Source organism: Lampetra planeri, chromosome 51 (assembly GCF_965212315.1).
Source record: "Lampetra planeri chromosome 51, kcLamPlan1.2.h2, whole genome shotgun sequence".
Taxonomy (NCBI): Eukaryota; Metazoa; Chordata; class Hyperoartia; order Petromyzontiformes; family Petromyzontidae; genus Lampetra; species Lampetra planeri.
Genome location: NC_136157.1, coordinates 8,159,859 through 8,301,815, shown reverse-complemented (window position 1 = coordinate 8,301,815; position 141,957 = coordinate 8,159,859). Strand labels below are relative to the sequence as shown.

General features: G+C 50.4%; 8 protein-coding genes across 12 annotated transcripts; 5 read left to right on the top strand and 3 right to left on the bottom strand.

Moving 5' to 3' along the window:
- The first annotated feature begins 7,682 nt into the window (after positions 1–7,682).
- LOC144734569 (fibronectin type III domain-containing protein 3B-like) lies at positions 7,683–40,413 on the top strand. The gene is made up of 23 exons (XM_078616815.1): positions 7,683–7,688; positions 8,196–8,257; positions 8,765–8,834; positions 10,068–10,270; positions 10,899–10,958; positions 11,377–11,524; positions 12,418–12,471; positions 13,895–14,012; positions 14,358–14,638; positions 15,408–15,494; positions 16,416–16,554; positions 16,836–16,907; positions 19,694–19,818; positions 20,610–20,715; positions 21,027–21,331; positions 21,695–21,808; positions 23,378–23,527; positions 25,411–25,554; positions 27,127–27,347; positions 28,861–29,121; positions 32,334–32,500; positions 32,934–33,061; positions 39,131–40,413. Exons 1-23 carry the CDS (start codon positions 7,683–7,685, stop codon positions 39,473–39,475), a joined length of 3,366 nt encoding a protein of 1,121 aa, XP_078472941.1. The 3' UTR covers positions 39,476–40,413.
- A 13,644-nt stretch (positions 40,414–54,057) lies between these two features.
- On the bottom strand, positions 54,058–64,996 carry LOC144734429 (growth hormone secretagogue receptor type 1-like). The gene is made up of 3 exons (XM_078616617.1): positions 63,793–64,996; positions 59,962–60,286; positions 54,058–54,467 (listed from the first exon to the last, which is right to left on the bottom strand). The coding sequence occupies exons 1-3, from the start codon at positions 64,258–64,260 to the stop codon at positions 54,058–54,060; spliced, it is 1,203 nt and encodes a 400-aa protein (XP_078472743.1). The 5' UTR covers positions 64,261–64,996.
- Positions 64,997–73,329: 8,333 nt separating this feature from the next.
- Positions 73,330–93,506, top strand: DNAI4 (dynein axonemal intermediate chain 4). The gene is made up of 18 exons (XM_078616525.1): positions 73,330–73,411; positions 75,774–75,851; positions 76,707–76,917; positions 78,184–78,386; positions 78,917–79,023; positions 79,513–79,669; positions 80,373–80,512; positions 80,953–81,123; positions 81,771–81,986; positions 82,755–83,002; positions 84,228–84,314; positions 84,999–85,153; positions 86,028–86,182; positions 86,320–86,453; positions 86,937–87,035; positions 87,924–88,150; positions 90,153–90,300; positions 91,960–93,506. The coding sequence occupies exons 1-18, from the start codon at positions 73,368–73,370 to the stop codon at positions 92,038–92,040; spliced, it is 2,661 nt and encodes an 886-aa protein (XP_078472651.1). The 5' UTR covers positions 73,330–73,367; the 3' UTR covers positions 92,041–93,506.
- Positions 93,227–99,697, bottom strand: LOC144734377 (uncharacterized). Of its 5 annotated transcripts, none has more exons than XM_078616528.1 (4): positions 99,227–99,697; positions 96,802–97,023; positions 95,277–96,006; positions 93,227–93,985 (listed from the first exon to the last, which is right to left on the bottom strand). In XM_078616528.1, exons 3-4 carry the CDS (start codon positions 95,907–95,909, stop codon positions 93,638–93,640), a joined length of 981 nt encoding a protein of 326 aa, XP_078472654.1. In that variant the 5' UTR covers positions 95,910–96,006; positions 96,802–97,023; positions 99,227–99,697; the 3' UTR covers positions 93,227–93,637. The 5 variants fall into 5 exon arrangements, with proteins under 5 accessions (XP_078472654.1, XP_078472653.1, XP_078472655.1 ...); XM_078616527.1 differs by having other exon boundaries at positions 96,935–97,023; XM_078616529.1 differs by having other exon boundaries at positions 96,935–97,006.
- A 3,347-nt stretch (positions 99,698–103,044) lies between these two features.
- LOC144734392 (claudin-4-like) lies at positions 103,045–108,801 on the top strand. Its single transcript, XM_078616549.1, has 3 exons — positions 103,045–103,814; positions 107,189–107,402; positions 107,914–108,801. Exons 1-3 carry the CDS (start codon positions 103,680–103,682, stop codon positions 108,204–108,206), a joined length of 642 nt encoding a protein of 213 aa, XP_078472675.1. The 5' UTR covers positions 103,045–103,679; the 3' UTR covers positions 108,207–108,801.
- A 3,049-nt stretch (positions 108,802–111,850) lies between these two features.
- DRC8 (dynein regulatory complex subunit 8) lies at positions 111,851–119,691 on the bottom strand. Its single transcript, XM_078616550.1, has 7 exons — positions 119,274–119,691; positions 118,207–118,291; positions 116,850–116,922; positions 115,812–115,891; positions 115,421–115,463; positions 113,158–113,224; positions 111,851–112,342 (listed from the first exon to the last, which is right to left on the bottom strand). The coding sequence occupies exons 1-7, from the start codon at positions 119,296–119,298 to the stop codon at positions 112,227–112,229; spliced, it is 489 nt and encodes a 162-aa protein (XP_078472676.1). The 5' UTR covers positions 119,299–119,691; the 3' UTR covers positions 111,851–112,226.
- Positions 119,692–123,143: 3,452 nt separating this feature from the next.
- On the top strand, positions 123,144–133,193 carry LOC144734369 (lysophosphatidic acid receptor 6-like). Its single transcript, XM_078616516.1, has 2 exons — positions 123,144–124,211; positions 131,492–133,193. Exon 2 carries the CDS (start codon positions 131,546–131,548, stop codon positions 132,548–132,550), a length of 1,005 nt encoding a protein of 334 aa, XP_078472642.1. The 5' UTR covers positions 123,144–124,211; positions 131,492–131,545; the 3' UTR covers positions 132,551–133,193.
- A 1,992-nt stretch (positions 133,194–135,185) lies between these two features.
- COX20 (cytochrome c oxidase assembly factor COX20) lies at positions 135,186–141,309 on the top strand. Its single transcript, XM_078616517.1, has 4 exons — positions 135,186–135,349; positions 137,099–137,213; positions 137,811–137,874; positions 139,933–141,309. Exons 1-4 carry the CDS (start codon positions 135,311–135,313, stop codon positions 140,120–140,122), a joined length of 408 nt encoding a protein of 135 aa, XP_078472643.1. The 5' UTR covers positions 135,186–135,310; the 3' UTR covers positions 140,123–141,309.
- Positions 141,310–141,957: the final 648 nt, after the last annotated feature.

Sequence of the window (141,957 nt, the reverse complement as noted above, 5' to 3'; positions counted from 1 at the left end):
CCTGAAAGTGACTCAAGTTGGGATTTACGCGATCAGAGTGCCATCGCCACCCCCACTGTTAAAAGCTCGCAGTGGCCCTCGGGAAAAAAAAATATTAAGGAGTCCTGAGACTCGGCGAGGCATCCGTGGGAGAACGTGCGGTAACTTGAATGGGGCAAGAAGCACTGAAGCAGTGCACGCCGACCGTGCAGCCTTGGCCATTTGTGTCGCGTTTTGAAATTCGCTAACCTCCCCCCACCCCCTCCCCCGTGCGCACGCTGCGTAGGGGAGCCGTCGTGCGGTGTTTACACCGGGAGCCTCTGCTTCCTCTTCGGCCACGGCGTTTCCCGCGTGGAACGTTCTGGGTCCACGCTCACAGAGAAATGTTTGCAGAGGGCACAGGCGGTAGGCGCACATCACGGGCGAAGTGTCGCACATCACGGGCACGCTCCCTCCTTTGCCTGCCACTTCACCATTAGTCTCGACCCAAAGGCAGGCCACCAACCCTCCCCTCCCCCTATAGTTTCTAGCGACGTGTCCCACCTAAGCCCGCTAACTTGCGGTTGTTCTCTCCAGCAAAGATCTACAGATCCTGGAGGCTATTTCACTTGGGCGTGATATAAACACACGTTGTATTCTAACGTTTATGAATATGTTTTTGCTTAGAATAACATTTATTGGTCTGTTCAGTATGGGGGCACGTGGCAGGTTAAGTCTTGTAGATTTTAGGAGGCCATAATGGTTGCGCTGGGTGGGACGCATGCTGTGCAGGATGGGCGAGGGGCCGACGGGTAGGCCTAAGGCCAGATGGTGGGATACTATTAGGATAGATATATGGGTCTCTGTGTGAGTCCATGCGTCTCTGTGAATCTGTGGGTCTCTGTGGGTCTCTGTGCGTGTCTCTGGGTCTCTGTGTGAGGCTACCTAAGGCCAGATGATGGGATACTATTAGGACAGATATATGGGTCTCTGTGTGAGTCCATGCATCTCTGTGAATCTGTGGGTCACTGTGGGTCTCTGTGCATGTCTCTGGGTCTCTGTGTGAGGCTACCTAAGGCCAGATGGTGGGATATTGTTTGGGCAGATCCATGGATCTGTGTGTGAGTCTGAGTTTTAATCTGTGGGTCTCTATGTGATTCTCTGGGTGATCTGGCAGAGTTGTAGGAAGCGTGTTGGCAAGCCCTCCAGGCATCAACAACTTTGGCCACGGTGAGATCTTGATTCTTAACCCTGATATAGAAGAAGAAGATCAACGATAATAAACTTTGAGTGATGAAGGAGCGAGACAGTCGGCTTGAGTGGGATTGTCACATCGCGGAACCATTAGAGATGACGATGGGATTAGGGAGGTTTTCGTCCAGCGGTGGATTGTTCATGGCCAATGCTGATGATGATTATGATCCGGTTCGAGATCTGACGCGCGAGGGGCGCATTTACGTGGGGGGTGGGGGGGTGAGTTGGTCATAGGTCAGTTATATCGGTCATCTAAAAATCACCTAGGGCAGGGTGTCAGTGTGCGTGCATCCGCACGCCAACCGAGTTTTCTGTTCGCGTCGGATCGCGTGGTTCAGCCCGCCACCGGATCCCTTACCCGCGATTGGGTCTCCGTCTCAGCTGTGCCGTAACCCTCGGAGACAGACTGCCCCTTGCGTCCCCCGCCGCCCTCCTCCGAGTTGGTTGCCGGGTGAGGTAACGGCTCAGGAATGAGCGGTCGTCTGGCGCGCGTTGTGAATTTCGTTCCCGTTGCCGCCGCCACCGCCGCCTCACCGGGAGACAGGAATTTGAAGGGGCTAAAAAAAATAAAACGGGGAAACTTGGCACGGAGTGGCGGCTGCTGCCGGTTTTCTTTCCCTTTTACCGCTTCTCTCGCTGTCTCCGCGTCTCGCTCTACCCCGCTACCTCTCTCCCTCCCTCCCTCTTTCTCCATCTCACCCCCACCTCTCTCTTGCTCCCCACACTCTCTCTCTCTGTCTCCCTGCTCCCCTCGACTTCCTGGCGCGTCTGAACTTGAGGCTGTCTCATACGGTGAAAGCGCTCGCTATTGACCGGCTTAAAATAATAAGGCATTTGTCCGCTGCTTGCCAGGGGCCCTGCCACTGTCGTGATCTAACATTAGGTAACCGTCTTGTATGTGTTCATGCACAGCACCGATCACCGTCTATCCGCCCCTGTGCTACGAGTCTGACAATCCGGAATTTGATTCCTGGCCACGGCTAACATTGGTGGGCAAGCTAACGGCGAACATCGCTCACGGTTAACATCGCGATGCCCCAAACCAGTTCTGAGGCCCTCCTCCTGCTGCCCCCTTGACCAAGACGCACCGCGTGGCTCGGTGGAATACGTTCCCACAGCTTGCCCTTGACCGACACGGCACGGGGAGGGCTTAAACCACCAGTGGATTGAGAAATGGGAGGACATTTATTTGCCTGTTTATATACGTATATATCTACTTTGTATGCAGTAAAAACACTCGCAGAGAGCCTTCAATCCAGCCATACGTTAGACGTTCCTGAAAAATATCACGTGAAATTTACTTATTATTCGTACAGCAGAACGCTGGAAACAAACATTCTTCTTGGCGTGGTCACGGACAATAAATTAAATAAATTAACTGCACGGGAGCGGCGTTCGACGGCATTTACGCTTTAGGTTGCGGCATCTCTCATCTTGGATCGGCTCCCGTTGATGCTGTGCCAAGAGGGATTTTAGTTCCTCTGAGAAACGATTCTTGCGCCGCTCGGCCCGCGCCGCGTGGGTGCTGTCACAGCCGCGTCGCGGCGTTAAGCGGCGATGTTCCCTTTGCGGGGGTCGCCCTCGGATCTTACGGCAGGAGGCAAATTGCGTCGAATCGCACAAAATTACCACTGCCGCCGGTCCGGCCCGCAACCCGGCCGTCATAACGACCCGAGCGTTGAGACTCGCGGGCGAAATGAGGCCGCCGCTTATCCCGACGAGGGTAACGGAGCGGCGTGAAATCCGCTAAGCTGCACGGCGGCGATTTGCGGTGCACGCGCCAAAGTGCCCCCGCGGAACCAATGGCTCCATTTTCCAGAAGGCCTCCTGAGGCCATCGCCATGCCTCGCCGTGGGCCACGAAAAGAGTTTACGTTTTTTTCCCCCCACAAGCCTTTTGTGAAAGACGGCGGGGCGGGGGGGGGGGACCCCTTTGTATGCCCTCAGTAGTCATCGTAAAATACAATTGCTCACAAGAGGCAGAGGTTTAAAATGATTTCCTGTTGATTCCAACTGCTGGGATGATTTTTCGAGACGCAATTAGTGTAGTTTGGGTTTGACGTATATATTTTTTTACCGTTTCTTTTTTGGAAAACACAAACTTGACGATGAAGGGCATCGTACCGCCGTTATGACTGGGGAGGAAAGTTTTCGACCGTTGCATGTGGTGTACCGATCAGAAGCGCAGACATTAGCGAAGGGAGAAAAATGTCACAAAAAAGTGCGCAAAGACACACGGGAAAGATGTGCGCTGCTTGGAATTGCACCGAGAGACATGGAGAGGAACACGATGGCTCTACGTTGTGCCAGTTGGAGGCATCACGTGGCTTTGGCCACCAGGAGGACACTTAGCTCGCGGGGATGAATGGGATCGCGGGCATCTGAGAACGCAACGACTGCTCCGGAGATGGAGCGATGGCATCAGTTTGCGCATGTGTGCCAGGAGCAGGATGGATTTTGTGGCATCGCAGAACCGCAAGGGATGGCGACAGAGGAACAAATAATTTGGTCAGCGTTTCCCCGACACCCTTAGCCATCCCCAGCCACTGTTGTTTTTTTTATTATTGAACCAAAGGCGAGCCCGTTGCAGTGCGTTGCGTAGCTCGTTCGATCCGCGATATCGTTCCCGCGCGATACAATCCCAACGCAGCTGAACCGTTTGATAAGAGGAGGTTTTTAACGGTTCCAAAAGTGTTTATGCCTCTTCTCTGTTGGTCCATAACGGGAGGGGGGCAGGCGGGGGGAGGGGGGGGGCGATTTGTGGTCGATGGAGCATTCTTAAGTGTCGTAGAGATGGTCCCACGTGAACAAAACTTGAACGTAGCATTGCCTTGCAACTTGATCAAGGTGTCGCCAATGAGACTTGGGAGACGCAAACCAGAGCGGGAAGGACTTTTTGCAAACTTTCGGACGGGTGGTTTTGCCCCCTCGACGGCTACCATTGTACGATTAAATACTTCCCAGAACAAAGCGTGTGGTGGTGTGAAACGATACACGAGCCACGGGAAGCAGGCTTGCTTATTTTCTTACTTTACACGTTTGTTGTCGGCAGCCAGTGTTAATTTACACGATTGATTTTGGAGTTGGGCTTGCTGCACACGTGACAAAACAGAGTTGTTTCGCTGTGTCGGAGTTTGCAGACAAAAACCACGGCAGCAGCAGCAGCCGATGCTGGCACTTTATGACAAATAGAAGATTCGCATCTGTGTGCGGTTTGCAGCTACGGTCCATCCAGAACCTAACCGTGGAACATCTCACGAAAGCTAAGGGGGCATCGTCAGCACGCGATGATACGCAAACTCCGCTACAAGTGGCACAATCATCCGGCTCTTCAACTGGCCCGTTGTCAAATCGGAGCCTGTTTGTTTAACACGTAGGCTTTTGCGACCAATATCATCAATAATAAACGTTTTTTTTTTGGGTTAGATCGCGTAAATATAAATGTGTCACTAAACCCGCCAACACCCGACACAGCAAATTAGATAGGGACATCTATCCCTCTATTTAAGGAACGAAACAGGAGAATTTATCCACAAACATGGCTGTCCGCCTGATGAAGCTGGTTGTAATTACTGGTGAAACGTCGTACTCGGATTGTAAATGTTGTGGATTTGCTTTCCAACACACCGGTGTGCTGTATTAGTAAGAAATTGGCATGTTCTGTTTACGTGACAAACCTCACTAATTGGCCGTGTCGGCTGGTGGCAGGGTTAAACGACACATTTATATTTACGCGATCTAACCCCCCCCAAAAAATTACCTCTATTATGGAAAATTGGAGCCCGTTGCTCTTCAGCAACATCGGCCGCATGGAGGGAAAAAGAGTGGATTGACGGCACCAATTCCGGTCACATTAATTGTTGACGCTGCCTCGCCAGTGGTGCACAAGGCACAAATAACAAACAACAAATCTCTGCAACGTTCGTCAACAACGCTGTGGCCTTAAAGAGAAAAATATAAAATCGTTGACGTTTCGGGTATCGGTCCTTCTTCATAGCACAAATATGGCCCCGATCATTACGCGGCCTGACCCAAGAATCTATTGCGAATTTTCCTAGCTGGGTGTGTTTTGAAGGAGGAGGCACGGTTAAAGTGGTGCTCCTGTGGCTGCCAGATCTGCTGCTGCTGCAGCTGTGTGCCCAGCCACCGGCATGCGTGAGTGCGTGCGTGAGTGTATGAGTGAGTGCATGCATGTGTGTGTGAGTGCGTGCGTGAGTGCGTGCGTGCGTGCGTGAGTGTGTACTTGAGTGTGTACGTGAGTGAATGCGTGTGTATGTGAGTGAGTGCGTGCGTATGTGAGTGCGAGTGAGTGCGTGCGTATTGCGAGTGAGTGCGTGCATATTGCGAGTGAGTGTGTGAGTGCGTACGTGAGTGCGTGAGTGCGTACGTGAGTGTGTATGTGAGTGAGTGTGTGAGTGAGTGCGTATTGCGAGTGAGTGAGTGCGTGCGTGCGTACGTGAGTGAGTGCATGAGTGAATGCGTGCATATGCGAGTGCGTAAGTGTGTACGTGAGTGTGTGCGTAAGTGTGTACGTGAGTGCGTGAGTGTGTACGTGAGTGCGTGTGTACGTGAGTGCGTGCGTAAGTGTGTACGTGAGTGCGTGAGTGTGTACGTGAGTGCGTAAGTGTGTACGTGAGTGCGTAAGTGTGTACGTGAGTGCGTAAGTGTGTACGTGAGTGCGTGCGTAAGTGTGTACGTGAGTGCGTAAGTGTGTACGTGAGTGCGTAAGTGTGTACATGAGTGCGTGCGTAAGTGTGTACGTGAGTGCGTGCATATGCGAGTGCGTGAGTGCGTGAGTGCGTGAGTGTGTACGTGAGTGCGTGAGTGTGTACGTGAGTGAGTGCGTGCGTAAGTGCACTCGTGGCAGTGATAGCCGGCACAGCGGCTGGCCAGTCTGGCCGGCGCACTTCAAAGGCAGAGACAATCACCGCCGATCGTCTCCCTCCCTCCCTCTCTCTCTCCCCGTGCCCCCTTGCAATCAACTCCATGTGTTTGTCAAGCCAGATGCCACGCCGCGCGCATTTTCAGGAAGCCGTGCGAAGGGTCGCGGTTTTACAAAAAGAATATATCACAAAAGCATCGTCAACTTAGAACGGGTCAGACGTTTTTCTCCCCGATCGTGAATCAAATTTGACGTACTCTTAGTTCTTTCGGTAAAGTCACGTGACTCTACCGAAAGAACTAAGAGCATGAATCCTTGCAGTCACGAAAGCTTCAAATCTAGAACAAATTTGACGTCCCTTCCACTTGCGACAAGGCGAGCGAGCGTGCAACGCGCCCGGCGGATCCGAACCGAGTCTGGCGGCGGTCTCTTGTACTTGGACGCCGTTTCTGAATCCAAATCCCGCTTCGTCGTCGGTGTTGTTTCCCGTGGCCGAGCTGTGGTGGTCGAGCGTGCGACGCCTGCACGCTCCATTGCCTCGCCACTGCTAACCTAGCACCGTGTTTACGGGGGGGGAGGTTTGGGAGGTGTGTGTGTGGGGGGGGGGTACAGACGGGGAGAGTGCCCCCCCCCAGGAGAGAACTGCTTCAGTCTTGGCCTCTGCTGGCCTCTTTCGGTTCGGAAGAGGAACTGCGATTGTCCCCGCTAAGTATGCCGAGCATTGGGCCTACGTTGGCCCACGGTTGGCTCAACGTGTTCCACGTTTACTGGGTTTCTCGTCGGCCCCACAGCGCTCAGCGGTTTTATGATTTGTGGGTTCGTGCCCCTCCCCCCTCTCTCCCCGAGCCTTGTGAGTCAGTTGCGCCGACCTTAAACCGCTTGACGGGAAACGGCGAGGATTTGTCTCGATGTGGCACACGTAATTGTCGGCCGTGTCGGCCATTGCTGGACTTAAGACCGACACTGGAGGATTTTTCCGCAACTCTCTCCACAACTCTGGCCATCGCCCGATGAGGCTGGCTGCTGTTGTAATTACCGGCGAAACGTCACGGTACTCGAATTGTAAATGCTGTCGTGGGTTTACTCTCCAACACACACTACACTATACACTACACTATACACTACACTATATACTATACTACACTATATACTACACTATACACTACACTATACACTACACTATACACTACACTATCATTGTCAATGCTGTCGTGGGTTTAATCTCCAACACACGTAACGAATTGGCCACGTTTTGTTTACGTGACAAACCTTACTAATTGGCCATGTCGCGTGGTGGTCGCGGGTTTAACAACACATTTATTTACGCGAAGTTACCCAAACAAACCTCTGCTATGGATAATATCGGTCGCGGAAGCCCTAAGACGACGACTAAGTCGTTAGGAGGGGTGAGGGGGGCCTCCTGCGCGAGCCGTCGCCGGCCTTCGACGTGGCCCCAGAAATGTTGCGGCCATCAACCCGTCGAGGTGTCCACCCCCGCGGGGCCGTTCGTTCTACTCCAGCGGGGGCGCCCCACACTGCCACCCCCCCGACCCCACGAGAGTTTGGCAACGAAGTCGCCTCGTGACAGGATGCCGGTTGGGCACGGTGTGGGCCAACACGATTGGCCGTTTCCAGGGATCTCATCCGGGGCTCTAACTTGGGTCACCGGAGTGAACAGTCGCACTGCGGCTGCGAAGAGCACCGAAGTGAATTGACGCAACGTGTTACGGCACTTCACGCGGCCCCAAGTGCACCTAGCCTGGCACAAGCTTTGTCGGGACGTCGCTGCCGACTTATTGACGAATGGCGGCCGTTGTGCAGTGGTTAAGCGCACTGCGCTTCCAACCCGGTGACCAAGACCCAGTGACGATTATCTGAACTGATCCTGGGCCTCCCCTAGGTTATCTTCGCCTCAAATGAGTACCTGGGGCGGTGTGTAAGACATCGCCACTGTGGAGACAAAGGCGGTCGGGCGTGGTGCTGGCCACCCCGTCCCCACTCGAGTGCTGTGCCGGCCTTCGTAGGTGCTACTTGCTTAACTGCACTTGCTCCCAACAGTTCATTTCTTAACGGTGTTTGTTTGCGTGCACCTGTGCTTACAGGTGAGACAGATGTGGAACTCAGAAAACCGCAAGACGCCGCGAGTTCCATCGGAAGACCGCAGGTAACTCGTCTTGATTTCCGTCGCATGTGGTCGTTACACAACCGCTCGGCACGTGGCGATACGTCGTCTGCTTGCGCCGATTCTCCTGATTTCACGCGAGCGGAATCAATTGTTTTCCTGATTCACGAAGATGGCATCGGCTCGCGTTCACGGTGAGGGGCCGGTGAACGGACGGGGCGGTGCAAGAGGACGCAGGAAAATTGGACGGCAACAATGGGACAAAGAAACAAAAACGTGCATTGATTTCGTGAATCGACGCAGGGTGAGAATTCTTTGAGTCGACATGATGAGCAATAACTTACGGTGCGTTAGTTACTTTGGGGCTGTTGCGGGGGGGCGGGGGGGGAGCGGCGACGCGGCGGGTTAGCGCACTGCGTGTGTGGGGATCCGGTGAGTTTAGTTCGGGTCCCCGTGGTGGCCAGGAGATGGCAGTACTGCAAGTCTCCCCACGCCTTCCACGTCCCCAACGCGTGTGCTGTTGGGTGACTGCCGCTGCTGCGTTGGCAGTCTTGCGCGAGCACAGCCGTCGCCAAACAACATCTCGACGCTATTCGTCGGCAACACCGCGGCCGTGAAAGTACAAGTATTTTAGGGCCAACGTTTTGGACAAAGGCCCTTCTCATGGTTCAATAATCTGGACACACACACGCGCGCGTTGCCAAAGGCTTGTTCAGTGGAATTGACCAAACAAGCAAGATTGGCAGCACCCCGGCTCCAGGGTGAGTCTTGAGGCCTTCGTGCGTAAACAAATGTCGCGCTTCTAAATAACGGGCAACGTTACGTCCCTACCTGGTGGAGTAATGATAGTGACCACAGGCAGAGTTCGACTTCTATATTTGGGGGGGGGGGGGGGGCAGGGGTTCACTTTGTAGCCTGGTTCTAACCTGAATGAGCGTACTGGCAGTCTATAATGTAGACTGTAGCCTAGTTCTTAACCTCGGTGGGCGTACTGGCAGTCTATAATGTAGACTGTAGCCTAGTTCTTAACCTCGGTGGGCGTACTGGCAGTCTATAATGTACACTTGTTCTTTTGGTAACGGACGAGGTGAGCGGGCGGATTAATAGGTGAGCGAGCGAGAAGGTGAAGAGCGTGAGTGGTTGAGCGGGTGGGCGAAGTGAGCGCGGGTGAGCAAGGAGGGTGAGCGAGCGCGAGTGAGCGAAACGGGTGAACGAGGGAGAGCCAGTCGGCAAGCGGGATTGTGGCAGCAGTCTCCCGGCACTCCCGATACCCCCACACATCCCCCACCTCCCCACCACGTGCCAAGCAGCTCTTTGAGCCAAGGGTCCCGCAGGAACCTGAATCGCACGGCCGTTCGGCAGCACCGCCTCGTTGGCAACTCTCTTGGCGTTGCCGCTGCGTGCTAACGGGTCACAGCAGAGGAGTGGACCGTGACCCCCCGACCCCCCCGCCACACCGCCGCGTAGTTATTTGGCCACCCTCGTGGAGAAAGACAAAACGTCGTTGCATTAGTGGGGGGGGGGGGGGGGGGGGAGCGGGGGGAGCCGGTGGCGCATCGAGCAGCGTGAGATTCCGGGCGACGGCGAGCGAGAGTGTCGCTTGTGACGTCGTACTGGGCGCCCCCCCTTCCCCCCAGTCCCCCACCAGTCCTCGCTCGGCATCGGCACTGGCCGAGCGTGGCGCTGGCCACACCAGTCCCCCCCCCCTTTTTGCGTGCTGGCAACGGCACCGAACAGTCGCTCGCCGACAGCGCGGGCGTCCCGGGGACCCTGAGGCCGATCGACTCGCGATCCCGAACGGCGCCGCGGCCGCTCCTAACGAGAGTCCCGTGTCGGGGCGCCACCGCCGCAGGTGACGAACGTGCAGGCGCGGTCGGCGCTGCTCTCCTGGTCGCCGCCGGCTCCTCCGCCGGCGCCCATCACCAACGGCCACCGTCCTTGCCCCGGCGGCGGGGGCGGAGGGGGCTCCCCGCTGCACTCGCCGCCGTGCCCCCGCCGCTACGAGGTGTCCATCTCCGAGTCGGGCGGCGGCGGGGCCTACCAGGTCATCTACAGGTAGGGGGCGGCTCGCGCGCGGCGCGGCGCAGGTCACCGCACGGTCGCCGTATGGGGGAACCCCCGGGACCCCTCCTGTCGAGACCCACAGACTCACGGGGAGAGAGGGAGGGGAGAGCGTGGAGGGGAAGAAGTGAGATGAGAGGGGAGAGGTGGGACAGTGTGAAGGGGAGTAGAGTGAGAGTAGAGGGGAGAGGCAGGAGAGTGCGTGGAGGGGTGCAGAGTGAGGTGAGAGGTAAGTGATGGTGAGTCCATAGAGAGTCCTGAAGTCGTTGAGCAGATCTGGAATATTTTTTGCCCTTGTGTGTGTGCACACGTGTGTGGCCCCAAGAAGAAGGGGGGGGGGAGGCAGGAGAGTAGCGGGGGGAGGGAGCCTCTGCCAGGCGTATCGTGCATCACATTTGCCCCGCGATGCTCCTTCCACGTTTCACACGGCCACCTAGTTGCACGCTGCGGCGTCGTCGTCACCGCTTCCTGAAGGTGACCGCCGGCTGCTGCTGCTGTGGAGGAGCAGCAGCGGTGCACGGACGCCTTGGACCCTACAAGTTGGGCGGGCCGCCTCTGTGCCCTCCTAATTTTGGGTGTCGCCCCCCCCCGCCCCCCCCCGCCCCAACCCTTTGCCCGACAGCGGAGAAGACCGTGAGATCTGCGTGCGGGACCTGCGGCCGGCCACCGACTACCACGTCCGGTGGGTGCCCCCCCCCCCCCCCCCCCCCAGCGGTGGAGAGGAGTCCGTGTGCTGCCCTCGTTTGGCTCGCGGGGAGTTTGGCGAAGCGTTTGGCCGCAGCAGGACTGGGGGGCCGCATTTCTCACTCGCTGAACGTCTCCCCGTGATTTAGTAGCGGAATGTGTACTGGATGTTGTGTGCCGTGAGTGTCCTGGCGATGTTCAGCAATTCCTCCCGGTCGATGTACTCCTGAAAAGCGTCTCGTTAAGCGCGCACAGTTTCCCCGTTGGAATTAACGTCCCTAGGTCGACTCGGCCTTAAAACGAGCACCCCCCACTCGTGCGCCGTGCCGGCCTTCACAGGCGCTCGCTCACGGCACTTGCCCCAACAGCCCGTGTAGGTTACACGGGGGACCTTTGCGTTGTGCGCGTGCGTGCAGCGTGAGCACGGTGTGCGCGTCGGCGAGGGGCTCCTGCTCGGACTCCGTGGGCTTCACGACGCACGGATGCGTCCCCGACCCCCCCGCCGCCCCCCGACTCACGCAGCGCAACAAGACGTCACTCGTGCTGCACTGGAAGGTGGCGGCCGTAACCCCCCCCCCCCCCGAACCCTGAACCACCAACCCCAAAACCTGAACCCCCAACTCCTAACCCTGAACCCTAAACCACCGACTCCTAACCCTGAACCCCCAACCCCTAACCCTGAATCCTGAACCACCAACCCATAACCCTGAACCCTGAACCCCCAACCCCTAGCCCTGAACCCTGAACCACCAACTCCTAACCCTGAACCCTGAACCACCAACCCCTAACCCTGAACCCTGAACCACCAACCCCTAATCCTGAACCCCCAATTCCTAACCCTGAACCCTGAACCACCGACCCTCAACCCTGAACCACCAACCCCCAACCCTGAACCACAACCCCTAACCCTGAACCACCAACCCCCAACCCTGAACCACCAACCCCTAACCCTGAACCACCAACCCCCAACCCTGAACCACCAACCCCCAACCCTGAACCACCAACCCCTAACCCTGAACCACCAACCCCCAACCCTGAACCACCAACCCCTAACCCTGAACCACCAACCCCCAACCCTGAACCACCAACCCCCAACCCTGAACCACCAACCCCTAACCCTGAACCACCAACCCCCAACCCTGAACCACCAACCCCTAACCCTGAACCACCAACCCCCAACCCTGAACCACCAACCCCTAACCCTGAACCCCTCACCCTGAACTACGAACTCCACCCCAAACCTCTCAATCCACCACCCACTTGTGTCGTTCTGTCCCCCTCTCTCTTGTCTGTGTTCTTTTCCTCATGCGGGTCCATCTTGTCTGCACTCTGGGTTCTATCGCGTTCCATCTCATCGTCTGCCTCCCTTCTTGGCCTAGGCGAGCGCGCGTAGCCCCCGTGCTCACGCCCCTGCCCGCTTTGTCTCTCCTCCCCCCCGCGCCTGTTCCTCCCCAAAGGCACCCGTGGACAACGGCTCGAAGATCACGGGATACCTGCTCGAGTGGGACGAGGTGAGCGTCGGCCTCTCCTCCTCCTCTGCACGCGCTCTCCTAGCTCTCTCCCCCCTCATCTCGCTCTCCTCCCGTCCACGCACTCCCGTTGCCTCTGAGACTCTGGGTTTGAATCCAAGTTTCGGCCGCCTGTCAATAAAACGAGTTCTCAAGCGCGGTGGGGTTGATGGTCCGGGCAGCAGGGCAGGTGCTGCTCGCTATTGTGGGAACCAGACGTCACTTAGGGGGAAGTTTTGTGATATGCACTTCCGTGGCCCATTGCTTGCACAAATGGGCCGCGCCGCTCTGCAAGAGATCCGCATAGATTCCTCATCTCACGGACACAATGCCAATAGCGCAAATCGGAATAAACTCTGTTCAGCGAAACCACGTAAAATATGACAAACGCGCCGACAATTCGACCGCGGTGAAACCCGGCAGGGGTCCAATTTGTATCTCGGTGTTGGCCCTAATGAAGCGTAGCACCTCACGGCATCGACCGCCCTCCCCCCACACCTTGCTGCGTCCGCAGAGCGATCGTTCGCGAATCCGTAATCGGAGGAAATTGTCCGCGGGGTCCTGGCCAGGCGGCCGCCTTGCCACTTTCTTTTTGTTTAATTCCAGCCTAGGGTGTTGTGATTTCGAGAGCCGGAAAGATTTCCCGTTCGCAAATCCTTCGAGTGAGCGCTGGCGGGATGGCGCATCGGGGAATGGATCCAAAGCACCCGTGTCATTGTTAATGTTGTTATCATTGTTAATGTTGTTATCATTGTGTGTTCTGGATGTAGGGGCACAGCCTTTAAGTCTCTCTCCCAACATTCTCAGCATTTTATTCTGACCATGCTGTCGGCGGTGTGTCGTGAGATTGAAGAATAGTGCCCCGCAGCAACAGGTCTCACGGAACTATTTCCGGAATCTTTTCAAGTGAACTCTTACCTATGCTGGGGTGGGGGGGGGGGGGGGCGGGCAGCCTCCCACCCGACCCGCTAGGCGGACACAGCCTGCGGTAGTCGCACAGTAGGAGTGCGGTGTGTTTCCCGAATGACTAGCGAGCGGTCTAATCTTCCGTATGTGGCAAATTTGGACTGCAACGCCGGCACACGTGGCATGCTGTCAGCCGCGTGGTGTTCACGGTTAATACGCAGTACCACAGTATTAACCAGGGCAGCCCACGGGGGCTCGAACCTCGAACCGCAAACAGCCAGCAAACAACACCGGCACTCCGCCGCGTCATGAAACGTGCCCGACCGTGCGCCGCGGCGAACCATATCCATTCACCGCTCACGGTCCGGTCAGCCTCAATATTGTATCATCGTGTGCCGCGCCGCCGGTGGAACCACCGGTTCCTTGAAACGCAGATGGGGATCGGTGGGCGGCGGCCCCGCGGCAACGCGCGAGCAACTCCCGGAGGATCCGTTGCCCCCCACCTTGTGCACGCACGCAGGGAAAGCGGAGCAACGCGTTCCGGGAGTGTTACTCCGGCTCGCAGAAGCAGTGCCGGCTTGGCAGCCTGCAGCCGGCGCAGGGCTACACGTTCCGGCTGGCAGCGCGCAACGACCTGGGCACCAGGTGGGGCGGGCGCGCACGCACCACCCACGCCACGCGCGCATAGACAGACTCGCACCTAAGCAGACGAACTCGGATGTGCACGCACGCACAATCGTACGCGCAACGGGGACGCCGGACACGTGTGCGTGCCGAGCGCACACTAAAATGCACAGCAAACCTAAACTCAGTGAAACCCACAACTTTAAGACTTTATTTTGCCGCAGGAATAAAGTTTTGACACTTGTCGCCTCGACCGCGGCCGAATTAACGCCGACTGCGATGGCACTTGCCACCGATTTTATCCGTGGCTGCTAATGAAACTCTGGTGGTGCGTGCGTGCGTGTGCGCGCATGGAGCAGTGGCTTCAGCGAGGAGGTGTGTTTCCAAACGTCGGGCAGCGCGCCCCCCGTGCCCGGCGCCGCCCCGGCTGCTCCGCGCCTCGCCGTCCTGGCTCATCCTGCAGTGGGCCCGCCCCCAGCACGACTCCTCGTCCGACGGCGCGCCGCTCTCCTACCTGCTCGAGATGGAAGAGGAGGAGGAGGAGCAGGAGGCGGCGGAGCGGGCGGCCAGGGAGCGAGGCGGCGGCGGTGGCGGCGGCGGTGGCGGCGGCGGCGGCGGCGGCGGGGAGGCGGACGTGCCGGTGAGACGGGCGCCCGGTTGCAGCGATTATCACCGACGGTTTTCTCGCAGCGTTCCCCTTCCCCTACGGCCTCCCCCCCCCCCTCCCTCGTCCCATCGCCTCCCAAAATGCAGCAACTCCCAAAGTCCCAGGCGTGAGACCGTCACCTCGCGCCGCATTTGAGATTCCAGTTTAATCAAGTCCGTGCCAATCTGTCTTTTTGTAAGTCTATGTGACTCTTCGTGAGTCATTGGCAACCGGGCCGTGTCCATCAACTCTTTAGGACCTGCTTGAATGAGGAATCTCTTTCACATCAAGGGGGGGAGCATAATGCTACGTTCCTGTTCAATCCCATCTCATTTGTGGTGTGCACGTGCGTGCTTCTGTACCTGTGTGGTTTATTAACTCACGTGCGGCACGTCCGTGTGTACGTGTGTGTACGTGTGTATGTGTGTGTGTATGTGTGTGTGTACGTGTGCGCGTGTGTGTGTATGTGTGTGTGTGCAGAACGGTAGTTCAGGGAGCTGCGCATTGAAACCGAGTTTGATTACCGGTCATGAACGATTATTTTTAAACAGTCCTGGGTCTCCCCTAGGTCGACTCAGCTGAGTGGCTGGTGCGGTGTGTAAACATCGCCGCTAGGGAGACAAAGGCGGCCTGGTGTGGTGCTGGCCACCCACCCCCTCGTGGGTCTGTTTCGGCCCTTCATCGGTGCTCGTTAATAGCGCTTGCCCCAGCAGTCTCTTCAGGCTATACACAGAGCATCTTTGTCTTTCGTCTTGTATTGCAGATCTGCGGGTTCCAGGCGCGGTACACGGGCACGGAGCTGAGCTGTACGGTCAGAAACCTGTGCCGCGGCTCCCGCTATCGATTCAGGGTAAGGGTCTCAAGTCTGCACGTTCACGATTCGCTGGCATCGAGGAGAGGGGGCATGGTGGTGGCACGGTGGTGGTACAGTGGTGATACGGTGGTGGTACGGTGGTGGTACGGTGGTGGTACGGTGGTGATATGGTGGTGGTACGGTGGTGGTACGGTGGTGGGCACGGTGGTGGTATGGTGGTGGTACGGTGGTGGGCACGGTGGTGGGCACGGTGGTGGGCACGGTGGTGGTACGGTGGTGGTACGGTGGTGGTACGGTGGTGGTACGGTGGTGGTACGGTGGTGGTACGGTGGTGGTACGGTGGTGGGCACGGTGGTGGTACGGTGGTGGTACGGTGGTGGTACGGTGGTGGTACGGTGGTGGGCACGGTGGTGGTACGGTGGTGGTACGGTGGTGGTACGGTGGTGGGCACGGTGGTGGTACGGTGGTGATACGGTGGTGGTACGGTGGTGGTACGGTGGTGGGCACGGTGGTGGTACGGTGGTGGTATGGTGGTGGTACGGTGGTGGGCACGGTGGTGGTACGGTGGTTGGCACAGTGGTGGGCACAGTGGTGGGCACGGTGGTGGCACGGTGGTGGCACGGTGGTGGCACGGTGGTGGCCCACCTGTGTGCCGCCTCATGGCAAGAAGGGCCTGGGGACGATTCCAGACTCGGGATGCCCTTACCGCGTGTGTCTTCTCCGGCTTTTCATGTTTCCACCCAAAAGCCAAAATAAAATATAAACATAGAGCAGCTCCAGGCACGCCGGGAAAATCTTCGGAAAGAAGTCGCGCCCAGCAATGCACTGCACAACCCTAAAACCACCAGCGGGAGACTTCACAATCCTGCTTGCTGTGCTGCCCCCAAACTCGATTCCACCCCCCCCATAACCTCCCCCCCTTCCTTCCCGTGCCCCCCCCCCCTGCCCTCCGCCAAGTTGTTCTCGTGCTCGGTGGACGGCCGCAGCTGCCCCAGCGACGTGGTGACGTTCAGCACGGCGCCCGACCGGCCCGGCCCGCCTGCCCGGCTGCACGCTCGTGGCGACGCGACGGCCCACGGATTCACCGCCGCTTGGGGTGAGCGCCAACGGGGGGGGGGGGGGTGACTGCGCCGCCTCTGCCGCCAGCGCAAGCGGCGGCGCCGTCGTCATCATCGCCATCATCATCTTCGTCATTGTCATCAGCAGCTCCGGCACTGCCAGCTGCACCGCCACAAGCGGTTGCAAGCGTCGGCACCATCAGCAGCAGCACAAACACCAGCAGCCCACCATCGTTAGCATCACAATATGCAGCAGCATCATCAGCAGCAGCAGTGTGCAGCTCGCGTGCCCTCTGACCGCGTGGCTGTGCGTCTGTAGATCCACCCAAGGAGAACGGCGGTGCGGACGTGATGCGCTACCAGCTGGAGATGGCCGAGGGCAGCGCCAGCGGTGAGCGGATTTTTATTATTTCCCATCCCCATGTTTTGTTGTTTTTTTTTGCCCGCGTGCTCCCTGGGGATGGAGACCACCTCCTCCTCTTTCAAGGGTGCCCAGGGTGTCCGCTGAACGCGTACGCAACCTCGGCGCGGTTCCCCGGGCTAGGCTGGCGGGGGCCTCATCCGGTGGCGGGGATTGCAACTTGTACGTCTGGACCCTGCGGCAGACAAGGAGGAGTGCCCGACGGGTGTGGTGTCGAAGCGGTCACGTTTGACGTTTGTGCCCGTGGTCGTCGCACACGAGACGGCAAGCGTGGAACGTTGGCCCGACGTGAAGACCGACGGCACGAGCCCACAACCTTGGCACGTTTACTGGGTTGGCAGTCGTGAAGAAAGAATAGGGGGGGGGGTGGAGAAGGAGGAGTGTTCCAGGAGATGATTCCGGGCGGCTGGTCGTGATGGTGCTGCCCACTTGGGTGGCCATGCTCTCGCTACTGAGAATCGCCTTCCGCAAGATCTTTCTGAACAACGAGAGTAAGAAAACACTCGGCGGTTACCGCCGGTGGCACACGGCAAGAAGAACACCACCACGTGCGGCCAGCGATGACGACGCGGGATGTGCCGGATGCGGTGGTGACCGCACCGACCCCATTCGTTTGTAAATCAACCTGCGGATACAGCCGACACGGCCTCCCCCTCACCCCCCACCTCCTCCCTCACCTCCCCCCTCACCCCCCACCTCCTCCCCCACCTCCCCCCTCACCCCCACCTCCTCCTCCACCTCCCCCTCACCCCCACCCCCTCCTCCACCTCCCCTCACCCCCCACCTCCTCCCCCACCTCCCCCCTCACCCCCCACCTCCTCCCCCACCTCCCCCTCACCCCCACCCCCTCCTCCACCTCCCCCTCACCCCCACCTCCTCCTCCACCTCCCCTCACCCCCCACCTCCTCCCCCACCTCCCCCCTCACCCCCACCTCCTCCTCCACCTCCCCCTCACCCCCACCTCCTCCTCCACCTCCCCTCACCCCCCACCTCCTCCCCCACCTCCCCCCTCACCCCCCACCTCCTCCCCCACCTCCCCCTCACCCCCACCCCCTCCTCCACCTCCCCTCACCCCCACCTCCTCCTCCACTTCCCCCTCACCCCCCACCTCCTCCCCCACCTCCCCCCTCACCCCCCACCTCCTCCTCCACCTCCCCCTCACCCCCACCTCCTCCTCCACCTCCCCTCACCCCCCACCTCCTCCCCCACCTCCCCCCTCACCCCCCACCTCCTCCCCCACCTCCCCCTCACCCCCCACCTCCTCCTCCACCTCCCCTCACCCCCACCCCCTCCTCCACCTCCCCTCACCCCCACCTCCTCCTCCACTTCCCCCTCACCCCCCACCTCCTCCCCCACCTCCCCCCTCACCCCCCACGTCTTCTTTCCCTTCATCCTCCTCATCGTCCTCCTCCTCCCTCATTCTGCTCCTCCCTCTCCCGCCCGCCCCCCCCCCCGGCTCTTCCGCTGCCGTTGCCTGGCAACCCCGTCCGGGCTCCCTCTCCGTCCCGCACCCCAAGGCGCTGAAGGTCGAGGGTTAAATGCCCCCGCAGGATGGAGCCTCCACCGATCCTACCTGTGACAATTAAGCCGTGATTAACCGTCGGGGGGGGGGCAGGTCCCCGGATTCCAGGAATCGCTGGTCGACATGTGGCGTGACTGCACTTGTAATTGTGCTCGAGTGATGCCGAGCCTCTCGTGGGTAATTGGGCCGATTAAGGAGGCGCCCTGCTTTGGAAAATGGCTGTTCCCGTGCTTTCTGATTCCTTCCACTGCTTTGTGGAAACGAAATGTGGAAAACTGTCTTGTTTTGGCCAGAGTGTCTCAGTTGTGCGTCTTTGTCTTGGGCGTATGGGGAGCGGGAGCGGTCAGCGCTGCGCTACGCAACGAACCTGCCCACCCGGGTTCGATTCCCGCTGACGGCCAACACCGGTGACAATCATTTGGGTCTCCCCTATCATTGACTCGGCCTCAAATGAGTACCCGGTGGGGTGTGTAAACATCGCCACTGGGGAGGCAACGCCGGCCAGGCGTGGTGCTGGCCACCCACCCCCTCGTGTGCCGAGCCGGCCTTCATCGTTGCTGCTCGCTAACGGCACTCACCCCAACAGTCCGCGTGTGTGTGTCTAGGAGTAACTCACACTTTACCCCACCCATCACGTGGCATTGCCCATCCACTGACTGTCCTGTAGCCGTTTAAAATGCTGGATGGACAGAGGTGGGAATATTTTATAAACTGCCCGAATTGTTTCAACTGCCGCCCATCCCGGGAGATTGAACCCGCGACCTCCAGTGGGATTCACCGTGACTCCAGCATTGTAACTTCCCTGACAATGGCTTAGGAGTCACACAAAACACGACTAAGCCGCCCGTGGCTGCTGCTTCTCTATAATAGTCGCAGCTTATGATGTTTTAATCTCTCTTAAAGAAATACAAAATGTTTACACAGACGTGTGATTCGACGTAGCTGAATGTTGAGTGAGATGGTGAGAGAGAGATAGTGAGAGAGAGAGATGGGTGAGTGTGTGGGCGAGTGAATAGCTTATGAGTGAGTGAATCAATGAGCGGCAGATCTGGTGAGTAGATGGGCGAGCAAGCTAGCTGGCGAGTGATTGGGCGAGTGAACTGGCTGGTGATTGAATGAGTGAGCGACCTTGCGGGTGAATGAGCGAGCTGCCTGGTGAGTGAATCGTCGAGCGAGCTGGCGGTTCTCTGCACGGTGCTAGAGCGTTGGCCCTCCCCTTGTGTGCCATCAGCAGGGGTGGTGGGCGACTGGCGCGTGGTCTACACTGGTCTGGACCGTGAGCACGCGTTCAGCACGGCCTCTCCGGGCTCCCTCTACCGTCTCCGCGTGACCTGCGTGACCGCGGGTGGTACCAGCCAGGTAACCACCCCCCCCCCACCCCACACATGGCTTGTGAACTATGACCTTGTCGTATCACCGTGACCCCGTCATCCCGCATGCCCCCACCCCCTAACGAACGTCACGTGATTTACTTTCATCATGCGCCAGTTACTCTTCATTATCATCACCAGGATGGGTGGCCTTCATCGCCTGCTGGATGAAGGCCGCCCATCCACACACACCGACCAACCCATCCACGAACCCGACTCAGATTGCCGCTTTCGGCCAATATCGGCGATCAATAGAATAGCTGATACGGTTTTGGGCCTCTCCTAGCTTAACTCAGCCTTAATTGGGTACCTGGTGCAGTGTGTAAACATCAGCAGTGGGGAGACGATCAGGCGTGGTGCTCACCACACCACCCACCTTCTCACTGCGCTGTGTTGGCCACCATAGGTGATGCTCGCTATAACAGCATTTGCCCTAGCAGTCTGTTAAGGCTACGCAAGGGGGGGGATCTTTGTCTGTGTGTGTTTCTGCCTCCATGCCGAGCGGTACTATAGCTGCTAGCGCGCTGCACTGCGATCCCGGCAAAACGAGTTCAATTCCCGCTCACGGTCACCAACACCAATGACGATTAATCTGAACCGGTCCTGGGCCCTCTCTACCCTCGGTCAAGCTCGGCCTCGAATGAGCACCTGGTGGTGGTGTAGAGTGAGCGGCGTCACTTCGAGGCGGCCGAGGGCGACGCAGTTGTTGACGCTGGCCGCACCGATCCCAAAGGTCACACGGTCGGGGTGCATCTTTGTCTTTGTCCGTGCCGACGCCAGTGCTCCGAGGTGCTCGCCGTGGAGACGCCGGCGGTGGCGCCGGGCAAGTGCTGTCCCCCCGACCTCGCACGGGACCCTGAGCCCGAGCAGCTTCACCTGCGATGGGGTGAGCCTGGGGGATGCACGCGCACACCCACACCCCGACACGCACGCCGACACGCGCGCGCCCGTATGTCGATACGTACCCCCGCGCATCGATAAACGCACGGATGTATTTATCGACGCGAACGTGAACACGCATCTCGACCATACGTCGATCGCGTACATTGGCACGACGCGCTCGCGCGCATCGATCCCTTGAGACGTACACACGCCGCTGGCGGTCGCGGCCGGGCCGCCAGCGGGGCCCGCACGAGGGTCAGATTGTATTTGGCGCGAGCCGGTGACGAGCGGCGTCTCCCTGTGCCGCCGTCACAGCCGCGCCCGGCCACGACGGCGGGGCGCCCGTCAGCTGCTACCGCCTGGAAATGCGGCCCGTGGCGCCCGTCTCGGAGGACGAGGAGGGCGACGACGACGACGACGATGACGACGGCGATGACGACGACGAGGCAGAGGAGGCAGCGGAGGGGCAGCAGAAGCAGCCGGCGGAGGCCGGAGCGGCAGAGGAGACGGACGACGCGGCGACGGCGGCGTACATGGGCCCCGATACGGAGTGCGTGCTGGAGAGCCTCCTGCCGGGCCGCGTCTACACCGTGCGCGTGCGAGCCACCAACTCCGCCGGGGTCAGTGCCGACGGTCAACAGTCACCGTTCCGTGCGAGCGTGTGTGTCCGCGCGCGTCGATTAGGCCACGTCAGTTGGTTCTCCCTGTACGTTGAGGTACGTGTGCGCCTGTGTGCCCACGTGTCTGTTTATCATCTGCCTGTATATCCACTTGTACGCTCATCTGTGTACATGTATTACCAGTGTGTGTGTGTATATATGTCCATGTGCATACTCGGCTTCAAATGAGTACCTGGTGCGGCGTGTAAACATCGCTCACTAAGGGAGACAAAGGCGGCCGGGCGTGTGCTCTCCCGGCCTCCATAGGTGCTCGCTAACAGCACTTGCCCCTAAAAGTCTTTGCGTTGGCGGTGTATTCCACAGCACGGGGAGTTTTCAGAGTTCTCCGAGTTCCGGACCGCAGCCTCGTGCCCCGCACGCTGCTCGACGCCCGTCGTCACCTCCGTGCACGCCACCTGTGCCTCCGTGTGCTGGGAGGTGAGTGGGCTTCCCCCACTGCTCCCCCCCCTCGTCCCCCCCACTGCCCCCCCCCTTCGTCCCCCCCCACCCGTGGCACTATAGGCCACAGTGCTCATCCTCCAGAGCCATCTTCTCCTATACAACGTGGACACACGGGTGCCTGTGCCAATTTATTTCCGAATCCTCTCCCACGTTTCTCTTCCTCTGTCCATGTATCTCCGTGTCTGTGAGTGGTTCTCTCTCTCTCTGTGGGGAGCGGTAGTGTGGTGGTTTCCCGCACTGCGCTATGAACCTGGCGATCCGGGTTCACTTCCCGCTCACGACCAATAATGGTCACAAATATTTGAACCGGTCTCGGCTTTAGGCCTCCCCTAGGTTGACTCGGCCTGAAATGAGTATCTGGTGCGATGGTGTAAACATCGGCACTGGGGAGACGAAGGTGGCCGGGTGTGGTGTTGGTGCTCCCTAACAGCTCTTGCCCCAACAGTCCATTAAGGCTATATGGGGGATCTTTGTCTTTTGTGTCTCTCTGTACCATCAGGGCCACCACCTCATGCACAACATGGGCACGGGGTGCCAACCCGTTTAGCTTCCCCACAATTCTCTCCATCCCTCTTGTCTGTGTCTCTGTCTCCATGCATCGCCAGTCATCAGCCATTTACCTTGCCACTGCTGAACGAAGGCCCTGCCTGCACCCATCAGTCTCCCCGTAATCCTGTGATGTAACCGCATCGACCCTTTTACCTGCGCCACGACCTTCATTATTACCGTGATGAATCGCGGGCAGCGGCTTGCATCGTGAGCGAGAAAGAGCCGGCGCGGTGGGGGCAGGTGTGGGCGGCGGGAGGCGTTCATCGGAGCCCGCGCTGTTTTTCTCATGCTCGCAAAGGCAGCCCCCATCGCGTGGGGAAATGAGCTCCCGTCGATAACGGAGAGAGAGAGCAACAATAAGACGCTCCACGACCGCGTGGTCGCCCTCGCCCCCCACGCTAGCGCCCAGTGTTTACCATGGCCACTACCCTGGTGCCTCTCTCTCCCCGTGGTCGCGTGGATTTTTCTCCGGGTCCTCCGGTTTTTCCCTCCCACATTGAGAATCAACATCGCACGTTTAGAGTATTTGGCTGCGATACACGTGACATTTCCACGTGATAAACCACTTCGTTGAGCTGTCATTTGTGGCCAGGTCGATTCTGAAAAAAAGCTACATAGCTCAGTGGACCTTACCCGGTCAAATAAAAACAAATAGTTTAGTTTAATAGTTTAACCCTTACTATAGCCCCAACCTTGGCTGTTACCACAGCTCAAACCATATCGCTACTCAAATGCTACCCGTCTTTTACCGTGACAAACCCAAACTCGCTCACTCGCTCGCTCGTCCATCTATCCCTCGCTTACTCACTCACTGACTCCCTCACCCGTCCGTGTGTCGACCACTCGCAATGTTCCCTGTACAAACTGCATTCGCTCGCGAGTTTTTAACCTGGGCATGGCCTCACTTGGAGACTCTGTGGCTTGGCCCTGCTCGGCTACTGTGAGGTTTTCATTTAAAGGGTTACTGTTCCCCCCCCCCCCACCACGCCTTATAAGGAGACGGAGTGCAATGGAGCGGAGTGTTCCGAGTACCGCCTGGAGTGGCGCGGAACTGGGGATCTGTTCCGTCCCGTCTACTGCGGCCTCCAACGGAGCTACGAGGTGCACGGGCTGGTGCCCGCCACGCACTACTACTGCCGCGTGCAGGTGACTCACACACTGGCAGCTCGCTCGCTCGCTCGCTCAATGTCTCACCCGCAGACTCGCTCGTTAACTCGAGCAACGCACTGGCTCAACTCTCGCCAACGCTTCCTCGGAACGCGCACGCTCGCTCGCCAACAGAATCGGTCGCTACGCCCACCGCCTATCTCACCTATAGCGCTCGCTCAACCACGCGTGGACGCTCGCTCGCTCACTCGCTGGCTCGCTCACCAACGTGCTCGTTTTATCCGCCGACACGCTCGCGAACTTGCGCACGCGCTCACTCGCCAACGCAAGCGTGAGGCTCCGGCTGGAGCTCGCGCACCCTTGTTTTCGCACGCAATGTATACGCCGCGGTTTCGCGACGCTCCAACCAAATCAATTTGAGGGATCTGTTACCTCGGAGCGTGGCGATGGCTGCCGCTGTGTTCACTCGTGAAGGTAATAACGCGGTAATGATTGCTTGCGACCTCTGGGGTGAGAGGTCAGTCTTTTGGCGTGAGGTTATGAAGTGGTGGTGGGGCGGGGGGAGGGGAGGTACAGGGGGTGGGGGGGAAGGGGGTATGGGGTTTGAATGGGGTTCCGCTTGGGAAGCTTTTCCCGGTCGGAGGAAACATCCTGCGCCACGCTGTCGGGGCGAAAAGCATCTGCATACTTTCAAATAGTAGTCGTTGTTCTGGGTTCTGTCCCCAAGTTTTGCGCAACCCCCCCCCCCCCCCATGGTAAAGTTTTCCTGTTTTCTCTATGTTAAGTTTTCTCTATGTTAAGTTTTCTCTATGTTAAGTTTTCTCTATGTTAAGTTTTCTCTATGTTAAGTTTTCTCTATGTTAAGTTTTCTCTATGTTAAGTTTTCTCTATGTTAAGTTTTCTCTATGTTAAGTTTTCTCTATGTTAAGTTTTCTCTATGTTAAGTTTTCTCTATGTTAAGTTTTCTCTATGTTAAGTTTTCTCTATGTTAAGTTTTCTCTATGTTAAGTTTTCTCTATGTTAAGTTTTCTCTATGTTAAGTTTTCTCTATGTTAAGTTTTCTCTATGTTAAGTTTTCTCTATGTTAAGTTTTCTCTATGTTAAGTTTTCTCTATGTTAAGTTTTCTCTATGTTAAGTTTTCTCTATGTTAAGTTTTCTCTATGTTAAGTTTTCTCTATGTTAAGTTTTCTCTATGTTAAGTTTTCTCTATGTTAAGTTTTCTCTATGTTAAGTTTTCTCTATGTTAAGTTTTCTCTATGTTAAGTTTTCTCTATGTTAAGTTTTCTCTATGTTAAGTTTTCTCTATGTTAAGTTTTCTCTATGTTAAGTTTTCTCTATGTTAAGTTTTCTCTATGTTAAGTTTTCTCTATGTTAAGTTTTCTCTATGTTAAGTTTTCTCTATGTTAAGTACCTGATGGCACCACGACTCCCTGCCATGGTTCTGCTCGTAGTGGATGACGTTCACCAGAGTCATGGTTTCGTCGCCCATCTCCATTACGGATGGATGGACGGACGGGTGGACAGACGAACCGGATGGCATTTACTACAAACCTCGGTTGCGAAAGAATTAAATTAAATATATCTCAATACCGGCGCAACGGGAGTGACAATGTGCCGGGGTCGATGCTGCAGGTTGTGCTTGGACGCGATCCGTCCGTTGCGCGTTTTTTGTTGTTGATTTCGTCGGACGCGAGGTCGTGGCCCCGGCCGCCGTCGCCACAATCGGCGCATTTCTATAAATCCGCGCGCCGCCCGTCAAACCACGTAGGGACGAACAAACGCATGAATTGTGTTCTGTCGGCATGTGTATCAAAAGGTTTATTTTTTCATTTTGCGCTGTGTTTTACGATTATGATTTCACATTTATTTATTTCCGCCCCCCCCCCCACCCCAAACCACCTTTCATCTGCAACTTGTCGAGGCGGTGAATACGGTGGGGCCGGGTCCTTTCAGCACCGAGGGCGTCTACGTCACTCCGGCCTGGGTGCCTGGCGCGGTTCCGTCACTCCGCCTGATGGACCCAGAGGAGGAGAAGTTGGGGTCTGTGGAGGGAGCGTCGCCGGAGGTATGGCCGACCTCGCCCCTCGTCAACCCAAATTGAAAACATTACGTGCTCGTGACAAAACACACAGGTCCCCCGTGTAGCCATACAGACTGTTGGGGCGAGCGTCTATGAGGGCCGGAACGCCGCACGAGGTTGTGGTGGTGTGGCCAGAACCACACCCGTCCTCATTTTGCCCTCCCAGTGCCGACGTTCACGCATTGCACCGCGTGTTCATTTAAGGCCGAGTCAACCTAATGGAGACCCAGGACCACTCCGATGTTAACTTTGAGCAGGAATCGAACCGTTGGCAGGTTCTCCACCTGAAGACGGCTGCTTGCGTTGTGGCCGAAACGTCGTGAGAATTATTGTATTATGTTTTATTTTTATTATTTTATTATTTTCCTTCTACGTGACTTTACCGAAAGAACCAAGAAGGTTCAATAGCGTTGGTGTTGCAACCATTGCACCACCGCTGCACTCAATGCACCGGTGATACAGCAGCGACGGCATGCTCGCACCAAGCCCACCCAGCGATATCAGCGAGTCGTCACGAGTCTCAAGACTCTCTTCCAGGAAGAGTCCTGTAAAGTTTTTTTTTTTACCAGTATGTGGTGACAGCTGCTGTGTTTTTCCCTCAATTAAGTACAGGGAAACCTGGCCACATGCCCACATACGTCTTTATCGACCGCGCGTGTCGGCTATACGCACAGTTTACTGAATGAGGTCTGCTTTCCGGAACGCGGGGGCGTGACGCTTCGCCCCCGACGTGTTTTTACGTTGCTATAACAAGTAGTGTATATGCATACGTTACCCCCCCCCCACCCTCTGGCCCTCGCACCTGATTGGCTCACAAATGATGACATCACATCTATCCCTCTGTTGAAGACTGAAACAGGAGGAGGATTTTTCCACAGATCTGGCTGTCACCTGATAATGCTGGTTGTATTTACTGGCGAAACGTCGTACTCGAATTGTAAATGTTGTGGGTTTACTCTCCAACACACCGGTGTTCTGTACTCGTAACAAATTGGCATGTTTTGTTTAAATGACAAACCTTACCATCTTTGAATCACAACACGCTGGGCGCTTGCTCGACAGCAAGGGGGTAGCGCATTGGGAAAATGGAAACTGACTCTGGGCATCCCTTAGTGCAAATAACAAGGGCGGAAATCGTGAAAAATTAGTTGAACAAAGAGGCAGGAGGTGATCATTTCAGACCCAGGGAACGCAAACCCTCCTTTTTTCCCCATAAGGTCCTATGATTTGTCGAACACAGTTTTGCCCAATGCGGCATTTTCCAGGAGCGTAACCCCCTGGTTGTTCGGCGAGGTTTTCCGTCAGCGTGGAGTCTTTTTTTCAACCTTGACAAGTTTGTGCCATGATGCCGGCCCACAATGCTCGTTTTTGAATTCCATGACGGGATCCAGAACTTCTACCTTGAACCAGACAGAGCGCGTATTTTACGGTTAATACACCCACACTATTAACCACGTGTTAATTTTATAATCTAAACGTTCATGGGCATTCGCTTAAACTGTCACACCCGTTTCAACATCAGGCAATTAGGTAATAGCTACCCATATTGCATTGCAGGTTGAGTCCCAGGCTTCACCACCCTCCACCTGCCTATTGGCCGGCTGGGAGGCTCCGCCCTCCAATGGCGCACCGATTCTGGGATACACCCTACACCTGATTGGCCGAGGACAGATGGAGGGGGAAGGGTCAGCGGAGAAGGCGTGGCCGCTGCTGTCCGTCAGGGGCGGAGCCAACACACGTCACGTGATACGAAACCTGCAACCGGACAACGAGTACAGGTACAATACAATATCATCGTCGCTATTGGCCATGATCAATCCACTGCTGGATGAAAGGCTCCCTTATTGTAGTAATCATGTGTACAGGGACTCCCCTACTTATGAACATTCGACTTGCGAACTTTCAGAGATACGAACAAACTTGTCCGTATGTCCAGTTGCCTGTTCGGTGTCCTTACTCAGCATTCCCAGCATTTCTGCCTAGGCCGCCGCCATCGTCTGTTGTTGTGTTGTCGCTGTGCCGTTCACTACGACGTTCTCCGCTTTTCACGAACATTATCAACCCCCATTGTGTTTCCATAAGAGTGGTGAAAGTGAGGGTGGTAGTAAGAACAACTAGTGGCATCTACATCTACAGGAGATTAACTTTTAAAGCCATTCCCCGTGTTTAGTGTGCATGCCGTATAACACGTTTGGAATCGACAGGAGTAAAGTTGGACTTACAAACAAATCAACTTACGAACACACCTCTGAAACCTAACTAGTTCGTAAGTAGAGGAGTCCCTGTAAAGCGAATGGGGCTACCTGAGAATTGGGTGGGGTTGCTTAAGCAGTGGGTGGAGCTACCCAAGTAGTGGGCTATGTGAGTAGTGGGTGTGGCTACACGAGCAGTAGGCTGGGAGACTCACTGTGGGTGGCTATATAACATTGGGGGCGGGGGGGGGGGTGACAGAGGAAGAAGGGAAAGCCAGCTCGTCATGTGTCCCATCTAAGTCTCCCATAACTCGGTTGGCGTCTTGGAATTTCCATTGGTTCGTAAACAGTTTTAACACCCCATCAGAAATTGTCGCGAGCTGCAACTGAAATGAAGTTATCCATTATCCGTGCCTTGGCCGCTTTGTGTTCTATCTTCACTCATTTTCCCATCATGACTTGTGGGGGTGTCCCTTTTACCTCTGACCTCTCCCTCTCCTCGCATTTCTCCTCTGCCCCCGATCCCAACACCGCCCGTCTCTCTCCCTCCTCGCCCTCTACCCACGCCCCTGCTATTGCCGATCTTTGCCCTTTCGTCTCCAATCCTGCGTCGCCGCCAATTACACCGCATCTCACTCCTCCGCGGCGACCTCTCGCACCTTCATCACTCATCCCGCTCCTTCATCGACTGTCTGCCAGTGTCCATCTGTCTGTTCCCTCTGTTCCATCTGTCCGTTTGTTACTAACATTCCATCTGTCGTCCATCCATCCATCCGTCCATCTCTACCATTTGTCCATCTGTTCTCTCTGTTTAATTGTTTCCATCAGTTTCATCGATCCATTCCATCTGCCGGTCTTTTCCATCTGTCATCTATCTGGCGATCCGTTGGTCTATTCGTCTGCCTGCACGATTTGTTCTGTACTTCCATCTGTCTATCCGTCGATCCATCCATCTGTTGCGTTCATGCGTTCCATGCACTCCGTACGTCTATCGGTTCTAGCCACTCCGTCGGTCTGCCCATCCTTCCGTTTATCCGTCCCGTTCGTCCATTCGTTCCACACTTTTGACCCGTCCCGTTTCTGCCCGTCCCGCCCTCAGCGTGCGCGTGCAGGCCGTGAACGCGCTGGGCGCGGGGCCGCTGGGAGCCCGTGCCGTGGGTCGAACGAGGCCCCAGCCGCCGGCGCCTCCGCGCCTCGAGTGCGCCCCGCCGGGACCCCACAGCCTCAAGCTGCGCTGGGGCGAGAGCCTGGGCCGCCCGGCTACCGGGGGGGCGGCCGCCGCGGCCGTGGCAGTGGCGGCGGGAGGGTCGATGGCGGAGCCCACGCACTACGTGCTGGCCGTGGAGGACACGCAGGGCAGGTGCGTCCAGGGAGGACGGCCCGGGCCAATAGTCGCGACGATACGATATTGTGTGGCCGTCCGGAAGGCGTCGCTTTTCCCCGTTGCCGGTGGTGGCCGCAAGTGCGTTCCCGCCCTGGCTGTCGCACGAGTGCCCGGTGTTGTTGTGGTTGGGAGATGGCAGCGGTGTGGTGCACTGAATTGGCTTCTCTCGATCTTCTTAGTGTTTTCTTCGACTTGAACTATGATGTTTGTGGTGTTCCAGTGCCTTGAGTACCTTGTAGAAAAGCGCTCTAGGAATGTATTGTTGTGTTTTGAGTTTAGAGTATGTGGCTGCTATACATTTCCATGTGATAAGCGACTTTGTTGAGCTATCGATTGTAACCAGGTCACTTCTAAAAACGAGCTATATAGCTCAGTGGGCCTTACCTGGTAAAATAAAAAAAATAGTTAAGTTTAGCATGTATTATTTAGTGCAATAATCATGATTATTGTTATGGTTTGTGCCTTTGTCATTACTCGTTGAGAGATTGGATGCAGAAACGTAGAGAGATGTAGATTGACACAAAGAGAGACATGTAGAGACATGGAGAGAGACACAAATCATGAACATACACCGCGAGCCATCGCAGCGCACTGCACAGGATTCATGATGGCCATGTCTAAGCACTGAGCTGGCATGGTGAAGATCCTGGGTTTAGGCCCTGAGGCTGGGTGACTAATCTTTCGTGGAATTCATTATGGCTTTGTCAAATGTCTGAGCATATGCTACCAAGGCCGTTGGATTCACATTAGGTATTTGTTGTTGTAATGCTCTCTATCTCCAAGGGTTTTATTTTTAAATACATTTATATTCATACGTTTACACATGCTCGTACGTAGTTAATCCAATCACTGCAATCTACCAAATGCTAGACCCAGCACAGAAGCTGATTTTCGTCGCTCCATCTCCGTCTCGGAAGCGTCCCCCCCCCCACCCCTCCTCTTTCCGTTTCTTAGTGCCCATCTCTTTTGTATTCTTCAAGCAGCATTCGTTCAGGTCCTCCATCCGCTATCTCAAATCAAACTGCAATATCATCCAGCAGTGGATTGACAAAGGGCCGCAAATGATGTTGTTTGTTTACATGTGTGTTGTGTGTACAGTGTCTTGGGGAGCGGTAGTGTAGCGGTTAGTGCACTACGCTACAAACCTGGCAAACTGAGTTGGATTCTCGCTCACAGTCAACACCAGTGACGATTATCTGAACCGGTCCTGTGCCTCTGTAGGTCGACTCGGCCTCAAATGAGAACCTGGTGCGATGTGTAAGCATCGCCACTGGGGAGACAAAGGCGGCCGGGCTTGGTGCTGGCCACCCACTCTCTCATGCGCCATGTCGGCCCTCATAGGTGCTTGCTAAGCACTTGCCCAAATACTTTGTTAAGGCTACACGGGAGTCTTTGGCTTTTGTGTGTACAGTACATGGGTTAACCCTCTGTTCCCTGCAGCCACTGGAGGCAGTGCTAATCACAGCATTAAGTAAGAAAATAATCTTGTCAAATCGCTATTGTCTCTCCACTGCTGGATGAAGGCGTCTGTTATGCCAAAGCCTCCCTTATCTTACTTTATATTAGTACGGTGCGTTCACTCAGGGGCATGCAAGGGCTGAGGAATGAGTGAGCGCGATAGAGGGTATACTTTGGGGGTCGCGAAAGGTTAGGGGGGGATGGGAAGGGGGGGGGGGAAGAGAATGAGTTATGGGAGAACAGGTGAGCTCGTGGTCTTACGATGCCACCACAATTCGCCTCCCCACATGTGTACGGATTGATCCTCATTGCTCCGTCTCCTCGGCGGCCGTCCACTCAAGGGGGGAGGGGGTGGGGGGGGTTCTCTCCTGTCACCTTCTTACCTACTGGACATCTGTGAAAAAGAGCTTCATAGCTTTTCTGATTCCTCTCGTATAAATAAATTCTGATTCAACATTGGAATACTTGACCTTCTGATTGTGAGCCCATCACTCTACTATTGACCCGCCTGGCTGGATAGTTTATTTTTTTATTGCTTTAATTTTATTGATATTTTAATTATTGATATGTTATTGCACTTAAATGTGAAGGAATATTCTAGATGTGGCTGAGCCTATTTGTGCATATTCTAGGCATTTAATAAGTAAAATTCCCCATACGATAGTTAACATATCGCAATATTAAGCTGTTAAAATCTTTATAGCCAATCGGATTTCTCCAGCGGAGATAAATATTCTGATTCTGAAATATTATTCGGCGCACTGATCAGTCGCCTATTCTTGCCCGTCGGCCATCGTGCCTTGTGGCCATGACGTGTCCTGCCCCAAGGCTGCTTACTTTCCTTAAGTCGATACGTCTCTAATTTGTGCTTATTTTCCAACCCCCACGTTTTCCTCCGTCGGCGTTATTCGCGGCGTTCTGCATCTTTCATCCACGCTTCCGCCCCCCTTCGCGCTCGTTAACCTTGTCGTCGCGTGTTCATTTCCCCCGACGCGGTTCGACAAGAGCTTGTAAATTTTTAACGCAATGAAATATCTCACTTTGGTTACGGCCATTGCACTGGTGACAGACGGGCGGCGAAAAGCAACTCTTTATTTCGTAATGGCAAAGAGGAGAGAGAGAAAAATCCGGCCTCGCGTTTCCCACCGAAGCCTTCCGTGTTGGCCGTGCGTGCGTCGCCCTCCAGATAGAATTGTTGCCCCCTCCACCTTTGTTTGCACTCCCCAATATTGCCGAGTTTGCCGAGCATGGCTCCTCGAGCTTGAGCGGTCGCGCCGCCGGCGTGCTTAGTGAGGGCGAGGCTTTGCGTTCATTTCTGCCACGTAGTTGTGAACCGAGAGCAGTCGCAGCACGTGCCGTGAGGTGTATGTGTGCATGTGTGTGTGTGTGTGTTTACGTGTGTGGGGAGCCAGCACGCTGCGTTAGGAACCTGGCGACCCGGGTTCGATTCCGGCTTACGGCCAACACCAGTGGCGATTATCTGAAGTGGTCCTGGGCCTCCCCTAGGTCAACTCGGCCTCAAATGAGTACCTGGTGCGGTGTGTAAACATCGCCACTGGGGAAACAATGGCGGCCAGGCGTGGTGTTGGCCACCCACCCCTTCGTGTGCTGTACCGGCCTTCATACGTGCTACTCGCCTAACAGCAATCGCCCCAAAAGTCTATTAATGACGATGGTGTGGTGCTTCTACCCTCCGCCCCCCCCCCTCCGCCCCCCCCGCGGGTGTGCAGACTGACCGTTGTCTACTCGGGGCCCTGCCACACGTACAAGGTGCAGAGGCTGCAGGAGAGCACCGAGTACAGGTTCCGCATCCAGGCCTCCAACCAGGCCGGCCGGGGCCCGTACTCCCAACTCCACAGCTTCACCACCGGCAAGGCCATCCCCCCCGCGCCGAAAGGTAGAACCGCGGCGCGCGCGTTGGTGGGAGCTCGCGGGGACTTGGGGCGCGTTATGGGCTATCTCGCCGGAAATGATTGTCGGGCGCGCCACCGCGTACGCTCCACCATGGTGGCGCTGTACGCTCGTTGTTTTGCGAGCGTCCCTAAACCCACGCGGGGGCCTCCCCCCCCCCACCCCCGCACGCGGCCGTATGGGATTTTGAGGCAAGAGCCGTTTGCGAGCGTCCACGAAGATGCAAAGGGGAGAGGGAGGAGGACCACGGGGAGAGGAGTAGTGAGATGAGAAGGGGAGATGGTAGGCAGAAGCAAAGTCCGTTGAGAATGTTGAAGACGTCGGCGGCGAGCGCGATGATGGCGGCGACGATGCTCTTGATGGTGACGTTGATGACGACGTTGACGCTGCTGGCCACTCCGCACCCTCCCCCCCCCCAGCTCCACGCGTGACTCAGCTGGAGGGCAGCCGGTGCGAGGTCTCCTGGGACCCCGTGCCCCCCATGAGCGGTGACCCCCTCCTCTACTGCCTCTACCTCCACAGCCCCCGCGACTCCGAGTACAAGCAGGTACTTTGCTCCCCCCACGTGCTCTGATTGGCTACGTACATTGTCTTTGAGTTGTGCGCCTTTTGGTGTCATCTGGTCCAACCCATGTGAGACTAGGTTGTAAGGAAAGCTGTCTCAGGTGTGGACCAATCAACTCCAAGGACAGTGCACATTATCAGAGTTATGTTTTTTGTTTGCATTATGACTGCAGGTATTGTGGTCTATGTAAACATGACTCCTTGTAAAAAAGGTGTCAGTTTTGTGGCCAGATAGAAGGGTAAAGAACCAATTATCATATTTTTTACTGGCAAATGAGGTTCCAATGGTGGAACAACCAGCATCATCAGGCGGCGGCCAGAATAGTGGAGAAATCCTCCTCCTGTTTCGATCTCAAGTAGGCGGGGGGATAAATGTGATGTCGTCACTTGTGCACCAATCAGGTGCGAAGACCAGAGGGGGAGGGTTAATGTTTGCATTTATATCCATAGCCAATTAACCTCTCATGGATATTGGTCGCGAAAGCCCCTTCGTGTTTAACTGGGCAAAAGCATGGACCAGTCTCTGAAAGCCATTAGGTGACAGGAATTGACGCAGCCGGGGCAGTATTTATTAAGGTGGAAGAACGAAGTTTCTAACGACACGAGACACACACCCCTCAAAGAACAGAGACTGGTCAAACCGAACACCAAGATTTTTGAGAGCGTGATTGGCTTTCCTGTCAACACCTGATCAGTTCCTACCTTATTGCAGACCAATTCAGAACGTATTGGCCATCCCTTTCCCTTATAAAGCTCAACGTTCATCCTACAAAGTCCCATCACAATGGAGAAAGACAAACAGATAGATTTTTTTTGCCCGTATTGAAACGGCTGTCCGCCGTATGGACCTGAAAACTCAATTTCCCTGCACAAGTACATGGGTAAAGCGCATGGGTTGACAGGTATGGATTGGGCAGACATGATGACCATCTATTAAGCTCCGTGACTCTCTTTCAGGATGGTTTTGCCAAGTTCTTGCAGCAGGGGGGGTGATAATTGCTGGCATGCGAGATCTCAGTTGGGTAATTGTTGCGGTGTGATTTTTCAATGGCAAAGCGCGGGGACCGTGACACCGGCACAGGCAATGTCGCACTCTTGCGAAAGACGTCACGGGGTCGTTAATGTCCACTGTGAAGCAGACGGCGCGTAGTAACTCTACGCTTATTCCCCACGCGCCATTAACCTGGGCGGCCACTAGAATCTAACCGTGAACCTCTTCAACAGCCATTGGTGGGGGGTAAATTGTGGGTATGCCCACCTCCTCCGTACTAAAAGTCCACTGGAATATTCCAGCTGAAAGAAAAGTGTTTCTATAGATTCTGTTATCATCAACGTAAACATCATAATCCATTCACACAGCGTATATACAACATTTAACGACACATTTCTATGTGTATATACACACACACACGTCCTTCGGGCTGAGTGGTGGCAGAGTGGTTAACGCACTGCACCATGGCACCCGGTGCACCGAGCTCGGTTCCCGGCCACGGCTGCCATCGGTGACGAGCGATATCTGAACCAGTCCCCGGCTGTGCCCCCACTTGAACCACCTGTACTGACCAACGCAGCGAAGTCTGGTCAAGCAACCCACACGACCGACACAGCGTTCCATCCAGCAGTGGACTGGCAGGGAACCGCACGATGTAGCGATATCGTATTTTTTTGTAACCCCGATTGATCTGCAATCCGCGCGGCCTCTTCGCGCGCCGATGCACGCCGCAGTCGCGGTTGGGTCGCAGAGAAAATACGAAAATCTCACTCCGTCTTCTCTCCTGCTGTGATTCTTGGCGCTCTCCATCAGTCCCCCACATCGCCTTCTGAGTGGTCACCTCCAGTGCAGTGCACCGGAATGCTCCCGCCCTCCCCTCCCCTCCTGTTGCTGGCTTGCTGATGATGCCTCATTCTTTAAGCTCATTGGCAAGCCCCCCCCAGGGTGTGAAAGCAATCCATCTCAGCCTTCCAGCTTCCGTGAAATCATCGTTTCTTGGAACATAATAAAACTACACAGCCAATGGTGGCATTTTAGAATCCACTGAACAAACGGTGTCATGGGCCTTGGGGACATGTCCCTTGTGGCCATCGTGTGCTGACATCACCAGTCAGAATTTTTTTAAAATGACACCGCAAATCACTTAGTAGGGAGAGCATGGAGTGACATCGTTAACTGTGAACCGAATGGAGACTGTGTCTGAAGCACAGCCGCGCCTTCCCGGGTGATGATGGCCTTAGGCCGCGGCGATAGCCTTAGGCCGTAAGAACGACGGTGCCAATACCAAAGTCTTCTGTTGTCATCATTATTATCATCCTCCCTCGTGCTCGTTCCGTACATGCGTGTTGTCCTGCGGACTCCAGGGAACATCTTGGATGTGCAACATTGTACTTCATTTCCTCTTGCCCCTTCGGATGCTGTTTGTCGTTTAAAAAAAATCAGAATAATTATTTTTTTTATCCCGAAGATGTCTAGTAATGGCTCCATGAGCAATGTGTGGCACACAGTGCGGACAAACCGAACATTTGCCGAGGACTTAACAACCGGTTGATGCAGGCAAGGGGGTCAGGGGTTACACGTTGTGGTGTGAGGCCATGATTCCTACCTGCCCGTAGCTTTTCGATGACCCGTGGCAACAGTTGCCGCAGTACGGCAAAATGACGTTTACACCGCACTACATCCAGCCCACGATCATCGTCATGTCAGCATCGTCATTTGCTCGGCGCAATGTTTTTAAAATATGAAACATTCATTTGCCGACAAAGCTACATCTACATCAGCCTCGCTAACGGCAATTGCTCTCCGTCCATTGCAGAACATTTCACCGATAAATTCGCACCCCGAATTGAACCAATGTTGGCTTTTGTTGCCTGCCGTGCGTGGGAAAATTCCTTGTCCAATTTTCAGGGAACTCCGGGAAAAATCGCCGCGCGCGCCCGGCGGCACGCCTACCACTTCCCTTTGCCGCAGTCGACCTTTGCCCTGCGTGTTGGCTTGGGCCGGGGGGGACTTCGCTACGCATTAGGGCGCTTGCCGCCCCATAATTCTGACCGCCGCGGTGACACGTTCGGAGGGGGGTGGGGCGGTGGGGAAGAGGGAGGGGGGAAGGAGGCCCGCGGTCGCCGTGTCCATGCGAGGCCCTCCTGGGCCGCGGTAGCCCGCCGGCCGTGTTTCGAGCTCTCGCACCGATGGATTGCCGTGGCGTGTGGTGTCGCCGCCGCCGGCTAATTTGGCCCTGCTGGACTATTACGCATGGTATCCTTAGTATCGATTCGTGGAGAAAGAGAAGAGGGGTGGGGGGGGGGAGTTTAAGATGAAACGAACGCACAGCGGGCTGGAGCGGAGTCGGGTGTGTGCCGTGTTGCAATGTCGGGCTGTGCCTTGGTGGAGCTCGTGGCCGGAGGAGCGACCCCGTGGGAGTGCACGGTTCCACCGGGAGACGCTTAACGGTCGTAGGGCAGCGAATGGGCAGTGAAGCGAACGAGCCCGGTACGTTCGCTTCACGTTGGTAGCACTCGTGCCTCGCAGCAAGCCAGCTTGGGTGGGTATCAATGTGGTGATCGTGAGCTGGTATGAGTTGGTATGTTCTGTAACCACTCTGCACGGGTTTCCTATGCGTTCCCTAGTTTCCTGCCATAGAAAGAACATGCAATTGGCCCAAAACATCCGAAAGTCCTGAAAATGTCACAATTTGGATCGCACGGCAGCAGCAGCAGCGACATTGCTTCCCTCCTGAGAAAACTGGCAGGACCCTCCTGAAAAAAACTGTTGGACTCGGTGAGGCTTTCTTGGGTAAACAAGTGAAATAATATAAAAAATATATATATATTATTGTCCAACTTGAGTGTGCGAATGTTTGCATGGTTGGCTATGTCGTACGGTGCGAAAGAAGTTCTGCATATATACATAGTTCTATAAAACAAGTACAGATGTGTACGTACACATAACTCGTTGCCAGCCTACTGCTTTACCAGGGCCCCCCTCCCACACCCTGTGGATCATGAGGAGTTATTTGACGGCCATGTATAGCCAACGCTTGTCAACGCGGGTTGGAGAAGGGGGGGAAGCATAGATGTTGGATCCATAGTACAGTACAGCAGCGGATATTGCTGTGTTGCCATCTGCTGACAGCAAGGCCCCCGTAGCAGCCTCTAGCGCTTGTTGTATGCACGGCGGTCGCCCATCCAAGCACCATCCCAGCGCTACCCTGGCTTCGCTTCCGAGATTAGGAGATATCAGGTGCATTCTGGGTGACTTGTGTGATGTATGGTCAAGTGACCCATGTGACCGACACGGCATGGGGGAGGGGGGGGGGGGCAACGTCCAGCACTGGATTAATAAATATTTGTAATTTTATATTACATATATATAAGTACCGTATACTTTTTTTGGTGAATAAGCATTATGCATACTCTTGTATGCAATGGTCCGTTTAACAACAGTCAATCTCGGACCACTGCTGGAGCCAACATTGGGCCAACGTTGGAACGTGGTTCAATGTTTTTGCTGGGAAAGCATCTCGACACCACGTCGGTTGCAGGGATCGCTGGATCAGACTTCACCAGCTTGGTGGTCAGTGTGGGTTGTGGGTTGGGCTGCTGGCCCAAGGGCATTTACGATATCGCTCCCTGCTGACGTTAGCCGTGGCCAGGAATCGGAACTCAGGTAGCCAGTTTCACGAGGCAGTGTGCTAACCACTTCGCCCCATCCATCACGTACGTATCTATTTGAAAAGAAATGTAACGCCCAATACAGCGCGAGTCCCATGTGTCTTCACGGTTCGTGTGAAATATTGCCACTCAGGCCGTAACGCCACCCCTGAAGCTTTTAGTTGTGCAAAAAACAATACCGCAAATCGCATTTTAAAGCAGAATTCGCCCGCGCGAAGCGAGCGCAGCTCAAATAAACGAGCTGAGTGCCGCTTTCCCTAAGTGGGCTCGCCATCGCTGGCTGCCGCGCCCTCTCTCCCTCGCCACGAACCTCGGCGGCAAACGTTGATTGACTGTGATCAAGCGTAATTAACTTATGCTCTGCGCCCCATTAGCCTCCCCTTGCTGGCAATTCTGCCCGATCGCATGTGGGCACTCTTGCTCCTCTCGTCTGCACCCTCTCTCCTGCCCTGGGTACATCAGCTTTCTCACGTGCTCCCACCTTGACCCCTAACTCTCGCTGCACATCAGAGTGAGCGGTTCAGACTCAAGTACGACTGGTTGTTTGTAGGCGTGTGCGATATGAACGCACGTCGCCACAGCAGAAGGGAAACACGCGGCGTTGCGTTTCAAGGAGTGGCCATTTTACGTGAAAGCATCCACTGCGCTAACGTCGCACAGTTGCATTGGGATTTGTTTTCTCCCTCCAAACGTACCACCGGCTGGCGGAGAAAGGTCACCTAATTTTAGCGCGCCGGCTTGCTTACGGCGGCTTTGGATATTTATTCATTTGGATCTTACCTTTTTTTTCAATTCAAATATCACGGCGGGTCCCGGAGTCCTCAAAAATGTCACCGCGTGACCCCCGACCCCCTGCTCGTGGCCTCACGGGAAACATACTGGGGACGCAGACATCCCTCGCTAACCGCGGACTTGCCATCCCACAGATTCATGTATGCACGGTTTATTGTTTGTATCTCAATTTACCAACCAAGTATCCACGGGTAAGCACGGGTCTGCAACACGCATTTACAGATTTCGTGGGGCCGCTGTTCTTCGCGCCACAGCACCATTCGTGGCCTGCGTAGCTTATCAGCTGTCCGTCTGTTTTGTTTTACTGTACTATAATTCTCTCACTGCATAGACCGCGTCGCATCGCAAACCGCATTCACATTAACCTTTTTTCAGCCCGAGACGTCTGCAAGCTGCAGGGTGTGGGTCCCATTCACCGCTCAATCTCGGAACGTGCAAGCGGTTCGGCGTTAATGTACTATACTGTATTTGATGCGGCAATGTATAAAATACATTGGGGAAAGTTCTGTCGTATAATCTGGAGAATACGGTATTTGAGTTTCAATAACATCCCCACCACTGACCCTCTTGCTCTCTCGCTGTCCATTGTTTTTTGCAGGTTTACAAGGGGATGGCTACCTCCTTCCAGATCCCAGGCCTCCACTTTAACAGCGAGTACAGGTTCCGCGTGTGCGCCTCACGCCAGAGTGTCTGCACCAGCAGCGGGGGCGACTCCCTGGCTGCTCCCACGCAGACGGAGCTGGTGGGGCAGCCGAGCCCCTCGGCCAGCTTCGTGCCCCGCCGTCCCGAGGCTGCCCAGTCAGGCGAGCCGCTAGGCCTCGGGGAGGCCGCTGGCCCCGACCAATTTCAAAATGGTGACGAGCGCTTCGCGGCCCTCATTTTGCTGGGCTTCGGAGCGAGCTCCCTCTTCATCGCCTTCATCATCCAGCTGCTCATCATGTAAATCCCAACGGGGTCAGCTTGATGTCGGGGGAAGATTCCACCATGTTTGTTTTTGGTATGACATGTTTTTTCCCCCCCCATAAACAAACCAATAGACCGTTGTTATTTTTCCGGTCTCGCACGCGGAAAGGTTGATAGAGCTTGGCCGGTTTGCGCCGCCGCCACGGACTCAAAACGGTGTAGGGTCAGTTCCGGAGGTCGTCGTATTCCGTTTGTTGTCGTAGTGATTGTTTTTGTTTTTCCGTACTCGCGTAACCTTGACATAATTCCACAAAAATGCTGTACGCGCTTTGGTAGACGCGGAGAGCGATTTCTGAGAGATGTGGATGCCACGACCAAACCAATGCAGACTCGCCTTTGTAAGAACGGTAGGATGCTACGCTATGCAAATGTAGGAGGAAAAATAAAAAGTAAATCCGCTAGAGATCTTGAAAGCAACTGCACGATGTTGCCATTTCCAAGCAGCAGTAGCCTCGTCCGAAAAAGCCGCGGTAATACCAGTACCAGCTTGGCACCTCCGGTGGTGGGTTTTTCGAACGCGTGGGAGGTTTCGAGGCCACCCGTGTACGTACGCTTTGCTGCTTTCTTCGTTTAAAAGTCGCTCGCTCTCTCGCGGTGATCGTTTGATGAAAGATGTCGCGATGGCGAGCGAAGCGGTCTCCGCATGCGACCTCTGCCTTGTGCGGCAGTTTTATACGTTTTTGAACCGACCGTAAAAAGGAGGGCACGGCAAAAGATTATAACGCTGAATATGCCTTGGCATAAAAAAAAAAAACCCTATATATGATATCAAGTGCCTGACTGCATATCACGTCGACGTATATGCGTCTGTAAATCAGATGATATTCAGTGGGAAAGCTTTATATGGTGATTACCGTTATTATATATACTTGCAATGTCAGTGGTGCCTTGTTTGAAAAAGGAGAGGGGCCGGAAAAAGACACAACAATAAATGAGAGGGGGTGGGGGGGGGGGGGGGAAACTATGAAAACTAGCCTGCACATTTGAATTATTATTTGAGGTTGTGATTTATATTTTTTTGCGGGGGGGGGGGGGGGGGGCGGTGCGCGCGGGGGGGGGGGGGGGTCCGGGGTGGGAAAAAGCACTTTTTATGTAGCAAGCTATAGAACTGCCAGTGAATGTGAGCTCGCGTCGCGATCTGGGTGCGTCCGCTGCCCCTTGTGACCAAATTGGAAGGTTCCCCCATTTGGGGGTGAGGAGATGGGGAGGCTTCTTGAACAAACAAAAAATTAAGTCAGGATTCGAGGCGGCGTTAATTCCAGCCTTGGTGTCACTTTGAGATCGCACAACTGGACTCTGCCAAGAGACGTGGGTTGCTAACATTCAGAGCATGAACCTTTTTATTTTTTCAACGAAATGCTGTTATTTTAATTGTATTGCAATTTAATGTGGGTTTTTTTGCCTTAATTATATATGGCGGCATCCTTTTATATGTATACTGTTCCATACAGGTAATTTTATTGCATGTCAAGTTAAAATCGATATTGGCTGTTTTATAGAGAATTATGATAATGGTAAAAACATAAGAGCCTTAATGATAATAATACCCTGGAAATCCTTGCAAACGAGATGCTCCATCTCACGGGAATATCCCAGGTGAAATATTTTAACTAAATGAATAAAAAAATTTACGTGTAGCTTCATAGTGTGCAAGTACATGGCGAATATGGGTTGCAAGATGGTACAAGGTTTGTTCCTGATTTTCATGGTTGATCTTCAACCGTTAGCATGTCACGCCAATTTGTATTCCATCGTTTGTAAAATGGCTGTGAACTCGTAGTTGCTAGCTAGCTTGAGGCCTCGGGCCTGGTTGAGGCCTGAGCCAACGGGGGGCCTACGCAGGAGAGAGGCCTTAACCAAAATACAGCGGCAGGTGAGATGGTATCGTAACACAAGAGGAAACTCTTGTGTTATGATACCATCAAAACCCTCGTCTTGTTGCTCGCCCTTCCTCTATGCATTTTATTAACTGGTATTTCTGTTTTTAACTATCATTTCTTAAAGTCGAGTATTTATCCTGCAAAAGAATGCCGTCGGCAAAGCGGCAGTGTGCTTGGACAGAAACGCGCTCTGCTAAGAAACACTCGACAGAACTTGCTGTAAGGCTCTCTTATATTTGCACAGCTGCTGGTCCCAACACTAGTTCATTAAACCACGTTTTTTGGCACATTTTTGGGCCCTTTTTTTACATTCATCTATATATGTATCCAGTATTAAATGATGTTGCTTTTGTTTTTTTCGTTCCGTTTTTTTATATCCTCCCCTCTTTTTCTTATATTTCTATTTTTTGTTGTTGTCGTGCGTGCGTTTGTTTTCTCAAGTCATACATTTCAAGCTTTGCCCCTCCTCCTCCTCATCCCTCTCCTCCCCCAAAGGTCGTTACTGCCACGTTGATCGAGCGGAGTCGTATTCCTACCCGACGAGTTATCAAGTGGGGGGGGGGGGGTGGTTTAGATCTGGTTGGAGAAGAAACGAAACGCCATCGCGGACCGCGTGCGTAAATCACTATTCGCTCACGATGAATATTAACGTCTTGATTGCTGCTAAATCTTAAAGGCTTCTCGGTCCCCCTCGCCGCCCCAAGAGCGTCGTGTCAAGAAGACCGAGTCGAGCGCTGGCTTCCCGTTTGTCTCCCTATGTTCTCCCATGTCAGAACGGTTCTCTACTCCGACCAAGCTTTAAGTATGGATGCGAACGCGTCCAGTCCAGTTGTTGTTGTAGGGTTGTTGACAAGTTAGCCCTGTGCTGGCGAGAAGGAGGGTGGGAAAAATAAATTTATTTTCTTTTAAGGCTTAAAATAAATAAATAAATACCATCTCTTTACCAAAAAACGAAAAACTGCTGGACAACACGTTGCATGTCTCGGTTAATTTTTTGTGCATCAAAGAATTGTTTATCCGTTTTTTTCTTCTGGTTTTATGTATGCATGCGGTCGAGGTGTCGGCGAGTGTAGTAGCGGTGCGGACGCTTTTAGTCCGCGTCCGCACGCCCTCCCTCCAACGCTCGCACGTTCACACGTTCACAAAACAACAGCGGCAAGAAGGACCCTCTTTCCCCCCTGCGTTTGCGTCCCTTAACCGCTAGACTTTATTTCGAAGCTCAACCTCTCGTGTCTATTTAAGTTGTTGCCGGAGCTGTCCCCCACGATGCCGGTGTCTCGATGAAACCGGTCGATGTTGGAAGAATGCTTGCCAAAGTGTATCCGAGTGTAGCTGCTTTACCGATGGATTTACGGAAACGTTATGGTGCTTGAAAATAAACCCCTCTCCTTCCCCCTTTGTCCCCTGAGCTGAGCCAATCTACTGCACATTTACCGCGTGGCTTTGCAAACGGTTGGTCTTGACGAACGGAGGAAAGTCATTTGGTGGGTGTTATATATAGAATTTTTTTGTTTTACTTTCGAACGAAACGGCTTTGGCAACGCGTGTGCGGTCCACGCGAGCCGTGTAAGGAGGAGTCGCAACAACCTCTCTGTCTGAGCGCGGCTGAGCGGGAGGGCGAGCGAGCACGTCCATGCACCGCCGTGCGTTTGGACGGCTTTTTTTTACACTCGTACGTTCTTTCGGCACAGGCGTAACGAATAAAAAAAGAAACACTTTAAGAAAAAGTCGCGCCATACAGAAACGCAAACGCGTAGCCTCGCATCGACGAAGTCTGCAGCGAGGCAAATGACCCATGTGGAATCTCGCAGAAGCAGCAGATGCAGGGCTGCCGTGACACGCGTTGTCAATGGCAGGTGCACGGTCGGTATCAAATCGTTCAATGTTTGTGGGCGCATCTTGATGACCCCGTCTCCCCCCCCCGCCATTTAGAATGTGACCGTAAGACTCAATTCTTCGAACCTATGAACACCGCACTCGACACCATTTACTTGAGCGTCTGTGGGACTTCCCTGCAACTGGGTGGGATGGGGGGGGGCGTTAGGAGGGGGTTTGGGAGTTGCAATCAGGTGCAGAGTGTGGGGAGGCCTTTGGAGAAGATCCTGCGTAGCGCGCACGACCCCGCAGGGTGAAATGGTCACAGGTTCAAGGCGTGTTGCTAGCAGGAGTTGGCACCGTTACCTCTCTGAACAGAACAACGAACCCGAACCGTCACTTTTTTTTTTAATCCCAAATGTAACACAAAAACATTCAATATTAAGTTGAGCTCTTTATTATTATCAGTGCAATTTTTGTTTTAAGTTCCACATTTTACCGTCGCTGTTTTATTCTTTGTATTTATTGTGATTCCGCTGAAAGAACAATGAGAGTGTGCGTGCGTGCGATTTGCTAATTTGTTACGGTTTTAACTTCTCGTAGTTTCCTAAGCTTTTCGCGAGTTTAAACTTAAAGCCTCAGACGGCGACATTAGTTCATCTATTCCACGTAGCCATTTCTTCTCGTCGTCGCTTCTCTGTCGTTATTATTCCTTGGGGGGGGGGGGGGCGGGGGGGAACCTTCGGTGCGTGTAAGACATCGCTCAATTTACATCATCTACAGACACATACAAAAAAAATTGGCTTTGAAATTGTACGTGTAGACAATGTTTACAGATAGCAATGCATTTCATTTGGCCGTTTGTAAGGGTTCGGGTGAAAACGCCAGTTGTGCCTTCCTATTCGAACATGCTTGCAGAATCTGTTAATCCAGCCCATTGCCCTCCTATCTGTAAGCTTTCGCTTGAGGGGACATTTAACAAACAAACAAAAGTATATATATTTGTACCTGAAAACTTTAAACAAAAAAATTACGACAAAAAAATATGAATTTATTTAGCTAAAAGTATTTTCGTAAAACATTTCTCACGGTTCAGCCACATTTCCAGATCGTCATCAGCAATGAAAGTAAGACCTTTGTTTTTTGGTGGGAAATTAAGTTGCAATTTTCTCAAATTTCGTTTTTGTTTGTACGCAGAATCAAGGCGCTTAATTGTGCTGTGGATAAAATTGTCATGCCAACGTTTGCAGAAGGGCAAGTCGCTCGTTTTGAATGTTTTATTAAGTTGGATTTTTTTGGAGTAACTAATTGAAATTGTTAACGGGGTAATCAAAAAAATTAAGCTGTCCGTTGGTGCTGTCTGGACAGTTGTGTTAATGTCGCGTGGAGAGTCTCTGCGAGGGACGATTTTACATTCCATACAAAAGTTGATTTTGTTTTAACCGGGCGAGAAAGTCGGACGCGGTCTCTCGTCGGCTAGACCGAGGGGGGTGGGGGCAATGACCTCCCCGTGGCCCCCCGTGACCCGCTTTGCAGCGGCTGCCGTTCCTTTGAGAATTCACGGCGAGACTTTCAGCACCGCGTGGCTTCGTCGAGAGGACGAACAATTGTCAACACCAATAAGCAGCAGCAGCAGCAGATAAGACCGCTGTTACCTCATTAACCGCGAACATTCCAGCGATTAAAAGAAACACAAACATTTAATACAATAAATAAAAACTAAACGACCACCCCAACTCCTTTAGACGCTTTTTCGCGAGAGGCTGATCATGGCACCCTCCACCAGAATGGGGACACTACACGTGACACGCACGAGTCGAGCCTTGCAGTCTTAACATACGTATTGCTGCCATAATAATGTACTATATAGATCCTGCAAATAATACTTTTTAAGTATGTATGTAAGACGTTACCTTTATCTGTAGCTAATATATGTATAAATATATATTGTTATCATATCAACAATAAAAGTTGTATCGAGATCTGCCGCCTGTCGCGCCCCCTTGTTTTTGCCGTTTTGCATCTCTGTCGATCGTTGTGGGTTTTTTGTGAAATAAAATAAACAAAATGTGGGTGACCGCTGCTGCCGTATTTGGCAGTCGTGCACGAACGCAACACAACGCAACGCAGCGCACGTCCGTAAACAACGGCGTGTGGCCTTCAAAGGAAAATGTATGATATGCAACGTTTCGGGCAAGGATCCTAACACAGCACGTACTATAAACAATTAAACATTTGTATTTTACCAGATAGGGCCCACAAAGGTATATCGCTCTTTTTCAGAAGCGACCTGGCTATCACAGATGATCGCTCGACGAAGTGGGATTTTCATCACGTGGAAAATGTATCGCAGCCAAATATTATACACGCGTGATGTTGATTCTAAATGTGGTGGGCAGAACCGGAGGACATGAAGAACAAATCCACGCGACCACGGTGAGAGAGAGACACCACAAACTCCAAATATGCCACAGGCGTTAGGGTCGGGATCGAACCCGCGACCTTCTGTACACCAGACGAGGCAGTTGCTATCTCCTAGCCACCGTTCACGAGCTCACGGCGGCTCTGGAAGTGTCCGTGCTGAGAAGGGCCGTTGCCAAAAACGTTTCTCACTTTGATGTTTTTACTGTTTGAGGCCACGCGCACACAACGGGGTCATTGACGAATTCGAGTTGAGATGTTTCGCGACGCCAAGTTTCGGACGCCGCTGAAAGATCAACGTGTGTGTCCCCCCCCCCTCCCCAATCTTCGTTTTACTTTGGTGGCCGACCCCTCGGTGCCCACGGGCCAAAAGCGGCGACTTCTTCGCTTCACGCGGCCCTGCGGCCGCAACGAGGCCTCACACCATTGGAGTTACCACCCCCGAGGTGCAGGACATGGGGGACGTGCCGCGGCTAACCTCGCGGTGTTTCCACCCTCCCCCTCCTCCTCCCCTCGAAGTCTTTTACAAGTCGGGGAGTTCGAAGCTGAAAGGCGACTGGCTGCCATCGCCGTGCGAGCCACGAGCGGCTCGCTGGCGCCCGATGCGATCGCGACGCTGCTCGTTCGTTTCCGTTCATTTGCGAGACCGTCACGTTCGTCGGCCGTGGTCAATGACCCTTTCCGTGAACTCTGCCAATGTTTTTTGGTCCGCGCCAATCGAGGACGTGGGTGGGTGGGGTGGCTGGGGAGCGATGGAGTCGTTTGTTTGTATTCGTTGTCGGTTTTAAATATGATTGTGTACCTTGCTGGCCGGAGCTAATCATCGGCAACATAAACAAGGAGCGAGCGCGCGCGTGTGTTCTGTGCCAGTGCATTATAATCATAACAGCAATGGTGGAAGAGCCCTTGACTATATTTTAGTGGGTGGAGCAGTGGCGTAGCGGTGAGCGCACTTCGTCCTGAACCCGGTGACCCTTTTGGAGCAACGTACGACAGTGAGAGACTGCATTGGGAGCTGTTTATTGGCAGTGATTTATATCTAAAATGCATTGCATTCATCACTTGCACTGCCTTATAACGGGTTATTTATGTGCACAACGTATTGGGATCTCGCCCATTTATAACCGAGAAATATCCCATTGGGTGCAGTGGTGGTGCAGTGGTTGGTGCACTGCACCCCTGAACCCAGCGGACACGAGTTCGATTCCTGTCCATGGCTACCATTCGATGGTGAGTTCAAGTTGATTTGTTTCACCGGTTGAGAAGTCTAAAGACGAGGTAAGATAATTCTAATTTTAAGTGACCTGGAATATCTAGGCCACCCACCCACACTTCATCGCCTTGCACTGATGAGCATGGTGAAGTATGGTCAGACAACCCCTATAATCACTACGGCACAGGGAAGCCTTTACCCCGTATCCCAGTGCGTTTTACAAAGGACCCAATATTAATATCTCTTACAATATGTAAATGTCAAGTCTAAGACGCTCCCATCAAATTTTGCCAATACTCATTGCCTTCATTAACACAGCCTAAATATAATAATGAACTCCGCTTGACCGCAGTTGATGCCGAGGGATTAACCATACTCTTGATTTGAAGCTTTCGTGACTGCAGGAATGCATACTCTTTGGTTCTTTCGGTAAAGTCACGGATTAACCATATTCTGCTAACCACTGCATTTCCCGCACCTCCGATTAGCACGGCTGGCTACGTACAGTGCGAAAGAAGTTCTACATATATAGGTAAGGAAAGAATAAGAGTTGTTGCCAAACACGGACGAGGCATCGATTGTCTGCAATTCACTCGTCAATCGGTTTGTAGTTTCAGGTGAAGATGATACCCCAAAAGTCTACCACTTCATTGTTGCCACGGCCATTCCTTCAGTTACCCAATTACTGTTGACAACGGACCCACACTTAACCCCCAACGATGACCCCAACAATGATCCACGCGTTTGCGTCGGGGTCACCGCGGGGTCACGACTTTCCCCTCGGGATGGCGGCTCAAAAAAGTCCAGGCCACTGTCGGGTTATTCTATTTATTTTAACGCTGCCATTAAAACATGTTGGTTGTTTATATTTTAAGTTAATGTGTTATCTAATTATTAGCAATATCTATTGTTCTTCCTTTACAGATGGCATTCAAAAATGGGAACGGAAGTGGACTGAATTGAGACTACGTAATTGATGATTGTTCAATGCTTACACTTGGTATCTTAACAACAAAAAAGTTCTTAATTCACTTCAAAATATCATTTACCTGTGCTTTAATGTGAATGGAAATTCGTTTGAACATTTGTTAAAATAAACTTAATAATCCTGTGATAATAAATATTCAACAAAAAATTGTTTTTAATTTTACCAGGTAAGGCCCACTGAACTCTATTTCAAAAGTGACCTGGCCACAAATGATAGCTCAGCAAAGTGGCTTATCATGTGGAACTATATATCAGCCAAAGACTCTTAAACGCACGTTTATAAATTCGCGTGCAAAAACCAGAGGACCCGGAGAAAAATCCAAGCAACCACGGGGAGAGAGAGGAGAGAGAGACACCACAAACTCCACGTATACAGCAGGCGTCAAAGGGTCGGAATCGGACCAACAACCTCCTGCATACCAGGCGAGGTAGTTAACATCTCGCCGTCGTGTCCTTGACTTGTGGGCCACCCTGTAACGATGATGATGACGCGCGTTGTTGACCCCATGGGTGAGGCTCGCGGGGTATCTCGATAACTTTTCTTTGAACCTATCTACGTGACTTTACCGAAAGACCCAAATAATAATTACATGCAGGGCATGATAATAATACCTTCATTTTACATCACGTAATTCATGCCAACAGCATCCCAAGTGTAGTCATTCATTCACAACCGCAAATACTCAGCCGACGTTATGGACACGGCGTGCATGACACGGACACTCATGATGTAAAACAAAGCCCTCTTTGATCGGTACCTAACGGGCCTGAAATGGGATTGGTTAGAGGCATGGAATTGAAGGGATTGGGAGGTAGAAATGCAACATGGAAAGAGCGGGAAACTGAGGATTATTGACAGGGTGAAAGGGTTTGAATCCGTGAGGGAAAGTGGGAAGGTGATTGGCTGGAGGAAAAGCCGGAAGGTCAAGGAACCTTCGGTTAAGGGGCTAGAGGGGTATATAAAGGGGAAGCGAGAGAGAGTTCTGGACGCTTGGAGTGAAGGGAATTCTTGAAGGCCGTGTCCCGTGCTGGAATAAATAAAGACTCTTATTATTGAAGGCCGCTGTGTTGGGTGTCACTCCACAAGTATCGACGGTTTGGTCCCCTTTGTTGTCCATACATCAATTCAGTTGTATCCTTGCTCCGAAGATGACGATGATGATGGTGGTGGTGATGATGCTGCTGCCACAGTGGTACAACGGTTAGCTTGCTGGACTTAATACAGAAGTCGCTGATTCTAATGACACCTTCCGGCGAGCAGGTTGAGACGAAGGCAACGTTCCTTAGAACCCCCACCCCACCCCCTGCCTCTGTCCAGCCAGCAGCACAAATGTCTTATACACTGCAAGTCCATCGACGGTAGAGCACGTGGTGGGAGTAAAGTGTAGGCTACTCACACCTCTTTCAAGGCCTACCGGCCAGCGTGGAAGTGCAGGCCAAAAACACCCTCTGGGGGTGCCTCCTATTAGAGGTCCCTTTCCGCCAGCGGTGGCATGAGCAGGGCATTGCAGGGCCTGTGCCTGTGCCTGCTCCTCTTCGGGGTGTGGTCGACGTTCAGCCCGCCGAGTTCACACCGACGTTGGGCAAGGCTGGCAAGGAGCGAGGTCGAAACGTCGGAGCCTCGTTTCAAGACGTGTTTTTTTTTATTTTGGCGCGTTAACGAGCACACGCGCAACAATAAAACAACGCGAACTGAACGTGACAGCACCGGTTCGTCTTTTTTCCCAATCAATAAACAGCACACAGATAAACACGCAAGGGGTTCCGTTCACCGCGCGAGATTTGTGCAACGTAGCATTTAATTCCGTGAGCGCTACGGGGAATTCTTTTGGACCAATTTTATCGGGAATTTCCCGCATTCTGCGTCTCACCACCAAAGTCTGTCCTGTCGCAAATGAATGCCGCTGGGATTCCCAGTGCCGTAGCGCTGGGGGTCTTTGTTGAGCACGGCGCAGCAACAGCAGTGTACAAGACGTGTTCTGCACCGTCGCGGTGGATTGTGAATCACAGAGCCAATCGCTGCCGATGATCCTCAGAAAGATCGAGGCTGCTCTAACAGTTTGCTCCTTAAAATACCACTTCGTTGGTCTTAAATATGGCCAAGGGATCTCTAGAACATATCTAGATAATAATAAAAAATAATAGAAAAAATAATATAAGTAAAATAATTTCTTTAATTTATATATTTTTTCCTGTTATTTATCAGTATTATTTATTTATTATAATTTGTGACTTTACCGAAAAAACCTAAGAGGATGAATTCTTGCAGTCACGAAAGCTTCAAATCTAGAATATCTAGATGTGGCCAAGAGACCTCTATAACATATCTAGATGTGGCCAAGAGACCTCTATAGCATATCTAAATGTGGCCAAGGGATCTCTATAACTTATCTAGATGTGACCAAGGCGAACACCACAAATGCAATGCACTATCAGGGCACTGAGAGCTTGCGGTGAGCAGCTACATCATGGTTTTCCGCTGTTGGAGACTAGGCTCTCAAGAAAGCTGTCTCTGGTGTGGACCAATCAGTTTCAAAGACAATGCCATCATCATATACTACCAGAGCGTGTTCTTTTTGAATGTTCACTACAAGTATATGTGGTTAATGTAGACATGAGTTCTTGCAAAATGTTTCTGCTTGGTGTTTTAACATCTTAATACAACTGTTTTATTGCCAGAAAGGTGCACACAACAAAGACACATGTCCCCAACTTTTGCTCTCAGATACAGGGGAGGAAAGTGCATCTTATATTCCAGAGCATATGGTAAAGATATAATTTCCCTGCAAATAGCAACAGCAGCGGTGGTGGTTGTAGGTGCACAGTAAACGTTGAACGTTGGGCCAGCGTTGGCAAGTGGATTACCTACGATAATCACCCAGAAATGTCTGTCCGTCCCGCGCGTGACGTCACTCCACATGAGGCCCACCCCCCCGCGTGACGTCACTCTACATGAGGCCCACCCCCCCGCGTGACGTCACTCCACATGAGGCCCACCCCCCCGCGTGACGTCACTCTACATGAGGCCCACACACCCCTTCATTAATATTCATGAGCATGAGCGGGTGGATTTTCACACCAACGCAGAGGAAGGTCGAGCTGAATTAAATAATTTATTACGCAAAGTCACTTCAAATATGACGTTTCTTTACAGAAAGTGACGGTAAAAAATAAATATACGCAGCACAGTGCTACATCCGTGCATGACGTCACTGCAAAAGAGCCCCCCCCCCCTTCATTAATATTCATGCCCGCGTGGAAATTTACACTAACGCACAAGAAGGTCGCGGACTCCAAATGCCGCACCCCTCCCCTAATTAATAATCATGAGCGGGTGACGTCACTACACATGCCGCACCCCTCCCCTAATTAATAACCATGAGCAGGTGACGTCACTCCACATGGGGCAACCCCCCGCCCCCCCCCCCCCCCTCAATAATAATCATGAGCTGAACATTTTTTCTATTGAATATTTCAGATTAACTGCATTATACACCCGTCCTTGGACGGGAGAAGAAACAACTCGTGATAAACGAGTAGATTAACTATCGTGCTGCTATTTTCACATTCTACAATATTAAATTCAACAAGCACAACTTCACCTGCAGTTGGTTTATATGACTTGACACGAGATTAAAGCGCATAAGCAAGTACACCATACGGGGTTTCATTTCCCATGGAACATTTCCCAGGGCTTCCCAACCGCTCCAAACCGAGCCTTCGAAAAACATCTCAAACAAACAAGCCAGCATCCAAGGTAAGTTATAGCTTGCATGTTACTGGTAGTAACCTCCTGGTTACACCAGCCCACAGGGGATTATTATGTCCGTCCGTCCTGCATCCAAAAATGGGAGGGGTGGGGCTGGGTGGAGAGGGGAGGGTGGGGAGGGGCTGGGCGGGAGGGAGGGGAGGGTGGGGAGAGGCTGGGTGGGGTGGGTGGGGCTGGGAGGGGAGGGTGGGGAGGGGCTGGGTGGGGAGGGTGGGGAGGGGCTGGGCTGGGTGCGGAGGGTGGGACTGGGTGGAGGTGGGAGGGGTGGGGCTGGGTGGAGAGGGGCTGGTCACCCGGTGGTGCCCTTATAAAACTCAACGTTTAACCTACTCACGCCAGCTTGTGCCCGCCCTCACAGTCGGGCATATTTGCGGAATACACCAGGCCGCCGTTGACCCTGGCCATTGATCGAGCAACCCAATGTTACTACCAGCTCCCTCCGCAGGAATGTGTTTATTCTGAACAAAGGTATATGAAGTTAAAAACTGCTAATGAGATAGAGAAATATCAGCTGTGCAGAGAAGACGTGCCTTGCCATAACTGTGACGTCGGCTTTTGAAGCTCCAAACTAAATTTAATTGTAGTTATTTAATATATTGTTAATGATCAATAATTAAAGATCTGCACGTTATTACCAATAGCAGTCAAAGTTCGAGATATGTTGGCCCAATGAACAGCGGAGGGGGTGGTAGGGCCAGATAAATAATTTCTCCAGCTCAGCCCCGGACAGCTCGAGTTGAAATGAAGCCCCTGGTGTACAGTATCATACATTTTTTAATGTTTTTTTTTATATTACCGCATTGCGCTGCGCAGACGTTTTGATGGAAACGCACGGACCATACAACGGGTGTACTATTCCTTATTTAAAAACACGCGCAACAAACCTTCCCTACATACGTACACAATTACATTTTGAAAACGGCAGGCCTTCGAGAGACAAAATTAAATAATAAAACCCATTAATAACCAAGATACTTAAGGCTTGGTTTATTCATTTAGTCCACCAACCCATGGGCCAACACTTTTCACGAAGCTTTTGAAACGTTTCGGTGAAAACTCTTGGCCGGTTTTCCCCTTCTGATGCTCATCGGTGGCGTGCGGCCTGTTGTTGCCACGTTGAAATTATGCCACGTTGAGATGCGACGGCTTTCTTGCTACAAATCGCAGACAACAGGAGGAGGTGGCCAAGTGCTGGGCCGGCACTGTTGGGATCCCTGGGGTCTGAATCGAGGTTTAAGCCGTGGCCTGTGATTCAACCAGGGATTCTCAGGTGCAGTGAGGTGATGGGATCAGTCAGGCCACCATAAAATGTCTGCACAAATAAATAAAACCCCATGAAAATCACATTCAAGTTGGTGCACTTAATTTGGCTAAATTGCATCTCTTGTGAAATACAAAAACCAGTTTGACCGACATGCAGCAGAGTGGGTCGGAAAGTGTATTTCTAGATTTGAAGCTTTCGTGACTGCAAGGATTCATACTCTTTGGGTTTTTTCGGTAAAGTCACGCAGGTAAAACAATTAATAATATAAAATAAATGAAAACAACTCCATTAAATCACGTTTCGGAGGCAACACAAGCCTCCCTTAGTTGTTTTCATTTATTTTATTTTTATTAATTGTTTTACTTACGTGACTTTACCGAAAAAAAAACAAAGAGCATTACACATGTAAACAATGGCAAACAGGAAAGAATAACCGCAGTACCGTTCGATTGTGCGTCTCAACTCTCGTGTCCAAACAGTGCCTCTTTAACCATCAACGTTATCGAACCGACAGAGCCTTGTGCCAACTCACGCTTCGTAGATTTACTCTGGCTCAAAAAGATACGTAAATATACGCGTTTGCAGGCTATACGTTGTTATTATGAGTGTAACATTTTAAATATTTATACGTTTACGCTTTACAATACATATTAAATACATATTATATATGTGTGTGCTATATAACGTGCGGTGTCTTTCACATTTCAAACGTTACAACCGTGTGCTTGTTCCGTTATTTCAAGCTTGCACTGCATTTCTCCCTTGAAGGACTGACACGTGTGCGCCATCTCACAGCCAGCACGGCTCACTCATGGCACGGATGGTTTTCCCACTGGGGCTAACTGTCATTCCGAGCCGTGACCAAACCGCGCTACGCTGGCCTCACGAGAAGACACCCGAATCTACCGAGCAGCCGACCCGATTGCCGATCCACGTGGGCTTACACGAACATTACGATCTACGGATCTCTACCATGGGGGGCGGCGAACGCGGTTTGGAGAAGAGGCGCGATGGACAAAGCGCACGTGGGTGGGAAATGTGAACAGGGCCAGGAGCGGGGGGCTTCCGACTCGTTGTCGTAGCTGGCGATGTGAAGCGAGCAACGCCGTGGCGACACGTCGCCGTCACGCGGTCACCTCCACGCGTCTGCGAGCGCAGGGCCCAGCCCCGGTGCCCTCCTCTGCCCCCCCCCACCCCACACCGACCCGCACCTTCACACGGCCGTGCTGCTCGGGTCGAGCATGAACGCCTGCGTGCTGTCCTCCTGCACGCTGCTGCTCACCGAGCGGGCCCTGCGGCGGTAGGACGACCCCGCCGAGGAGCCCGAGAGGCCGGCGCGGTCCCTGCCCGAGAGGGAGCGTGCGTCCCGGGCGCGCGGGCAGAGCGCGCCTGCCAGCCCCGGGCCGATGAGGCGGCGCGCCGCCGCGCGGTACTTGCGCGACATGAAGTTGTAGAGCAGAGGGTTGATGGCCGAGCTCAGGTAGAAGAGGACGAAGGAGGTGAGGTTCAGGTACTGGCTCAGGTCGTGGACGAACTGCGACCTCTTGGTCACGTGCCACGCGAAGATGAGGCGGCCCACGTGGAAGGGCAGCCAGCACACCACGAAGGCCACCACCACGGCCACTGCGGGGGGGGGGGGGTTGTGGGTACAGGCGCCTCGTAATCAGCGTCCGTGGGACAAGGCGGTGCTCGGTGCGTGCAGGGCGCCTTTGGGTGGCAGGGCGGTGGGCATGGTGGTGACTCGCAGCGAGAAGGTCCCCTGGGTTCCATTCCCGACTCGTGGGGTTTGTTTCATCTCCCCCTGTTCTGTGTGTGGATTTCCTCTGGATTCCCGGTTTCTTCCCAGAAGCTTAAACAAACCACGGACCCGTTCGATTGCCCCACAGTGCCTTGCTGCGTGCAATTTGTACGTCCCCCCCCTTGCTCTGCGTGGGTTACCTCCGCGATTCCTCGCCTCCTCCCAGAACTTAAAAACACGACACAGTGGACAAACTAGTGTTGGCCAAACATCTCGAAGCTGAAAAATGACCGGCAAATTTTACTCCGTTGGGGTTACGCGAAGCGGCGGCATCATCGCCCCCCTCCTGCGGTGACGCGTTCGCTGCTCATCGCAGAGGTTCACGGTTCAAATTCAGTGGCCAACCCGGTTATTACTGCGGGTTTAATAACCACAACAACAACAATACTACTACTACTCGCCGTCTGCTTCAGAGTCGACGTTAGGGATGATATCTGAGTGGGCCGTTGCGTGCCGCCATCAGGGTCCACATTTTATTCGCAATTTTAAACATTACTCAATTTGGATTATACACATCAGCAGCAATCATCGGCACCCAACTGGCAGACCTATGCCCCAGGTCACTCTGGCAAATAACACTCGCCCTGGTCTCTTGAGTTCCCATCTGGCTAAACACAATCTAATTTAAGTAACCGTGAAAACCTGAAATCGTCTTGGGCAAACAAGCGTGATGGGGGTGGCTGAATCTGGGACAAGCGTCACCAAAGGAGTCGGTCACGTGGCTCTAGAGGTCAGAGACCCTGAGCCGGCACCGCCGACTACCTGGGTTCAAATCCGGGTTGCAGCCGCCCATGGTTAAGCCACCGGGCTTTTACGGTGTGGCGGAGTTGATGGCCTCAGGCCCGGTTACCGGTGACGGCACAACAATCCCCAATCGCGTTCCATTCGCTAATGGATTTAATTTGGCAAAAAAATAATAATGCAGCTCTGACAATTAAAAAACAATCGCTTGGATCGAGTGTCTGTGGGACAAAGTATGCGAAGCAGGGGTGGCTTGCGTAAGCACCTGAATAGTGTGTGTTGATGTACGTTGGGAATATGTAAATATTGAGTGTAACGTGTGTTTTGTACGTGTGTGTTGTGTGGGGGAGCTAGCGTGCAGTGGTTAGCGCGTTGCACTACGAACCCGGCGACGCTAGCCCGATTCCCGCTTACGGCCAACACCGGTGACAATTTTCAGAACTGGTCCTGGGCCTCCCCTAGGTCGACTCAACCGCAAATGAGAACCTGGTACGATGTTTACACATTGACACTGGGGAGACAAAGGCAGCCGGGCGTGATGCTGGCCACCTATCCCCTTGTGTGCTGTGCTGGCCTTCATAGCTGCTACTCGCTAACAGCACTTTTCCCACCGGTCTGTCAAGGCTGTACGGGGGATCTGTGTCTTTGTGCTGTGTGTGTACATGCTCAATGTGAGTGTGTGTTTGTGTTGAACGTTGCATGTTCCCTGCATTCATTAACGCACTCAAAACACAGGAGTTGGCGTCATCAAGTCACTTTGCCCCCCACGTTTCCAGCACGACGCGATGTTTCTTGAGCCTGTGAATGCGTTCACTTCTTCATCCACCCGTTTCGTGACTCGCCGTGGACATTCTATCCACGCGTCGTCGGTGTAACCGCGGCAGGAGTGGGGGGGGGGGCAGGACAGCGTCGCTGCGTGGTTAACATGGGCCCTGGTGAGTGGACTAATTCAGGAGCCCTCTGTCTGATATCCCCTCAATTTGTGGCCCGTGAACCCCGCTGCAGTTGCACGGCCTGCACGCTCGTCAACGATGGCTTGGTGCCTCTCGATTTTCCAATTCGATTTTGCCTGCCGCACTGGAAACCCCAAGTTCGAATCCGGGTTTGGGTGGTTATGCTGGGTTCTCAAGTGGTAGCGAGTGGATGATCTCAGCCCAGTCACCAATGACTGCACTAAGAACAACAATACAATAAAAAAAACCCATCGTGATGAATTCTGTTTTTTCGCTTGACTCGGCAACATTTCAGCGCTGAGATTTCGTCTGATGGCCCTCGCATGCATGACGCGCGTGGACAATACTAGGCAGATGTGCGTCACGTCTGTACAGAAAACAGTGGGAATATGTATTTTATACAGAAAGAAGGACGGTCAGTTAGCCAGTGATAGGCCGGGAAGGAACTTGAGCCTGGACCTGAACAGGGACAGGGGACGACAACACGGACGTCTGCGCGAGAAGGCTGAAGAGAGCACAGACGTGAAGACTCCACCGGCCTTGGCACAGCATGGAGCATTGGGCGCCACACGAACAAAATAAAGATGCTGCGAGCAGGAATATGCAGAGGGAAGGGCAATTGTGTTGAGCTGTCGTTTGTGGCCAGGTCGCTTCTGAAAAATAAGTTAAAGTACCTAAGAAGTGGCCTTTGCCTGGTAGGATAGCGATGGTTTAGTGTTGTATTTGTTTGTGTTTGTGTGATTTGTTTACCTTTCTTGTACTGTGCACTCCCATGGTGTTTTTGTACTGTTTGTTGTTGTCACATTCTCACCCCGTACCCCTACTGGACATCTGTGAAAAAGAGCTTCATAGCTCATCGGATTCCTCCAAGTGGTTCGCGCTACCAATGCGGCAGGCCTCCCTCCCGGTGATTGCCGCGGTGATTGCCGTGGTGTTCCGTGGTGAACGTAAGAACTCTGCGATGCGCCGTCCGCCTCGCTCACGGCGGACGCCGCTGACGGTTTCCCGCGACGTCGTTCGAAATCGAGAAGGGCACCGCGTGCCGGGGCCACGGGCCCAAACTTGGCCAAATTGAAGAGAGAGAGAGAGAAAAAAATGGCAACACGTTTTTTTCGTCAATTGGGATTACACGTGGTGACATGGCTCTCTACTGGCGGACAACATTTGCTGCATCTGTGAAACAGAACGTCCTTGCGGCGGGAGCCTGCACTGTAAGAACGCCAGGTTAAACCGAATTCACCGAGGCACGATTCGTGATTCTGTGTGTGCGTCTTTCTGTGTAAAATCCGTGTCTATGTGTTTCTCCCTGTATTAGCTTATCTGCGTCACTCTATGTGTGCGTCCGTGTGTCTCCTTGTTGCCCTGTGTCCCTCTGTATCTGTACCTCTCGTCTCTTCATGTCCGTGAATTCCATTCTGTGTATTGTACTTTATTCTGTATCTCTCTCGTCAGTCTCCTTGTCTGTAACAGAATATGTATTTGTCTTGCTCTGGCGATTCTCTCTGTCGATCTAACCCATCCGACCACTATGTTTCCTTGTGTCTGTTTACGTGTATCCGTCTCTCTCCGTGTGTCTGTTCCACAGCTAAGCTCATTTCAGGCGCCCAATTAACACGCTTTTTTCCCGACCACAGCGACTGCTCTCATCACCCACACCTCACGAAATTCTGCCCCCCTTTCCCCCCTTACCAACACAACTTCTGAGCCAGCGTCCTCAGATCGTCCTCGCTCGAAATCGCCCCTCTAAAAAAAAAAACCCCGCGTCATTTACGCAACAACTAAAAAATGTTTTTATTTACGCCTCGCGGATTCATGGCGCAACAAACGAGTGGGGCGTGCGTGCGTGCGGGCTGGCGGGCGGGCCTGTGGAGTTGAACGCCGCGGTGAATGCGGCCCTCTCACGCGAGCGCTGCTGATTGATGGCCCCGCCACGGGCACGGAGCGCCGCGTTGCGGGCGCTGACTGAGTGCTTGGCTTGGTGGGTCGCGGTTGCAAGGAAGCGCAAAGTGATGCTATTGTGTCAGGCTTTTTGTTTTTATGATGATACAGTTTTTTTGCGTTGTTTGTTGTCTCAATTGCATTCCAATTGTCTACTTTTTTTGTTTCCTTCACCGAGGGTAGGGCCCTCCTTTTGTCCATTCGAAACTCAGTAGCGAGAAGAACGTCCCGCAGACGCGGACACCAAAGAGCTACCGCTGAGATCGCTTCAACTGACCTCTGGCCCACACAGTAGGGGCAGCACTTGCCCAACCGCCGTGCGACACGAGAGTAATTAATTTGAGTCGATATTTGAACTCGTGCAGCACAAATATAGCATAACCAGCCTAAGTACGGCCTTCAATTTAACGTAGTGGCCTTTTATTCGCGCGGTCATCGCTGACGTGAACTCGCTGCAACTTGACCACAGGCAGTTGCTGGAAGCCGGATTTCAACCCAGAATGTCAGCAGCGGTACCAGCTCAGCGCTCTGACCTCTGAGCCGCTCGGCCACCTCGTCGTGTGTGATTTAAAGAGGTAATGACGTGATTTCGCACCCCCCTCTCCTCCAAAGACGTCCAACCATTCGTCATAACGAACGACTTCACACATCAACGGTGGCCCCGCAACTTTAAAGGCCGCGTGAGAATGGAGACGCAGATGTCACGGGCCAGATAGTCGCCAAAGGTCAATGCTATTGGTGCCGCAGTGGCGAGATGTTAACTGCTTCGCCTGGTATACATGAGATCCGTGCGTTCGACCCCGACCCGGACGCCTGCTGTATATTTGGAGTTTGTATGGCTCTTTCCCGGTGGTCGCGTGGTTATTTTTTTCACGGCCCTCCGGCTTTCACCTCCACATTTTTGAAACATTCGTTTACAGTATTTGGCTGCAATAAATGTCCACGTAAAAAGCCACTTTGTTCAGCTGTCATTTGTGGCCATATCGCTTCTAAAAAAAAAATCTTATATAGCTCATTTGGGCCTTACCTGCTAAAATATTAATAGTTTCGTTTCATTTGTATGCATTAGGATTATTTCGATTATTTGGCTGCAATGAATTTCCACGTAATAAGCCACTTCGTTGAGCTATCATTTGTGGCCAGGTCACTTCTGAAAAAGAGCTAATAGCTCAGAGGGCCTTACCTGGTAAACTAAAAACTAGTTTAGGAGTAATAGCTTAGTCCTCGCCAGGCGGAGCAGGGGGCCCTTGAGAGCAGCTCATGCCGGTCGCTTCGTGTCAAACGCGGCACCCAATGATCTGCGGATACAACAGCAGAGGCCGTCGCCCGTCCTAATGTCTGCCGCGATTTGTCTCCCAGGCAGGGGGTCTGTTTCCAGCTGTGCTCGGTTTGCCACTACATCGTTTTTCACGATGCAACACGGGTGGGACGGGGGGGGGCGCTGGCGCTGGTGGTGGCCACACTGTGCACGTGGGCTACCCACAATCCTCCAGCGCTGCGGAGGCGGTGGCAGCAGCAGCGAGGGTCGGCGGATCACCGCGCGCAACAACAAATGTCTTGAAATCCAAGCGCTCAACGCTTCCTTCGGCCGGAAAGCGTCCGCACCCACAGTGGGAGAAGGGGAAGAGGGGGAGGGGGGAGATCCTCGTGCGGCCCTGCGGCAGTGGCGGCGTGCGTGCGTTCTCACCGAGCATGCGCACCGTCTGCCGGTGGGCCTTCTCGTGCTGCACCATGCAGGGCACCACCGCTTCGGTCCGCCGCAGCCACAGCCGCCGGCCGATGAGTCCGTAGAGCACGGCGAGGCAGAAGACGGGCAGGAAGAAGTAGGCGGTGGACATCCACGTGATGATCTCGAGCCTGCCCGACTTGCGCGCCTCGTCCGTCACCATGCACACCGGCTCACGCTTCTCCACCTGCACGCTGACGATGGAGATCACGGGGCCCGCGCTGCCCAGGGCCAGGACCCACAGGCCCAGGATGAGGGCCCTCACCCGCCGACGCGTGATGGCCACCTGAGGACGAACGATTTTACCAGTTTGAGTGCCGTGGACGGCGCGGGCGCGAGGCGTTTGCGACCGGGCTGACGTGCGGCGGGGACTTGACGCGCATGGCCGACGCAGGGTCAACGTGCATTCACAGGCTCAAGAAACATCGCTCTGCGAGTGAATCACTATGTGGCGGTGGCAGTGGCACATTCCAGGTTGGGACACTTCTACGAATCAAGGCCGTAGCCATGCAGTCAACATTGGGGGGGACCAAATCTTCCAGGGGGTCTGGGGTCTCCCCCCCCAGAAAAAAAAATCGAAATTTGAAAACTAATTTCCTACCTGAAATATTAAAAAATTCACTAACACATGAGATGGACTTTTTATTTATTTTTTACAATGATGTCTAATAGTTTATTGTATTACATTGCTCTGTATTTTCTTTTTTACCATTTCTTGTTTCATTGTATGTAATGGCAGAGATTAGGGATCCATAAAGTACAACCATAACCACAATTATATGAACAGAAATCTATGCATTGTTATATGAAGATAAGTCCAGATGTTGTGGCCAAGGTTTAGCAAATAGTTGTTTTTATTTACATAACATCGCAATTATTTTTTTTTAAAATATTTTTTATAGCAATATATTGGAGGGGGGACGTTTTGAGCATATTTGTATATTGGAGAGATGTGTCCCCCCCCCCAAATATATATTATAATTACGGCCTTGCCACGAATGCGCGTCACGCAAGGAGAGATCCAGTGGTGGACTCAAGTCCGTCGCTCTCGCTGGCCTAGCGGATCAATCCCATCGTGAGTGCAAGCGCGGTGGTTACTTCCCTACCCTTCGTTTCCTCCTCGGCTCCTTACTGCCCGTGCCGTGAATTGTTCCCCCATCCGCGTTGTTACAGCGACGCACTGGGCCACCGAGGAGACGTGACCTGGCAAACATGATTGTTCGTGCACACCTTGTGCGCGGAATCGGTGTCTCTGTGAAAGCAACGGATGCCGTGGTCGAGTCGGGCGAGCTGCGTTGCGAGTCGTTACGTGGCGGGGGCGTATTGTGTGCCGTGCGCACGTTGGGACTTCTTTCGCACCGTACGTAGCCAATCGCGCTAATCGGAGGTGCGTGGGAAGGACTACAAAACTAAACAGAGAAAAGCAGTTACTGAAGAAGTGAGTTTCCAATGTGCGGTTGATTCCCTGCCAGTGTTCAAGTGGCCAGCCACGGTGGGTAGGAGATGTTAACTCCCTTGCCTGGTATACAGGAGGGCATGGGTTCGATCCCGACCATAACGCCTGTTGTATATTGTCTTTCTCCCCGTGGTCGCGTGGATTTTTCTCTGGGGTTTCCTTCAAAATTTAGAAACATGCGTTTGGAGTATTTGGCTGCTATAAATTTCCACCTAATAGTGCAGTACACACAGTACACACAGTACACACACAGTACACACACACAGTACACACACAGAGTACACACAGTACGTACATTACATACACACACAGTACACACATTACACACACAGTACGCACATTACATACACATACACAGTACACACACAGTACACACACACAGTACACACACAGAGTACACACAGTACGTACATTACATACACACACAGTACACACAGTACACACACAGTACACACAGTACGTACATTACATACACACACAGTACACACAGTACGTTGTCCCACGTTCGACCGCATCGCCGCATCTCTTTGAATTCAGACCGCATCGAGCAATTTTTGGGGGTACAAAAATGTTAGCCGCACGGACGCGAAATCGCACAAACCGAACCCGCATGAAGCGAGGGAAACCTGCACTGCACTCCCCATGTTTTCTGTGGTTCGTCTCGTGTCTACACCTCTGTGCACACCGTTAGAGTCTTCGGTGCTTTATTGTTTCTGGCCACTGCGAGAGGCATTCGGGAGACAGAGATCAGAGTCCGTGCAGTCCAGCTGTCCAGACATTTATTGTGAAAATTCCGTCACAGTTCCTATGATTGCTTTTTCATTGCTTTCATGGCTTTGTTTTGGTGATTTCGAAAAATGTGTTGGTTTAGCCATGTTTGTTTGTTGTAGTACAGAGTTAGACTGATGGCCTTAATCTAAGTTGTCTTGTGGTTGTTGTTGTTTAACTTGCATCCCACTGGGATTTTTGCACACAGCGTTGGTGTACGGTGTTTTTTCTGCAATATTTTGCTGTCTTTTCTTGGATTTTCTGTTTGCACTTAGTCACATATTCACTTTAAGATATTTTTTGTTCGTATTTTTGTTTTTTGTTTGTTGCGGTTGCACCCGATTCAAGAGCCGAATGGCTCACAGGGCTATACCTAATACATGAACTTGAACTTGAAACATCACAGTTCCCCGAGTGTGGCAGTGACCGGCAGATCTGGTCGAACTTAATGCGGCCAGCACGCGAGTATTGGAGGCTTTAATTTAGCCAAGTTAAATCATCATCGTCGTTGTCATTAGGAGGACATCCAGGCTCAGAGGTGGGACCGCAGAGAATTTTGGGTTCGAATGTTGGGCTCAGCCACTGCCCGTGGTTAAACCGGGTTCTCAAAGGGATTTGGCTCCATCGCCAGTGGCTATCATAAGGGACCTGTAGACTCACATCGAGAACCATAGACCCACACTGAGATCCATAGACTCGCATAGAGACAACTTGACTCTCGCATAGACCGTGCATGTTGTGATTAAACCGTGTTCTCTCGTGTCGTGAATCGGTGCTCTCACCCCAGTCCCCAGTGACTGCACAAACAAAACAACCCATCGAAGTAAATTTGTTTTACAGCTGGAACTGAATGAGCTCCCTAGCACGCGGCGAGAAACGTCGGACACTGGACCGACCAACACGCCTGGTACCACACGAAAACACACCGTGACGGAGAGCTACGGCATATTTGTTGCTATGCTCGATCCTGAATGTTTGTTTATTTTTCACCAATATATGTGTCATATTGTTAATAAATAAACATATATTTGAAACGTGTATATAATCGATTACTCAAAACACTATGTAACACGATGTTTGTTCCTGGGTAGTAAGTGTTATTTTCTAATTGCTTATGCTTCATAAGTACAGAAAATGGCTTTTATTCCCCACAAACTTTGCTTTTGTGACCAGGACTTTACGTGAAATAAAGACACAAATGCACACCACGTTTTCTCATTGAAAATAGGTACATTTCAAAATATCACTGTCCTGGTCACTAAAGCAAAGTTTGTGGGGAATAATAGCCATTTTCTGTACTTATGAAGCATAAGCAATTGGAAAATAACACTTACTACCCAGGAACAAAAAAAGTTAAGGAAAGCCTACGTGTTAAATAAACATTAAGGGTCAAACATATGAACAAATAACACATGGTGATGATGACTAAATGATGATGATGGTGATTGTGACGACTTGTGCGCGTGAACGAAGCCTGCCAGGTCACCCCATCCATCCACGCGTGCGCCCCGTCCCCCTTAAATCCCGGGGAGGTGGGGGCCGCAATCCGGGACAAAAACTCAGCTCACCTTGGCCCAGAGGGGAAAGCAGATGGCCAGGTACCTCTCCACGCTGAGCGCCGTGATGTGCAGGATGGTGGCGTAAGTGCAGCTCTCGCTCACGTACTGGAAGCACCTGCACACAAAGTCGCCGAACAACCACGGCCGGTAGCGCCAGAGGCGGTACAGGTCGAAGGGCATGCACGAGAAGATGAGCAGGTCCGACACGGCCATGCTGGACAGGTAGAGGTAGGTGGTGGTGCGCATCTCGTGAGTTCTCGAGAACACCGCGATGGTCATGGAGTTCCCCAACACCCCGAAGGCGAAGAGCAGGACACTCGTGGCGGTCACCGCGGCCAGGAGAGGCTGGGAGAACAAGCCCTGGTACACGGCCGAGGACGACGTAGAGCTCGAATTGGCTCCCCACGCCATCGGCTCCGTTGAGGTGTTGAGGACGACAGCCACCTCGGATGTGGCGACGATCGCGGTGGAGCTCATGGCGGTGAGTTGTGTCTTTGTGTCTGTGCCGCCTTGCGCGCTCACCTAGCCAGCACTTGACCCAGCAGATCGTGGGTGCTGTGGCTCTTTGTCGGATTGAACAATTGTCGGTGCTTACAGCAGCACTCGTGCCAACTAAAGTGTTACAGACGGGGGTCACCTTTGCGTTGTGTGTGTGATATGTTGACTGTTGCAAGACGCGTACTGCAGATAAGTTCCACTGTGCTAAGTGTGAAAGGTAAGGCTAGGCTTGAAGTCAATGTGGGTAGGTTATGCGTGAGAAATATAGTATCTTGAGGTTGTGTGTAAAAGGGAGAATGCGCGTATTATGTGGAGAGTACGTGAACGCGTAGCTGCAACAAGTGTGTGTGTATTATATAATGTGTGTATACATTCTATAAATATTAGATTCGGTTATATATGTAAACTGGCGCGTGTGTCGATATGGAATCTCTGAAACGTACTTATTTGTGCGAGTGTGTTTGCAAAATAAGATGTGTCTAGATTAAATAGCGGACGATTAATATTGAGTATGCGAGCGTAATGTGTACGTGTGAAACATGTAACACATGCACATGCGATGCGCATATCTGTATGGTTGAATGCGTTGGTGGGGGGGTGGTGGTTACCCTGTGTGTTGGTCGTGGGTTGTCTGGGTTGGCACAAGCAAAACGTTCTTGATAGAATATCGTCACAAGCGCCACTCTCAACTCTCCAGCCTCTCCTTCCCTGCCTCTCTCCCTCTCTCTCTGGCTCCTGTCCGCTGCTCCCGCTGCTGATGGACCGGATTGTGGCGTGGCCTCTTAAGGACGCGCAAGTGTGAAGTGGGGGGGGGGTGATGGGAGGGGGTGAGAGGAGGGGGGGGCAATCTGCGAACTAAAGCGGTTCACGCATCTCCACCCCCCCACCAACCCACCCACCACCACCACCTCGCTCGTCTGATTAAAGAGCCCGGCCCATTAGGTGGTTCCTTCAGGAGAGAGGGAGGGGGGTTACACAATGATCAACCTCCTCCTCCTCCTCCACGCACACACTCCCCCCACCTGCCCCTCCTTCCCTCCCCTCCTTCCCCCCACACTCCCCCCTCTTCCCCCCCACACTACCCCCACACTCCCCCCTCCTTCCCCCCACATTGCCCCCTCTTCCCCCCCACACTACCCCTCCTTCCCCTCCTCCTTCCCCCCCACACTCCCCCCACACTCCCCCCTCCTTCCCCCCACACTTCCCCCTCCTTCCCCCCACACTTCCCCCTCCTTCCCCCCACACTTCCCCCTCCTTCCCCCCACACTTCCCCCTCCTTCCCCCCACACTTACCCCTCCTTCCCCCCACACTTACCCCTCCTTCCCCCCACACTTCCCCCTCCTTCCCCCCACACTTCCCCCTCCTTCCCCCCACATTACCCCCTCCTTCCCCCCACATTACCCCCTCCTTTCCCCCACACTTCCCCCTCCTTCCCCCCACACTTCCCCCTCCTTCCCCCCACACTTCCCCCTCCTTCCCCCCACACTTCCCCCTCCTTCCTCCCACACTTCCCCCTCCTTCCCCCCACACTTCCCCCTCCTTCCCCCCACACTCCCCCCTCCTTCCCCCCACACTCCCCCCTCCTTCCCCCCACACTCCCCCCTCCTTCCCCCCACACTCCCCCCTCCTTCCCCCCACACTCCCCCCTCTTCCCCCCCACACTACCCCTCCTTCCCCCCCACACTCCCCCCACACTCCCCCCTCCTTCCCCCCACACTTCCCCCTCCTTCCCCCCACACTCACCCCTCCTCCCCCCCCCACACCCCCAAACTCCCCCCTCCTTCCCCCCAAACCCTCCCTCCTTCCCCCCAAACCCTCCCTCCTTCCCCCCCACACTCCCCCTCCTTCCCCCCCACACTCCCCCTCCTTCCCCCCACACTCCCCCCTCTTCCCCCCCACACTTCCCCCTCTTTCCCCCACACTACCCCCACCTCCCGCCCCCACACTCCCCCCACCTCCCGCCCCCACACTCCCCCCACCTCCAGCCCTCACACTCCCCCACCTCCCGCCCCCACACTCCCCCACCTCCCGCCCCCACACTCTATTCCTCATCGTATAAAGGGCTACTTAGGACAGCGCGCGCTGCTTGGGAGTGACTGAGTGAGGGCACCGTGAGTGAGTGGCGCCATTCAGCCGCCCGTGCGTTGTGGCCCTGATGATGATGACGATGACGACGATCAAACTGAACTCACAATAGCCGCCTCTATCCAAGAGGCGCTGCCCATTTATAGATGCCCGCTCTCGTGCTGATGATGATTAGAATGCTGCTGATGATAATGTTTGCTGCTTATGATGATTGTTTCCTGCTGATGATTATGTTTGCTGCTGCTGCTGATGATGATGAATACGTTCTCTGCTGCTAATGATGAAGATTATCTTTGCTGTTGATGATTCTTTGCTGCTGATGACTATATTTGCTGCTGATGATTGTTTGTTGCTGATGATGATTATGGTTGCTGATTACTCTATGTAACACAATTTTTGTTCCTTGGTAGTAAGTGTTATTTCGTAATTGCTTATGCCTAAAAAGTATAGAAAATGGCTATTATTCCCCACAAACTTTGCTTTTGTGACCAGAACAGTGATATTTTGCAATTTACCTATTTTTAATAAGAAAACGGGCGAATTTGTGTCTTTTCCTTCACATAAAGTCAGAAAAAAACATACTGTACGAATCCAAATTAAGGTGTATTTATACTAAAGTAATGCAAAAATGACTACTAAAATTTAGAAGTGAGTAGTTTTTCGAGATTTACGATTATACTGTAAATCACTTTCACGAATCAGCCCCCAAATGCAGTCTCCCATCATGTTCTCGTTATACTGTCCTTGGTAGCGGCGTTCAAAGTCCAGTATATCCTGGTGGAAGCGCTCGCCTTGCTCCTTCGAGTACGCTCCCATGTTCTCCTTGAATTTATCAAGATGAGCATCAAGGATATGGACTTTGAGGGACATCCTACAGCCCATTGTGCCGTAGTTCTTCACCAGATGCCTGCTCAACAGCTGCTGATAATTATAATGATGTTTCTATTGGTGACCGGTTTCTGACGATCATGCTGATTTTGATGCTGCCTGCTATTGGTGTCGTTTATTATCAATTCTGCTGCTGATGATGATGCTACTGCTGATGATGATGGTACCAATAGCCGCCTTATGAGAGGCGTCAACTTATGTTATAATGGTGATGAAATCTAAAATTTGAAATAAAAACTGTCTCTTTACTTTTCATTTATTTTATTTATTCGTCATGTGCCACTTAACTTTCTTATGCTATTCGATTCGCACGGTTGCAATTGACTCTGCTCAGCCGGCGTGAGCCGCTGAGGGTCTGATGGGTCTCGTTCATCATCTCTGTTGCTGCTTCGTACCCCCTGTTACCGGTCCCGTTCCATCGTAATGTGCACTGATGCCCACTTTATTGAGAGGCGATATTGGCACGCAAACTAACGATTGATTGATTTAATGATGATTATTTTGCTAATGATGAGACTGCTGATGCTGCTGCTAATATTGCTGCTGATGATGCTACTGATGATGTTAGTGCTGCGATGCTGCCCCTGATGCTGATGTTGCCAACGATGATTATTATTCTGCTGCTGCTGATCATACCAGCTGTAAGAACTCGACTGCCGTGCGCACAATTTAACAAGTGAATTTGTGTCAAACGACGTTAGCAACATCCTCTGTTAACGCTTCATCTGTAACGCACCCAAATATTACTTAAATACAAAGACAGATCCCCCGCATAGCATCGACAGACTGTTTGGGCAAGAGTTGCTTGCGAGCACCTTTAAAAAGCCGCCACGGCACACGTCTTTGTCTCCCCAGTGGCGATGTTTACACACCGCACCAGGTACTCATTTGAGGCCGAGTCGACCTTGGGGAGGAGGCCCAGGACCGGTTCATTTAATTGTGACCGGTGTTGGTGACCGTGAGTGGGAATCAAACTCGGGGGGGGGGGGGGGGGTGCAGGGTTCGTAGCGCAGCGCACTAACCACTACACTACCGCTCCCCACTTCACCTCGGTACACAACACACACGCAGCCGACACATACACAAACACCGTCTCGTTTTGATCAATCGTTACGCTACTCTTCATTATTGATCGGCATGGTTTGACAGAAAAACATCGCCGATTACAACCTGGTAACTGACCCGAGCAGTGAAGGGGTTGAACTAAGCACCGGAAAACGTGGACAACCCTCAACCGTTTGAGGATAAGCTGTACAATAATAATAGGGGGTTTCCCCTTTTTTCTGGCAACAAAACTGAAACCTTTTTACAAGGAATCGTGTGTCCATTAACCACAATACTTGTGGTCAAAATGCATTTTGGTTAATGCACACATGATTCCTTGTAAAAAGATTTCAGTTTTGTTGCCAGAGAAAAGGGGAAAAACCCTATTATTATATTTTGGTACTGGCAAAGGAGGTGGTCTAATGATGAGAGAGGCTGTACGTCGAACTTATTTCGGACCGTACGTAGCCAACCGTGCTTATCGAAGGTGCGACAGAGAAGACATGGACCGTGATATGCAGCCCAAATTGTGACTGGATACCACCCATTAAGATTATTGAGATGATATTGGTGCTATAAATGTCCAAATGATGGGGCCACGTTATTGATCATTTGTGGCCAGGTCGCTTCTAAAAAATAAGTTAATACCTCGGTGGGCTTTGCTTGGTAGGATGGGGATGGTTGAGTGTGGTATTTGTTTGTGTTTGGGTGACGTGTTTACCTTACTTGTACTTTGCACTACTTTGGTGTGTTTGTATTGTTTGTTGTTGGAACGTTCTTACCCCGTGTCCCGACTGGATATCTGTGAAAAAGAGCTTCATAGATCATCGGATTCCTCCATTCTGAACTTCTGGCATCACGACCAATCGCTCTGCCTCACCTGAATCCACTGAATGGATCGCTAACCTTGACATCAAACTATAACCGCTTCCCCAGCCCTACAAAGAAGAATTGATCAGTATCACCATCATCCATGGCATATCCACTGCTGGATAAAGGCCATTCCCCCACGCCATCACAATTCCTCGTGGGTCCTGCAATTCCACAATCCATCTCACTCCTACACGTGCGGCGATCCATTGTTCCATCTCCTCAGTCCTTGTCCTCTCGGGCCCATTTTATCTGACATATGCCTCACTATACATCCGTGCCAATTTAAAGCCTACTTATTCTCTTTAAGAACATCAGGGTGGCCAACAAGTGCCCACAAAGTCAAGACACATCGGGTTATTTCGTTTATTTTAAAACTGTCATTAAAGCATTTTAATATTTTTCTTAATATAGTAACAGGGTTTTACCCTTTCAACTGGTACAAAACTGACACCTTTATACAAGGCATCATGTTTGCAATAACCACAACACAAGCAGTCAAAAAATGCAAACAAAAATAAACAACTCTGATAATGATAATGATATGCACTGTCCTTGAAGTTGATTGGTCCACACCCGAGACAGCTTTTCTTAGAGCCTAGTCTCACAAGGTGTTGGACCAGATGACGCCAAAAAGCGTACAACTCAAAAACAGCGCACTATCAGAGTATTGAGAGCTCGGGGTAAGCATTTACATGAGGTCTCATAGAATATTTATTATCTCATAATTGTTTCATAATAGCTATTTTTTTTAATTCCTATGGGGTCACCTAAAATCCGTCGATTACAAAACTCGACCGAGAACTCCGAATACATTAAGACGACAAAACATCATCGATGCGTGTTCGAAAATTGCGCCTGCCGTCTTAACAAGAGAGTCCCACATTCGTTTCCAAAGGGAATGAACGCATGCATACATGTTAACGCAAAGTCCGTCTGAACATGTGTTAATATAAATCAAATAACGTTACGTGATTTGATCAAATGTAATAACCCTGTGTGTCCTCACTTTTGGGCCACCCTGTACATTAACTACTCACGTGTATGATTCACACACGACACCATCATCATGAGAGTCGCGTGTGGACAATGACAACCTAGCACAATAGACAAGCATCTTCTTGGTTCTTTCGGTAAAGTCACGTAGAAGGGAAATAAAAAAATAAAAAATAAAACATAATAAAATTAATATTATGTTATTTTATTATGTTTTATTTGTATTAATAATAAAAATAAAACATAATAAAATAATATTATTATATTATAATAATATTTTAAAACGTCAAACGACCAGCAACATACAGCATTCCCAACGTTGTAATAGATAACCGAACCTATCCTGGGCTCCCTGTTAAATTAACCTGTACAGACCAGCGTGACGAGGTATGGTCAAACAACCCCATGACTGATATTAAGACTTGAAACTGCACTTCATCCGCCAGTGGATTGGCACGTTCGTCAATAACTCATCCTTCAAGAGAGCACGTACTTCAGAGGCAATACTCTTTGGTTCTTTCGGTAAAGTCACGTAGGTATAAAATAAAATAAATCACTATTTATTAAACAAAAATAAAATAAACCACTATTTATTTAATTTTATACCTACGTGACTTTACCGAAAGAACCAAAGAGTGTGGATTCCTGCAGTCACGAAAGCTTCAAATCAAGACTTCAGAGGCAATGTTTCACAGGACATAGAGAGGCCAGAGAGGTACATCTTCATCAGGAGCGACCGATGTCAGAACTAGTCATTGGCCGCCCGCTTTACAGCAACCCGCAAATGACCCACCAGGTGAAGGATGGTCAAAACGACTCCCACAACCGACAATTGCGTAGAAAAGCTTTGATCCAGAAGTGGAATGACGAAGGGGTGGTGGTAGCTGTGGCCGATGGGTATCTACCTCTCTAGGAAGAGCCATTGCCCGCCTATTATACAATTGTTTATTTATAAAGCCACAGTGTTTTTGACGAAATTCAGTTTGTTTTTACATTCATGGAACCTGACAGCTGTAGTTGTAGTGCCCTCTAGTGTCAACGTGGTGAGAAACGCGGACAAAAAAAACAGCGACCACAAAGCCGCGTTAGCAAAACAGCGGTAGCCGTTTGGCAGCCAAAACTCGAATGGAAAATCCGACTGGAACAAAGAAAAAAAAGCTTTGTTTTTGTCTGGGCTCAATAATAGGCCAAGTCCGGAAAGGAGCTTTATTTTTTTAAATATTATTCTTGCGCATTATGGTAGCAGCAGTAGCAGCAGTGGAGTACGTTCAGTAGCTAGTTGCCAATGTCGAAGTCTTGCTGCTGGCCACGATGAAAGAGGATACGGCACAGACAGAGAGACAGAGGGAGAGGAGAGTTGGTGTGGTGACTTTAACAATTCCCCCTCCTTTTTTTTCTTGGTTCTTTCGGTAAAGTCACGTAGAATGGAAATAATAAAATAATAAAAGTAAAACATTATTAAATGAATAAAATTATTATGTTTTATTTTTATTATTTTATTATTTCCATAATAATAATAAAAGTAAAACATAATGAAATTAATAAAAATATTATAATGTTTTATTTTTATTATTTTCATTCTACGTGACTTTACCGAAAGAACCAAGAAGATGAATCCCTGCAGTCACGAAAGCTTTAAATTAAAAATTCCCCCTCCGTTGAAGGAGTGCAGACCGCAGTGGGTTTGCTGTGCGGCCCAGCGTCTGGGTTGCATGAGCACAATCGCACCGCTGTGGCTGCGTCTTTGATGTTCCGATTCCGAAGTAGATGAGCGCATCTACCTGTTGATGTTCTGAGGCAATACGCATGATTTATTTAAGAGGTGGGGTCCCTCAATTTATAAAAGCCTAGTGAGATGACAGACTTGTTTTTTTTCCAGGTATGGTTCATTGAGCTATGTAGCTCTTTTTCAGAAGCGACCGAGCCACAAACGAGAGCTCAACGAAGTGGCTTAACACGTGCACATTTATTGCAGCCAAATACTCTAAACGCGTGTTGTCAATTCTAAATATGAAGAAGAAAAAAACCGGAGGACCCGGAGAAAAATCCACGCGACTACGGGGAGAACACGCAAACTCCAAATATCCGGGCGTCAGGGTCGAGATCGAACCCACGATCTCTTGTGTACCAGGTGAGGTAGTGTAGATCTCGCCACTAACACGATGTGTGGAATTTGTTGAGGTTTTGTTTCAAAACGGTGGGTGTGTTTTGAGGCTATACGGGAGGATCTTTTTTTGTGGGACTAGGGATTTGTATCGCCGTGGGATTTTTTTTGACACTTTTTCCGGAGCTCTCAACACAGCAGCCGCAGTGCGAGACTGCAACACGAGGGAGACCCCTAGCGACGGAAAATCACGTGGCTGCTTTTGAATCCCGGTGCTTAGGGCGACTCTTATAGCGAGTGCACTAATCGAGCACCGATCAAGGTGGGACATTTTGAATACACGTCTATGTGATCGAGCAGTAATCGAGCTCAGGTTGAGCGACACTCTGTTCGACTTAACCAACATGGGCACCCCCCCCCCCCCCCCAAAACCATAACCTGGCCAACATTGACACTTTTGCAATTTGTATTTTTCTACTTTTTAAATCCTTTATATTAAGTTCACTTGCTTGCTTGCTTGCGCGCTTACGACCGTGCAAATCTTTCGGTCGTTTTTTTAACCCACTTCCCGTGATCCAATCGAGCTGACATTTTGCACACAGACTCGTTGTGCGTGACAATTTATTTTCGTGAATTTTTTTTTCCAAAATTTTCCACTTTTTTGGATTTTTTTGTTTGTTCATATTTAATTAAAAATACCAATGTGATAAAAATGAAACTCTTACTCAAGAAAAACAGAAATGAATAATAAAATAAAACCGATGCCACGCATATAAAGGATTTATAGTGAAAAACTTTGTTTTTACGAGTTAATTTTTTTCGTGACTTGCATACCTTTCCTATACTTTGGACTCCTACTGGACCTCTGTGAGAAAGAGGACGTCCCCCCCCCCCGCCGTCGGCCGCGAGCTGGAAACGAACTCGTGTGGGGCCAGGGGTCGCGGCGCGCTAACCGCTGCGCCACCGTTCCACGCGCGATGACGTCACGCACTTGGCGCACCCGCGTCGGCGAAGTCGCTTCAAGCAGCCAATGGGAAGCGGCGTTAATAGGTGGGGGGCTCGGCCAATCAGCGCGGCTATTGATAAAAACGCGTCGCCATGGTGACGGCGAGAGCGTTGCCTTCAGGCGCTGCGAGTTCACGGTAACCACATTCACTCACTCGCTACACTCACTCGCTACAATCACTAGCTACTCACTAACTAGTTACTCACTAGTTACTCACTAGCTACACTCACTAGTTACTCACTAACTACAATCACTAGCTACTCAGAGACCTGCACCATCACCTGTAGTGACACAGAGACCTGCACCATCACCTGTAGTGACACTGAGACCTGCACCATCACCTGTAGTGACACAGAGACCTGCACCATCACCTGTAGTGACACAGAGACCTGCACCATCACCTGTAGTGACACAGCGACCTGCACCATCACCTGTAGTGACACAGAGACCTGCACCATCACCTGTAGTGACACAGAGACCTGCACCATCACCTGTAGTGACACAGAGACCTGCACCATCACCTGTAGTGACACAGAGACCTGCACCATCACCTGTAGTGACACAGAGACCTGCACCATCTCCTGTAGTGACACAGAGACCTGCACCATCTCCTGTATGTGTGACACAGAGACCTGCACCATCACCTGTAGTGACACAGAGACCTGCACCATCACCTGTAGTGACACAGAGACCTGCACCATCACCTGTAGTGACACAGAGACCTGCACCATCACCTGTGTGTGTGACACAGAGACCTGCACCATCACCTGTAGTGACACAGAGACCTGCACCATCACCTGTAGTGACACAGAGACCTGCACCATCACCTGTAGTGACACAGAGACCTGCACCATCACCTGTAGTGACACAGAGACCTGCACCATCACCTGTAGTGACACAGAGACCTGCACCATCACCTGTAGTGACACAGAGACCTGCACCATCACCTGTAGTGACACAGAGACCTGCACCATCTCCTGTGTGTGTGATACAGAGACCTGCACCATCACCTGTAGTGACACAGAGACCTGCACCATCACCTGTAGTGACACAGAGACCTGCACCATCTCCTGTATGTGTGACACAGACCATCACCTGTATGTGTGACACAGAGACCTGCACCATCACCTGTAGTGACACAGAGACCTGCACCATCACCTGTAGTGACACAGAGACCTGCACCATCACCTGTAGTGACACAGAGACCTGCACCATCACCTGTAGTGACACAGAGACCTGCACCATCACCTGTAGTGACACAGAGACCTGCACCATCACCTGTAGTGACACAGAGACCTGCACCATCACCTGTAGTGACACAGAGACCTGCACCATCACCTGTAGTGACACAGAGACCTGCACCATCTCCTGTGTGTGTGATACAGAGACCTGCACCATCACCTGTAGTGACACAGAGACCTGCACCATCACCTGTAGTGACACAGAGACCTGCACCATCTCCTGTAGTGACACAGAGACCTGCACCATCACCTGTAGTGACACAGAGACCTGCACCATCACCTGTAGTGACACAGAGACCTGCACCATCACCTGTAGTGACACAGAGACCTGCACCATCACCTGTAGTGACACAGAGACCTGCACCATCACCTGTATGTGTGACACAGAGACTTGCACTATCACCTGTAGTGACACAGAGACCTGCACCATCACCTGTAGTGACACAGAGACCTGCACCATCACCTGTGTGTGTGACACAGAGACCTGCACCATCACCTGTATGTGTGACACAGAGACCTGCACCATCACCTGTATGTGTGACACAGAGACTTGCACCATCACCTGTAGTGACACAGAGACCTGCACCATCTCCTGTAGTGACACAGAGACCTGCACCAGAATCTGTAGTGACACAGAGACTTGCACCATCACCTGTATGTGTGACACAGAGACCTGCACCATCACCTGTAGTGACACAGAGACCTGCACCATCTCCTGTAGTGACACAGAGACCTGCACCATCACCTGTAGTGACACAGAGACCTGCACCATCACCTGTAGTGACACAGAGACCTGCACCATCACCTGTAGTGACACAGAGACCTGCACCATCACCTGTAGTGACACAGAGACCTGCACCATCACCTGTGTGTGTGACACAGAGACCTGCACCATCACCTGTATGTGTGACACAGAGACTTGCACCATCACCTGTAGTGACACAGAGACCTGCACCATCACCTGTATGTGTGACACAGAGACTTGCACTATCACCTGTAGTGACACAGAGACCTGCACCATCACCTGTAGTGACACAGAGACCTGCACCATCACCTGTAGTGACACAGAGACCTGCACCAGAATCTGTAGTGACACAGAGACCTGTACCATCTCCTGTATGTGTGACACAGAGACCTGCACCAGAATCTGTAGTGACACAGAGACCTGTACCATCACCTGTGTGTGTGACACAGAGACCTGCACCATCACCTGTAGTGACACAGAGACCTGCACCATCTCCTGTATGTGTGACACAGAGACCTGCACCATCATCTATCTGTAACCATGAAGAAGTTGCCACCAAGTCTGAGCAAGGACTCCAGAGGGAAACAATCGTGAGTCGTCGCCTCCTCCTTTGCAGCCAGTCCGTGGGTGCACACCAGAGGTCGCAACCGGGTACCCGATACCCGTACCCTACCCGATACCCGGCTACCCGTATCCGGCCGGGTACGGGTACCCGTTTGCGACCCTGGTGCGGCCGGGTACGGGTAGGCCGTGAGTCACTGGTGAGTAACCGTTTGTCACTCATTTCGGGTAGGGTATGGGTAGGGAACGGGTACCCGTACCCGGCCTTGGTGCGGCCAGGTACGGGTACGGGTAAGGAATCAAAATCCGTTTGCGACCTCTGGTGCACACAGCGCATGTCTGCACGTGTTTGTGTCTGTGCAAGTGTGTTTTTGTTGTTGTACGGCATGTGTGTGTATGTCCTATGACCCAATTGCAGTACTGCACCTGGAATGCACCCAATGTCATCAGATCTCAGAAGCCAAGCAGAGTTGAGCCTGGAGAGTGCTTGGGTGGGTGAATAATACCACATCGTGAAAACAACGGGTGTTTACAGGCTGCTGCGCAGGCTAAATTGTCGGCAGCTCTGTGCTAACCACTGTGCCACTACTCCACCCTTAATCAGTACACAGCTAAACATTCCCCCAGCACAATTTTAAAAGAACTTGCTGAAGCTAGATCACTCAAAGGCACTCCTGCGAAAATCCATTCTTTAACCATAGCTGCCAGTCATCTCAGTCAACCCGTAAAATCTGGGCCTCCTCTGTGACCTGTCGGCGAGACGTCCACACTTCACACGATAGCCTCATAGCGTACGTAGCCTGGCACAAGCGCTGCAGTGGCATCGCCATCGTGTCTACTATGCGCTATGTGTGTGTGCACTCTGTCTGTGTGTGTGTGCGCAGTGGCTCTACGTTCGTCGGGATGAGCCAGCGCAGGGGAGTGATACTGGGAGCACAGGGCGCCTCTTCGCTGGCCGTCGTCCCCCGGGTGGGCACGCGCAGCGCCACGACGCGCAGCATCCTCACGTCGTCGAGCCGGCGCAGCTTGGGAGCAGGACCCGCGGAGGGCAGAGCAGGGGGAGCCGCGCTGGGAGGACTGCGGCCCTCCATGCTGGTCAGAGCCACAATCAACGGCGGAACACAGGAGACGTTCGGTCACGGCGATCGCACTTCGCCACCAAGAACTCTGGAGCTGAGATCGCCGGTCATGTAGATGGCAAGACCTAGCACGTAGGCTGTTTGCGAGCAATATTATCCATAAGAGGTTTTTTTGGGTTAGATCACATAAATATAAACGTGTCGTTAACCCGCCACCACCAATTCTGGCAAATCGCCTGATGAAGCTGGCTGTAATCACCAGCAAAACATCGCACTCAAATTGTAAATGTTGTGGGTTTACTCTCCAACACACCAGTGTACTGAAGTAGTAACTCTCATTGGCACGTTTTATTTACGTGACAAACCTTACTAATTGGCTGGGTCTAAGAGGACGTCCGGTAGGTACGGGATGGATTGTTGCCATGCAGAATTGCGACAGATGGATTGACCATGGTTGATAATGATGTGAGAGATATGGTCCAAACAGATGGTTTCCGCACACTAGGTTTGCTGAACCTTTCCATAGGCTTTTTATTACTGTAATACACGTGTTAACCCAGGAAAGCCTGGCTTAGTCCCATGACTTTTTCAGCAAGGCCCTAACAAGTTTTTTCACATTACGGGGAGATTATTGTTATCGGTTTGATCTTCCAAGAAGCTCATGGTCCACCCTAAGCCGCATCCGCACAAACCATGGCAGATATGGATACCTGATGCACAAATTGAAAATGCAAAACTCTCCAGTCGTGTGCGACTGGTCATCTAGAACGGACCGTAGTATAACATATAGCCATGCAAGGCCCGATCCATGAATATGAAGGAGACATTACAGCAATACACTCCACTGCTCCTAACGCGGTTATCTGGCTTGATCACCTGAATAAAAAGTTGTAGTTGTTCCTCTGCATCTACATCAGCCATACGAAAGAAGAATAAGATTGCCGTGTATAATTCCCAATTGAGTAATTTTGCCGGTCATATTTCGACTTTGGAAGATGATGCTCGCACACAATGGCCTACCCTTTTTGAATAACAGCACAGGATCTGTAACATCCACTGTGAAACAAACGGCGCGTATTTTTTTATGACCAATACACCCACTGTAATGACCAGCCTGCTGGATGCAAACAATGTACCTCTGCAACAAGCGCACCTCCGATTAGCACGGTTGGCTACGTGTCGTGCAAAATAAGTTTAACGTACATACGTGCCAGTGACAAACGCCCTACCACAGGACCACGTGACCACCCCCATACCAATGCTTTGTGTGTGAACCCCGCAGGTGCTGGATGAGAACGGGTGCGACGTGACCCCGCGACCTCTCTTCACCCCAGAGCAGGGCAAGGCGAGCCGTGGAGCCGGCGTAGGGGACGCAGCGGGGGGCCCCTCTGGCGGGGGGGGGGGCTCCGCCACGGACATGCTCTCCTCCTACTCCTTCTACCAGACCGCCGTGCACACCGCCAGCATGGCCGGCCAGTTCACCAGGTGACGCGTCGGGGAAACTGCAGCACGCGCGGAGGCAGCTGTGCGGCAAGGCAGAGGCACACCAGGCCACACAGAGCCACGGAGCCTCTTTTGCTCAATTGAGCCATGAGCTGGCACTCGTCTCCATCCGCAGTGATGGAACTGACACGTTCCCATGGAGGGGGGGCCCGTTCTCTCCTTATTAGGACTCATCAGTGCAGTATAGCCATCATTGCCTACTGCTGCCACTGGTGCCTGAGGCACGTATGTTGCCCTGCTGCGTAAATTACGGATGCCACAGTCTCGGTTCTTTTGATATTTTTGCCATCACAAGGCTGAATGCATGTCACCTTCACATGCAAAGCATGCTGGGGTTCCTGCTATGTTTTCGCTCCAGGACACCTTGTGTTTAATCGCTTGTTTCCAGTCTCCATGCATCTTTGTGTTTGTTTTCGCAGCACACACGTAGCTGTATACCAGGACGCGCGCGAAGAACATGAAGCCTGCACAACGCGTGTGCTTTTTTTTTTGTCTGCGCTCCTTGTGCACAGATCCACTTTTGGCAGCAGCCTCTCGGTCTCTGCCCACTCCAGTCTGGATTCCCTGACAGATGAGATCGCAGAGCCAAGCGTCCAGAATGACTACAGCAGCTTAGCAGGTAGCCAAGCGCACACGGGCACTTATCTCAGAGGCACGTCGTGACTCGACCCGCGACCAAAGTTCACGCCACACCTCGGCGATTAAAAAATATCGGGGTCGGGATTCGTTTTAAGAATCAATTATTGCGTCCCATTTGTTTTATGTCTTATTTTTCCATATAGTTTATTTTAGTTACAGTCTAATTTTTATTAAATTTTTATACATAATCAACTCACACACACAATTAGGTGTATAATTGCTCAAAATATCGTAAATTGTGCTCGACAATCGATTGTTATTGATGCATCGATGTGTCGTTAAACGTGTCATGTTTTACCTGAACAGGATAAACCAATGAGAACATGACCCCGTGGTGGCACACGCAAACATTCGTAACACTTTTTTTTACGCGCACGTACTGTCTTCTACGACGCATACACATTTACTTGAATACGCTTCTCTGTTTGGCTCATTTCTGCTCGAATGTCAATCTGAATTCTCGTCTCAGAGGTGCAGAATCGGGAAGAAGAGGACCCAGAGGTGCTGGGAGAGGCAGAGCTGAACCGCACCGTCACCCTGTGGCTGTCTGAAACCCCGACGATGGAGATCATGGACATGACCTCAGTGTCTGTGTCCACACAAGACAGCCAGGCAGAGGCTATCAGGTGATTAACTAACAAAACTAAACTTTATATTTTACGTGGTAAGGCCCACTCAGCTGTGTAGCTCTTTTTCAGAAGCGACCTGGCCACAAATGATAGCTCAACGAAGTCAGAATCAGAATAGATGTCCAAAAATACGAGATGAGTGCAAAGCCTAGGAAATTATCACGTGGAAATTTATAGCAGCCAAATACTCTAAGCGCATGTTTCGAAATGTGGAAGGAAAAACCAGAGAACCCGGAGAAAAATCCACGCGACCACGGGGAGAACGTGCAAACTCGACCTCCTGCATACCAGGCGAGGTAGTTAACATCTCGTCATCAGAACTCAAATCGACCAGTTGTCAAACGAGCATTGGGCAATGCACTTAGCTTGTTATGAAGGCCTGAAGCCAGAAATGCCACCCTCCCATAAATCAAGAGTCATTGTTGAATTTCTACAAGACACGAGAGCAATTTATAAACTTTGGAAGAATGATAGGCCGACTCATTTATATTCCTGGAGTAAATAGGCAATCTCACGCTCAGCCTGGTGTTCACAGATCACCACCCTCGCAGATGTAGACGATGCCTATCCAGGTGGACCTGGCTAGGAGCGACGGGTCGTGGCACCTGGAGGAACATTTGAAACGGCCCCATTGATGGCTCATCAACGACTACTGCATAACAACGTCTTGGTGCGCCGTGTTGTGTGTGTGGAATGTCAGGCAGCGTAACCAGACGTACAAGCAGCTGTGCTCAAGCCGCGCGGGGAACGAGCGCTACATGGAGCGCGGCGCGCAGACACTCAACCTGCAGCGGAAGAGCAAAGAAGTGCAGTGTGACAGGATCGTGACCGCCGATGCAGGTGTCAACTGGGTGCCACATGGTGGCTAGGAGATGTTAACTACCTCGCCTGGTATGCAGGAGGGTGTGGGTTCGATCCCGAACCTGACGCCTGCTGTGTATTTGGAGTTTGCGTGTCTCTCTCTCTCATCATCATAGTGATGTCATCAGGATAGAGGGCATAACGATGACTTTACATACTCATGTAAGATATCCCATAAAACGCATCCTTGGTACGTGATTTAATAATTCGTCATACAAACAAGAATGTTTTAAACATCTGTAAAAAAGCTGAATTAATCCATTTCTATAAAATTTGGTAATTATTGTTGAACAGCAATATCATTTAAAATTAACATTCACCTTTCGTTGTAGCACAAAGTCAGGTCACAGGCTTTTTGATCACCCCCTCGCGACTACCGTATAATAAATGACACACCCGTACGCTTTTGCCCACTTCAGGTATTTTTGCCAGCACGTGGGACATGCATGACACGTTAAGCGAATTGGAGGCCTCCAAAACAGCAACCGGTAAAGCAGAGAGCCCAGGCCAGCCCAGCTCGTCAACAAGTCTCGCAGCAAGCCAGCGCTTCGCACCAGGCACCGAGATCACTGCAAGCTCCATGGGCACAGGTGAGTAGCTGCATTCATGTATATAATGCTCTTTGAATGTATATATTCTATGTATGTTGAGCTTCTTTCGCACTGTACGTAGCCAACCGTGCTAATCGGAGGTGCGAAGGAAGCACGACAAACTAAACACGAAACATATTAGGGACGTGCTGGCAGCTTCTTCAAGCACATGCAAACTGAAGAAGCTCCCAGCACGTGGAGCGAAACGTCAGACGTCGCACCAAACAACACACGGTACAACCCCCAATCGGATCAGGCGGCTCCTAAAGTGGTATTTGTGCGACCGCCCACCATGTGAGCTGCGTGTGTGTGTGCGATATTGTGGCGATTAGCGATATGGTGGCGGTTAGCGCGCTGCGCTAGGAACCCAGCGACCCAAGTTTGATTCCCGCTCACGGCCAACACCAGTGACGATTTCTGAACTGGGCCTGGGCCTCCCCAAGGTCGACTCGGCCTCAATTGAGTACCTGGTGCGGCGCGTAAACATTGCCACGAGCGAGAGAAAGTCTGCTGGGGGTGATGCTGGCCACCAACCCGCTCGTGTGCCTTGCCGGCCTTCATAGGCGCTCGCTAACAGCAACTTTCCCCAACAGCCCGATAAACGCTACACGGGGGGGGGCGGGGGATCTTTCACTTTTTGTTTGTAGACAGCAAGCGCAGCCTCTCCTCCAGCACTGCCCAGGGCACCGAGAGTGCCCCGGGCTTGGTGCCGCTCCTGGCCGAGCCGAGCGGTGCTCCTCCGTCGGACGCTGTCCTGGGCTCCCCGTCTTTCCAACGGGACCTGGCCACCATGGAGCGCGTGCTCGTCGCAAACCTCTATCAGCCCCAGATGGCTGCCTATCGCCAGCTGCCTGTGCTGCCAGGTGGGTGCTGGAGAGACAGGATCGGTATCGCAATGTTTAGTCTTTGCTGGAGGAATCCGATTGAGCTGCAAAGCCCTTTTTTTCACAGATGTACTAGTCGGGGCAGGTCAGAACATTTCAACAACAGACAATATAAAAAAAAAACACGATAGGAGTGCAAAGTGTAGGAAAGGTAAACAAATTAACTAAAAAATTCATCTTACCAGGTAAGACCCACTGAGCTATTAGCTTCTATTTCAGAAGCGGCCTGGCCATGAGGGCCAGTCAGAGCAACCGGACGTAACTTCGTCGTCGTCTTCTCTCACCAACGACGGGTTCACGCTCATCTCTCACCGCCCGGATGCACAGCCTGCATTCTTAGCTACAAATGCGGCATTCTATTTTGTGTTGCATTTTCTTTTTTTCTTGTTATTGGCTCAAGTCACACGATCCCCGATTGCGGATATTATGATGTTGCTTTCATATTGCTGCTGCTGCAATGAGTCGGTTGAGCTATCATTTGTGGCCAGATTGCTTCTGAAAAACAAGTTAATGCCTCAGTAGGCTTTGCCTGGTAGGATGGGGATGGTTTCGTGTTGTATTTGTATGTTTTTGGGTGATTTGTTTACCTTTATACTTTGCACTACCATCGTGTTTTTGTACTGTTTGTTGTTGTAACGTTCTTATCCGCCCCTACTGGACATCCGTGAAAAAAAATCTTCATATCTCATCGGTTTCCTCCGGTATAAATATTATAATTCTGATTCTGGTTTGTTATGTGCTGTGCAGATCCTGATGGGGTTCCGGAAGACGAAGAGGGAGCTCCAGAGGAAGCGAAGGCAATTGAGGGGCAAGAGAGGAGGCCCCGGGGAAACGTGGGGATGGAGGTCGGCCCGAAGACGCTGCACGGAAGCAGCGCGCAGATTCCCGCGGTGGTGCATGGGGGGGGCCCCTTCCTGCAGCGACTCTGGGCCTTCTCATGCGGCTTGACCAAGGGCCGAAACGTCAGCTGCCTGGCCTGGAACCGGCTCAACCCGGTGAGGTTCACACATTGGGGTGCGCACGCACGAACAACCCGATGCACTGTGGTGGTAACTGTTGTCCTTCCCACGCGCCTCCGATTAGCACGGTTGGCTACGTATGGCGCGAAATAAGTTGAACATACATACATACAACCGCACTATCGGAAGGGGAGGAATGCCCTTGCGAATAGACTGGAGAATGAATGGCAACGCCTCATGGCAGAGGATCAATTTGACAAACTGGAAGCCAAATTGGCACATTTGCCAAATAGATGTCACCATATTCTCCGGATTATCAGACGCTCTCGAAAGTAAGTCGCACCCCAAACCTCGAGCCGATGTCAAGCTCTACAATCTGGTCACACGTACATACACAAGTCGCCGCTGGTCGGATCATTGGGGGGGGGGGGGGGGGGTGGGTACTGATGCCCCACGTCAGTGACGTGAACACTAAACCATTGCCCCCGAAAACTGTGATCATCTTAACGAATGAAAAATAAAGAATGTGAATGAAGGCCATTTTAACTCTGGCTTCTAAACAATCAGAAGCTACACGACCAGTCGGGCTAATTAAAGATGGCTTACTCGTACGCGGCTGTGTGCTCTTTTGCATGGTGTGTGCTCTTTTGCATGGTGTGTGCTCTTTTGCATAGTGTGTGCTCTTTTGCATGGTGTGTGGTCTTTTGCATGGTGTGTGCTGTTTTGCATGGTGTGTGCTCTTTTGCATGGTGTGTGGTCTTTTGCATGGTGTGTGCTGTCTTGCGTGGTGTGTGCTGTTTTGCATGGTGTGTGCTCTTTTGCATGGTGTGTGCTCTTTTGCATGGTGTGTGCTCTTTTGCATAGTGTGTGCTCTTTTGCATGGTGTGTGGTCTTTTGCATGGTGTGTGCTGTTTTGCATGGTGTGTGCTCTTTTGCATGGTGTGTGGTCTTTTGCATGGTGTGTGCTGTCTTGCGTGGTGTGTGCTGTTTTGCATGGTGTGTGGTCTTTTGCATGGTGTGTGCTGTTTTGCATGGTGTGTGCTCTTTTGCATGGTGTGTGCTGTTTTGCATGGTGTGTGCTCTTTTGCATGGTGTGTGCTCTTTTGCATGGTGCGTGCTCTTTTGCATGGTGCGTGCTCTTTTGCATGGTGTGTGCTCTTTTGCATGGTGCGTGCTCTTTTGCATGGTGCGTGCTCTTTTGCATGGTGCGTGCTCTTTTGCATGGTGTGTGCTCTTTTGCATGGTGCGTGTACACATTTAGGACCTGCTGGCCGTGGGCTATGGGGAGTTTGGGATCCGAGACCAGAAGGAGGGACTGGCCTGTGGCTGGTCACTCAAGAATCCCACGGTGAGGCTTCCGACCCCTTCACGTACTTTGAAACCAGCCTTCACGGTTTATTACGAAGTGTTGTAAGTAATTGGGGTTTTAAAACGATGGACAAGCGTCTGTTTCAGAGCCTGAGAGTGTCTTTGTAAATGTCTATGTTGAACTTCTTTTGCACCGTACGTAGCCAACCGTGCTAATCGAAGGTGCGGGGGAAGGACAACAAACTAAACACAAAAAAGTGCTTCTAAAGAAACGAGTTTTCAAAAGTGTAATGTAATAACTCTACATTTCAGTCCATTATCCTTTGCACATTCTGGATCAATATTTTCTGGTCGAATTTATTTTAGCAGACAAACTCTTAAATTGGAATTATTTACCGGAATATATTGAATAACTTAGTAAACAAGGCAATCAAGTTGGCCTCAAGATCAATATGAGTGAAACAAAAGTCGCGCGAAACAATTCTACTCAACGAAGTTCAGTTTTTCAAAAGCACTCCGACCTAATCTCGTTCACCTAACTTAATTACTTTGACCACAATCCACCTTCAATATTGGCCCTAGGTATACCCCCTCTGTAATGTTTTACAGCGGCATATGACTATAGCAGTCAGCATTACTTTATTGACCGAGACTGCTTCACTCCCAATGACTCGTCTCATGTTTGCACACACTGAACGTGCCCCGTCGCTTCTCCCCGTGCCAGTGGCCGGACAGAGTGTTTCACATGGAGTCGGGAGTGACCTGCATCGATTTCTCCGCGGCAAACGCAAACCTGCTGGCAGTGGGGACGCTGGATGGAACAGTCGCCGTTCACAACACCCGGGGAGGGGCTGAGGACGTTCCCTCTCTCACCAGCAGGTCAGAGCTTCACGTCATTCGTCTCGTCCAGGAAAGCTTCACTGAGTCTCAAGCCACTCATTAAAGAGGGGGGGGTCCTGCATTGGGATGTTTGGCTAATTCCGTGTTGTTAAGGCATTGCTCTGCATGCGGGAGTGAGACGGAGTGAGCCAGAGAAAAAACTCGAGCGTACGAGGGGATTGCACTCTTAAGTGGCACGCAGATCGTTTCAAGAACCCAATTTGCTGCACTGCTGTCTTTTGGCCACCTTGCAGTCGGGCAGATTTGGGCATTTAACAAATCTGCGACCCACCAACACTTGCTTCCAAACCACAGAGATGTGCCACAATGCCCGGTTGCTTAGCGTGGCCTTAAAGTGCACAGAGCTTGGCACCAGTGGCGGATGGCGGTCGTTGTTGTTTGATGCTTAATGCCTCAGCATAATTTCAGTTATTCTTTCCTAAAAACTGTAACAGTGGAATAGGACTGTGGATGTCATTATTGTTGTTTTGAATTCTGCACGTAAGAAGCAATTGTTTTTCATTCATACATACGCAGTGGTGGAGTGGTGGGGCAGTGGTTGACGCACTGAATTTTTAACCCGGCGACCCGACTCGCATTCGCTGCCACGGCTAACTAGTCCTCCGCCTTTACCAGCCCTTACTGACCATTGTGGTGAAGTACGGTCAAACACACCCCCAGAACTGTACGTATGTGTGATGAACTTTTTTCGCACCATACGTAGCCAACCGCGCTAATCGGACACGCCATGGGGAGGTTAACATATCTCCACCGTGGCAATACTGAGGGAGCAAGACACAAACTATGAACAAAAGAAACGTTGCTTGATTCCAAGAGGCTGAACTTACGTGTGCGTTTGGATGCCGTCTCTCAGCGAGTCGGGCAAACACATGGGTGCAGTGTGGCAGGTGCAGTGGGTGAGGTTCGAGCAGGGAGGAGGTGGGGAGGACCGTGGGGAGACCCTCACATCCATCTCAGCTGACGGTCGTGTCACCCGCTGGGCCGTCCGCAAAGGCCTTGACTGCCAGGGTGAGACGCACACACACACACACACAGCAGTATCGTGTGGCGTGTGTGCGCGTGGAATTATCGCTATTAGTTGAGCTGCGGTCTTTTCAGTTGTGTTGTAATGCGCAGTTAAACCTAATGTCCAACACACGCGTCAGATCTGATGAGGCTGAAGCGGACTGGGGAAGGCCGGACTCGACGAACTGCGGGCGTTGAGGGGCAGAGGGAACGTAAGAATGAGGCGCTCATTTGGAGACTGGCTTGTGGAACCTGCGTCGACTTCCATCCTCAGGTACGCATGCCTAATTGAATCCAGTTCGATAACTAAACTATTAAACTATTATTATTTTTTACCACGTAAGGCCCACTGAATGTGGAAATTTATTACTCTAAACGCGTGATGTTGATTCTAAATGTGGAGGGAAAAACCAGCGGACCCGGAGAAAAATCCACGTGACCATGGGGAGAAATACACGCAAACTCCAAACATACAGGCATCAGGGTTGGGATCCAACCCGCGACCTCTTGTATACGAGGCGAGGTAGTTAACATCCAGTGGTCATCATCACCACTGAGGCCACCACGCCTCACCATCACTCTCTTCCTCATGCCAGTTGTGCAACCGGATATTTCGTTGAAGAACCCTATTGTTGACGAATCCAAGCAAAGCAACCGAGTGGCTTGCACATTGCAGCGTCTGTGTGTGCGCTTGTACACGTGCTCACCTGCGCACGTTCATCTCTGCGTGTGCTCGCGCTCATATGCGCACGTGCAGGACAGCAACATGTACCTGGCCGGCACGGAGGAGGGCTTCATCCACAGGTGCTCGTGCTCCTACAGCGAGCAGCACCTGCACAGCTACTCCGCTCACCAGGTGAGGCATACGTCCCCACAATCCCACACGCAGAGGGCTGCGCACGGCCGTCATTTGCCGTGTCTGCTGCGGTCTATTAAGTTCCATTGCTCTTCTCTCGTTGCACATTTCAACTTTTTTTTTTATCCGCGCGAAATATTCATTGGCGTACGATGTAAAGCGCTTCAAGATATTTTCTCTATTGCGCACGATAAACAAAATATCTTAATTTTAGTTTCGTGAAAAAGTTATTGTCAGTGAAATCATGGTGCAAATTTTGCTATCTGACATCATATTTTACTGTGGGACATCACAATGGTTATTGTCCTCTGTGATCATCTAACCCAAACAATGTATGTTTGGGTTAGCTTATGTTATCCCAAGCTTTTTTTTTACGTTACTTTTGAGATTTTTCCGCATTCACTTTTTTTACATTGAAAACGCGGATCCGAAGTCGACCTACGCGACAGACGCCGTTAAATTTCCACATCTTCCCCGTGAAGTCACGACCGTTTCCGAGGGTCGGCCCCGCTGGGAGTGGGTGGAGCCCGCCGTTGGCAAAGTGGGCCATACGGCGCATAAAATAACGAGCCGAAAATTACTCGGGCAGAGCTTTCAGATTTTCGTGGGAATTTGCGATTTACAAGTGTACGTTCAGGTCTCAACTACCCTGTATTATCACACAGTTGTTGTCTCAACAGGTTTTTTTCCCCGGGTGTAATAAAGTAAACCTGTCAACCTAAAAATAACCATTTGCCATATTAGACGCGGCTTAAAAACGTCCATTGATGGAGACAAACATGTACGTATGTATGTATGTATGTTGAACTTCGTTCGCACCGTACGTAGCCAACCGTGCTAACCGGAGGTGCGGTTGGCTAAATCGCCGTGCGACGTCCGTGTGCGCAGGGCCCAGTCTACCGCGTGCTGTGGTCTCCCTTCGAGCCGGAAGTCTTCCTGAGCTGCTCCTCCGATTGGAGTGTGCGGCTGTGGAGGGTGGACCTGACGTCCCCCGTGCTCACCCTGCAGTGTGGCAGTCAGGCCGTGCTGGACGTCGCCTGGTCCCCCCATAGCCCCACACTCCTGGCTGCGCTCACCGCAGAGGCTCTGCATGTGTGGGACCTGTCCAGCAGCACGTACGTCGGGCTGCGTGCACGCCGCAGTGGCCGAGATGTTAACTACCTCGCCTGGTGTACGGGTCGTGGTGCGATCCCGAGGCCTGTGTATTTGGAGTTTGAAAGTCTCTTTCCGCGTGGTTGCGTGGATTTTTCTCCACGTCCTCCGGTTTTTCCCTCCACATTTAGAAAACATGCATTTAGAGTATTTGGCTGCTGTGAATTTCCACATGATAAGCCACTTCCTTGAGATATGAATTGTGGTGAGGTATGAATTGTGGTGAAACATAGCTACATAGCTCAGTGGGACTTAAACCTGGTAAAATACCAAAAGGTTAGGTTGAGTTTTACTGGTAGGAACGAAGTGGACCAGACCACCAATAGATTATATCGTCCGACCGTTTGTCCGTCCGTCCGTCCGCGTCCGTTTGTCCGTCCGTCCGTCCGTCCGCGTCCGTTTGTCCGTCCGTCCGTCCGCGTCCGTTTGTCCGTCCGTCCGTCCGACAAGATGGCCGCCCGCTCCCCCTGCGCGTGTGTGTGTGTGTGCGTGTGTGTGCGTGTGTGTTTGCGTGCGTGCGTGTGTGTGCGTGTGTATGCGCGTGTGTGTGCGTGTCTGTGTGTGCGTGCATGTGTGTATATGTGTGACTGTGTGCGTGTGTGTGCGTGCGTGTGTGCGTGTCCGGCCCACTCGAGCGGCGTGATGAATGGGCGCTATTGGGCTTCGGATCGTTATTCACGGCGAACTGGAAGCGTAGCAACACAACTTCATTACGTGTGCGTGTGCGTGCGTGCATGTATGTGTGTGTGCGTGCGGTGTGTGTGCGTGTGTATGTGCGTGTGTACGTTTATGCTCGTGTGTGCGCGTGTGCGTGTGTGTGCGGTCGATATCCCTGTACCGGTATTAGTATTATTCCTACCAGCCCACCCCGCAGGGTCCTGTTTATATCTAAAAAAAAAAATGTATATTTCCTAATAAAATGACCATTGGGGCAGTGGTCATGTTCTGTTTACAATGCTGATCCAGTGGTGTAAATTCCACATTGCAATGGTTGGGGTGAGTCTATCCAAAGGACACCACCACTGCTGACTTCCACACAAAGTGCTGCTCATTGTATCGATCCCAGAGGGATCACGTGCAGAGTTAACCACCAACATTAACATTGGAATTATCGACCTTCCCATTGCGTGCCGCTCGCTCTACCGCTGACCTACCTGGCCGGATATTTAATTGCACTTAAATGTAAAGGAATATTGTAAATGTGGCTGAGCCTGTTTGTGCTATAAGTACATTTCCCTATACAACAGGTAATATATCGCAATATTAACCTGTTTGAATGTTTGGACATATAAACGTTAAGCACTGGCAGCCAATCTGACTGGACATCTGTGAAAAAAGAGCTTTATAGCCCATTGGATTCCTCCGGTATAAATAAAGATGCTGATTCAATCAAGTTTGGGGTGAGGCAAAGCGAGCGGAGTAAAGGGGTCTGACATTTTTTACGTCACAATCACGTGATGATTTAAACAATCGTCCTTTATCATGTGACTCCACGTGGCCCTAATGCTTAGTTCGATGCGCTGGTGTGGACACGTCTCACGTGATGCAAGACACGAGAGCAGAACACAAAAATACATTGTGAAGCCGCTCTTGGGCTGAATCTGCATTGGAAGTCCAAGTGTTGGCGAGAGTGCATGACTACAGTTTGCAACAGGCGTGCCGCGGCATTTCGGGATTATAAGAGAACCTGACCGTTCGAAAGCTGGGACGGGCGAACTGTCCATGCTGTTCAGTGGCCGATCGACCCTCGCCTCTCCATTGGCCGCTGCTGCACAGTACGGCAGCAGACAGCCGTCAGTGTCCATCCCCCGGCCTTCTCAACTCCCGAAGATTGAGCAAGCTCGACAAAGTGCGAGGGCCGTGGAATGAACAAAAAATGTTGAGCGAGCGCTGCAATTGCAACAGCAATGCCGTTGCGATTGTGGAAGCACGCCGGCTCTGTTGCCGCTGGGTGTGCGCGTGCAGGCTGGACCCCGTGCTGGTGAGCCCAGGTCGGCGTGGGGTGCACACGACGCGCGTGGCGTTCTCCCGCGCGCCCGGCCACTGCCTGCTGGTTGGGGACAGCGACGGGCATGTGACGCTCTATCAGCTCAAGGGGCTTCTGCAAACCAAGGTGCGCTCGCCACGGCCGGGTGAAGTTTCATCGTGTCCTGGGCCTGTTTTAATTCTGAGGGCCCCTCTCCTGTATATGTTCACTCCCTTCCCTGGACTATATTGACCCAACCCTTGCCCGATGCCAAACACTCCATTATTGTTTGGATGCGATATACGTATTGGAAAGTTAAATCAAAGTAAAAAAAACACCTAAATATTTTAATTTCAGAAAATAATGATGCTATCGCTTTCATGATCACATTAGCTATCACAGCTGTGGCCAATACACCACTCGGATCAATTCTGGTGGATCTTAACGCACATGCACGATCCACCAGCGAGGTGTAACCCGAAAAGTACGGTTGCAGGGCATCGCGTCGATTAGGCTCACAGAACAGCATCTGATGACTTTAGCCAATTTCAGCAGCAGGCCATGATGCCAAGGAGTGTGATAGGCAGCAGCGGAGAGGTCGGTCGTTGCTGTGCCAGTTTTCTGTTGACGCTAGAAACTAACTGCTATGAGGGTGGTAGCAGCTATGGCCGGTTCGGGATTCTGGCTCGTTCGGGAGGCAGTTAGGGGTCGATAATTGGGGGAAAGTCTAGAAAGCAAAGGCACGATCCATCAGCTTGGAGGTAGGCTACAAGAGGGATAGCCATGACCAACAATTACCCCGATGGATTTAACCCTGTACGGTAATATACTCTACATACATAGGCATACCAAGTACTCGCGCCATATATTGCTAGAAGTTATGCTGTTTTAATGTATGGATTCTTGGGGACTTTTTTTTGGCCATCAGCCATCACGAAAATTTCCGTCTGCTTATGATAGCGTACGTACCGATGTATCCTGAGATCCACCCATGAATCGCGATCCACGTATTGGCCACCACTGACTTGTGTTACAGAATTGTCAACTGGTATAAAGCAGGAGATGTTTTGTGGACCACTCAAAACCCAGGGCCCTGAACTGCAGCCCCTGCTGCCCCTGGTGATTGTATATGTACAATCTTTTTCACTTCATTCATAAAATTCAAGATTTAAAAAACGGGCAGTGCCACCTGTTCCAGAGTTCGGGGCTTCCCGACTCCAGGGCGGTGCGGCGCGACTCTGAGAGATGTTGACGGATGCTGAGAAACGCACTGCGTCGCCCTCTATCCTGACCGTACATGTCTCAGCATCTTAAGGCGTGAAAATATTTTTTAGCCAAGGGGGGTAGGACACCAGTTGGGATGGTTTGACATATAAAGGACGTAGATTTATTTGTCCCACTCGGGTCAAAATATACATGTCTCAACAGCTGCAAACAACTTTCAATTTGTAATTAATACCTTTTCAAAGGAGAAGTTTTTAATCAGTAAAGACATGTCCATAATACAGGTTAACTCTCCAATGAGTGACACTTTTTCATAATACATTAATTTTCTATGTATTATACAGTTTTTCAGTTCAAAAAATGTTTTTTGGTGTGACATCAAACGTGCAGTGTGAAAATGTGTGGCCGTGTGTGTCTATGTGGTTTCACTTCACGTGGCCTCAACGTGCACATAGCCTGGTACAAGCACCGTGGTGACGTCACCGCCACTTAGTGGCGAATGGCGGTTGTTGTTGTTGTGTTCTTTGTTTTTACGCATGTCTCTGGTTCTGTGTCTGTGGATGTCCTTGTCTGTGAGTGCAGAAGGTGGCACTGTCGGATGTCATCAGTACCATATTGACCTCCCAGAACGAGCAAACAGCAGCGATGGGGGAAACGTCTTGAACCAACGGGACTGCATCGTACCTCATGGCGTTATGCCCTGTTCCACTTTGGCTGGGGCCTAGACTTTGACTAAACATTGACAGAAATTATTTACAATGCATAGTCTTCTGAAAAAAATATGAACGTGTTGTGTTTGAATCCTAGAGTCAGAGTCTATGCCACACGTGCCATGTCAAGTTACCTATTTACAACTTTTACTCAGCCTACTTTGTCAAATCCCGTCCATGTTGACTTTACTGGACTTCACCCAAGCTCGACTACCAAAGTCTACATCCCACCTGACGCAGCAGATCCATGAGAAACACCCTCAGGACGTAACTGGAAGCCATAACTGGCCCTGTGCGCGTGTTGGACAATGTTCCTTTATTTCGTCTGGTTGTGAAAGCGTGCCCATGTCCCAGTCGCCAACAGTGGGGGGGCAATGGCCAAGAGGTGCCAAGTTCCCACCATCGTCTCAACAACAAGAAGTGCATCTCACCCGTCGGGTTTGACGCTGCCAGCTGAGAGTAGCAACTGGAGATCGAGTTTCATCATCTCACTCGGGACAAAACCAAACATGCGCTTATCCTCATCTCTGCATGCATCATTTCTTGAATGCATCATTTCTTGAATGCATCATTGCTGCCGCGTTAAATAGAATGGGCTAATGGAGGTTAAGGGGAGGCAGAGTGTGGAACGAGTCGTAAGGGGAATGACGGGAAAAGTGGCACGCTTGGGTTTCCTGTTCACTGTTTTTCTGAAATAAAGTGGTTGAAATTTTTAAAATGGCTTGGAAAATTGACTAAACAGGTAAGAAATGCATTGGTGGATGTTTGAGTATAGTGCGACAATGGCTTTTGCTACACTGCCACCTGCTGCCCACAAGGTAGCCCAACAGCCCATAGCACGCCTATGTGTGGTGGTGGTCGTCTACCCAAGATCCAGGCTGAGCCTGCTTCACTTGCGAGATGGGGCACATTCCGATCTAAATACCCAACTCTATAGACCACAATCCACTGTGGTACACCATCACACGAAAACCCTATCAAACCATACCCACACCATAATGCACACCACCTCACACCATTGTACAACACCACACCAACATAACACGACAACACAATGCCATACTACCACAACGGGGAGTTTCACAACATTTGTGAGCTCCGCCAACACTTATTTCAGATTATGAGAACAATACGTCTCGTTAAAATTCAACATTTTATTTTACCAACCTGTCCACATAACACAACTAGAACCTTTCGATTTAAAGCTTTCGTGACTGCAGGGATTCATCTTCTTGGTTCTTTCGGTAAAGTCACGTAGAATGGAAATAATAAAAATAAAACAAAATAATTCTCACGACGTTTCGGCCACAACGCAAGCAGCCGTCCTCAGGTGTAGAACAGGTCTGTCGAGAAGACAGAGTCTGAATGACACGCCCCAGGCTTGGAGCGACTATTTAAGCTGGCATGGAGGGGCGAAGAGCGTCTTGACAAAATAATAATTTTGTCAAGACGCTCTTCGCCCCTCCATCCCAGAAGAAAAAACAACTATAACCGCTTACGATCTGCGACCGAGGACCTGTCTTCACGTCAACGTCCGCTCATTTACAATGCTACCAATGAGTAATCTTCATGCAGTCATCGACCCTGGGAGCCTGCAGGTTGAGAAAGTGCCGTCGAAGCAACTCCAGGGACGCCAGATCTCGACCGCGCGCCTGTCGCTCCCTCTGCAGCTCTTCGCGCGTCCGCCCCAGTTCGGCCTGCAACTCCGCCAGCGCCGACTTGTAGCGTAGCTCCATCTTCCCGTGCAGCTCGGCCTCCTTCAGCAAAAACTCCTGCGACGCTTTTTGCAGCTCCGATTTCATTTCCTGTTTCCGCGCCCTCAGCTGCTCCTGCTGCAGCCGCGCCGCGTGAAGGTCCCTGCGGCACTGCGACGCCTGGCTCTGCGCTGCACTCACAACCTTCACAAACAACCAGCGCTGCACTCACAAGCTTCACAAACAACCAGCGCTGCACTCACAACCTTCACAAACAACCTGCGCTGCACTCACAACCTTCACACACAACCAGCGCTGCACTCACAACCTTCACAAGCAACATGCGCTGCAATCACAACCTTCACAAACAAACAACCTTGCGTTACAGTTGTGAGCAGATTAACGCAAAAATTCCATAAGCATCAACGTTTGCAAACCAACCTATGTTGATGCTTTGAGATACTCACCTTTACGAAGTATGTTTTATATTCCGATTCGCACGGTTGGCTACGTACGGCGCGAAAGACGTTCAACATACTTATATATTATATTATTTTCCCATGTTTAATCTTACTTCAGTATACAGAGACTCTTCTACTTACAAACCAGTTATGTTCCAGAGGTCTGTTCGTAAGTCGATTTGTTCGTAAGTCCAACTTTACTCCTGTCGATTCCCAACATGTTGCACGGCGTGTACACTAAACACGGGGAATGGGTTTACACGTTGTATCATCTCCTGTAGATGTAGATGCCACTTGGAGGTTGAACTTACGAATCTCGGTCCGAACAGGCAACTGGACATACGGACAGGTTTGTTCGTATCTCTGAAAGTTCGTAAGTCGAATGTTTATAAGTAGAGGAGTCCCTGTATACCACAATGTTAATTACGTGTGGGAAATAGTGCTCAGCAAAGCACCACTGAGTCTCAAGACTTTTTCTGGAGCGTGTCGCTTTGCAATCTTTTTGCCAATACCACAAGACAGCACCCAGAGAAAACCCACAAATACAAAAGTGTCACACACTCAACACCACCGTATTCTGACCGCTGAAGGTCTTAAAATTCAAGTACTAACCAGGTTCAACTCTGCTTAGCCTCTGAGATCTGATGAGATCAGGTACATTTAGTGTGATTTGGTAATAGGCAGAATTTCAATACTTTTTACGGAAAGGAAATGCATGCAAAGCCCTTTGTCAATCCGCTGGATAGATGAGGCCCTGTTCACGCCATGGGGTCCGTGGGGGTTATTTGACCATACTTCGCCAGACTGGTCAACGAGAGTTTCTGAAGGCGAGGAGCGTGGACGTGGGATCCAGCACGTAGCCCCGCCATGAGTCCTTGGCACAGTCCAGACTCAAGCCGCTTAGCTTCTTAGATGTGACAAAATCGGGCGCATTATGGGCAATCCAGTCATAAATCATACTTAGACCATTCAGTACTATCAAGACACATCAGGCGAGGAGAGAGCAATGATTAGATGATGGCGCTTTCTCTCACCTCCTGCAGGGCTCCAAGTGACTTCTGCAGCTTGTGCACTTCACACTCGAGCTGCCGGCAGTGCATCGCCCGCCTGTCCGCCTCCTGCCGGGCGGCCAACCCCGTCCTCACGCTCTCGCTCAGATCCTTCTCCAGGCGCTCGCAGCGAGCCCTCAGCTCACCCCTGTCCGCTTCCGACACGGTCAATACAGACTTCAGCCTGCGAAGCTGCGCGTCTTTCTCTTCGGCGTTGCGTCTGAAGACGGCCACATCTTCCTTGCTCCACAAGCACCTCGGCTCCGTCGTCAGCTCCTCCACATCCACGTCGCCCGCGCCGTCCGCGCGCCGCTCCGACTCGCGAGGGGACCCCGCGAGGTCGTCTCGCGCGGCGTATTTCTCGGGGTACTCGCGAACCATGCTGCTGGCGATGTGCTTCAGCCGGGCTTCACGCGCAGCCTCCGCCTGTTCTCTGAACACGGCGCCGTAAATGTCCTTCAGGCGCCGGGCTCGACTCTGGCGAGCCTGTTCCCCCGCCGCCAACGAAGGTGATGGCTCGTCGCTGCCGAGAAGGTCGTCTGAAGTGCAGGCATACCTGGCGGGGAACAAGTCCTCTACCCAGTGGTTCAGGCGGCGTCTCCCGGTGTGAGGATTCATGGTCACCGCACGTGATTTGAAGAGCGGTTGGGAAAGACGAATGGGACCTTTTATCTATCGGCTCTTTCAGCTAAACTTGACAGTGGTCACACCATCCCTTAAAAGGCAAAAACACAACATTTCATGCTGTTTAAAAAAATTATCTCAGCACGTTTCATATTAAAACTTGCAGCAACACCAGACGTCTGGCAAGCAACACACTCTGGACTGGGTTTCGTCTCATTCGGGGCACATCGGCAGGGAGAGGCTTTACTTAAAGACGGTGGTCACCGCATCGTACGGCGCTTTCAGATGCGCTTCTGCGGCCGTCTGGAACGCTCTTCCTTCCGACATTAGGAAGCCACCGGTGCTATGCAACTTTTAATTCATCTTGATTGACAAACTCATTTCTTCAAACTACTTTTTGTGTTTTGTTTGTTGTCCTTCCCCCGCACCTCCGATTATCGCGGATGGCTACGTACGGTGCAAAAGAAGTTCAACATACATACAGTCGATCATCGATAATTATAATCCGACGGCTTCGGGGGAGGTGGAGGCGCTGGATTTTCAAAACCGCCGGATAATCAAGAATCATCATTATTTAAAATTGCTTATTTTTGCACATTATTGCATGATGTTATGTTTGTAGGTGTTGTCATATGTCTGTTTAGTGCATTACATTTGTTTACTATATGAGGTTGGCATAAATAAATCTCCTACTTTAAAGGTTAGCGTATTTACTGTACTGTACTGACCACTCCAATCTCGAAAGCCGCGTGGGTTGACGCATGCAAGTGCAGTATTTTCATTAAGTTGTATGTAGTGTATAAGGTGCCGTATATAACACATTTGACACTGAAATCAAGCGTAGCTACCTCGTTTTTTATCATGCTAACGGCGCCGATCTCCTGACCTGGTTGCAGCCCTTTGGAGCGGTTTCGCCGGATCGGCTCGGGACCGCCGGATAACGCTGGAAGCAGCAGCCCGGATAATCGATTATGAACGGCACTTACACAACACTGCAGGACAGTGCATTGCGCTTGTACCGTACGTCTTTTGGCGTTGTTGTCTGCTCTGACACCGGCGGCGAGACGAGGCCCTCAAGCAGGCTTCTGGCTCTGGTGGAGACCAATCACTTTAAAAGACAACGCGTAATTATACAGTCCCTCCAGAAAAACGCGGAGTTTTTTGGTGATTGTTGCAGGCAAAAATCGTTGATTATGCGGCACGTTTTCTTAAAAAATGCGATGGAATATGCGGGATATTTATGCAATTTTATGCGATTAAATTGCGGGAACTTGCAAAAATTGCGGGAACTTGCAAAAACTGCGGGAACTTGCAAAAACTGCGGTTTGATGAAAAAGAGAAAAAAAAGTGATTCACTAGGCTACTACTTTAATGTAAAGAGTCATTTCTTATTACTTCCTATGATAAGCAAGCATACTACATCACAGAAAGTGCTGGGAATATTTAAGTTCTCATCTTGTTTTATTTCAGACCTTAACAAACAGATGGCTCAAACTTACAAAACATTGAGTCGAACAAGTTCTGTAGCTTTACAAAATGAATATGCTACAACTTCTGTAAAAATGAATAAATAAAATATTGTTCATAATCAACGATTTTTGGGTTTAGATCGCGTTATTTATAAATGTGTCGTAACCCTCCACCACCCGACACGGCCAATCAGTAAAAAAAGTGTCACGTTGACGTTTTTTTTTTTACTGATTGGCCGTGTCGGGTGGTGGAGGGTTACGACACATTTATAAATAACGCGATCTAAACCCAAAAATCGTTGATTATGAACAATATTGGTCGCGAAAGCCTACGTGTTAAATAAAATATTAAAAAATAAAATGTGTGCTTCCTGTTTTACAGAGGTAGCTATACAAAACAGACATCTTCTGTTAAAATAAGTGTTTTCAGTGCACAGTAACGTAAGCAATACAGTAACAGTACAGTCTTACAGTAATGTAAATTTACATACTACTAACAAAAAAGTGCAATCTTACAACTGCTTTGCGCGGTATTTTGCGCTTATGTTTGTTGGCAAATGAGAAAGATTTGCGGGCTTCATCATGGTTTCATTGGCATCGCGGGGTTTGCAGCTTTTCAATGATGTCGCGTAATGAGTGACGTCACTTCATAACGTTCCCATGGCAACAGGGGAAATGGCTGCACTTGTGTGAAGTAAACGCAACATTTTTCAACTTTCTGCTAAGATATATGTGACTTTTTGCAACGAAAATGCGGGGATTATGAAATCATGCAAGCCCGTATATTTTGCGCGCGGAAATCGGCAATTTATGCGGCGAAAGTGCGGCGTATTTGAAAAAACGCGCCCCCCGCATAAATATGCGGACTTTGGCTGATTTTGCGTGGAATCATGCGATCGCATAATCGCGTTTTTCTGGAGGGACTGATTATATATTAATAAGAGCAAGTTTTTGTTTTCATGTTCACCACAAGTAGCACATGTGGCGAGTGCGAACTTGATTCTTTGCAGATCTCTCGCCTACTTCAGCAGTTTTTTATGAACACATTCCTGCGGAGGGAGCTGGTAGGAACGTTGGGTTGCTCCGTCAATGGGCAGGGTCAACGGCGGCGTGGTGTATTCCGCAAATATGCCCGACTGTGAGGGCGGGCACAAGCCGGCGTGAGTAGGTTAAACGTTGAGTTTTATAAGGGCACCACGGGGTGACCAGCCCCTCCCCACCCACTGTGAACATAACATCACTTTCCATTCATTCACTCACCCACCACACTCACCACTCACCCCACCACACTCACCACTCACTCCACCACACTCACCACTCACCCCACCGCACTCACCACTCACCCCACCACACTGACCACTCACTCCACCACACTCACCACTCACCCCACCACACTCACCACTCACTCCACCACTCACTCCATCACACTCTCCACCACACTCTCCACTCACTCCACCACACTCACCACTCACCCCACCACACTCTCCACTCACCCACCACACTCTCCACTCACCCCACCACACTCACCACTCACCCCACCACACTCTCCACTCACCCCACCACGGTCACCACTCACTCCACCACACTCACCACTCACTCCGCCACACTCACCACTCACCCCACCACACTCTCCACTCACCCCACCACACTCACCACTCACCCTACCACACTCTCCACTCACTCCACCACGGTCACCACTCACTCCACCACACTCTCCACTCACCCCACCACGGTCACCACTCACCCCACCACACTCACCACTCACCCCACCACACTCACCACTCACCCCACCACACACTCACCACTCACCCCACCAAACACTCACCACTCCTCTCTGCTCACCTCCACAGCGCGACTCTGCAGACCGAGTGAAGTGGGGTCAGCAGAACTTCACTCTCGACCAGACTGGGTTCACTTTGCCTGTGCTGGACTTCCTATGCCCGGACTGGACTTCCTATGCCCGGACTGGATTCACTGTTTTAAGTTGGCGGACTGAACTCACTTTCACTCTGCCCGGACTGGATTCTCCCTTTGACCAGACTGGACTCACTATGCCCGGACTGGGTTCGCTGTGCCCGGACTGGATTCACTTGCCCGGACTGGATTCTCTCTTTGACCAGACTGGACTCACTATGTCCGGACTGGATTCACTGTTGCCCGGACTGGATTCCCTGTTGCCCGGACTGGATTCGCTGTTGCCCGGACTGGATTCTCCCTTTGACCAGACTGGACTCACTATGCCCGGACTGGATTCCCTGTGCCCGGACTGGATTCCCTGTTGCCCGGACTGGACTCACTGTGCCCGGACCGTGTGGTTTTGCCGGGCAACGCGCTGACGCTTGCGTCGTCACGTAACCCATAGCAATCGCTGCATCGATTCCTCGACTCTAAAGTCAGCGCGATTTCCCCGTCGATTCCTGCTGTGATGAGAATCGACCAATCGCCGGAGAGATTCTACGCGCGTGGAGATTTGGCGATTCGACCGTCGCGATTTCATTAGGCGACTCCGACTCCCCTTGTTCAGATTGTGGCACCGTTTGGGGCCGTCCATAAATGACATCACGCACCTGGGGGGGGGGGGGGTGGTCAGACATTTGTGACGAGGGGGGGGGGTTTAGAAATGTGACGTCACATCAAAATGCGCAACTTTAAATAAATATAGACAACACGTTCTACTTAATTAAATATACTTTTTAATAAATGTTTTCTCCTACAACATCAGAGTGCAGCGCCACATTAAATACGCACTACAATGACAATAGTTTAAAGCGATTTGAAGCATGTGTTTTATATATAAAAAAAATTTGGGGGGGCAGAGCTTTGTGACGTCATATTTTAGGGGGGGGGTCTGACTTTTTGTGACGCCGTGTGACTAGGGGGGGGGGGGGGTAAAAAATCGTCCAAAATCGCGTGACGTCATTTATGGACGGCCCCTTAGCCCAAAAATTAGTCTCGTATATAATTTCATTATTGCATTGATTGGTTTAACACGTAGGTTTTCGCGACCAATATCCACATTAAAGTCCTGTCTAAAGGGCTTAACTTTGCTGTTACTCCACGTGCAATCCCTGTCGATGAGATAATTGCTGAAGTGGAATCAGCAGTTAGACGTCTCCCACATAATCAAGCTGAGATGACTAGGCATGAGTAAATTGGCAAAAACAAATATTAGTTTCAGTTAGCCAAAAGCCTTAAGAGAACTGAGAGCAAACAAAGATATCCAAATTCTTGCTGCTGATAAGGGCCGATCAACTGTTGTGATGCCTCGTGAGGTTTACGATAGCAAAATCAAAGATTTACTCTAAGGTACATATCTCAACATTAAACGAGACCTAACCAACACCTTGAAACGTAAAACAACGGCAATCATTGGCAAGTCATTAATTTTCGATTTAAAGCTTTCGTGACTGCAGGGATTCATCTTCTTGGTTCTTTCGGTAAAGTCACGTAGAAGGGAAATAATAAAATAATAAAAATAAAACATAATAAAATTATTATTTTAAAATAATAATTGTATTATGTCACGTAGAAGGGAAATAATAAAATAATAAAAATAAGACATAATAAAATAATTATTTAAAAATTATTAAAAACGAAACATAATAAAATAATTATTTTAACATTATTATTTTATAATGTTTAATTTTTATTATTTTATTATTTGCCTTCTACGTGACTTTACCGAAAAAACCAAGAAGAGAAACACACCTTTACGCATGTCCCTGTTATTGATGACAAATACTTTCTCACAGTTCCTAAATGATATAAATTGCCCATTGTTTTTATATTCACCATATCAAACCGTCAAAGTGAACGTTTGAATTAGATTCGGTTTGCCGTGGACTCTTTGTCTACAATGAATACGGTACTTGTGCGACGTGCCGTACCTGGGCCCTCTCAGCGCCAGCACCTGCAGCCAGAGACGGCCCCTCAGCCACTCACACGGCCACCAGCCTCACAGTGGCATTGCTGTTTCCTTCACAGCTGAGCCTCCTTCTCTCACAGGTGAGCCTCACACGCGTAAGGTGAGTCTCACACTCGCAGGTGAGACTCAGTTCGTATCCTGCACAGGTGTCACCCTTGCACATCCTCACTCCCTCTCTCACAGGTGAGCCTCACTCTCACAGGCAGATCTCAGGTGAGCTTCACGCCCTCTCTCACAGGTGAGCCTCACTCCTTCACAGGCGGATCTCAGGTGAGCTTCACTCCCTCTCTCACAGGTGAGCCTCACTCCTTCACAGGCGGATCTCAGGTGAGCTTCACGCCCTCTCTTACAGGTGAGCCTCACTCTCACAGGCGGATCTCAGGTGAGTTTCACTCCCTCTCTCACAGGCGAGTCACTCCTTCACAGGCGGATCTCAGGTGAGCTTCACGCCCTCTCTTACAGGTGAGCCTCACTCTCACAGCCGGATCTCAGGTGAGCTTCACGCCCTCTCTTACAGGTGAGCCTCACTCTCACAGGCGGATCTCAGGTGAGCTTCACGCCCTCTCTTACTGGTGAGCCTCACTCTCACAGGCGGATCTCAGGTGAGTTTCACTCCCTCTCTCACAGGCGAGTCACTCCTTCACAGGCGGATCTCAGGTGAGCTTCACGCCCTCTCTTACAGGTGAGCCTCACTCTCACAGGCGGATCTCAGGTGAGCTTCACTCCCTCTCACAGGTGAGTCACTCCTTCACAGGCGAGTTTCACTCCCTCTCACAGGCGAGTTTCAGATAAGCCTCCTACTTCTAGATTTGAAGCTTTCGTGACTGCAAGTATTCATATTCTTAGTTTGTTTTCGGTAAAGTCACGTAGGTATTAATTTTGATTTTTTACCTACGTGACTTTACCGAAGCCTCCTACTCACAGATGAGTTCCTACCTCACAGACGAGCCTCACTCTCAGGTAAATGTATGTAAAAGATAGACTTGATGTATTAACTGGGAAAGTTAGAATAATTATCAAAATATGTATTTAGACTGGAGGAATCCGATAAGCTATAAAGCTTTTTTTCACAGATGTCTAGAAGAGTCTCAAGATAATCCTACTTGAGGCGTTAAGGAATATTTTGCGCGTGGGGAGGAAACTGAAATTCTTGGAGAACCACTCGTGTGTGAATGCAGGATGGACCCTAACATCCACACGCGGAGGTCGGCAACTTCATTTTCCCAGTTCATTTATTGTCAGCTCACAGTGGATTTAATTTGCTTACTGATATTTTTTGCTCAGAATTACTTCCGTAGGATTTGTACACCGGTTAGAGGAAGTGTTAACGTTAGGAGTATGCATCGTAGCAATGCATTTCAGCTTTCACACGCGTCCCTGTAAACTCAAGCATTGGGTCGGGATACGAATTATGATCTGCTGGCAGTGATGGTGGAAATTCCACATGCCTATGGCGGTGGCTATTATAACAACACCTCGTGACTTTGCCGAAAGTTATACAGTACTCTTTTTTATCGACCCAGAGGGATGGATGATGGTGTGTGAGTCGACTTCCAACTGGGATTTCAGCTCATGACCTCAATAGGTTCTCTGCCACGGCAGTGCGGTGTGGGTTATGGATATCGCCACCGTTAAAAGAGATGATGATGATTTCGTTGGTAATCTACCACTCTGTGAACACTCCAATTCTCGTTAAGGAGCACAAACCTATCACGCAAACTCCGGGTCATCCTCGCTAGCAGCGGATTCTGGCGAACACTTTAGATCTGCTCTTTTGTGTTTAGTTTGTTGTCCTTTCTCCGCACCTCTGATTAGCTCGGTTGGCTATGTACGGTGCAAAAGAATTGCAACATACATACATTTAAATCTACATTTGTTCCAGTATATTCACACATTTATTGTTTTGTTCAGCGCACATTTTCCATGTGTAAATGGTGAAACCTCGTGTGTGATGAGCTCCGTTTGTTTGCGAATGTTTGTCTCTGTGTGAGTTATCTGTGTCTCCGTGTACTCTTGTGTGAGTCTGTGTCTCTGTGTCTGTGTGATGTGAGTCTGTGTCTCTTTGCCTCTCTGAGTGAGTTTGTGTGTTTGATGCCGTTGTCTCTATGTGTGCATCTTTGTGTGTGTGAGTCTGTATGTGTTTCTGTGTAATTATGTGTCTGTCTCTGTGAGTGAGTCTGTATGTCTGTGTGTGTTTCCGTGTAATTCTGTGAGTGTGTCTGTTTGTATCTGTGAGTCTGAATGTCTGTGTGTGTCTCTGTGTAAATCCGCGTGATGTGAGTCTGTGTTCGCTTTGCCCGCGAGTGAGTGAGCCCTGCGAGCGAGCGAGTGAGTGAGGAGTCTGTGGCGCCGTGCTGCAGGAGGAGCAGGATGGGCCACGCGGCCCCGCTTGCCCTGGCCGCCCTCTGCGTCTCGGCCGCTGGTCTCGCATTGGCCGTTGCGGCCGCGGCTGCTCCGCATTGGCTCTCGCGGGCCACCCTCGGTGCCTACCTGGTGCAGGACGAGGTGAGACGAGGCGTGGCGAGGTGAGGTGTGACGAAGCGACATGATGAGGTGTGACGAGGTGTGAGGGTCTACGACAGGAGGGGATCATCAGCACTCACTCAGCGCAGTATGGTCACCAGACCTCACTGTTGCAAAGTCTTCCTCTGGAATCCGTGATGTGAAGTCACCGATTCAACACCGTGGGGCTCATGAGCTCGGCTCATGCCAACGCAAACCAGACACTGCATACGCTTGTGTTGTTTGCAACTTGTGATTGTTTTGCCTCCTCTACCACTCACAAGGGGGGTTCCTCGCATCGAGAGTTGTTAACTACCTCGCCTGGTGTACAGGAGGTCGTGGGTTTCGAGCCCGACCCTGACGCCTTCTGTATATTTGGAGTTTGCGTGTTCTCCCTGTTCTCCCCGTGATTGCGTGGATTTTTCTCCGGGTCCTCCGGGTCCTCCGGGGTTTCCCTCCACAGTTAGAAACGCGCTTTTAGAGTATTGGCGGCGATCTATTTCCAGGTGACAAGCTACTTTGTTGAGCTATCATTTGTGATATCCTGGTCGCTTCTGAACAATATATTTTTATTCTAGATTTGAAGTTTTCGTGACTGCAAGGATCCATACTCTTTGGTTCTTTCGGTAAAGTCACGTAGGTGAAAATAAATTAAAATAACTACATCACAGAATGTAGTTATTTTTATTTTATTTTATTTTCACCTAATATATTTTTAGCTCAGTGGGCCGTACCTGGTAAAAGAAAAAGTTTAGTTGATTAACAAATTTGATTTTGAGAAGATTTGCTGATATTTTTTTGTCTTACAATAACGATACGCAGTGGAACGTGGTGAGAGAAAAGTTACATTATATAAATCTTAACATTTCAGACATTGAGTAGCAAAGGCATTTGAGGACTCAAGCACCACTGATAGGGTACAACGCAGCAATATCGCCCCCCAAACTCGCGTGGAGTTTGCTAACTACAGGTGCAAGGATAGGGACTCTTAAATTAAGGAAAAAATACAAATCCGAACCTTTTCACAATCTCTAATGATTATCCTGGAGAAATCCGATGAGCGATGAAGGTATTTTTCACACGTGTCCAGTAGGGGCGAGTCATTAAATTACAACAATAAACAAAAAAAACGATCGCAGTGCAAAGTATAGGACAGTAAGCAAAGCACTCAATATATTCTTGGTTCTAGATTTGAAGCTTTCGTGACTGCAAGGATTCATATTCTTAGGTTTTTTCGGTAAAGTCACGTAGGTAAAAATTTTAAATAAAAATTAATAAAAGTAAAATAAAAAGCACGTACTGTGACGGTTCCACCTGAAGACGGAAGCTTGTGTTGGCTCCGTAACGTTGTGATTTTTATTTTATTTTTTATTTTACTTTTATTAATTTTAATTTTTTACATACGTGACTTTACCGAAAAAAACTAAGAATATATTCTTGGTTCTTTCGGTAAAGTCACGTAGAAGGGAAATAATAAAATAATAAAAATAAAACATTATAAAAATTCTTACGACGTTTCGATTGCAACACAATCAATCATCATGAGGTGTGAAACTACAAGAAAATTGTAGCTAAATATAAATCAAATATTTTTAGTATATAAGTTAAAATTGCATAAGTCCACCAATTCCGAAGCTTGGACAAGGTAGCAAAAGCTGTCGCAGACCACACCAAGACAACACAGTCGTCTCTCAATACAATTGCACATTAAGATTAAACTATCGATACGCGGGTAAGGATGAAAGTTACACATCGCATTTGCAAATGCGGTTGTATCCAGCACTAATCTTCTGCTTCAGGAGATTTTTTGAAGGAAGATTTACGATGTTAAGGGAAGAAACAAGGTTGTTGTTATTCTTGGTTCGTTCGGTAACGTCACGTAGAAGGGAAATAATAAAATAACAAAAATAAAACAATAAAATTCTCACGACGTTTCGATTGGAACACAAGCAATCATCATCAGGTCGTGAGAATTTTATTGTTTTTTTATTTTATTGTTTCCCTTCTACGTGACTTTACAGAAAGAACCAAGAATATGAATCCCTGCAGTCACGAAAGCTTTAAATCGAAATTTAAGGTTGTTGTTTTTCCAAAAACGTTTGTGCTGCAAGGGGGCTCTGTCACGTGTACAAATTCTTGGAATAGTTAAAGGCCAATTAGATGGATGAATATGCTAAGCATAGCGCACATTTATTTGCTAAAAGTGATTTTATGGATGAACAGGACCCAATGTACAGGGTGATCCAGATGTCTAGTGACCCCAATTTTATTTTTTAAAGTAAGGTTTAAATTTAAAAAAAATATGCAACGGGGAGAAAAATGTTTAGGGGTCAATTAATTGGGGGTCACACAGGACATGTGGATCACCACACCCTGTAGATTCCAGAGGAGACAGAGAATGTTGACATGTAGAAGGAAATCGCAGAGAGAAGAGCAGCTCACAACGGTCCACCGGCTTTTCCCTCCACATTAAGAATAATCATCCTGCGTCGAGATCGTTTAAGGTTAATTTGCTGCTTTAAATGTCCACGTGATAAGCCACTTCGTTGAGCTATCGTTTGTGGTCGGGTCGCTGCTGACAAAGAAGCTAATAGCTCAGTGGGCCTTACCTAGTAAGATAAAGAAAATATTTTGGTTTTATTTGCGTGTATATATTTAAGTGATTGTTTACATTTCCACAACTTTGCACTCCTATCGTGTTTTTAAGTTTTTGTCGTTTTTGCTGTTGTTGTAACGTTCTGACCCTGGCCCTACTGGAGAATCTGTGAAAAATAACTTTCCGGCTCATCGGATTCCTCCAGCAATAATCACATTTTACGATTCTGATTCAGACAACGATCGCCCCAATCACAGTTCCTATGATCACTGTTACATTGTTTTAACAGCTTTATTTTGGTGATTTTGAAAACGTTTTGGTTTAGCCATGTTTGTTTGTTGTAGTACAGAGTTAGCCTGATAACTTTAATCTAAATTGTCTTATGGTTGTTATTGTTTGGCTTGCATCCCAATGGGATTTTTGCACACAGCGTTGAAATACGGTGTTTTTTTTCTAGAAGACTTTGCTGTTTTTTCCTGGATTTTTCTGTTGCGTGTAGTCACTTTAAGATGTTTCTTGTTCATGTTTTTGTTTGTTGCGGTTGCACCCGAGTCAAGAACCACATGGCTCACAGGGTTATACCTAAACAATAAAAAAAAATTAAAAAATTAAATCGTGCCGAATTGAGAGCATCCATTCCCCGGTGGCATCGCCCCCACTCGCTCGGCCTCGCCTGAAGCCACCGCCAATGGATCGCTGAGCTCGACGTTAATCTACACCCGCTATTCTCATACGGACGAAGCCAATCAATACCTTAACCCCCAACCCCCCGTGGCTCCAGGTGTTCAGCGAGGGGCTGTGGCAAACGTGCGTGGAGCGCGCGCTGCTCGGCCACCGTCAGTGCTCCGAGTACTTCACGCTGCTCGCGGCCCCCGGCGCCCTGCAGCCGGCGCGCGCCCTGCTGCCCCCCGCCGTGCTGCTCGCCCTGCTCGGGGTCGCGGTCGCCGCGCCGCCAGCCTGCTGCCGCTGCCGGGCGCCGCGCCTGCTGCTCGCAGGTGAGAGGCGAGCACAGAGCCCCGCACCCCCACCACCCAGAGCTCCCCCCTCACCACCCAGAGCTTCCCCCCCCACCCAGAGCCCTCCCCACCACCACCCAGAGCTCCCCCCCCCCACCCAGAGCCCCCCCCACCCCACCCCACCCAGAGCCCCCACCACCACCCAGAGCCCCCCCCCCACCACCCAGAGCTCCCCCCTCACCACCCAGAGCTTCCCCCCCCCACCCAGAGCCCTCCCCACCACCACCCAGAGCTCCCCCCCCACCCAGAGCCCCCCCCCCACCACCCAGAGCTCCCCCCTCACCCAGAGCTCCCCCCCCCCACCCAGAGCCCCCCCCCCACCCAGAACTCCCCCCCCACCTAGAGCCCCCCCCCCCCACCAGAGACCCCCCCCACCCAGAGCCCCACCCAGAGCCCCCCCCCCCACCCAGAGACCCCCCCCCACCCAGAGACCCCCCCACTCAGAGCCCCCCCCCCCCACCACGACCGCCGCCCCGCGATCTCGTTGCAGGCGGCTGCGCGCTCGGCCTCTCTGGCGCGCTGTGCCTCGCCGCCGTGGGCTTCGTGTGCGCGCGCGTCGTCCGCGACTTCTTCGACCCCTTCGTCCCGGAGCCCCAGAAGCCCGAGTTGGGCTCCAGCATCTACGTGGGCTGGGCCGCGTCGGCCGCCCTGCTGTGCGGCTGCGCCCTGCTGCTGTGCTCGGCGTACGCGCAGCAGGAGCAGCAGCAGCAGGATGAGGCGCACGAACGCGACCCCACCGCCCCCTCCAACGCGCGCTGGCAGCAGCGCGTCTCCTACATATGAGCTGCGGGAACCTCGCAGAAGCCGGCACTGATTCTCGTTCCTCTTTAGCACGTTGCTCTGCGCTTCAAGTTCGAGTGATGCTACACCATGGATCGTGTTAGTACGACGTGTTAGTGTCACTGCCGGGAGGGTTACTCTGCACTTAATAGTTATAGTGCTGCTGTATCATGGCTCGCGTGTGATCGTTTTATTCCCACTACCCCTGCTCATTTTTACGAGTTATTTTTTTAAAGCTGAATGGATCCTGGAAAGTGGACGCGTATTGTAAATACAGGGAGATCTCGGTGTGATTGAGGATCGATTTCCAGCTTCGTGGGAGATCAAACCCCTGGGGATCTTTGGCACCGTTCAACATACATGTTCAATATAAACACCGACATACACATATATATACCGAGCTGCTGCTGCTTCAAGCGAAGTTATTAGTGGCGTAACGGGCGAGTTGAAAATAATCACGTGGTTTTGTTAGATACTGTCAGTGAGAGGAACTAACAGACTGCACCCCCACCCTTCAGTATGGACATACGGACATAGCCAATACCATAACACTTTCAAACTTAGTTGGACACCTTTAATAAAGCGTTCGACATAAATGTATAACAATGCGAATGATCTATAATCTTATGTCTTGCTTTCTCTGGACGTCTGTGAAAAATTGCTTTATAGCTCATGGGATTCCTCCAGTATACATGACGATTCTGATTACATCTCTCCTTACTGGAGAGAGATTCGCAGAGTCGTAAACGGTATTGGGAGTACTCTTTGGTTCTTTCGGTAAAGTCACGTATACAGATAAAATAATAAATTAAATAATAGCATACGACGTTTTGATTGCAACACAAGCAATCATCATCAGGTATATATTGCTTGTGTTGCAATAGAAACGTCGTATGCTATTATTTAATTTATTATTTTATCTTTATACGTGACTTTACCGAAAGAACCAAAGAGTAATTCCTGCAGTCACGAAAGCTCCAAATTAAGATTGGTATTGGGAGTAAGTAAGAACATTTGAGTTTAACACGTAGGCTTTCGCGACCAATATGATCCATAATACAGTTTAGTTGGGTTTGATCGTGTAAATATCTAAATGTGCTGTTAAATCCGCCACCACCCGACACAGCCAATTAGTAACATATTATGGAAGAACATTTCATATTGTGCACTCTTATCAGTCCAGTCCATCACGAATGCGCATTGAGCACACGTTGAAGTGGACTCTCTGAAGCAACAACGACAACAACAACGTTTAGAGTCCGTCGCGAAACTGGCTGAGACTCAAGGATGGATTCTGAACGTGAACCGGCAGCGTCCTTCCAGGTCTTTGGGCCGGAGACCCTGAAGATGGGCGCTGGCGGGTGCAGCAGCAGCCGCGGATCGTAGCCGGAGTCGATTTGGGTCGAACTGGTACGCACTGAGAGGGTCTTAGTCTCGAGAGGTTTGCAGAGGGTGTTAAGAGTCTACGCGGATGAGCGGTTGGGTTGTAGATGGTGTCATTGCAATCATTGGGATGCAATGTTTTATTTTACAAAAAAGTATTAATAACACATTATTATTATTGTAGTTTACCAGTTTTTACATTATGAATAAAAGTGTCAAAAAGATGAACATGTGTTGGGATGACTTATTCCACTTTCCATCACTCCTACACGCAATATGAGTATGGTGATACCTGTATTTACCCAGGATTGTGTTTAATTTGAATGTGATCTACAACATGGAAAATATTATAAATTGAGAGCAAAATTATAACATGAAGCAATGTTTCATTAATGTTGCAGGGTGAGAAGATAGCACTACCATCGGCTACATGTAATAGTTTTTTAATAGTTATGTACAAATGGCAACCTTACAGGGTATCGGCACTTGTGTGAGTGCAGCATTGGGATTTTCCCTATTGACTGTTGCACGTGGGTGAAAACCGGAGTTTCCAAAGCCACCCAAGAATACAAGGGAGATAACGCTTTATAATCCATTCAGGTATCTCAGCATCTTTGCTCCACGGTCATAAACCAGCCACTCTCTAGGGGGAAAAGCTGCGTACAAGATCACACTGATCCCCCAACCCCCTCCAAAACGCTGGGCTTCAGACATCCACCGCCAGTAATCACTGCACGTTGACTACGCTATTCCTGAAAATGGCAGCTTTTGGAACATCAAAATACCGACAAAAGTTTATTTTAAAAACCCATATAAACTTATGTTAAGAAGCCTCGAAAAACGCTGACGAGTAGAAATGACGAGTGGTAAATGGCTCGTGGTGAAGCCAATGCGTCGATTCGTGAAAATTTCTGCTTCAGGGTTGTAACACGTAGCTTGGAAAACAAGACGAAAAACAATTGGTAATTGAAACTAATCGTGGAGCTGAATCCCGACAGTTCACATAATCACCTGGGGGCCGAGGGAGGTGACTCTAGTTCCACCCCTAATCATGTAATGGATACATAGGTATTTTGATTTTTTTCAATCGCTTTAACTCGTCGCTTTGATCGATATCTGATTATTACAGCAAGCGCATTCGCCGCTCACACAAAGGTTTGTCTACCGCTCAGCTTATTTTAACGTAAAGCTACATTATCAAAATATTTAGTAGCATTTTTTTTAAACCGGCACACAGTTGATGATTGTTCGAGGCCCCATTAATTTAGGCCGTGACTTAGCAGAAGAATTCCTCTGCTTGCCCTCGCTGCGCGTGTGTGGATGACATGTGGCACAAGCGCCCCATTGTAATATCATGGTTTTGACCCCCTATCTTTCGTCACTCAGCAGAGTTTTTTTTAAATCCGCTGAGAGCAATAAAGTGAACGCGCTAAACGCTCCCCTTGTGCGTCGGAGCCTAGCATGGGCCCACAAGAACGTTCCTGCACAGCGTGCAAACACAAAGCAGACAATTGCAAATCGAGATGCTTAAATAAGAGATATGGAAACATACTGTAAAGGGATGGCACAAACGTTGCTTTTGTCTCCGCGGGTAATTTTGTAACTTACGGTAAAAATATTGAACTTGTGTATGTAAAAGTCAATCGCAGTGAAATTGGAAAACATATACTTTTTCATAATTATATATTGTTTGTATATTCAAATGTAGAGTTAGAAAGCATTGCTACATGTTACATTAGGCTCACGTTTGAAATGTATTTTGTTTAACAGGGTAAGAACTCAAGAAACACGTGGAGTTATTTATAAGTGACCTGGGGTATTGGTCTGCCACTAGGGGGTCTATGGTTTCAATCTATAATTCCAAACTAGTGATTTGCAGTGTAATTCTTAGCAAATTTGGCACACAATGGCCTACTCTTGCGAATAAATGACGTCAGTGGTTCTTAAACTTCCAATGCGAAGTAGGCAGCATTACCACAGTCATCACACTGGCGGTAGTCAACACAAAACCTGCATACGTGGCCCGATCTGTAAATATCTGTATGTACGTTGAACTTCTTTCGCACCGCATGTAGCCAACCGTGCTCATCGGAGGCGCAGGAAATGTGTCCCACGATCAAACAAGGAACCTGCAGCAACTTCTTCCTTATGTGTTCTTGAGCGATTAAATCTGGACGTGCAAAATTCCACTTGTAAAATGAGCTCCCCGCATTCCACACCTATGATTAATAATAAGCACTGCAGAAAACAGCATTGTACGAACGTTTGAATTAATTACAGATAACTTTTTTATTATTATTTATTCAACTTTTCATTGCCGTGCCTAAGAATAAACTACAATAAACCTTGTGGGCTTTAGTACCTTATCGTTGTTTTATAATTCAGTTTTCAGATAGCAAAGCAGTCAAACGCATCAAATTATCCACCACTTTACACACTTTGTTTAATACATACTTAAAAAAATCGAGATTAACAACTCTTTCTTCATAACTGCTTTTGGTGTTTAGTTTGTTATCCTCCCGCACCTCCGATTAGCACAGTTGGTTACATATGGCACGAAAGAAGCTCAGCGTACATTCGTACACAAGAACAAAACGGCAAAGGTGAAATCTCATCAGGAGCAGCACTAAATGCGGACATTTAATTTTCTTCCACTGCCATCATGGAGACATGGTCCTTGTAAAACACAAGGTTCTTGTCTGGGTCCACTGCAGCAGAGAGCATCTCCTCCATCTCCTCCTGAGTGAACGGCTCTCCTGCACAAGAGGCAGCAGACAATTCATGTTTTGTCCTGGGGAGCAGCAGGGGGTGGGGGGTGAGGTGTGAAAGATGCACGATTCAGGGGAGACTGGCGTACTTGAGCAACGTTTGCAAAAGCATATGCCTCTCTAATTCAATCAATCAGGGATGTAACCGATAAAATAATGGGTGCTGCACACTCTGTGCTCTGGGGATGTGTTTCAGGACGCGTAGCCGCATGCGGAGTTTGTCCTCAAAACGACACAAATGAAATGATTTTGTGCCGGTAGCTTGTAGTTGCACGGGCACAACATGCCCGAGTGGGCAGAGATTATGTGGCCACGTGCAGACTGCAAACACACAGAGTGTGCATTTAGACAAAATGGACATCGTTAATTCAAATCCAGATATGGTCAGTAGAGCAGGCTTTGTGTTGATGACTGCCGGTGAAATGACCGTGATGATGCTGTCTAGTTCGCCATGGAAGTTTAAGAACCACTGACGTCATTTATTCGCAAGAGTAGGCCTTTGTGTGCCAAATTTGCTAAGAATTACACTTCAAATTACTAATTTGGAATTATAGACAGAAACCATAGCCCCCCCCTAGTGGCAGACCAATACCCCAGGTTGCTCTTACAAATAACTCCCAGTTATTTCTTGAGTTCTTACCCCGTTGAACAAAATACAAAAAAGGGCCCTTTTTAGGACCAGAAACTGATCGAATGAGGTCTTCGATTGAGCCCAACTAAAAATGTCACGTGACTCTCAACACTTGAAGGTGACTTTCTGACCAGAAACCTCAGGGTGAAGCAACGCTATCGCGTGAGCCTACCTTCCTCCGTCATGTACCGGGTGAGCTCCTCAGGATCCAGGTACCCCTTGCCCTCACTGTCCAGCACCTAGCACACATGCCACCCAGAATGCATCGTTGAGCACGACGTTAAAAGGACAAGGGAGACAAAGTCCTGTACAGGGACTCCTCTACCTACAAACATTCGACTTACGAACTTTCAGAGATACGAACAAACCTGTCCGTACTCTTTGGTTCTTTCGGTAAAGTCACGTAGAAAGAGAAAATAATAAATTGCAACACAAGCAATCATCATCAGGTACAAATGAAAGAGAAAACAAACCTAGTAAACTTAGAAATATAATGCAATACAATATAAATAGTCGGCTAACATAACAGTCAACACCCTACCTGGTTCATTACGTCCTTCCAAAGATTGATCAATTTAAGAGAGAGATAAAATACAGAGCCGGAGACACATAGACAGACACACACGCAGAGAGAGATAACACAGAGACACACAGAGAGAGACACACACATAGGCACACAGAGAAACAACGCCTCTGTGTCGAGGCCTTAAATAGATCTGTCCATATGTCCAATTGCCTGTTCGGACCGAGAATCGTAAGTTCAACCGCTGCGCAATCGATGGCGGTGGTGGCATTTACATCTACATGACATTTTACAACTTTTAAAGCCATTCCTCGTGTTTAGTGTACACGCCGTACAACGTGTTTGGAATCGACAGGAGTAAAGTTGGACTTACGAACAAATCGACTTACGAACAGACCTGTGGAACCTAACTTGTTCATAAGTAGCGGAGTCTCTGTAAAACCTTGGTGAACACCAGTGCAAGTATCGCACCACTCTGATGTCTCGCCTTATATTCGTGTACAGGACCGAGTCCCACCTCCTGCAACCTCCACTACACCAGCAACTTGACCAAATCAGTTTAAAACGTTCATGCTAACTTTCAAACGTGCGATGTGAAGTGTACGCGAAGCCTTTGTGTGTATGTATGTTGGACGTCTAACGCAACGCATGTAGCCAACCGTGCTAATCGGAGGTATAGGGAAAGGATAACAAACGAAACACAAAACGCAGTGCTAAAGAAATGAGTTTTCAATCTACATTGAAAAGTGGATAGCTCCAGGGGCTTCCTAATATCGTAAGGAAGAGCGTTCTAGACGGCCACCAAAGTGCATCTGAACACGCGCGATGCAGTGACTGTCTTTGTTGATAGCTAGCCAAAATCCGCTGTGAGGATGACCGGAGTTTGTTTGATGGTTTATGGTTTATGCGCCTTGACGAGATCAGCAAGCTATGGAAGGTGTCTGTGTCGTCTCGCCACGAATGTTCAGCAAATATTTCATGCAGGAAATGCAACTTGACACCCATCCACACTCCTCGCCCCCTATGTGGAGTGCAAAGGAACGCGTCCTTCCGCTGCTGTGATTCGCAATAGATTTTTTAGTTCGGCCACATATCGATCTGACCACATTAAACTCTCCACCACCAGACAGGCAAACACATTAAACCGTCGCATGATGTACCAGCGTTTAAGGCACAACATATTGTTTTAGCTCACTGGGAAGTAGAACAATTCTCACAACCACATTGAGCAATTAAATCACATTTAAATGTATACTGCATTAAACATCATCGGAATCAGCTCCAGGAATTCAGAATAAAAATCAAGCAAAGTATAAAATAAACCGTATCACCTGACCCAGCTGCTTGTATCAGTGGCATGACCTCACAGAAACGACCAATCAGATTTCAACAAGATATTAACCACACAAAAAAATAACCCTATGCATTAACTTCACAGTTGCCGCCACTGCAAACAAACTGCCTGCGATTAATTCATTCTGAACGTGCCCTGATCTCCTTGGCTTAAGCATGCAAGTGCCGTACCGATGCTTCATTGTGCGAAAGAAGTTCAAACGCACATACATGGGCCCTCCCCCTTTTCCTCCTGATGACGATAGCTTGTGTTGTGATCGAAACGTCGTAGTTTTTATTTTATTAACTTTTTTTTTCTATCTACGTGACTTTACCGAAAGAACCAAATAATATGAATTCCTCTAGTCACGAAAGTTTTAAGTCAAAATTTTTACTCATTGTGTATATAAGTTACTAATATTATTATATCTTATTGAAGTGTTCAACTCACAGCCGTACAAATGTGCAACAATCTGGGACACGGCCTCGGTGTGCATTTACAGTACAAACGCATTTAGTTGTTTAGGTTATGTTTTGCTTTTCCAAATTATTTTCTAAATAACCGATTACATTCGCTTGCCTGGAAAGCACGCAGAATAGCATCCTCCGGGATTGATCGGTACCTGCACACAGACAAGAGAAAATGCGGTATTTGTTTAACACATAGGATTTCGCGACCAATATCATCCATAATACAGATTTTTTTGGGTTAGATCGCCTAAATATAAATGTGTAATTAAACCCGCCACCACCCGACACAGCCAATTAGTAAGGTTTGTCACGTAAACAGAACATGCCAATTCGTTTCTAGTACAGCACACCGGTGTGTTGGAGAGCCAAGCTACAACATTTACAATCTGAGTACAACGTTTCGCCAGTAATGATATAGCACGTGAGTTGAAATTCACTAACGTTCTTTGAAGACGTACCACCACTTAAATGAAACTTTAAACACAGTGGAGCATCTCTACCTTCTCTCCATCAACACTTTAGTGATCATCGGAAGGAATTTCTCCAACCTAATGTAGCCTGTAGGTTCCTCCTCCTCGATCTGTGGCGACATTTGGAAAAAACAAGAACCTTCATCGCATGCGATGGAACGGTCATCAACACTGCGAAGGAACTGGTGAAGAACACCAAGGTTATTGACGAAAATTTATTGACAAGTACTTGTGCAGATGTTAACATAAATCTACTATTTATATAAGTATTTGTTTGCATCATTGCCTTTGTCAACTATGTACTGTGTTCAAACAATTGAAGTTAAGTCCAGTCGTGCCTGAGACGAGGGTGGTCGACCTCGCAGCTGAGAGACAAATTTGCAGGAAATGGGAGATGCATACCTGTCAACCCACACAGGTTTACACATATTCTTGCACAAGGAAATTGAGTTTTCAGGTCCATACGGCATACAGCCGTTTCAATATGGGCAAACATGTTTTTGTCTGTTTGTTTGTGTTTCTCCCTTGTGATGGGACTTTGTAGGATGAACGTTGAAATTTGTAAGGGCGCGGGGTGATCAATAATGTCTGAATTGCTCTGTAATAAGGTAGACACTGATAAGGGTTGACAGGTATGGGGATGCGACATCGTCCACTTTTTTATTCACTGTTATCAACCGCCTGCAGAGAAGTTGCATGTTGCTTCTCCATAGAGCCCAAATTTAATTGCGTTCACGCAGATATTCCACGGAGAGGCGAGTCGAGTGCTTTAGTTATTCCATTTGTGATTTCCAGAAGGCAAGGAGGATGGCTCTCTGGCATGACCAGAAGCCTACCCTCAAATGCCAGGTTTCATAAATGCTATTCTATTTAGGATTTACATAGCGCCCTTTCCAGGGCAGATTAGATTTATTGTGTAATACTGACGTCAACCTTAGTACTCCACCTGAATATTACTATACAACTAAAAATGTGTATCAATTGCAGTTTAAGACCAATACATTTTAAGCTGAGTATATATATACTGTATACGTCTTATAAATAGTATTCAGGACAACTATTACTCACCTCTGCCAGAACATCATGGATTTCACCTTCTGTAGGACAGCATCCCAAAGATCTGATGATGGTGCCAATTTCCCTGTGGTAAACCCACGTGTTAGTCTCCACACTGACTCTGTGGCATGCAGCTCTTCAGGTGGAGCATTACTACTTTGAAAATTAGTTACCGGACAGCGCAGTACAGAACTGTACGTATGTATGTTGAATTTATTTCGCACCGTACGTAGCCAACCGTGCTAATCAGAGTTGTGGGCGAAAGACAACAAACTAAACACAAAAAGCAGTTCCAAAAAAATGACTTTTAATCTAGGTTTAAAAGTGCATAGCTCCAGGGGCTTCCTAATATCAGAAGAGCGTTCCAGACGGCCGTAGAAGCGCATCTGAACGCGCGCGATGCGGTGGCCCTCTTTGTTCCACAGTGAGCCAAAAGCCACTGCTGCGAGAATAGCCGGAGTTTTCTTGATGGTTTATGCTCCTTAACGAGATCAGAAAGGTATTATGGTTCATTTGTGGGATGAACTTTTTGTGTGTAATGAGTGCGAGAATGCCTCGCGAGTGACATATCTGAGCTGTGTGCAAACATGGCCTCGTGGTAGCGTTGACATGGTTTGTTGCAGTTGAATCCAGCAGCTACCCTGATTAACCGTAAAATATTTGCCGTCCAAGTCACAGTCGGTTGACAAACACTCCGCGACGGTATTTGACAAAAGTGTTGGACACGTGTGGGTGTCAGCTTCACGGTCAATTAATAAAAATTACCCGTAAATTAATTAACAGAGTAAAACAAGTGAGGAAACCCAGCCTCTACTGGCAGACTATACTCGTCTGTGAAAACTAAAAAAAAGTTTTTTATTTTACCAGGTAAGACCCACGGAGCTGTGTAGCTCTTTTTAAGAAGTGACCTGGCCACAACGAAGTGGATTATCACGTGGAAATTTATAGCAGCCAAATACTCTAAGCGCGTGATGTTGATTCTATCATCCCACCATAGGGATAGCCTTATACAATACGTATGGCGTGAATACCAAATATGTTAAAGTATTCATTACAGTAACTCACCCTGTATTTAGCTTTTTGCAATTACAATTCAACAATTGCTCATGCAGAAACTGGCTGAGATGTAACTCTATAATTGTAGCGAAAGATTATCTTCTGAAAAAATAGAATTATCAAAGCAGCCAAAATGCATTCATTGGGTTGGGAAAATCGTGGAAAAGAGAAACATGAAATCATCATGGATGGATCAAGTCACCAAGTCCCAATTTCTCCAGCGATGCTCAATGTATCGAGTTTAAAGTTGTGTACGCAAGGCCGAGAGGGAACAGTGTGGATATGGTATTTAAATAAATCGAGAAGAGCTGACCTCACATCGACCGTCTTGTTACCCTCGTGGTCAAACACGTCAAAAGCTTCAGTAACTCTCTTGTGGATGTCCGCCACCATGGTCTCTACAACAGCAAACACGGGGAATGGAAATCAACCTCGCAAGAATGGAATTACATGTCGTCAACACACTCGCTGAAGCCCTAAATGCCCATGGTCTCTGATTGTGGTGCCATTTGGGTGGCGACGTGGCCTAGCGGTAGCGCGTTAACTGCTTGCCGTGGTTCGAATCGCAGTGGCTTCCTTGATTGATACTGCGCGTGTATTAACCACACAAAAATACATACTTTGCACCGTCTAATTCCACCTGATGATTGCTTGTGTTGCAGTCGAAACGTCGTGAGCATTTTTTTGTTTTATATTTATATTATTTTATTATTTTCCTTCTACGTGACTTTACCGAAAGAACCATAAATCCCTGCAGTCACGAAAACTTTAAATCAAATTTTATTTTGTCTTTTGTCAACGTGACACTTTTTTGCTGATTGGCCGTGTCGGGTGGTGGAGGGTTACGACACATTTATAAATAACGCGATCTAACCCAAACACGTTGATTATGAACTAGTTGTTCTCCACGTGGTCGTATGAGCTATCAGTTGTGGGCAGGTCGCTTCTGAAAGAGACAGACAGGGAGGGCTCCTCCATACACAGCTCGAGTTGATAAATAAAAACAACATTTTCTTCATCGTACTCTTCGGTTTTTTCGGTAAAGTCACGTAGGTAAACAATTAAAAGAAATTAAATCACGACGTTTCGGGCGCAACGTCGTGATTTAATTTATTTTAATCTTTCACCTACGTGACTTTACCAAAAAACCCAAAACGTATGAATCCTTGCAGTCACGAAAACTTCAAATCTAGAATTGACTCGGAGTCGTTGCGATGTATCGCGGTGGAGAAGGGCCCCAGGTTTTACATCTCTAACCATCAGGTCTCCATGACGCGCGTAATCATCACTTGTTTCCACGCCACCATTCGATCGTTATCGATTAATCGACACAGCCCCGAGGTTTGATGCCCGCATCGACGACAAGCGGCCGTTATTCACCTGCGTTCTCCTTCTGTTCAGACATCTCGGTGACGCTGACGATGATGAAGAAGATGACGATGATAATAAAGATGACGATGATCTTCCGCGTTTATCCTCCACTCCCCTATCTCCTCGTCGTCGTCTGTTGCTGCTTCAGATTCTGCTGTCCCTCCTCTTCCTCAACCCCCCCCCAGCCCTCAGTCCCCACACTGACGATGTCGCCCCTCCTCTCCCCCAGCCCTCAGTCCCCACACTGTTACTCTCCCCCTGTCACTCTCTCCCTCGTTGCACTCTCCCTGTTACTCCCCCCCTGTCACTCTCTCCCTCGTTACTCTCTCCCTGTTACTCTCCTCTGTCGCTCTCCTGTCACTCTCCCTTGTCGCTCTCTCCCTCGTTGCACTCTCCCTGTCGCTCTCTCCCTGTTACTCTCTCCTCTGTCGCTCTCCCTCGTTGCTAGACAACCACCAACAGCGTCCCGGTTACGCGCTCTGATTGGCTCCTTGCCGCGTGCCGTGCAACCAATCGGCAGGGCGGCTCCGCCTGCTCAAGAGGCCACGGCGATTCACAGCCCCACAGCCAACCCGAGCAGCGATGAAATTACCGCAGTCCCTTAATGTTACTTTAAGGCGCAACATTTAAACAACGCGACACATTCGTCAAAAACGCGTCGAGTTGTTTTGCTACGTGCGCGTGTACACCATTGCCAGCGCAGTATAACTACATCGTTTGTTTTATATCATTAAAAAATATACTGGCGCTGTATTCATACTCTTAGGTTTTTTCGGTAAAGTCACGTAGGTAAATAAAAGTAAATAAAAATAATAGAGATAATAATAGAAATAAAATAATAAATCACACTGTATTCCTGGTTGACTTTTTTCCTGGCGCGCGGCCAAGCAGGCGTGTTTGCGCGGTGACGTCATCACAATATGCGTGATGACGTCACCCTTAATCCGGACGCTCGTTGCGTGATGACGTCACCGCGATAATCTGCGTGAAGACGTCACCCGTACCCCGGCCTGGTGCGTGATGACGTTACTTCCCCCCCACCCACTCTCCACCCCGGTTGAGTCTAAACTAAATCTGATTAAATCTTGACTTAGGCGCCGTCCATAAATGACGTCACGCGATTTTGGACGATTTTTGACCCCCCCCCCTCGTCACACGGCGTCACAAAAAGTCAGACCCCCCCTCAAATATGACGTCACAAAGCTCTGCCCCCCCCCCCAAAACCATATTTCCATTTTGAAAATAAAACATGCTTCAAATCGCTTCAAACTATTGTCATTGTAGTGCGTATTGAATGTGGCGCTGCACTCTGATGTTGTAGGAGTGTTGTTATAACAATTAGTGTTGTTATAACAATTCTATATCTATTTAAAGTTGCGCATTTTGATGTGACGTCACATTTCTCACCCCCCCCAGGTGCGTGACGTCATTTATGGACGGCCCCTTAAAGCTTTCGTATGGCTGCTGCTACTGCTGTTGATGTAGATGCAGAGCAACACGACTACAATGCCACGTTCAGATGGTGAAGCCAGCAGACAACCGCTTCAGGAGCAAGCGGAGTCGTGTATCGTCATCATCGTCATGGCTGTGATGTCTCCTTCGTATGTGTGGGTCGTCGTTCCATGTTGTACTCCGGTCTCTGTTCTGGATTGACGGCAGTCGCCACACTACTACTGGAGAATGGAAATAATAAAATAATAAAACAAAACATAATAAAATAATTCTCACGACGTTTCGGCCACAACGCAAGCAGCCGTCCTCAGGTGAAGACCAGGTCTGTCGGGGAGACAGCGTCTGAATGAATGACGCTGTCTCACCGACAGACCTGGTCTTCATCTGAGGACGGCTGCTTGTGTTGTGGCCGAAACGTCGTGAGAATTATTTTATTATGTTTTATTTTATTATTTCCATTCTACGTGACTTTACCGAAAGAACCAAGAAGATGAAACCCTGCAGTCACGAAAGCTTTAAATCGAAATTTACTACTGGAGAGTTGTGTGCATCATCGTCATCATCATCAGGGTTATCGGCATCTTACTGCTGCCGTGGTTTGTGCAGTGGATGCGGCTCAGGGTGGACCGCGAGCTGCCTCGTGGACGATCGAACTCCGAGGGATCGTCCGCGTTGGGTCTTTCACTGAGGCACACGCACGCTAACAACAACAACCGCCATTCGCCACTAAGTGGCGGTGACGTCACCACAACAACGGAGGGCGGAGGAGCGACGCTCACAACAACGAGCGGAGAGCCGGGTGGCTAAAGTATAGCAAGTTGGCACAGTAGGGGGCACAGGTGGTGCATCAGCCATTCATCTCGGTCGTCTCAGTCAGTCGACCCGTGGCACCTGCTGGGTCTGCCCCGTGACCTTCTGCGAGCGGGCGTTCGACACTTCACGTGGCCTCAAGGTGCACATGGCCTGGCACAAGCGTCGTGGTGACGTCACCGCCACTTAATGGCGGTTGTTGTGTGCGCACGTGTGAGTTCTTTTGAACTCCTTTCAGCTCTCCCAAGTTTCATCGTGGATTGAATTCGCATCGTTCAATGCTGATGGTGTAACGCAAAAAAGAACACAAATGTTTCATTGTTCCTTTCAGAGAAAGAGGAAATATTCATTCGCGTACAATTCCTCATTTATTCTCTGCAATGCCGAACACAAGTATGCGGTTTGAGGTCACATGCCCATGCCTACAGGCAAGTTTCACTCACAGGGAGTTTCCTTATTGGGTTTTTTTCGCGCTCTCCCAAGCGGACTGATGCTCTCGCATAGTTGAAAGTTGAGCGCTTCCAAAAACGCGAGAGCGCGACTTCGAACGACGTCGAGGGACGTTCATTCGAGGCTCCTGGTGAGTGGGAAAGGGGGCGACTGTTTCCCTCGACTCGCAGGCGACTTCCCAGAGGGTTGCAGCGTTGCGGCGGATTGGGTGTGGGCGAGATTTGTGACTGTTAGAAATGAAGATAGGGTATTGTAAAAAAAAAGTGGTCCAGATGTCTCGTGACCCCCATTGAATTTCTCGCAAACGCAATATTTTTCGTGTGAAAGCAGAAATAAGTCAGCATTTGTTAGGGGTCAATTAATTGGGGGGGGGGGGGGGGGTCACGAGACATCTGGACCACCTTGTGGATTCATTGACTTTCAAGTATTGTAACGGATGTACACAGGCACGGCTATCCGGCAGCCCCCCCACCCCCCAACTTCAACAACGCCCTACAGCACCATTCGCTATTGTCCCCTCGGAGCTGGCCACCCGCTCCCCGTGGTGTCCGTGGCCACGTCTGTTGCTCACACAGCCATCGGCCCGGACCGAACTCGCTCCCGCGTGTGTGCGTTGAACTTCGTTCGCACCGTACGTAGGGGGCCGTTCATAAATGACGTCACGCGATTTTGGACGATTTTTGACCCCCCCCCTTTGTCACACGGCGTCATATCACTGGTAGGAACCTCCTGGTTACACCAGCCCACAGGGGATTATTGTGTCCGTCGTGCAGGGAAGGGCTGGGTGGGGAGGGGCTGGGTGGGGAGGGTGGGGAGGGGCTGGGTGGGGAGGGTGGGGAGGGGCTGGGTGGGGAGGGTGGGGCTGGGTGGGGGTGGGAGGGGTGGGGCTGGGTGGGGAGGGGCTGGTCACCCCGTGGTGCCCTTATAAAACTCAACGTTTAACCTACTCACGCCGGCTTGTGCCCGCCGTCACAGTCGGGCATATTTGCGGAATACACCACGCCGCCGTTGACCCTGGCCATTGACAGAGCAACCCAACGTTCCTAGCAGCTCCCTCCGCAGAAATGTGTTTAAAGTTGCGCATTTTGGGGTAACGTCACATTTCTCAACCCCCCCCCCCCTCGTCACACATCGTCACAAATGTCTGACCCTCCCTCCCCGAGGTGCGTGATGTCATTTATGGACGGCCCCTAGCCAACAGTGCTAATTGGAGGTGCAGGAACCTTCCAGCGACTTCTGCATCGGATCCCGGCCACGATATCTCCACCCACAGACAAAACAAAACAATTCGGTTCGCCGGCCTCTGGCGCGCGGATCGACATCATCGCCTGTTGATTTCATCTGGAGGCTTGACACGCAACTTTAAGTTTTTCTTATCAGCGCCTCTTGTAACGCAGCGTTTATAGAATCAGCGCGCATATTGCCGTGGATCCCAGCAAGTGGGAAAGCGTTGCGCAATCCCATGCGTAAGCGTGGTTTTTCCACACTTGATATTCGTATGAGTAATACTGATTGCGTGTAGTGTTGCTGTTAGCGATATTGATTAATCAAAATGAGTATGGTATGAAGGATGAGGCACCGGGTTAAAGATGTTAATTTATCCAGTTGTAGTTCAGCTCACCACTGACAGCCCCAATGGCCACGTTTTTGACATTTGACGCTCACTGCAGCGCAGCGAAGCAGCATTCTTGTAAGTAGATTTCGAATAATTCACAATTTGATTATTTGCCGATTTGTGGGTGGGTGGAGCGGTGTGGTTTGAGCGCACTTCCGTGGTTTGCTGACTTGTTACTACTCCACAAAAATAGGCGAAGATCTCCCGTAACAGACTGTCGGGGCAGGGGCTCTTAGCAAGAACCCACGAAGCCCGGCACGGCAGTGGCGATACATTTGTTTACACACTCCACCAGGTACTCATTTGAAGCTAAGTGGACCTAGGGGAGGCCCAGGACCGGTTCAGATAATTGTCACTGGTGTTTGGCTCGTGAGCGGGAATCGAACTCGGGTCGCCGGGTTCGTAGCGCAGCGTAGCGCTAACCGCAACACTGCCGCTCCCCACACTGCCCCCACACACTCACCACACACACTCACACTCACCACACACACTCACCACTCACACTCACCACGCATTCACGACATACGTGCACACCGGGGCAGGTGGCCACACCCAACAAGACTTCACCGACTCGTGAAGGGCCCCAGCGAGAGATCCATCGTGACCGGCCAGCGGGCAGGGTGAGTTGCTGCTACTTGCCGACATTATAATTCGTCTACGGTCACGAAAAATTACTGCGTTCAAAAATACGTGAAATGGTTTCAAAAGCTGCAGTTTACTAACGGCTTGCTTTTTATATATAAAGTCGCGCCTAAACCGCACCGCGATTTGACTCTAACTCAAAGGCTTTTTATTTTTGTAAACAAACTTACAAATTTATGTTAATAGTGCTTCAATCTATACAGTTCATAATTGTTTTTTTACCATTTTATCTGGCAACAAAACTGACACCGTTTTTACGAGGAGTCATGTTTGCATAGACCACAATACCTGCAGTCATAATGCAAAAAAAAAGTGTCAGTTTTGTTGCCAGATAAAAGGGTAAAAAAACAATTATCATATTTTTTACTGGCAAATGAGGTACCAACGGTATAAAGTTCATGTTAAACAAGGTGAGTTCTGGCTGAAATGAGCATTGAAGCAGTGCTCATCTGTTTACAGCCCTGAGCCAGTGAGGGAAATTCCCATCGGGCGAGTCTCGCCATCTCGGGCAAACCACTCTTGTGACTTCCCCACGAAGTGGTACACTATTTTATCGACCGCGGAGGGATGCTTGGCTGAGCCAACCCACGACCAACATTTGATCTCGCAACCGTTAACTTTCTGCGTCTGCTCTACCGCTGAGCTTCCTGGCCGAATTGGATTGCACGATTACATTTAAATCGTACGTGTGTCGGTTCACAGATGTACAGCCAATGCCATCTTCCAAGTAGAGTCGCATCCTCGTGTTGTCACAAGTTACTGCCGGGAGGGTTACTCTGCGCTCTAAGTATTAGTGCTGCGACACCATGGGTCGTGTTAGTACGACGTGTTAGTGTTACTGATGGGTGGAGTGTTCTGTGCTTAATAGTTAAAGTGCTGCTGGATCGTGGCTCGCGTGTGATCGTTTTATTCCCACTACCCCTGCTCATTGTTCCGAGTTATTTTTTCAAGCTTCATGGATCCTGGAAAGTGGACGCGTATTGTAAATACAGGGAGATCTCGGCAACGCAAGCTTTGCAACCCACGCAATCGTGGATCACTGAATACTTCAGCCTGTCGTGTGGCTGCTGCTACTGCTGCTGCTGTAGATGCAGAGCAACACGACTACAATGTCACCTTCAGGTGGTCAAGCCAGCAGACAAGCGCGTTAGCAGGAGTCGTAGCGGATTAGTGTATCGCTGCGATGTCCCCGTATTTGTGGATCGGGGCATTGCGTCGTTATCTATTGTACAGCCTGTTCTGGGTTAGTGACATAGGTAGTGATAGGGATTGGGGTAGTGATAGGGGCAGGGGTAGTGATAGGGGTTGCGGTAGTGATAGGGGCAGGGGTAGTGATAGGGTTTGGGGTAGTGATGTGGGTTGGGGTAGTGATAGGGGTTGGGGTAGTGATAGGGGCAGGGGTAGTGATAGGGGTTGTGGTAGTGATGGGGGTTGGGTAGTGATAGGGGTTGGGGTGGTGATAGGGGTTTGGGTAGTGATAGGGGCTGGGGTAGTGATAGGGGTTTGGGTAGTAATAGGGGTTGGGATAGGGGTTGGGGTAGTGATAGGGGTTGGGTAGTGATAGGGGTTGGGGTAGTGATAGGGGTTGGGGTAGTGATAGGGGTTGGGGTAGTGATAGGGGTTGGGATAGGGGTTGGGGTAGTGATAGGGGTTGGGTAGTGATAGGGGTTGGGGTAGTGATAGGGGTTGGGGTAGTGATAGGGGTTGGGGTAGTGATAGGGGTTGGAGTAGTGATAAGGGTTGGGGTATTGATAGGGGTTGGGGTAGTGATAGGGGTAGTGATAGGGGTTGGGGTAGTGATAGGGGTATTGATAGGGGTTGGGGTAGTGATAGGGGTATTGATAGGGGTTGGGGTAGTGATAGGGATGCCCTCTTCTTTCTTATGGCTGCTGCTGATGTGGATGCAGAGCAACACGACTTCAGTTTGACATTCAGCTGGTCCAGCCAGACAACCGCGTCTGGAGCAGCGGATTAAATCATCGCTGTGATGTCTCCTTCTTATTTGTGGATCGGGCATCGGGCCATTCATTATACGTTGCACTGTCTGTTCTGGATGACAATAGTCGCACACTGCTGGAGAGGTTTTTTTTTTCAATTTGTGCATCAGGCATCTACTGCCATGGTTTGTGGAGTTGATGCGGTTCAACTCGCATTGTTGAATACTGATGGTATAACGAATTTAAAATAAATAAATGTTAAGGTTCCTTCCAGAGAAGTAGGAAATAAGAGTTGAATATTCATTCACGTTCAATTCCTCGTGTCTTCTCTGCAGGCTGAATAGAAGTACACGGTTCAGTTCATATGCCATTTCTACAGTTTCACCTTAGGAATATTCCTTCTTGGGTTATACATTTAGATGGAAATTTTGCTATTAAAATGCATGCCATTCTGTAAGGCTACATAACCGTTCGGAAATAAATGCCACCGTTTTTATTCCTTTAATCAGCTCAATGCAATCTCGTTCTGGCAACGTTCCCGACGCAGACCACTACAGTATATTTCTATGTCGACACTTATTTGTTAACTCAACCATACATCCAGTCATACGGAACAAGGACAGCTGCAATCTGTGTCTTTCCAACAGCTTCCCCGAAGAATCACAGGCGATTTGGATGACAGAAATGATTGTCAGATGCAGTGAGGGCTGGTCCCAGATCATCACCGATGGGGGTGGGGGGGCAGTCGAGTCGTGTGGGGAGGAGGGGGGGGCACCGTGACAGGGACTCACTTCGAAGCAACCTTTTATTATTGGATGCAATTGTGAACAACCGCCGTATCAGACATGAGCACATCTAATCGGCGTAATCGTTGGGTTCGCTGCAGCTCAAAGACTCGGTCCCCACGAGGCGTGCGGTGACGTCAGGCGACGTCACCACGTGCTGCTCGGCATTTTGAAGGCCCGGAGACCAGAATCGGTGATCTCGCTGACAAATGCGTTCATTGGCGAGGCAGTTCCATATGAGGGCAGCTGAGTGAAGGAGAGGAAGCTTCTGTCCAGGAAGCCTGAATCCGCTGAATGGATCGCGAACCTCGACATCAAACTACAACTGAATTTTGATTTAAAGCTTTCGTGACTGCAGGGATTCATCTTCTTGGTTCTTTCGGTAAAGTCACGTAGAATGGAAATAATAAAATAATAAAAATAAAACATAATAAAATACAATTCTCACGACGTTGTGGCCGAAACGTCGTGAGAATTATTTTATTATGTTTTATTTTTATTATTTTATTAATTCCATTCTACGTGACTTTACCGAAAGAACCAAGAATATAAAACTACAACTGCTTCGCCAGCCATACGAATAAGAAGAAGTCCGCTCGATCAGAGTAAGCCTGGGTGGTTACCCCACGGCACGTTTGGTGGTGAAAGGCTCAACCCAGCAGCCCTCCCTAGCGCCTGCTCTGCTAGAAAGTCATCTCCGTCACGTGACATCCAGACCAATAGTTATAATCACCAGAGCTGACATTTTGACCAGAATCAGTGCATCTTGAACCTAAAACGATGTTTACGTGTCGGTGGTGTTGTCGCTGTTGTCGTCTGCATAGTCATGGGTGGCTGGGCTCAGCTACGCTTCGCGGAGTTTAATCGCGGGCGAATGAATCCCCGGTTCCCAAAAAGTTAAATTTGTCGGTGCCAGCTCAGACGCGCTGACCGCAGAGCCGCGCTGTGGCCGCGGGGAACGTGGGCGCGGCTTCTCGCTGCTGAAGGAATCACACGGGCCGTGTGCAAGTCAGAATACAGAGACTCCTCTACTTACGAACATCATTCGACTCACGAACTTTAAGAGATACGAACAAAGATGGTCCGTATGTCCAGTTGCCTGTTCGGACCGAGAGTCGTAAGTTCAACCGTCGTGCAATAGATGGTGGTGGTGGCATCTACATCTACACAATATGAAGAACCAGTGGCATCTACATCTGTAAAACGTAAAGAACCAGTGGCATCTACATCTGCAGAACATGAAGAACCAGTGGCATCTACATCTGCAGAACGTGAAGAACCAGTGGCATCTACATCTGCAGAACATGAAGAACCAGTGGCATCTACATCTGCAGAACATGAAGAACCAGTGGCATCTACATCTGCAGAACATGAAGAACCAGTGGCATCTACATCTGCAGAACATGAAGAACCAGTGGCATCTACATCTGCAGAACGTGAAGAACCAGTGGCATCTACATCTGCAGAACATGAAGAACCAGTGGCATCTACATCTGCAGAACATGAAGAACCAGTGGCATCTACATCTGCAGAACGTGAAGAACCAGTGGCATCTACATCTGCAGAACGTGAAGAACCAGTGGCATCTACATCTGCAGAACGTGAAGAACCAGTGGCATCTACATCTGCAGAACGTGAAGAACCAGTGGCATCTACATCTGCAGAACGTGAAGAACCAGTGGCATCTACATCTGCAGAACGTGAAGAACCAGTGGCATCAACATCTGCAGAACGTGAAGAACCAGTGGCATCTACATCTGCAGAACGTGAAGAACCAGTGGCATCTACATCTACAGAGCGTAAAGAACCAGTGGCATCTACATCTGCAGAACACGAAGAACCAGTGACATCTACATCTGCAGAACATGAAGAACCAGTGGCATCTACATCTGAAGAACGTGAAGAACCAGTGGCATCTACATCTACAGAACGTGAAGAACCAGTGGCATCTACATCTGCAGAACGTGAAGAACCAGTGGCATCTACATCTGCAGAACGTGAAGAACCAGTGGCATCTACATCTGCAGAACGTGATGAACCAGTGGCATCTACATCTGCAGAACGTGAAGAACCAGTGGCATCAACATCTGCAGAACGTGAAGAACCAGTGGCATCTACATCTGCAGAACGTGAAGAACCAGTGGCATCTACATCTACAGAGCGTAAAGAACCAGTGGCATCTACATCTGCAGAACACGAAGAACCAGTGACATCTACATCTGCAGAACATGAAGAACCAGTGGCATCTACATCTGCAAAACACGAAGAACCAGTGACATCTACATCTGCAGAACATGAAGAACCAGTGGCATCTACATCTGCAGAACGTGAAGAACCAGTGGCATCTACATCTGCAAAACACGAAGAACCAGTGGCATCTACATCTGCAAAACACGAAGAACCAGTGACATCTACATCTGCAGAACACGAAGAACCAGTGACATCTACATCTGCAGAACGTGAAGAACCAGTGGCATCTACATCTGCAGAACGTGAAGAACCAGTGGCATCTACATCTGCAGAACGTGAAGAACCAGTGGCATCTACATCTGCACTTTAGCCTATAATACATCATCAGCTTGAGGGCCGCCACACATTTGAATCCATTGATGGGTTGACAGCAGCACGACGATGATGATGATGATGGGGGGTGTTTTCACAATTTGTTTGTCGGCGTGGCCGCACGTCAGGGGCCGCACCAAAGGCCACCAGGGGCCGCAATTGGCCCCGCAGGCCATGGACACCGCTACAAATGCAGCAATGTGGCTGCTTTACAATATCACAGGCGACGGTGCAGCCTTGCAATTGCTCGCTCGCGCCACTGCTGCCAGACTTTAGGCCTACTCTTCCAGGATGGTCAGATATCTTGGGGAAAGTGCGAGTACCACCATATTACCCCACCACACGCGATCTGGCGATCAGCTGCGGTGTATTAATTTACAATGTATGTTGAACTTCTTTCGCACCGTACATAGCCAGCCGTGCTAGTCGGAGGTGCGGGGGAAGGACAACAAACTAAACCCAAAAGGCAGTTCTGAAGATTTTAGTTTTTAATCTTAGATGCTTTAAAAGTGCACGGCTCCAGTGGCTTCCGAATATCGGACAGAAGAGTGTTCCAGGTGGCCGTGGAAGCGCATGGCCAGCCAAAGGCCGCTGCTGCTACTGCTGCTGCGAGGATGAGCGGAGTTGGCAGTGATGGTTCATGCTCCTTAACGAGATCAACGAGGTGAAAAAAGAATAAAAATAGAAGTAATAAAATTAAATCACTATTTTTTTATTTCTTTTTTTTTTCACCTACGTGACTTTACCGAGAGAACCAAAGAGTATGGATCCTTGCAGTCACGAAAACTTCAAAGCTAGAATGAGATCAGCGAGGTGTCCTGGTTCAATAGAATTTTGGGTGGACAGAGGTGGGGCGGGAGGGGAGCTTTAAGAGCCCTACTTGCACCATAGTTTCAAATGCTTAGCGAGGAGACCCAGTGTCCTAATCGTAACATCACAGTAGCATCTTCGCCTTCAAGTGAGGTCTCTTTGTTTGACTGCGTTACGTAAAACTGATTTGATATTTCCATTATCAGAATGTGTATTTATACTGGAGGAATCCGATGAGCTATTAAGCTCTTTTTGACAGATGTCCAGTAGGAATATCTGACTTTTTAGGACTCGTTTGTCAGGACGGTCCTGCATCGGGATGATGTTTGGTCGATTCCATGAACGAGTGGGAAGGAAACTGGAGAAATCTTAATTTGGAGCTTTCGTGACTGCAGGAATTACTCTTTGGTTATTTCGGTAAAGTCATGTATAAAGATAAAATAATAAATTAAATAATAGCATACGACGTTTCGATTTCAACACAAGCAATCATCATCAGGTATAAATGAATTTATACCTGATGATGAATTTATACCTGATGATGATTGCTTGTGTTGCAATCGAAACGTCGTAAGCTAGTATTTAATTTATTATTTTATCTTTATACGTGGCTTCACCGAAAGAACCAAAGAGAAACTGGAGAACCCAGAGAGAACCAAGCACACACACAGCACCGCCATCTCTTGGCCGCACCTCGCAACCCCACGTCTAAAGCACCCGGCAAGCCCTGGTCGCCACCCATTCACGTGCTAACCAGGCTGAAAGACCTGCTTAGCTTCTGAGAGGCAATGAGATCGGGTACAATTGTGCTTACTTGGTTGCAAGCATACGTAAATATCTGGGATAAATCAAGCGAGCCAATATCCTGAACCTCCACTCTCATGAATAAATCCATTACCCGAACAATTAACACTGAAGTATGACTACGTGCCGCTCGAACTTAGGGACCGTCCATAAATGACGTCACGCACCTGGGGGGGGGGGGGGGTCAGATATTTGTGACGATGGACAGACGGACACAATAATCCCCTGTGGGCTGGTGGAACCAGGTGGTTCCTACCAGTATAATAATTATCAAAAAAGAGTTGTTTATTTATTGTTACCGCACACCACCGGTATACCCCAATCTGTTCCTTTTCCCTGCCGAATATTCCCGAACTTCAGGATTCGTGTGCCGAAGCCGAGCGGAGCGCGAGGGAAGCCCGAGGCGAGCCCGCGATGCAGGCGAACGCGAGCGGAGTCCCCGGGAACGTCACGGAGGGCTGCGCGTGCGACTACCGGGGACTCAAGCGGACGCTCTTCGTGTCCACGTACAGCGCGGTGTTCATCGTGGGCCTGGCCCTCAACGGAGTCGCGCTCTGGGGATTCTTCCAGCTGCAGAGTCGTAATTTGGGGACGGTCATCTTCATGATGAACCTGGCTTTCACCGACATGTTCCTGGTGTTCACGCTCCCGTTCAAGATTTATTACTACCACAGGGGGACATGGCCGTTCACCGAGGTCTTCTGCCGAATTTGTACCGCCGCATTCTACGTCAACCTGTACGGTGGAGCTTTCTTCATGGCGTTCATCAGCATCGATCGCTTCCTCGCCATTGTTCACCCGATCTCTTCGCGCTCAGCGCGTCGGCCCCGGTACGCGAAGTTTGCCTCCTTCGCCGTGTGGGTCTTCACCGTCGGGGCGAGCTCGAGCCTGCTCGTCAGACCTCTCACCGATTCCGAGGAGCCGAAATGCTTCGAAAGCTTCTCCAAGCGTTCGTGGGATTCCTTCCTGCTGTGGGTGATCGTGGCCGCAGGGACAATCTGCTTCACGTGCCTCGCCGTCATCCTGTGCTGCTCGTGCGCCGTCCTCGCTGAGCTGCACAGGCCACGGACGATGCGCAACGACGCGTCCGACAAGCACAGGATCATGGCAATGATCGTCGTGAACGTCTCTCTGTTCGTGTTTTGCTTCGTGCCGTTCCACGCGGTGCTGCCCCTGTACAGAGCCATGCGGCTGGGTCACGTGCCCAGCTGCTCCGCAGAGTGCGCGATCCGAGTGGCGGACATCGTCTCGCATTGCCTCGTGAGCACCAATTGCTGCTTTGACCCCGTGATGTATTACTTCACGGCGAAGACATTTCGGGAAACGTTGTCGAAGCACAAGATCTCACTCTCTCGGAGCTCGAGTCACCGGCAAGCTTCCATTTTACTGTCTAGTGTCGACAATCCTTCCTCGGGGTGAAGGGAAATCCAACGACATTTAATCCACGCCACTTTATGTATGCTTCAGCTTCGTGTACACAAGTCACCGTTGTCCCATTGTGGACATGCAACCCACGTAGTAAACCCACAGAGACCCACAGTGACCACTTAGAGACCTATAGAGATGCATATAGACACGCATCGACTCATAGAGATGCATAGAGACACGTAGCGATTCTTTGAAGACAACGCCACAGTGCCGCTATGGCCATGCAACCCAAACCATGGCCCATACGATAACGTGCCGTCGTCCGCATTCCTTTAACGGAGGAGGAACAGCAAACTCCAGGTGATCTTGGTTCTTTCGGTAAAGTCACGTAGAATGGAAATAATAAAATAATAAAACATAATAAAATAATTCTCACGACGTTTCGGCCACAACGCAAGCAGCCGTCCTCAGGTGAAGAATAGGTCTGTCGAGAAGACAGAGTCATTCAGTGGCCGAAACGTCGTGAGAATTATTTTATTATGTTTTATTTTTATTATTTTATTATTTCCATTCTACGTGACTTTACCGAAAGAACCAAGAAGATGAATCCCTGCAGTCACGAAAGCTTTAAATCGAAATTTAAGTCAATATACTGTATAATAATAAAAACTCAATAAACGCTTGTGATCTGTGACCCTCTCTCTCTCTCTCTTGTGATTGTTGTGATTGCTGTTCAGAGTGGGGACGTTCATTTATTAATTCAGTAAACTTTATATCAGCCAGACGAGAGGCCGTTGAGATTTAGGGGCCGTCCATAAATGACGTCACGCGATTTTGGACGATTTTTGACCCCCCTCCCCACCTCGTCACACGGCGTCACAAAAAGTCAGACCCCCCCCCCCCTTCAAATATGACGTCACAAAGCTCTGCCCCCCCCCCCAAAACCATATTTCCATGCTTCAAATCGCTTTAAACTATTGTCATTGTAGTGCGTATTTAATGTGCCGCTGCACTCTGATGTTGTAGGAGAAAACATTTATTAAAAAGTCTATTTAATGAAGTAGAACGTGTTGTCTATATTTATTTAAAGTTGCGCATTTTTACGTGACGTCACATTTCTCAACCCCCCCCCCCTCGTCACACATCGTCACAAATGTCTGACACCCCCCCCCCCCCTAGGTGCGTTACGTCATTTATGGACGGCCCCTATACATCTTGTTTTCAATGAAGACTCACGTTAGAGGGCTCTACAAGAGCAAACGGCAATTGCACAACTTTGGACATGGTTAGGCCCAGACGACAGTAGAAACATGTTTTATCAAGTACAATTTGGCAAATTGGACGTCTAACATGTTTCACACTCAAGTAAACTTTAAACTTTTTTTAAATAATTTACTAGGTAAGGGTCCATTGAGCTCTGTAGCTCTTTTTCAGAAGCGACCTGGTCACAAATTAAAACTCAACGAAGTGGCTTATCACGTGGACATTTTTAGCAGCACGCTGATTCTAATTGTGGAGGGGAAAATCCAGCGACCGCGGGGAGAATGAGACACCCACGACCTCCTGTATACCAGGCGAGGTAGTTAACATCTCACCACCGTGGCTTCACGTTAAATGTGAAGCATCAGAACCAACCTCTTCAGGGGTTTGAGCAAGAGACAAGGACAGTCTCCTTTGCAAGAGAAGCAGGTTTTCTACTGGAGCTGTCAGCAACTGGCTTTATCTAAAGAGCAGCTTCTTGAGAAGTACAATATCTGCATTGGGATTAAAAGCAAGTTGTAACATTGCATGTAGTGTATATTAGTCCATCAGACTCTCGGCTTTCCAGCATCTAATGAAGCAAGCAGGCTCTGGAGCGTACACATGTATGTGCGTATTTATGTTGAACTTCTTTTGCTCCGTACGTAGCCAACCGTGATAATTATAATCGGAGGTGTGGGGGAAGGACAATACATTAAATAGAAAAAAGCAGTTCTAAAGAAATGCATTTTTTTTATCCCTATTTAAAAGTTAATAGCTCCAGTGGCTTCCGAATATCGGAAGGGAGAGCGTTCCAGACGGCCGCGGAAGCGATGGTTGGCCAATAGCCACTGCTACTGCGAGGATGACCGGAGTTCGCTGGGTGTGGTTAATTTGTGGCAAGCACTTTGTGTGAAAACGAATGTAGTGATGCAATGTGTACTTGTGTACGTATTTATATTCAGTGGCTTGCTTAACTTTCCTCTACTTTGCACTCCTTTCGGTTTTTGTGTCTTTCTGACCCGCACCTACTGGACGTCTGTGAAAAAGAGCTTTACAGCCCATCGGATTTTTCCAGTAAAAAACATAGGTGGGACAAAGTCATTGTTATGCAAGTCCAAGTCGAGTCGCAAGTCATCAAATTCATGACTCGAGTCTGACTCGAGTCCAAGTCACATGACTCGAGTCCACATCTCATAGGTGGGACAAAGTCATTGTTATGCAAGTCCAAGTCGAGTCGCAAGTCATCAAATTCATGACTCGAGTCTGACTCGAGTCCAAGTCACATGACTCGAGTCCACACCTCTGGTAAAAAATAAAGATTCTGATTCTGACAACCCCCCACCCAGCCCCCTCCCCCACGTGCCCCCCCCACACCCATCCCCCCTCCCACTCGCGCTGGGCCCCTCCTCCCCTGACGTCACGCGCCCCACGTCATCGCCGCGCGCGCTTCCCCCCACCGAGTCTCGCGCTGCCCACGCGTTGTTAGTCACGTGGTGGCGAGGTCACGTGGTGACGAGTTCGCCGTCTTCGTCGTCACCACCACCGCCGCCGTCGTCTTCCCGCGCCGCCATGAGCACCGAGGAGACATCGGCAGAGGCTCCGCGCAAGGTCACGCCCGGGGGTGGGGGTCACGCCGTGGGGATCACGCCGTGGGGATCACGCCGGGAGGTCACGCCGGGAGGTCACATCGTGGGGGGGGGTCACGCCGGGGGGTCACGTCAGGGAGGTCACGCCGTGAGGGGGTCACGCTGGGGGGTCACGCCGTAGGGGTCACGCCAGGGGGGGGGGAGTCACGCCCGGGGGTGGGGGTCACGCCCGGGAGTGGGGGTCACGCCCGGGGGTAGGGGTCACGTCGGGAGGTCACACCGTGGGGGTCACGCGTGGGGGTCACGTAGTCCTATGGAAGAGGAGAGACGGGTTCAGGCGATCCTATCGCTGAGGCTGAACAGGCAACTCGGTCCCCTCACGGCACCTGCCTCTGCGTTCCTCACGCAGCCCGTCGGCCCCGCGGCGCTGCGCGAGTGAAGCGTTGCAGCGGCATCGACCCGGAGCACGCAAACTGCTCACTCGTGTTCACGTGAAGATTCGTCTCGTCGGCGGCAGCAGCAGTCGACGGACTAGCTCGACTCGATACTGGTTCTAGTTCAACGCAGAATTATACAATGCGTGTAATTAATAAGCGTGGGGAATTGAAGCGACTACTGTAAATGGGAGTACATCTCAAGGCGCTGAATATAAACCGGTATTTAGGCACCCTGGGATAAATATCCATGGAGTTTGTATTGGACAGGGACGCCCATGTTCGTGTTGGCCTTGGTCTGTTGTGGTCATCTTGTGAGGGTTCATGTGCTAGTCCAGGCCAGCTCCGCGCCTCCGATTAGCACGGTTGGCTACGTGCGGTGCGAAAGAAGTTCAACATACAACCCATCTTGACATCCCGCAGCAGGCTGACTGTGCTTGTGTAACAACTATTACCAGGGCTGGAAATGTAAAGGCAATATTGGGAGAACACACATGATTCCCCCCCTTGCTCCGCATGTTGGTCCCTGAGCCTGACTATGGGTCTCTGAGCGTGTCTGAGGATCTCCGTGGGTGTCTGTGAGTGTCTGTTGGTGTCTGAGCGTCGTGGGTCTGCGTGTCTCTGAGCCTGGCCATGGGTCTCTGAGCGTGTGTCTGGGTCTCTGTGAGTGTCTGTGGGTCTCTGAGCGTCGTGGGTCTGCATGTATGTGGGTCTCGGTGCATGTCTGAGGATTTTTTGAGCGTGTCCGTAGGTCTCTGAGCGTGTCTGTTGGTGTCTGTGCATTTCCGTGCGTGTCTGTGGGTCTCTCTGTTAGTCTAGGGGTCAATCTGTTTAGTCTCGGGGTCAATCTGTTTAGTCTCGGGGTCAATCTGTGAGTCAACTGAATACAAAAATAACCCATGGCTTTCTTCCGGAACGCAGTCGCAAGGTTCAAATTTTCACTCCCACCACGGCGCGTTCCGGGGCGTTCCGTCCCATTTCCACCACCGCCTATGACGCTCCCAGTGGCCCTGCTGTTCTCACGGCTGGAAACTGACCTCAGCCGCCACACGCCACCACGGTTTTACACCGAGCCTGCCAGCCTGCCCACACCTGCTTTGGAAATTCCCACGTTTCACGAACGCCCACAGACCTCGAAGGCGCACATTTGGGATCTAGTGGTCGGTGCAGAGGCAGCAGGAACCAGTCACGAGAAATCCATACTTCACGCAATAAGCCTCGAAGCACACCACCTAGCCTGGCACAAGCGCGGCATTGGTGACATCACTGCCGCTTAGTGGAGAATGGCAGCTGTTTTTGATCGTGCCCCTACGTGTGTGCTCCGTGTGAATGTACAGAGCTTCAAGCTGCTGGGCATCCTGGACGTGCAGAACACGCCGTGTGCGAGGGAGTGCGTGCTGCACGGCTCCGCGGGAGCCACCGTCTTCGGCCTCAGTTACTTCCTCTTCACGAGTACGGCTCACTCCCTCAACAACAACAGCCACCATCTCGCCACTAAGTGGCGATGACGTCACCACCGCGCCTGTGCCAGGCCAGGTGCACTTTGTGGCCACGTGAAGTGTCGAAGGCTCGCTGACAGGTCACGGGACAGACTCCGGTGCCATGGGTTGACTGACTGAGATGATTGGCAGATGCAGCAGCTGTGCCTCCTGTGCCAACTTTCTGCATTTTAACCACCCGGTGCTCCGCTCATTGTTGTGAGCGTCACTCCTCTGCCCTCCGTTGTTGTTGGAGGGTGACTGCCCCCAACTGACCAGCAGTGTCCTTCACGAGCCTCCTCTATAGAGGCCGACCTTGACACCTCCCACACCGCACCGCACCAGTCCATCTCCCTCCCAAGCCTGCTATAAATGTCCACGTGATAAGCCACTTTGTTGAGCTATCATTTGTGGCCTGAACGCTTCTGCAAAAAGAGCACACAGCTCCGTGGGCCTCATCTGCTAAAATAAAAAATAATTTAGTTTAGTTTTAGTCACTGAATCACCCGACTACTGACGGATTGGTGACTCTGCGGCCGTGCCCGCGTGCGTGTGTCTGCGTGTCCCGAAGGCAGAGTACGGCGCTCCTGCGACGTCGCGATGGGAGGATTCATCTTCACCACCCTGAGCTCCTGGTGAGTGAGTGAGTGTGTGCTCGCTCGCACGCGTGTGCACTGCACGCAGCATCGAGTTTCAAGTTGATTTTGTTTATCCAGCTGAGAACTAACCAAGAGACCAGCATGAGTCTCGTCTGCTAGTTGCCTGAGTCACCCAAATGACAAGAACAGAACAAAAATAGAGTAACAGCAGTGAAAAGCAAATATACGTCAAAAGTACAACAGAAACTGCGTCACGTGAGAAATTGAAAATATTTCACAACCGCGAATCACTGTTGGATAATAAATTCCCTGTCGTGCAAAGTTGGCTCCAGAAGATTATTTTTAGACTGATCCTAGTGCAGTTACAATCAAGTTACAGAAACGTTAAATGCACACATGGTGACTTTGTACTCGTATGTAAACAAACGAGTATATATGTCATCAACATGAGCACACATGTGCTGCATGCAACATTATTACCTTGTGACGTGCACCACTCGGGAGTTCCGGTACGTCCGGCTGATGCGTTGACTCAGCGATAAGTGGACAGCAAGCGAGAGTCCGATGATAATGTCTCCATGCTCAGAGAGTGCTGGGACAGTGCTGAGTTGATTGCCGTGATAGAGGGGTGGGAAATCCCAATCCCTTGGCGCATGGAGCAGTCCAGTTCCAGTAACTGTTGACGTCTTATAGACAAAGGAGCACGGAGAGATGCTCGCTTGCAATTGACGCTGAGAAACGGAGAAGGGAATACGCGGATCACAACAAATGCAAAGATGGAGACCGCTTGTCGACCCGCTCAGAAGAGCTAAGGGGGTTTTGGCAGAGCACAGTCGCTCGGCGGAATAAGTGGCAGATGGCCGAGACTGATTGTGGAATGGCAGCCAAAGGATGGAACTCGTCCGAGCGGACGGCCACTTCAGAGACGGAGCGTTGAGATCGGTTCATGTGCAGGAGCGTCGTGGATTGTTGTTTCGGATGATGGACCTGTACACGCATTTTGTTTGGCCCCAGTTTTATATTGAGCCCTGCTTTGTCGTAGCCTTCTTCATTAAGGCCTCATATGGTTTATTAACGCAATCACATTGGTTATCATGACTTGTGAAGAAATCTAAAATGTTAATTTATCTCCATTGATGGGTATGCCTTTCTTTCTCCAAATCCATGTCTTTTTATAAACATCGAATGTTGCTTTGGATAACTTTGGCGTAAACATGTCTCGTTTTCTGACTCGCCTTAACATCTATTTTGGTTAGTCACGCAATCTCAGTGTAGCTGCTCCATGTCTGTGGTTTTCCTTATTTCAAATTTTATTTTTCATTATTTTGGCCTTGGCGTGCATGAGTTGCGATGACGGAGTCATTTCCACCGAGCAAAATGCGTCATCATAGTTTACAAAGGCTAAGCATTTATATTTAATGATATATGATAATCATATCAGCACTTAAAGTGGTTAAAGATCTTAAGTCAAGCAACTGCGAGTGTCACGGTTAATATGTCCTATAGGCCGGGGTACTAAGCATTGTCCTAACACCCTAAACATCACTTTTATCATATTTAGTGAGTTTCATAAAGCTCCGTGCAGCCATAGCTGGTTAAACAAAAAATGCAATATCATGGCATTCGCTATTCAGATAACGATGCAAAAGAAAGAATAAGGGAACGTGTTTATTAACTCGCCTGCCTTGGTGGCTCAGCGGTAGAGTCAGTGGCTTGCAATCGGAAGGTTGCGAATTTAAATCCTGATTGGAATTTGCCTGAACCCATCATCCCAGCATGGTGTATAAAATGAGTACGGCTTTTTAGGGAAGTCAACGGCGATTATACTATGGACGGCACTTATCCACCACCGTTTAGCGCGGTTGGCTACGTACGGTGCGGAAAAAGTTCCAACGTACATATTTGGAATGAGGAATTTCTCCCACTGGCTCAGGGCTGTAGATGAAACAAGAGCAGCGCTGCAGCGGTGAGCAGGAAACCGCTCGGGCGTGTTGTAGCCTTGCTTCCGACTGCGGACACGCTCACACCGCCTGCTCTCCCCCCCACGCCCTCTCCCCCCCCCACGCCCTCTCCCCCCCCCACGCCCTCTCTTAGGTTCTATTGCCGATACCAAAACGCCAAGATGAGGATTCAGCAGCGGTCCCTGCAGGAGCGACTTAGGAACCGAGCGCTGTACGAGGGGACGATCGTGGATCCGAACTTCTCCGTCAGAGGCCCCCAGGGCCACGCGGACACGAGCGAGGACGGCGCCGGCACGCCGGGGGTGCGGGCGCAAGGATCGTGAAAATGGTGGGGGAGGGAAGGGGGCGGTGGCGTCAGCTGCTGGAGTCGTTTAAAATTCTAAGGAGCTCATGCCCCGAGGCCTCTAGGGTGGCAATGTTTGTGCCTCGGCAGCAAGAAGGCCCCTGGTTCGAATCCCAACTCGGGTGTGGATTTTGTCTGTTTCTTTGGGGCTGACCAAGTGCTCGGGCTTTGTTTGCCGTTCGCGAAATCCTGTTGGCGTCGTCGAAGTCGAAGCCATGGGAAACGTGGCGTCAGACGGCAGGACGGGGCGCCGTGTACTTGGCAAGTGAGATTTGGATCACAGCACGTCGGTTTTTGCAGCTGAAATTACGATTGATAATTTATTTTTTGGGGGTAGGCCACGTGATGGTCTGACTACATTGTTCTGATGGGTCTTCTCATCAATTACAGATTTAAATCTGAACAACCTGCACTTCGTATGTACACTGGCGGTCAAAGTATTTTTAATTTTCTTCCAACGGTTATTAGTGGCATTGATCTTGGTGAGTTTGTATCCGCGTGGTTGACGCAAAGGCTGTGCGCCGGCGTGATGGGACGAGCAGATTCCCATCTTATTTGCGAGAGCGTAAAATGAGGATTAAAAAATTGCCTTTGCTAGAGATTTTTATTTCTGCAGCTTGTTTGTGATAAGCTTAGTTCCTCTAGGCCAGTTGTTCTCAAAGTGTGGTCTCCGCACCACCGGTGAGTGGTTCGTGACGGCCCTCCCGGTGGTCCGCAGGGCTGTGGTGCAAACGCAGCTTGATCCGGATATAGTGACAACGTTGATACCTTTTTGTTTCGGACATTAATTCATGTTACTCATGATATTTATTTTAAAGATGACGTTAGGTAAGCTACTTTGATTAAACTACCATAACCCTAAGATCTAAATGCCTACCCCTAAAAAAATAATTATAGCTGTGTAAAATAATAATGTTTCGTTAATATGATTTGTTTTGTATGGCTGGTATTTAAAGAGAGAAGTTCAATGTGTTTTGTCACCAGGGGTGGGATGCTAGGTGGCCTGCGGAAATGCAAAAAAGTTTGAGAAACACCGCGCTAGATAATGTGTACAAGAAGCAGATAAGAGATGTGGGGTTATATATATATCTGTATGTGTACTATAAGTTCGACGACAAATTATAAAAGTATCCTCCCTGCACGAGGAATAAAAACCCAAACCACAAATCCTGGTCGATGCACTGGAGAAACACAGAGCAGTGATAGTTTATTTTCAGTGTGAAATTGTTGAAAAAATAACAAGCCAATAGTGCAAATTCTAATGTTTTGAAACCTATAATAGTCAGCAGCCAACCATTATGGTGCTGAATGCGGCGTTGGACCGCGGTGGATACATTTGCTCGACGGAAGGTGCTGCGATGCGGTAAACGTAACCAACGGGGAAGCCGCGGTCTTTTGGGGACGTCTCTCAACCGCGGCGGGTTTACCATCCTGCCGCCCCACAGCATCCCTCCCAACCGACGAACGAATCTTTACTTTTTAAACCACCGCCATTCGAAACGTCTCCTGGTTTATAATTTTCATTGTGATTGTGCCCAGTCTCGTCGGATCTCGAAATTAAGCAGGGTTAAGCTGCCCAGAGGTCCCCGGAAGCCTGGGGCAGAAAGATAAATGGGCCCCCCACTCCTCCATTTACAGGGCCGCGTTTTGTGGGCCCTCATTTGTGTGAGACCTGGGGAAATTATCCCTTCGCCAATTTCCCGTCGTCCTCCGTCTTGGGCGGTCCTGCCTGTACCAGTTATGTCTACTCTTGCGCATGATTGTAGCAACACGTCCAGGAGTCAAATGCCAATGTCGAGGTTTGCTCGCCACGAC

Coding starts and splice junctions, on each gene's coding strand:
- LOC144734377 (XM_078616528.1), bottom strand. CDS start 95,909: ATGAATCCTCACACCGGGAGACGCCGCCTGAACCACTGGGTAGAGGAC. Junction 93,986..95,276: donor CACTTGGAGCCCTGCAGGAG/GTGAGAGAAAGC, acceptor TTGTTTGTGAAG/GTTGTGAGTGCAGCGCAGAG.
- DNAI4 (XM_078616525.1), top strand. CDS start 73,368: ATGGTGACGGCGAGAGCGTTGCCTTCAGGCGCTGCGAGTTCACG. Junction 73,412..75,773: donor TCAGGCGCTGCGAGTTCACG/GTAACCACATTC, acceptor TGTGTGACACAG/AGACCTGCACCATCATCTAT. Junction 86,454..86,936: donor GCGTCGACTTCCATCCTCAG/GTACGCATGCCT, acceptor GCGCACGTGCAG/GACAGCAACATGTACCTGGC.
- LOC144734369 (XM_078616516.1), top strand. CDS start 131,546: ATGCAGGCGAACGCGAGCGGAGTCCCCGGGAACGTCACGGAGGGCTGC.
- COX20 (XM_078616517.1), top strand. CDS start 135,311: ATGAGCACCGAGGAGACATCGGCAGAGGCTCCGCGCAAG. Junction 135,350..137,098: donor CGGCAGAGGCTCCGCGCAAG/GTCACGCCCGGG, acceptor GTGAATGTACAG/AGCTTCAAGCTGCTGGGCAT. Junction 137,875..139,932: donor TTCACCACCCTGAGCTCCTG/GTGAGTGAGTGA, acceptor GCCCTCTCTTAG/GTTCTATTGCCGATACCAAA.
- LOC144734429 (XM_078616617.1), bottom strand. CDS start 64,260: ATGAGCTCCACCGCGATCGTCGCCACATCCGAGGTGGCTGTCGTCCTC. Junction 60,287..63,792: donor GCTTTCCCCTCTGGGCCAAG/GTGAGCTGAGTT, acceptor GTTCGTCCTCAG/GTGGCCATCACGCGTCGGCG. Junction 54,468..59,961: donor GCAGACGGTGCGCATGCTCG/GTGAGAACGCAC, acceptor CCCCCCCCGCAG/TGGCCGTGGTGGTGGCCTTC.
- LOC144734569 (XM_078616815.1), top strand. Junction 21,332..21,694: donor GAGCCACCAACTCCGCCGGG/GTCAGTGCCGAC, acceptor TGTATTCCACAG/CACGGGGAGTTTTCAGAGTT. Junction 33,062..39,130: donor GCGACTCCGAGTACAAGCAG/GTACTTTGCTCC, acceptor TGTTTTTTGCAG/GTTTACAAGGGGATGGCTAC.
- DRC8 (XM_078616550.1), bottom strand. CDS start 119,298: ATGTCTGAACAGAAGGAGAACGCAG. Junction 113,225..115,420: donor CTATTCTGCGTGCTTTCCAG/GCAAGCGAATGT, acceptor CATGTGTGCTAG/GTGCTGGACAGTGAGGGCAA. Junction 112,343..113,157: donor CCGGTACATGACGGAGGAAG/GTAGGCTCACGC, acceptor CCTCTTGTGCAG/GAGAGCCGTTCACTCAGGAG.
- LOC144734392 (XM_078616549.1), top strand. CDS start 103,680: ATGGGCCACGCGGCCCCGCTTGCCCTGGCCGCCCTCTGCGTCTCGGCC. Junction 103,815..107,188: donor CCTACCTGGTGCAGGACGAG/GTGAGACGAGGC, acceptor CCGTGGCTCCAG/GTGTTCAGCGAGGGGCTGTG. Junction 107,403..107,913: donor GCCGCGCCTGCTGCTCGCAG/GTGAGAGGCGAG, acceptor ATCTCGTTGCAG/GCGGCTGCGCGCTCGGCCTC.